Below are 144179 nucleotides of genomic sequence, written 5' to 3'. Positions count from 1 at the left end.
TGGGGCTGAGAAATAATGTAGATAGAATTTGGAGCAGTTTGGTGTAGAAGGTAGTTGGAATAGATCTTTGGATTTTCTAGTTTGCAGAAATTTGTAATAAAGGCAATTTTGTTAAAAAAAAGAATTCATACTATAGGAAAGACTTCAATACAGGATTTACGAAGATAGGTTTACACAGAGCAAATTTTAAGAAATGTAAAAAAGTAAAAAGAATTTTTAATATCAGATCACAGTGGAACAAAACTAGAAATCAATAGCAAGAGGAACTACAGTAACTATTGCGACATCATTAACGCCTAGAATACAGATAAACTATAAAATAGACTCTCAAGTCATCCAACCAACAAATTGGTGAATGAATTAACAAACAGTTCTTAACAGAAGAAATAGAAATGGCCAACAAATGTGTGGGAAAAAATGCAGGACATGCTGAGCAGTCAGGGAAATTCAAATCAAAACCACACTGGGATTTCATCTCACCTCAGTCAGAATAGCCAGCAACCAAAATCTTAATGACTGCAAATACTGGCAAGAATGCATTGAGACGGGACCTTCATATACTTCTGTTGGGAATGCAAACTCAAGTACCACCATGGAAGTTGGGATGGAGGGTCCCTCCAAACTAAAATGAGAACCAATACACGAAGTTATGTTACCTTCCTATAGGAAGTTGTATCTTTCTTACCCAAAGGAATCTAAGAGAGCACACTACAGAGGTACCTGCACATCCTGTTCACTGTGGGACTGTTCACAGAAGCCAGGATGCAGAATCAAATTTACACACACACACACACACACACACACACACACACACACACACACACACAAAAGGCAAAGGGGAACTATGTAAGGAAGGGCTCTAGGAAGAACAGGGAGTGGGTCCCAAGGGAGAATAATGCAAATACAGGCAAAGTAGACACACGTGAAAACAACAAAACACAGTGCTTTGTACTCTAACAAAAATTTAATGACAGAGAAGTGGACAGGCATAAAATCGGAGTAACTGTGAATCATAGTTTGTTCACTGGCTAGAAGGTCTTGCTCAAGGTCCTTCCCTTCTCACTTTTTTTTTCTATAAAATAGGAATAGCAGTGCATATTATTCTTGTGGAAATGAAATATAAATGCAGACAAGAGGGTGGTGCCAGGCATCGCCAGCACTAACAGCTGATGCCCACACTCTGTGTAGGCTGGCTTTATGACACTTGGACACATTTGACAAGCTGGAGTCATCTGAGAAGAGGTGACCTCAATTAAGAAAGTGCTTCCATAAGATTGGTCTGTAGGAAAGACTACAGGGCATTTTCTTAATTAATAACTGATGGGAGATGTCCAGTCCACTGTGGGTGATGCCACCTCTGGGCTGGTGGTCCTGGGTTTTATAAAAAAGCAGGCTGAGCAAGCTATGGGAATAAGCCAGTTAGCAGCACTCCCCCATGGCCTCTGCATCAGCTCCTGCCTCCAGATTCCTGCGCTGTTTGAGTTCCTGTCCTTTCTTCTTTCAATGATGGACCACAATGTAGACAAATAAGCCAAATAAACCCTTCCCTCCTCAAGTTGTTCTGGTTATGGTGTTTTATCACAGCAGTAACAACCGTAGGACACAGTGTATATAATATACAATATATATAATAAGACACATTGTATATAATACAAATATAGATACATATTATATATATGACGTATACATATTATACGTATAAAATGCACATGAAACTGCAGTATTTACACATGCATATGCATAATATACAAACGCTACATATCTATCCTTACTCTTTTGGAACTTAAGACTTCAAATGGGAAAGAAAAGCACCAAGAAACTATCAAGTAGTAATTTATCTTTCTTAAAGTTATTATGTATTAGCATTTAAAACAGGGAGTACTTAGAGACATTAACCAAAGGGGAACATTCCTAAGGAGACTGTTTCTCTCCCTTCCCCAGGAGAGGAGGGGAACAGAGCCAGTAAAGAAAAGACGTGAGATGATGGAGAAAGCTTATTTATTTTTTCTTTTAAGAATCTCTCTGTATTGTCCAGTCTGATCTTAAACTCATGGGCTTAATTAATTCTCCTGCCTCAGCCTCCTAATGGTAGGGAATACAGGTGCATAATGCTGTAACCAGATAAAAGAAAAAAAATTTTGAGACAGGGTTTCTCCACGTAGACCTGGCTGCCCTGGGACTCACAGAGATCCTCCTGCCTCTGCCTCCTGACTGCTGGGATTAAAGGTGTGTATCACCATACCCAGCCTAAAGGAGGCACCATTAAGAGGGCATTTTGGTGGTAGTGAGCTGCTCGTGTTCTGGGAGGTGACCAGGCACACAGTGATGAAAACGGGTGCAGCCATTTATTTCTTGGGACTCTAAGGAGGTTACAGAGGGGCAGCTGGGTTACCAGGGACCAGTTTGCAGAACTTTCTCTTTTGCTCTTACGTTCCCAGAGAACGTCACTGCTCTCTTCCCGAGTGGGGATTTTCTTCTTTCTAGAGGACCTGGAACTTTGCAAGTTTCATGGTGCTACAGGTGCTGCCAGGGCAGGTGCCTCCCGCAGGTGGCCTGGCACCTTATCTCCCCTACCCCCAGCTCCTTCCTGCCTTTCCTGGCTTCCCTCCCACAGCAGAAATAACCCAAGGCCAAACATTAACAGTGGAACCATAAAGCCACGTGAAGCTCAGATGGCTTCCAGCGGCCTGGACTCTCTGTGCCCTGTTATCGGGGAAACACTGCCTCGCCGCCCTGTGGGTGGAGGAGAAGGAGTGGCTGTGATGACTTAGCCACCCACCACTGCTGCCAGACTGCCACCCTAAGACTCGGCAGAGGATGCCACTATTGCCTGATAGACAGGGCTTGGAATACCCACGGAAACGTCGTTTTGTAGCGAAGGAGCCATTCTAACGGATGCGAGCACTTCACTAGGGTGCTATGAGCTCTAATGTACATGTATTTTCAGAGCTTACAGATACCTGCATTGTGTTAAAAAACATGCCTGCCTTTCAAGTACCCTGGCGTACGTACATTCATTATGTCTCTTCCGTTCTTAGAGCCTTGTACTGAAGCTACAGTGGCAGCCTGTCGCTGTTGAGCTGATGTTCAGCAACTGAATACTGAATAAGAAGTGTTTGTGTTCGCTCACAAAGACATCTTCACTCGCACACGTTTTCAGGGTGCGGGTGCCTGCAGATATACACATGCCTCAGAAGTATTGTTTCTATATTACACCTGCATGAAGTTAAAACACAATAGCAGGTATCTGTGCTCGCACCTCATGGCCGTATGCATATGAATAAGCATCTAAACATACAGATTCCTGAATGCTGGTGTTTGTGATGGGAGAGTGTGGTTCCATGTGTGAGGGATAGGTGGACAACTCCCCGGAAAGATCACCTTTCACTGTGTCCTGGGACGCTTGTATACACTTTTTAACTGATTGTGTTTTCTCCACAGTGTTCTTTTTCCTTTTAAAACAGATTTATTTGTTTTATGTATGTGAGTACACTATAGCTGTCTTCAGACACACCAGAAGAGGGCATCAGATCTTATTACAGATGGCTGTGAACCACCATGTGGTTGCTGGGAATTCAACTCAGGACCTCTGGAAGAGCAGTCAGTGCTTTTAACCACTGAGCCAGCCCTCCTCCCTCTCCCCTCCTCCTTCTTCTTTTCCTTCTTCATCCGCTTCTTCTCCTTCTTTGACTTATCATATTATATGTGTAAGAGTGTTTTGCATTCATGTATGTATGCATGCCATGTTCATGCCTGGTGCCAGAGAATGTCAGAGGGAACATCAGATTCTCTGGGACGGGAGTTATGGGTGGTTGTGAGCTGCCATGTGGTTGCTGGGGATTGAACCCAGGTCCTCTGGAAGAGCAGCCAGTGCTCTTAACTGTCATCTCTCCAGGTCTCTGCTGTTGTCCTCATAAAGCAGTAGAAAGGTGACATACACAGAGGCAGCAAAGACAACTGGCAGGCAAGCCAAGGAAAGGCTGAAGGAGAAGCCAACCTCCATCTTAGACCTGCAGCTTCTAGAAACTGTGAGAAGATACATTTTCGTTGCCTAAACCACCTCATGGCCACTCTAGAAAACCAACATTCAGTGCAGGCTTCCTTTCCGTCCTTCTTTTCTGCCTGTTAACCTCATTGTTACAGAGGAGGGAAGAGGGGCTTGAGGACTGGGAGGACCTGGCAGTGTGGGTTGCCTGGGCCCTGGAGCTACACTGCTTGGTTATTTGCTTCAAGAATAATGATACTAATAGCAGGAGGAAGAGGGGTGAAGCCCGAGGTGGGCTGGAATATGAAGATATTTCTGCAGTGTGTATGTACATGCAGGATAGGGGCAGATCCAGCCCGTCTAGTTTCTTTCCTCCTCTTCTTCCTCCTCCTTCCCACTATTTCTCTCCTCTTCCTGCCCTCCCCTCTTCCCTCTTCTCCTTTCATCCTCTTTCTTTCTCCCTTCTTCTTTCTCCCCTACTTCCTCCTCTTTTTCTTCTCTCGTCTTCCTTCCTCCCCATCCTTCTTACTTCCCTCTTTCTTCCTTTTTCTCTTCCCTCTTTCTTGCCTTCTTCCCCTTCTCTCCCCTCTTCCTCATTCTTCCTACCTCCTCTTTCTTCCCTCCTTCCACTTTTTATTTCTTTCTTCCCTTCCCCTTCCCTCCTCCTCCTCTTCTCTTCTCCTTCCTCCTGGTTTCGTGCAGCCCAGGCACTGGGTTTAAATGTGCTTCTCATCCAAAGATGACCTTGAACCACCTCTCATCTTGCTTCTGTGTCCCCAGTGTTGGGATCACAGGCATTACTACCATGTTCAGTTCCTGTGGTGCTGAGAATTGAACCCAGGGCTTTATGTGTGCCAGGAAGACAAGCATATCCACCAACCTAACTGTCTCTTAGTCTCTTAGCTACATTTTCTTACAAGGTAGTAGCTTGTAAGAAATTCTCCAATGTCACAGCTGCAGTCAAGAACTTTGGTGTCTCTGTTGGAGTTCACTGCAACCAAATGCTGTCTGGTTTTAAACTGAAGTGCTTTAGTTTCTTTCATGTGACCTGGGATTTGTTTGTCAAGTGATCAGCCCTGACAAATTATAGAAAAAAAACAAATTATAGCAAAAAAACCCAAATAAAACAAACCCCAAATGTTTAAGCATCTCAACAATGAATATGATCAGGCATGGGCTCATAGGATAGGGGATCAGATGTAGCATGGTCTATAATAAGAGGAAAGCCATAGAATATGGTCACCATGATCCTGGGTGGCCAGCCTTATGCTGAGATACAGTGGAGTGTGGCAGGGTGGCCGGAGGGGCAATGTTACACAGCCTTGAGGAGGCAGAAGAGGTTTGATGAAAGGGGTGAGCATTGGCAGAATTTAAAAGGGGAAAGAAGAGTTGCAGAGAATGGGCACTCTGATTTGGAGGGCTGGACAACAGCACCTGAACCACAGAGGCAGGACCTCACCACGGAGTTATGCCTGGTAAAGATTAAAAGAGAAAACTCGAAACTAGGTTAATTTTTGAATTTTTTTGGAACTGACCCAGCCCAATGGTTAATCTGTTTGACCCCTTTAGGAATTGCTTGGACCCTGTCCCGGGCATACCTAACACAAGTTGAGAATCTGGAGCAGCCCAGAGTAGATGGGACCTTGGAGGTCACACTGTCCAAGCCTTGAATCTTTTCCAGAGACAAAATGAGGGCAGGACAGAGCAATTGAGCGGGCTGGGGTTTCACAGGGAGTGGATGGTCAAAATAGGGCCTGGAGCTCAGGTCTCAATGCAAGTCTAGGCTTTTTCCTAGACCATCACTCAGTAGAGAAGTGAACCCAGCCTCAGAGACTTTTATCCAGCGTTGAGCAAGGTCGAAGGTCTAGGTCCAGCCTCATCTAGCTGTGTAACTGATTGATTATTTCGGGGTATAGAGTTCCTTGTCGGTAACTAACATCAGCAATCCTGAGCCTGGGGTCTTTAACAATAACTAGAAGTCTCCAGAGCTACCTGATATTTGAGAACTCACCAGAATGATATTGGGCCTGTGGCTGTATGCTGTGGCTTTTAGTTTTTAGTTTTTAGTTTTTTTCCTTCTAGATGCTTATTCTGCTCTTAAAGAAACAGGATCACCTGAAGAGAAATTCTTTTAAGATTATGTACGTACGTGTGTGTGTGTGTGTGTGTGTGTGTGTGTGTGTGTGCAGGTAGGTAGGTGCCCATGGAGGTCAGAAGAGTACACTGGATCCCTGGGTTTGGAGTTAAGGCAACTTCGAGCTGTTGTGTGGCTGCTGGGAATCTAATTTGGTTCTTCTGTGAGAGCAGTGTGTGTGGGCTGGAGAGACGGCTCAGCAGTGAAGAGGACCAGGGTTGGATTCCCAGCACCCACATGGTGGCTCACAACCGTATGTAACCCCCAGTTTCAAGGAATCTGAGGCCCTCGTCTGGCCTCTGTGCACAGCAGGAATGTATATGGTACATAGACATCCGGGTGAAATACCCATATACAAAATATAATTAAAAAATTACTAACAAAAGAGCAGTATGTGTGTTCTTAACAGCCGGGCCTCTCCAGCCCTGTCCTGTCATTTCTTTAGAAAATGTATTGTTATTCCTCTAGAAACTCTAAAAGCTTCTTCCTTGGCCATTTCTATGGACGCTACTGTTTCAGGACCCCAGCTACTATGTAGCAGAAGATACTTTGAACTCCAAATTCTCCCCACATCTTCAGAGCTTTGGATCACAGGCATCTGTCAGTGTGCTCAGTTTTACGTGATGCTGGGCACTGAATGCAGGGCTTTGTGGTTGCTGACCATGCACTTTACCAATTAAGCTACACCCCAGCTCTCCAATATTTTTTTCTTTCTCTCTCCTATTCCCTTCCTTCCTTCCTTCCTTCCTCCCTCCCTCCATCCCTCCCTCCCTCCCTCCCTCCCTCCCTCCCTCCCTCCCTCCCTCCCTTTCTTTCTAGACAAGTTATCTTTGTGTCTCCAGATCTGGAGCTCACAATGTAACAATGTAGACCAGGCAGGCAGGCCTAGAGCTCGCACAGATCCACTTGCTTCTGCCTCCTGAGTGCTGGGATTAAAGGCTTGAGCCGTTATTCTGGCTTTGTTCTGTTTTTCTTTTTTGGGGGGAAGGTGGAGTGGGAGCAGGGACTTTTTATATTTTCCAGCCTGTTCTCATACACAGTCCTTCTGCCTCTGTCTTCTGAGTCCTGGTGTTACAGGTCTATGCCATCATACTTAGCTGGATTGTCTCTTGGATATCCTTTTATACACATAAAACTAACAAGACCAGCAGCCTTATTTATAATAGCCAGAAGCTGGAAAGAACCCAGATGTTCTTCAACAGAGGAATGGATACAGAAATTGTGGTACATTTACACAATGGAGTACTACTCAGTTATCAAAAACAATGACTTCCTAGGCAAATGGATGGAACTTGAAGCTATTATCCTGAGTGAAGTAACTCAGTCACAAAAGAGCACTCATAGTATGCACTCACTTATATGTGAATACTAGCCCAAAAAGCTTGGAATACCCAAGGAACCATCTACAGAAATTATGAAGCTCAAAGAGAAGGAAAGCCAAAAAGTGGATGCCTCAGTCTTTCTTAGAAGGAAGAACAAAACGTTCATGGGAGGAAATAAAGGGACAAATAGAGGAGCAGGGATTGCAGAAAAGATCCTCCAGAGACTGCCTCACCTGGGGATACACCCCATATGCACCCAATATACCCAAGCACCATTGCTGATACCAAGTAGTACATCCTGGCAAGAACCTGATATGGATGTCTCCTCAGAGGCTCTGCCTGAGCCATACTGATACAGAGGAGGATGCTTGCAGCTAACCATCAGACTGAACATGAGGACCCCAGTGAAGGAGCTAGAGAAAGGACTGAAGGAGCTGAAAGGGTCTGCAACCTCATGGGAAGAACAAAATTATCAACTACCCAAACCCACAATAGCTCCCAGGGACTAAAACACAAACCAATGAGTTCTCATGGAAAGACCCATGGTCCCAGGTGCATAGCAGCAGAGGATAGCATTTTCTGACATCAATGGGAGGAGAGACCTTTGGTCTAGTGAAGGCTCGTTTTTCCAGTATAGAGGAATGCCAAGGATTCTTGGCATTGAGGTGGAAGAGGGTGGTTGGGAGAGGGAGCACCTTCATGGAGGCAATGGGAGAGGGAGGGGGATGGGATTGTGGGAAAGGGATAACATCTGAAATGTAAATGCAAAAAAATTTCCAATAAAAGTAAAAACAAACAAACAAACAAACAAAACCACAATTCAGTGGCTAGGAGCATGGACTTTGACTCCTAGCACCCTCATGGTGGCTCACAGTCATTTGTAACTCCAGTTTCAGGGGACTTGAACCCTCTTCTGGCCTCTGAGTGGACCAGTCACACAAGTGATGCATAGACATGCAGAGAGGCAAAACTTAAAAAAAAAAAATAAAAAGAAAAGATTGATAGAACTTCTGTGGGTTGATGCCTTATGGTATTTTGGTTCCCAGGTCCATCTAGAGTCTCCCAGCCCCCTCCCCTCAGAACAAAAGAGGGACATCAAAGAGATCTCTCCCTCCCCTATATGTAGACATATACATAAACTTGCATTTTAACATTTCACTGTAATGTTGGAAATACAATGGATCCATAGACTGGGTCTATGTGGTCCTTCTTGGTGGGTTTGTTTTAATGTCTTCTCCATTTTATCTTTATTACCAATAAAGACAGCTATTGATAGTTTTTTTTTTTTTTGTCTGTAGTAGGCCAGATAGTATATGTTATGTTTTCCAGATGCTCTTTTTCATAAAGACTTGAATTTGCTGTTTAGCAGAAAACATACATAGTATGCAAATAAATGGGACTAGACACGTTCTGGCAAGATTTTCCTTATATATACACTGTAATTAAAAATTTTATGTGATTTTCTAATTAGTTATTGCTTCTTTATTAAATTTTAAAGTAAAAATGGTTTCTTTATTTTATGTATGAGTGCTTTGTCTGCATGTACACATGCATTCCAGAAGAGGGTATCAGATCCCATGGGACTACAGCTATAGATGGTTGTGAGCCACCACGTGGGTGCTGAAAATTGAACTCAGAACCTCTGGAAGAGCAGCCTGTGTTCTTAACTGCTGAGCTATCTCTCCAGCCCCTAACTATTTACTTTTTAATTTTATTTAAATTATGTATACTTGTGTTTATGTTTACCACATGTGTACAGTGACTTTGGAAGTCAGAAGAGGGTGTTGCATGCCCTAGTTGTGAATGTCTGATGTGGATGCTAGAAACTGTACATTTTCTGTTATTACATTTAGTATGTCTGGCTTTATGTTGTGATCCTTGATCCACTTGAACTTGAGTTTTGTGCAGGGTGATAACCATGGGTCTATTTGCATTCTTCTACATGCAGACATCCAGTTAGACCAGCACCATTTGTTAAAGGATGCTTTCTTTTTTCCATCATGGTTTTGACTTCATTATCAAAAGTTAAGTGTCCAAAGGTGTATGAGTTTATTTTTGGGTCTTTGATTTTATTTCACTGATCAGCTTGTCTGTTTTGATGCTACTATCATGTGGTTTTTTATTACTATTTCTCTGAAATGCAGCTTGGAATCAGGGATGCTGATATTGCAAGAAGTTACTTTATTACAGGATTGTTTTAGCTATCCTGGATTTTTCAAGGTCTCTAAAGAATTGTGTTGGGATTTTGATGGGCATTGCAATGAATCTGTAAATTGCTTTTGGTCAGGTGGCCATTTTTATACTATGTTAATCCTACAGATTCATGAGCATGGGAGATGTTTGCACTTTCTGATACCTTCCTCAATTTCTTCAGAGACGTGAAGTTTTTGTTATACAGGTCTTCCACTTTGTTGGTTAGAGTTACACCAAGATTTTTAATATTACTTACAGCGATTGTAAAGGGTGTTGTTTTCCTAATTTCTTTCTCAGCCCGTTTATTGTTTGTATAACTTCAGTAGCCCTCTTTTATAAAAAAATATTTTTAAAGTTAATTTTGTATCCAGCCACTTTACTAAAGGCGTTTTTCAGGTGTAGTAGTTCTCTGGTAGAATTTTGGGGATCACTTATGTATACTATCATATCATCTGTGAATAGTGACATTTTGACTTCTTCCTTTAGTTTGTATCCCCTTGATCTCCTTTTGTTGTCTTATTGTTCTAGCTAAAACTTCAAGTACTATGTTGAATAGATATGGAGAGAGTGGGCAGCCTTGTCTCGACCCTGATTTTAGTGGAATTGTTTTAAGTTTCTCTCTGTTTAAATTGATGTTGACTATTGGCTTGATGTGTATTGCATTTATTACGTTTAGGTATGCACCTTGTATCCCTAATCTCTTCAAGATTTTTAACATGAGAAGGAGTGTTAGATTTTTGTCAAAGGCTTTTTTCAGCATGTAGTTTTTCAGGTGGTTTTTCTCTTTCAGTTTGTTTATATGGTGGATTACATTGATGGATTTTCACTCACAAAGTAAGCCTCAACAGAAACAAAAAATTGAAATAATATATCAGACCATCCCTGCATCCCCGGATAAAGCCTGTTTGATCTATGGTTGGTAATGTTTTTGATGTGTTCCTGGATTAGGTTTGCAGGTATTTTATTAGTAGTTTTGCATCACTTTTCATAAGGGAAGTTGATCTGAAATTCTTTCTTTGTTGAGTCTTTGTGTGGTTTAGGTATCAGGGTTATACCTAATGTAACGAGTCTGGCAATATTCCTTCTTTTACTGTTTTGTGGACTAGTTCAAGTTATAGAGGTTAGAATAGGTTTGGCTCCCATAGTCTCATCTGTTTGAATATGCTAGGCCTAGGGAGTGACACTATTAGGAGGTATGGCCTTGTTGGAGTAGGTGTGCTATAGTAGGGGTAGACTTTGTGACCCTCCTCCTAGCTTCCCAGAAGATAGTCTTCTGGTTGCCTTCAGAACAAGATGCAGAACTCTCAGCTCCTTTTCCAGCACCATGTCTGCCTGGATGCTGCCATGCTTCCTGCTATGATGATAATGAACTGAACCCCTCAGTCTGTAAGCCATCCCAAATTAAGTGTTTGCCTTTATAAGAGTTGCTTTAGTCATGGTGTCTCATCATAGCAATAGAAACCATAACTAAGACAGGGGTATTGATATTAGCCCTTCTTTGAAAGTCTGGTAGAATCCTGTACTAAAACCATCTGGCCCTGGTCTTTTTTTGGGTTGAGAGGCATTTAATGACAGATTCTATTTCCTTAGAGATTATAGGATTGTTTAAATTGTTTACCTGATCTTGATTTGACTTTAGTAAATGGTATCTACCAGGGAAATCATTCATTTCATTTAGATTTTTCAATTTCTCAGAGTACCAGCTTTTTAAGTAAGACCTAATGGTTCTTTGAATTTCTTCAGGCTCTGTTGTTATATCTCCTCCCCCCAAATTCATTATGATTTTGTTGATTTGGATACTGTCTCTCTGACTTTCAGTTAGTTTGGCTAAGGGTTTGTCTACCTATTTTCTCAAAGATTCAGCTCTTGGTTTCATTGATTCTCTGTATTGTTCTCTTTGTTTCTAGTTCATCGATTTCAGCCCTGAGTTTGATTATTTCCTTACATCTACTCCACTTGGGTGTGTTTGCTTCTTTTTGTTCTAGAGCTTTCAGGTGTGTTTTTAAGTTGATAGTATGAAAACGGAGAACTCTCTAATTTCTTTATGAAGGTACTTAGTGCTATGAATTTTCCTCTTAGCACTGCTTTCATTATGTTTCATAGTTTGGGTATGTTGTACCTTTATTTTTATTGGATTCTAGAAAGACTTTCATTTTTTTCTTTCTTCCCTGACCCAGTAGATAGTTGCTTGGTTTCCACGAGTTTGAAGGCTATCTGTTGTTGCTGAATTCCAGCTTTAATCCATGTGTTCATAAGATACAAAGGTTATTTCAATGTTGTTGTATCTGTTGAGGCTTGTTTTGTGACTGAGTATGTGGTCAGTTTTGGAGACTTCTGAGAAGAAGGTATATTCTTTTGTGTTTGGGTGAAATGTTCTATAGATGTCTGTTAGGACCATTTGATTTACAATTTCTCTTGGTTTCATTATTTCTCTGTTTAGTGATGACCTGTCCATTGGTGAGAGTGGAGTGTTGAAGTTTCCAACTATTAACACATTAGGTTACTGTGTGACTTAGGCTTTAGTAAAGTTTCTTTTATGAATGTAGGTACCCTTGCATTTGGGGCAGAGATATTCAGAATTGAGATGTTATCATGGTGGATTTTTTCTTTGATGAATATAAAATGTCTTTTTCCATGTCTTTTGATTAATTTTGGTTGAGTTGAAAGTTTATTTTATTAGATATTATAATGGGTACTGTAGCTTTCTTCTTGGGTTCATTTGATTGGAAAAACCTTATCTGGCCATTTACTTTGAGATAATGTCTATCTTTGTTACTGTGGTATGTTTCTTGTATGCAGCAGAATCAAGGGTCCTGTTTTTGCATCCATTATGTTAGCCTGTGTCTTTTTATTGGGGGATTGAGTCCATTTATATTGAGAAATATCAGTGACCAACAATTGCTAATTCCTGCTGTTCTGATGTTGGTGGTGGTAGTGTGTGTGTTTCCCTTCCTTTGGTTTTTGGTGTGGGGGTATTTATTTCCTGTGTTTTATTGAGTGTAATTAGCCACCTTGGGTAGAAGTCTTTCTTTAAGTAACTTCTGTTGGGCTGTATTTGTGGATATATATTGCTTAAATTTGTTTTTGTCATAGAATATATTATTTTCTCCAATAGTGATTGAAAGTTTTGCTGGGTATTGTAGTCTGGGCTGGCATCTGTGGTCTCTTACAGACTGCAAGACATCTGCTTAGGCTCTTCTGGCTTTTAGAGTCTCTTTTGAGAAGTTAGGTATAATTCTGATAGGTCTTTATATGTTACTTGGCCCCTTTCCCTTACATCTTTTAATAATATTATTATTATTTGTTCTGTACATTTAGTGTTTTGATTATTATGTGGTAGGAAGATTTTCCTTTTTGATCCAATCTATTTGGAATTCTGTAGCCTTCTTTTTTCCCCAGTAGTATGCTTCTTTTATTTTTGTACCTTTATCTTAAAAATATATTTAAACAAGAAACAACGATAATGTTGAATTTTCCCATAAACTTTGCTTTCTTATTTACAGTGTTACATTGTAAATAGCATTCCATTATACACAAATTAAAACTGTGTGTTACCGAACACTCTCTTTACATATTCTTTCATAAAAGAGTACACACAACGCAAAGCTATGCAATACTTAAGCTTCATATAGCTCAGGAAAGAAACATAAACTTTATCAATGAGACCATTACTTTAAAAGTTCTGACTTTAATTCTCTGCTAGAATGGTTTCACTGAAACCACTCTGTGTTCAAGGAAAGATGCCCTGCATGAGGACGATGAGTTACCACACCGTCCACTTAAACTGACACCATGTTACAGATTACTGTGATTAAATGGGCTACAATCAAAGTCAAGTCATTTTAACAAGCAGATTCACTCTTCAGTTTAGACACATTGTATCAACCATGGTTGGTACCTCTTTATGAAATAAAAGTTTTCTACAAAAAAAGCACTCATTTTGTAAAGATTTAATCATTCTCATTCATATTTAAACTTGAGGAGATCTTATCCCGTTAGGGAGAAGTAAGAACACACACACACTGCACACGGACACACACCCACACATGCTTCCGCTCACCCATCTAAGACTCGAGGGTCAACCAGCACTAAGTGTAGCAGCACTTAAGTGTCCCAAGCAGTGCCCGAGGTTGCAATAAGAATTACAAAACACAGATGGAACTCCAACTTCAATTAACCAGCTTGGAGCTCTGGCTCTGCAATGCCTCTCAGACACTTCCCACTCGGCCTGGAGTCAGTTCACAGGGCTCTCAGGCGGCAAACCCCACCTTCGATTGCAACAAACTGTCCTGCCACAGCACCAGGAGGGAGTCTTGAAATGTGAGTCTTGGCTTTTCCATCCTGGGCTGACATATATCCCACGCACATGCTCTCTGTAGTGTGGCTCCACAGAAATTCCACTGAGGTACTCACAGCTGTGGAGTAGGGGTTATGAGCTCCAGTGTTTTCAGCCCAGCAGCCACATCCAGAAAGAGCCTCCAGCCCAACTCTCCCTGGATGTTTCAAGGCCAAGCCTCCACTGGAGACAGCAGCAGCAACATTCCCTTCATGATCGACCACCACAGCACCCACTGTGTCCAAAGTGCCCGAGTCATTTTCCTTTGCGTTTGATTGTCTTCTTCTCTTTAGCTGGACGAAGTCTGTTTCCACCCTTTCTGCCAGCTCTAGTTTCCTCTTGTTCCTTTTAAATGCAGCTAAGCTGAATCTTGTGGTCATGGTGCTAGGAGGGCAAGAGGGTATCCCACGATCCACTGCCCATCTGTAGGCGCCTTCTCCAACTAAAAAGCAGGGAGGAATTCTGCCTGCAGAGAGCTTGCCCTTCTGCTCTTCACACAAGAGTCTGTGTGCGACTGAGACTGGATTCTTGATTCCCCTCAATGCTCCAACGGCTCCGAAGTTTAAGGACTTTCCATCCATTATGCTGGCATCACATTCAATCTCTCCTAAGAGATCTAGATTAGATCCTATTCCTGCATTTGTAAAAGGAGAGTCCTCAAGTTCTACCAGAGCAGCAGTCACTGCATCTGTGGCAAGAGCACCAGCCTGTAGCTTCTCAATTGCCTTCTGACAAGCTCGTTTGCATACATGTTTATACTCCTTGGCTTTGGATCCAGAATGATAGCCGGCACCTGCATGCACCAGCACAAAGCCCCCTCAGTTCTCCTTACAGGGCGGCTGTGTTTCTAACTCCTTGACTGCTACTTTAGCAGCAGATGCCTGAGATGATCTGGAAGGCAGTCCTTCTCCAGAACTCATCCCCTTCTCCATGATCATTCTCCAAGAGTATCATCTTCTCTCAGGAAAAGAGCATCCTTCCATGCAAAAGCAACTGTGCCAACAGAGTCACCCTGAGTCAGTGCAGAGCACTCATTACACAGGAAGTAGTCCTCTGTAGGCTTCTTGTATGTTTATCGGTATCTCTTTCTTTAGGTTGGGAAAGTTTTCTTCTATGATTTTGTTGAAAATTTTTTGTAGGCCTTAGATCTGGGAGTCTTCTATTTATATTATCCTTAGGTTTGGTCTTTTCATAATGTCCTAGATTTCTTAAATTATTTGTGTCATGAACTTTTTAGACTTAGCGTTTTCTTTGACCAGGGTATCGTATCGCTTTCTTCAATTCTAGCGTCGGTGCCTGAGACTCTCTCTTCTATCTCCTGTATTCTGTTGGCAATGCTTGCATCTGTATTTTTTATTCTGTTGTCTAGGTTTTCCAACTCCAGAATTATTTCAGTGGCTTTTCTTTATTGCTTCTATTTCCATTTTCAATTTTTGGATAATTTTATTTATTTCCTTCACCTGTTTGATTGTATTTTTCTGTATTTCTTTAAGGGATTTAGTAATTTCTTTTTCTTTAAAAGTTCTTATCATCTTTATAAGGCTGGATTTAAGGTCATCTCCTTGTCATTTTGCTGTGTTAGGATATTCTGGGCTTGCTGTAGCAGGATAGCTGGGCTCTGATGGTGCCATATTACATTACCCTAGGTCTTATTGATTGGTTGTCTCTGATGATATATGTTTCTGATGCCAGTAGGACCCAACTGATAGAGGGTTGGTGGGAGAGAGGGCATTCCTGGGACTCCCTGCAGGCCTCCTTGGGGAAGAGGAAAACTTTGGGGTTCTGAAAGTTTCCTCAGGATGGCAGAAGGAGCTGTGGGACAGACAATGGGGGTGCGGGGACAACAAACAATTCAAAATTTATTTTGAGACAGAATCTCATTTTGTAGTCTTAGCTAGCTTGGAATTCACTAGAATGGTTTCAAACTCAGAGATATCCACCTGTCTCTGCCTCCTTATGGCCCAGGGGAAAATTAACTTCTTAGTTAACAATAATTATACATCTTTCTGGAGTAGAGTGTGCCATTTAACGATCAACTCCTATCGTTAGACCATCCATCCTCTCAAACATTAACTTTAATGTGATTAAAATATTCAATGTTCGCTTTTCCAGCTCTATTTTTTTTTTTTTTTGAGACAGGGTTTTTCTGTGTGTCCCTGGCTGTTCTGGAACTTGTTCTGTAGACCAGATTGGCTGTGAACTCAGAGATCTGCCTGTCTCTGCCTCCTGAGTGCTGGGATTAAAGACATGCATAAGCGTTGCCTGGCTTCATCTAGCTATTTTGAGTTGTAAAGTTGAAATAGTGTAAATTATCCCAAAGATGGCATAGAATATCTATCTTCCATTGTAAGCAAGTGATAAAGTATTTTTATTCTTAAAAGCATAACTTGAATATTAATAAAGATGACAAATCATTTTTTTCCTGTTACCCTAGCATTTTTTCCCCCAAACAGAAACACAGTGTTAGATTTTAATTGGATCAGTTCTATACATTCAAAGATCAAGACATTTATTTCATGCTTTAAAATTGTCCAATCTTGCTGGAACCCTAATACTGGCAAAAAGACCATCTGAACCCAGAAGTCTGAGGCCAACCTGGGCGATAGGAAAAAAAAAAACCTTGTTTAATAAAACAAAACAAACAGATAAAAAGACAGATAAACAGACAGATAAACAAACCCTTCTGCTTTTGTGTCTCATGGCTGCTTTAATTTTTTGCAGTCATTTAATACCTAAAAGTATCTTTGTGTCCAAAAGAGAGCTATGCTTTGTTGGGGTGAACGGAGTCCTCTTTGGAGCATTGGTGTCCTATAGAGCTTTGTGCTTTGGTGGAAATGTCCTGTGTTTGTATCATCAGCACCGTAACCTATACCCACGCTGACACTGGGCACTAGAAATGTGGCTGGTTTGATCGAAGAAGTGGATTTTCAATTTTATTTCATTTTAATTAATTTAATAATTTATAATTCAATAATGAACAGCCATAGGTGCCTGTGACTCCTTATTGGATAGATTAGTTTCTCAGAGTTGCTGTAACAGACTACCAAAAACTGAACAGCTTAAAACTATAGAAATGTTTTTTTTTTTTTCCAATGAGGTACACTCTCAGTCCCCAAACAACACAATTTATTTGCTCATGGCTCAGGGATATAAGTCTAAATTGAGGATGAGCTGGCCATACTATGTCAGAGGATCTTGTGTAGATTCTTTCTTGGCATCTTTCCTAGCTTCTGGTGGCACCTGGAGATACTTAGTGCTTTTTGGTTTGTGTATAAGCATGCCAACTTTTGTCATTATCATTGCATGGTGTTCTTTCTGTTTCTGTGTCTTTGCTTCTCTGATTATAAAGACCCGAGTAGTTGCCATCTTGTTGAATAATCTTGTTTCTGATTACACCCGAAAATTCCAAATAAAGTCACACTCTGTGGTTCTGGATAGATATGAGCTTTGGGAGAAACAGTCACAGCAGCCTGGGAGAAGCTTTAACACAGAGTCATTCACTATGCATCTGAATTACCAGATAGATTGGTGGGACACAGGCTGCTGGTCTCCATCCCTAGACTTTGTACTTATGTCTTGTCTGTAGAATAAATCCCAGGTGGTGCTGCTACTGTTGGCCCCATGACTACTTGAGAAGTACTTCTCTTGTGAGCTTCCATTAATTTGCTAGGGATGCCAAGAAAAATGAATGTCCAGTGGGATGCAGATGCAATATAAGATGTTATTCCACAGTTCTGGAAACATAATGTCTGGTATTCTCCTTGCATGTGTCTAGATTTCCCATTTTGATAAGGACACCATTCATATTGGATTAGATCCTACTCTTACAACCCTTTAAGCATTTGGTCACTTCTTTGGACAACTCTATTTTCAAATGTCACATTCTGAGTAACTGAGGGTTTTTTTGTTTTTATATATGATGTTTCTGGTGGAGAGTACAATTCAACCTATAACAGACCTTGACTATGCTTTTGACTATTTTTGTTTAAAAATATTTACCTAATTTTATGTATATGTGTGTGCATCTGAGTGTATGTATTGCACCTCATGCTTGTACTACCAGCAGACATAAGGAAAGGGCATTGGATCCCATAGAACTGGAGCTACAGGAGGTTGTGAGCCACTATGTAAGTGCTAAGAACCAAACCTAGGTTTTCTGTAAGAACAATAAGTGCTGTTAACAACTGAGCCATTTCTCCAACTCCCTGGCAGTTTTCTTCTAATTGAATTAGTCTCTCCTGGAACTAAGAGAGAGGTTCACATAAAATTCAGGAAGAAACTGAACTGGACAAGGTCCAGGAAGTAAACAAAATTTACAAGGTTCAGGAAGTTCCTAAAACATCTGTGATTCACATACCTCCTCTTCAAGATGATAACAGCAGCAAAGCACTGTGGGAAGAGGAGACTCTCTTACTGGTCAACCTGTCTGTAAGTTGGGCTGGGAGCTCCAGGGACATAGTTTTTGTGAGATGTCACTCACACTGAGGTTGTCTTGTAGGTGATTTAGCTGGCTTTGAGTTATTTGTGCTCCTTTAACCTGTCAACCTGTCCTGTGAGTGACTGTAATAAACTCTCTGGTTTACTGAAAGAGATTTGAGTGGCATTGTTTCTTTGGTCTGTCTTTAGGGCCTATCTGGAGTGAATATACTTTGCTCACATTTCCCAGAAAAAGCAATACAGCAGGGTATCTTCTTGGAGTGTATGCAATGGCCTTGCTTATCTTTGAACTTTGGGTGGCTGCTGGTCTGAATGGGTTTACAGGACTAAGAGACAAGAATCTTGGCTTCCAATTCTGCTCTGTTGACTTGTAACTGGGGAAGCTTGCATAAGAATCCTTGTTTTGAGGTCTTAATGTCTCCATGGACTTTGTTTAATGCCGACATTCTGTCATTTCTATATGGTAAGATATGCTTTTGGTTAGTTCTTGACCTCCATGCTGTTTTGTAAACTCTAAATAAATGTGTGTTAATGAGACTAATTTGCTCTTTGTTGAGTTCATTGATTTTTTTTCTTATGCTGTCTTTACGAACTTTCCATTCATCTGTGTGTAGCCTCATGCTTTTCCATCCAGCTTTTGTGCTCCCAGAAATAACAACTCTGAGATTCAATTATATATAAATAAATGCTTAGGCCATAAGCTTGGGTTTGTTCTCCATCTAACTCATAACTTAATTAATCCATTTATTTTATTTTAAGTCTTTGACATGTCTAGTTACCTCTCACAAGGTTTATGTGACCATCTTTTTTCCTCCAGAGTTCAGGGCAAATCTCTTTCACCGGACAATTTCCCAGAATCCTCCCTGACCTTCCGGATCTTCTACCTTCTGTTTCTGCCTCAGCTCATTGGCAATCGGCTTTTTTTTTTTTTTTTTTTTTTTTTTTGGGCAGGTGATGCTTCCATACAGTTCACAAGAGATTCTCTCTACACCTACTTATCCATTTACTCATTCCTGCAGTCTTCCATCTATATATGTGTGTATCCATCTATCCATCCATCCTTTCATCCATTCATCCATCCATCCATCCATCCATCCATCCATCCATCCATCCATCCGTCCATCCAACCATTCACCAATCCACTCACTAAACACTGGTTGTGGAGTAGTAGCTCTCAACACGACAGAACATGGCTATTCAAAGCCTGTTTTTGCAGAGGAGACAATCATATAACCAAACAAGCAGAAACACATTTGAGGAATTTATAGAATGACTTAAATATTTAAACTTGTTGACCAAGACAACTTTAATGCCTTAGGATCCCATGTAAGCAAACAGATACTTGTCTTAGCTGGGATTTTGTTGCTGTGATAAAAACACTATGACCATTAGCAATTTAGAGAGGAAAGAGCTTATTCAACTTACAACTCAGAGGCCACACTCCATCCTTAGAGACGTTAGGGCAGGAACTCAAGGCGGGAACATAGAGGTAGGGACTGAAGCAGAGGCTATGCAACAGTGTTGCTTACTGGCACTGCTCAGCCCGCTTTCTTATACTACCTAGGGCCACCTGCCCAACGATGGCATCATCCCCCAAGAGAAAGGCTCACAAACATCAATTGCTAGTTAAGAAAATGCTCTACAGGCTTGCTTACAGGCCAATTTTTAAAAGAAAAGATTTATTTATTAATTTTTATATTTATACATGTTTTTTTCTGCATGCATGTATGTATAGCACATGCCCATGGAAGTCAGAAGAAGGTTGCTGGATCCCTGGAAACTGAAGTTACAGATGGTTGTGCGCCACCATGTAGGTTCCGATAATTGGAATCAGGTCCTTTGCAAGGGCAACCAGTGCTCTTAACCACTGAGCTATCTATCTCTCTAGCTCCTGGTCAATCTGATGGAGGCATTTTCTCTATGTAGTTCCCCCTTCTCAGATAACTCAAGCTTGAGCCAAGTTGATCACCATCAGCAGCACCACCACCAGCAACAATAACAAGCCAGACTAATCCTCAGTGTAAGGTAGAAAACACAATTAGAGGCTGGAGATGAAGCTCAGTTAATGAATGCTGCTCAGCATGCCCCACCCCCCACTGGGGAGGTGAAGGAGGATCAGAAGTTTAAAGTCATGATTGGCTACATAGTAGGTTTAAAGCCAGATTGAGATACCAGACATTGTGTCTCAAAACAAAGCAAACAGCAGTTAACTTATGAGTAGAGAGTTTGCTCCCTCCTTAGCACATCCTGCTCCAGTGCTTGTAAAACCTTATCCTGGCCATGGAGTACTTGGGTCTGATGTTTGCTGATTCCTACATCTTTGCCAACTCAAAAGAATCTTAACATTGAACACTGAGTTGCAACTCTGTGTTCTGATAATGAGGGGGCTGGGTGGGTGATGCTGCCCAGGTATCAGAGACAGCTTCAGGGAGCCGACTATTCCCTCCTTCTTGACATTACTTCTACAAGGTTTTAGACGACTTCTTAGGGGGGCTATCTCTTCTTGGTGGGGACGAGGGAATAATTGGACATGGCTGCTGTTCTGAGTCACACTTTATTAGAGAGAAGCTGAAAGTGTGGCGGCTGATCCCACAATGAAGGATGCCACATGCTGAATTGAGGCTTAATTCTAAAATTGAAAAGGAGCTAAAAAAAGCTATAAGGGTCCTAGCTTTGGAGGAGCCATTTAATTTTTTTTTCTTGAGACAAGGTGGTAAAATCTGTAGCATTCATGGTGGTACAGCTATAGGCTGGGGGTTAAGTATCCAAGGCTACCTTTCAACTTTCAATCTTCCTGCCTTGGCTTCCTGAGTTCTGGGGTTAGAGGTGTGTACCACCATTGTAGTGTTCATGGGTTGTCTGTGAGAGGATCTCTTGGGCAGATGAGGTGGTTGGAGACAGGGAGGACAGTAAGAGCACCGATTTAACAGTTTAGATGGCTGGCGGGTTTCAAATGAAGGCCTGCATCATGGCCTCCAGAGGACAAATCCAAGAAGATGCCTGGCTGATGTGGTACAGGCCTACAGTCCCAATTTCCTGGGAGACTGAGACAGAAGAATGTCAAGTTCAAGGCTAGCTTAGACAACATATTGATTTTGAGGTCAGTTGGGCATTTAGCACGATCCTGCCTCCAAACTAGGGTAGGTAGGTGTAGTTCTGTGGTAGAGTGTAGATGAGGCATTGGATTCAAACCCATGAAAATAAAAAGATGTTTAACAAGTCTTAGGTTCGGACAGCTTGGTTGTGCGGTGGAAGAAGAGGGGGCTTAATTTTTGTTTTGGATATACTACCTTCAAGGGGCCGGCATTCTATACAGGGAGGCATGTGAGGCAGTCAGTGAGGTACAGGTTTGAGTTCCAGAGACCATGTCATGACATTGGCTCTCTTGCTCTTTGCTCCAGCCACACCCTGTCCCTTCTTAGATTATGTCAGTCAATTTCATTTCCACTGTAGGGCCACTGTTGTCCCTTTTCCTGTGGTTTCTGTGTGCCTGGCTCCCCTCCCTTCTCACACCTAAACAATGTGAAAGCCTTGACTGTTCAGGACTGTCTAATCCAGGCCGAGCACAGTGCTTAGCACACAGGGAATGGTCAATGAACATCAAATGAATAACCAAGTGGCGGCTAAAACCCAGCAGCAAGTCTGGGGAAAAGGAGTCATGTTCACATTACGGTGATTAGAGGGGACGCAGAGGCAGAACAAGTCCCTCCACAGTTGGAGTGAGGCTCTAGGGTCTTTTCTTTGTGATGATTTTTGTCTGTAATAAAAGCATTCATGATAGTGTAAATGCCTGGACATAAATTTCCTTCTTATTGACTATTGGGTAAGAGTCTCTTATCTGTACAATGGGGCTAATAGTGGTGTCTGTCAGTTTATATTGTGAATGTTTAAATGAGAGGATGCCTAGATAGGCAGCCATAGATAAGTATTCAATAAATATTAGCTAGTGCTGCTATTTATTAAATATGCAAAGAAATATACAAAGAGCTTTTTTCCCTTCCCTCCTTTCTTTTTCCTTCCCTCATTCATTTTGTCCTTCTGTCAGGGTCTCATTATCTACCTCTGTCTGTCCTGGATTTCGGTATGCACACAAGGCTGTTATCAAAGTTCACTCTGCCTTCCAATTGAGATTATAGGCATGAACTACCCCACCCTGCTATGTAAAACCAGTGTAAGTTGTGTGTGTGTGTGTGTGTGTGTGTGTGTGTGTGTGTGGACTTAATATATAGCCAAGGATAACCTTGAACTTTGGACCCTCCGGCTTTTACACTTCCACCTCAAAGTGATGGGACTATAGGTGCACAGTACCACACTGGCTTTATGTAGTGCAGGGACTTAAACCCAGGGCTTTGTACCTGCTAAGCAGTCACTCTGTCAACTGGGCCACATCTCCATCCCTCAACTTTTTCTTTTGAGGCTGTCTTATTATATCTCAGGCTCTCATTCTCTCGCCCCAGTCTACAAAGCAGGGCTATTGGCAAATGTCACTACAGCTAGCTTTCATTGTAAATGCAATCTTCAAAATAACTTAGAGAGATAAGAATTTTATCTAAAAAAATAAAAACAAAACCCACAATTCATAGTTGATGGAATAGAGGCTCAGAATGAAGGTTGGGAGGCACCTGCACTGGGAGCCAAGCTTGAGTTTGTCCAACTTTAATGCCTGTGTTCTTAAGAACCCACCACACTACACCCTGGACCGTGTCTTGAATCCCAGTGTGATAAGGGGAACTAGGTACAGACACTGGTTGGAACTGTGGGATCCTGCCTCTTAGAACCCAAGCTATCCCTCTCAGAGCCTGTAGAGATTCTCATGGAATCTCTACAGTAGGAAGGGTGTTTGTAGGCAAAGGGCACTCCAAGACCAGTCTTCCCTCTTCCAATAGGAAGACTAAGCACCAGGAGACTCTTTGACAGGCATAGCCTGTTGATCCACAGCAAAGCTACACATCAGAGACTTTCTGCCAGTCATCACATTGTTTTCCAGTATCAACAACCTTTGGGTCAGATAAGAGACTTCAACGAAAGCAAAAATTTTTCCTTTGGCAATTAATTATCTAACCACATATTAACTTGTTTGATACTATGATAAGTAATAAGAAATGACCTTTGAACGGATTCATTGACAGCAAAGTGTTCTGAGGAAAATTATTTTATATACACACAGATGCACGTGTATACGGTCACTCAGCTGTGAACACGTGCCTCCGGGGACATCTGTCTACACTGACCTCTGTACTCTTGGGAACTCAACAGACTTGCAAGGTTCAGGCTGTACGTGCAAGGAATCTTATTATTCTATCTAAACACACACACACACACACACACACACACACACACACACACACACACACACACAGACACTCACACACTCACTCACAAAACTCAAACTGCCTAACAAACACACATACAGAAAAATAGAACCAAAAAGTAAAGCAACAATTTACTAGTTATCCTCAAATGATTTCAATTTGGAAGAACAAAAACTAAAACCAAAGCAAGACTTTTAGCTTTAGTTCATTAACTATGCTCACTAGACACCTGGGGTTGTATTAAACACTGTCCCTCCCACTGGAAGACCAGTACTGTGTTAAATAAACTCCTGGTGCTCAAGGGAGTAGACACACACCAGAGTATGGAAGCCTTCTGACCAAATTTGTTCAAGAGCATACATTGAATTATAGAACCAACATCCCCAAACTAAACAAAAGTAAAAATCAAAACAAACAAATAACACTAAATAAAACACCGTCCCCCAGCTCTGAAATATGGAGTCTTTTTTTGTGTTGGACAATTTCTCCTGGACCTGGAGCCAGTGATATTTTATGGGAGAAAACCGATTTTCCTTTCCTAACAGATATCAGTTGATAGCTTCTTGGTTTGGAGTGGGGCTTTGTGTCCACCTCCGTTCTCAGTGATGGGACTTTGGTTTGAACCTGGAGAGATCCTGTGTGTGTTGTCAAAGTCTCTGTGAGTTCATATGTGTATCATCCCTGTTGTGTCTGGATGACTCTCTCTGTACCTCTGGCTCTTACAATACTTCTGTCGTATCTTCTGCTTAGATTCTTGAACCTGAAAGGGAGGAGGTTGATAAAGGCCCCCACTTAGGGCCAAACACCAAAGTCTCTCAGTCTCTGCACACTGTTCAGTTGTGGATCTCGGCAATAGTTCCCATCTACTGCAAGAAGACTTTTCTCTGATGAGGCTCAAGAGGTGCACTGATCTGTGGGTGTAGCAACGTGTCACCAGGAGTCACTTTATTGCTGTTTTACTTTAACAAAATAATAGTATTAAGTTTTCTCCTATGGCCCATGGCCTGTCTATTCTCATATCTTGGGCACTTTATCAGTGCTGGGTATGTGTTCCATCTCATGGCATGAGTCTTAAGTCCATTAAAAAGAAAACAAAAAGATATATTTATTATGTAGACAGTGTTCTGTTTGTGTGTATGCCTGCATGCCAGAAGAGGGCACCAGATCTCATTACAGATGGTTATTTATGAGCCATCATGTGCTTGCTAGAAATTGAACTCAGGACCTCTGGAAGAGCAGCCAGTGCTCTTAACCTCTGAGCCATCTCTCCAGCCCATAAGTCCAGTTTATAAAAAGTGGTTGGTTACTCCAATAACACTGTGCCGCTACTGCACTGCCATACCTTGAAGGCAGTTTGCTGTTGTAGGTCACAGGATGATAAGAGCATCTTTCTCCTCCAATGGCATGCAGCATACCTTCCAACACCATGGATGCTTAGTCAATAGGGTAAAGCTTCTAGTTGGGCACCACCTTAATTCTTCATGTTTAATGACATAGGTGATATTTTCAGCAAGACAGCCTCACTACCAGGTTGTGAAGAGTAGCCAATAGCTTTGGCAATAGCCTGTGATGTCTCTGGGAGGTCGTCTGTGAGACCACTTTGGCAACATCTCAACAAGCTGTAACCCATTCCTGGCATTGAAGATTTTGACTTGGTGTCATAAGATGACAAGTTGGGACATTGTCTTCCCTATTACATGGTGACTCCATTTAAATTACTTTTATATATGCATATATTTTAGGACACTTCTATGAAGTAAATTTCCCTATGACTTTTCAAAAGACTTTTAGTGTTAGGTGTCTTTCCCCATACTTTCTCCTTTATTCTGCCCTCCCATTCTTCCTCATTTAATATCTCTATTATTCTAGTTCTTCTTTATCTGTTTATAATACTTTGTTCCTCTTTCTTTGGATGAGTCTATTCTTTCCATTGGGCCTATCTATCTATCTATCTATATCTATCTATCTATCTATCTATCTATCTATCTATCTATCTATCTATCATTTATGTATCTACCTACCTACCTACATAACTACACATCTACATATATAACTACCTACCTACTTACTTACCTACCTACCCACCTACCTACCTACCTACCTACCTATTTACATACCTACCAAACTACCTATCCCCTGTCCATTCACCATTTATTCCTGCATACACTTACTTACCCATCTATCCATCTCTGTCTAGTTTTCTTTCTCTACATGGGAGACTGTAACTCCCTTGGTAATAATGTTTGATCTCATGCTAAAGCCACCTTGGGAATCGCTTTTTTATTAAGTGGTCAGGACATAGTTGTTTATTAAGATACTTTATTTTGGGCCACAGGTATTTTGTTATAGTTTAAAATTTACACACAGCAAATCCATTTCTTTCTAGTGTTTACTTGTATAAATCCTGACAAAACCAGAGGACCCAAGTTTTGTTCTCAGAGTCAATGTCAGGTGTCTCACAACTAATTATAACTCCAGCCAGCTCCAAGGGATCTAATAGCCTCTCTGGCCTCCTTGGGCACCTTCACACATATGCACATATATACATACATATATGTATATATACATACACATACATAAATAAAATAAATCTTTAAAAGGACACAAGTTAGTCTTAAAGATTTTTTTTTTAAAAGAAAGAAACCAACTGTACACATGTAACACTAAGTGCTAGCAAGGGGGCTGAGCAATAAAGTCTTCTTATCTGGGGGGGGGTGTTGTAAGTCATTTTGAGGTGCCGGGGATTGAGTCCCGGGCCTTGCACAAGCTCTGCATTCTTAAACTACATCGTCAGCTCTTGCAAATGTCACAGCCGCTTTAGACCACAGCTTAACAGCTTCTTACAACGTGAGACGTGGTCTCTTCACAAGATCCACCTGGCAGCCACGTGACTACATATTTATTTGAATGAGTTGAGCAATTGACACTTGAGTGAAGGTCTGCAGCAGCTAAAAGCTGGGAATAGCCAACATGCCACCTTGTAATAGGTAAATGGGTAAGCTAATAAAATAACTATTACCTCAGGATAAAGGGGAATGGTCTATCAAGTCAAGAGAATTTATACCAGGAAACTCAGGGGCAAGGTACTTGCTGTGAGCACAACACCCTGAGTTCAACCCCTAGGACCCAGAGGTGGAAGAGAGCCAACTCTTAAAACAGCCTTCGATGTCTACATGTTGTGACATGTGTGTGTATTCACATATACATAACAAGTAAGTAAGTAAATAAATCATTTGAAATGTTTAAAAATGTTATGGAGGAAGGTTAAACGCATACCACTAAATGGAAAAAGTGTATTTGAAAAGTTGTGATAACCTCTACAACCCAAATAAGCCCAAGTGAAGAAAACACAACTCAAAATACAAGCCATGTGTCTAGATTGGGCAGATCCACCGCCACACTACTCTATTCCCCAGCCAGGAGATCTCTTAGAACTTGCTGTTTCTCCAGGCCACGTGCTCAGCTCCATTTTCTTTCCATCTCCTCTTTCTCCATTGTCCTTTTCCCTCTCCTCTCTCAAACTTTTCAGCTCCACCTTCCCTTTCCCTGCCCAATCACCGGCTCTAGCCTTCATTTTACCAGTAAAAATGGGGAGAAGGTTCTGATGAAGTCACCTGAGTAAGTGATTCACTCCTAGGCAGCCCTCTTTGGAGAAGCAGAGTTAGCATCAAAATACAAAAGTATTAGCATCAACCCACACTGAAAAGCTATCTGCTCTGATTCTAGTTTTTAAAAAAGGGGAGGAGGGGTAAACAACCTACTGTCACCATTGACAGTGAAGACGTCAGGGACTGCTAAGGGCTGGAGGTGACCGATGTGTTAGTATAACGCAGGAGATTTTATTTTGGGACAGTGTTCCTGTGATTAGGTGGAGCTTGCTGACCAGCAAGTCCCTGGAAACTGCTTGTCTGCCTCCACCTCCCCAGTGCTGGGGTGACAAAAATCACCAGGTTTTTATGGGGTGCCAGGGATTGAAGTCAGTTTCTTGTGCTGGTATGGCAAGGCATTTTACTGATTGAGCTGTATCTTCCCAGCTGCCCAAATGATTCTTTCTAGGTGTGATTTGCTTATTAGGCAGTCCGAGTTTGTGTTCGCTGAAACAAAGTGTGCACTCGTTGACGTGCCTCATGCTTCATTCGAGTCCATTGCTTTCCTCTGTTCTGTGCAAGGTGTTCTGAGGGTAGAGTCTGAGGCCAGGTAAGTCACCAGAGTCTGGACTAATCCCATGCAGAGGTATGACAAAGGAACCCAGCCTCAAGTTCCCAGGGAGAGGGTGTGACACTGTTGGTAAGGTGATTAGTGTTTTTTTTTTTTTTTTTTGCTTCAGAGACCTGGTGTGACCTAGAGAGGGTGAGGCCAGCCTCCTCCCGAAACAAGCACAAACACGTCTCTCTGACTGAAGAATGAAGGACAATCCAAAAGCCCAGTACTGTTTTCCTTGTCTCAGAATCCTGGAATCGGGATCAACCTCACAGCTTACGTGAGCACATAGCCTGGGTAGGGCTAGACCTGCCCCAGGTCAGGGCCGTGACTATAGCAGAGAACCCCATGGCTCGGATCTCCACCCACCCTGGCTGCCTTTCTCCCATTGAATACTTCTGAACCCTTGTTGCTTGTAGGGAATAGTGATGTTTCAATCTGCTTCTCTGGTCATGTCTGCCCCAATTCTTCCTTCTTCTAAATCACCACCACTGGTATTTTCAAACGCTGCGAATGTCACACTTTCATGGGGCATCCTCTCTTCTTCCACAGAGTCCCCATCCAGCTTCAGTGTGGATGTCTTTTCCTTCGGATGCCTTTTTCTAGGTACTTATCACTCGATGTGGACATGGAGGTCCACTGCTTCCCTTTCGTCTGTCTCCTTCTAGTCTTTAGAGGTATGGGCTAATTTTCACTTACTTATTTTATACCAAACATCCTTCACGGGTCCAGGCATGTACCATGAACTCTGATTATCAATATTACTCCAAACTTGAAGTAATTGTGCACCACAGTATCCCAAGCCCCGGCGGAGTGTTTGTAAGAGGAGAAACCCTGAATCTTAGAAGGGCTAATAAGCCCCCTGGCAGTGGGCTGAGAGACACCTTCTTGGCGATGTTCTTCTATCAGCCAGGGGCAGGGCAGATGGCAGTCCTTTCTTTATCTAGTTGATGCCTGGTGTGGCGGCCAAAACTGTCTTATGCCTACGACTCATCAAATCGAATCGATCAAGTCAAACCCAGGCAGCGCAGCACAGGGGGAAGAAGAGAGGTAGAGACCTGTGGACTGCCCTGCAACCTACAGACCTGCCCTCCGGCCCATGGCGCAGGTGAGCCATGGCTATTCGCTCACTAGAGGACGTCACCCAGGAGCCTGATAGCCTGCCTGCAGTGGGAACCGCCATTATGTGCGAGCGTGTGGTGGTCAGATGGGCAAGAGAGAGAAGCAGAACGGCTTGAACGTTGGAAGGGAGAGGGAAGTGGAGACTCAGGGTGGAGAGGAGGAGTCTATTATGGTTGCTCAGCCCTGCCACCTGGGGCCATGGTGAGGTCCCAGCCCCAGTGGTTACTGAGGGACATGTCTAGGTCCTTGGCTATGCAGGGACAGGGGTCAATGTCTGTGCCTTACATTGTCATTAGAGAGCATAGAGATTTCCCTGGTTGGGGCAGCCATCAGGAATGTCAGAGCACTGTGCAGAACAGGAAAGCTGGTCCCACTTCTGACCGGAGGCAGCAGTAAAGAAAGCAGCCCCTGTGCCTTGCCCAGGCGACATACTGGAACTGGCCCTGGTAGCAGGGATGTGGCTGAGCCAGCCTGAGGGTGTGAGTGTGAGAGTTGACCCTGTCACTTGTTTGCTGTGGGGTGGCATTGGTACAAATGAGACGCCTCCCCATCCTCCACCTTGCCACCTCTGGCTGCTCACATGGTCATGAGCACAGGAGAGTTAGCCCTACCCCCTCAACTGTCTGTAGCACTCAGGAGAGTGGACCCTGCATTTTGCTGGCCAACACAGTGGAGCTGGCTGTGGAGGCATGGGTGTGGGCGAGCCAGCCCTGAGGGCATAAGCATGGGAGAGCTGACCCTGCTTCCTGGAAGCACTGGGTGGCCTAGCTGGAGCAGTGCTGGAAGGCTCACCCTGGTGGTGCGGATAAGGGAGAGCTGATTTGCTGACCAGTTCAACTACCATCCAGGCCCTGAGTTGGCCTACTGCAAAATCTGTATCATCTGCGAATGGCTGGGGCTCATGAAAGGTCTAGTTCTGCTGAACCAAAGTTGCAGGATCTCCATGACACAGGGCAGCAACAGGATAACCAGGAGAAGTTCTGATGAGAATCCAATCTGGTGTCATAGAAGCCAGAGGTCCTGAACAAATGAATGTTTGCAAGGGAAGATGTTTGGGCAGATGGATATATTGTGGGTCATACGTCATACACTACAGCTTCCAAGATGAGACATTTCCCATGCTTGTGTGTGTGTGTGTTATTTTGGGGGGAGGTTGCAAGGATGAAGGGCAGAAATGAGGGGATGGGGAGATGAGTGGAACTGGGGTGTATGATGCGATGCAGGTGACAGAGAACTTCAGCTGAGGTCTCTGAGTTTTCTTTGGTAGATGTAGAGCAGTTTTGGATCAGAGAGTGACATGGCACATAGTTTGAGAAAATAAGAGAGGGATCATAGGTCTGTCATAATAATCTGGGAAGGATGTGGTGGCCTGATCCAGGGTGGGAGGGGGTCTGAGCTGGTGGTTCAGTGAGGAAAATCTAGAAGAGGCATTTCAAGGGAAAATACACTGGGCTCTGTGGTGGGAAGCAATGGGGAAGGAGCAAGACTCAAGATGTAGCTTAAATTCTGGTTCCAGCTGAATCACATGGCTTCACTTGGCCTTAGCTTCTATTTACAGTAGGCAGGGAGTGAGCTTTCCACTGTATAGTGGCTTCTTCAGGGCTCACATGGAAGCAACTCGAGTTTCTAGTTCAGCAGATCTGGAAAAAGAGACCAGCTGCTTTCTGTAGTTAGAAGCTGACTTGTGGGGCTTCAGCTCCGAGATTCTCTGAAGTATCCATAGAGCTGAGATTATTGTAACCCGGTGATCTGGGAGGCAGACAACAAGTATACACACCTCCTTCCTTAAACAGTGCTTCTTTGCCCTTGTGGAAGTATCCTGGAGTGACTTATGTTATCTCCTGAATTATGAGCCTTCCGAGGAGTGAGTGTTTCCTTGGCTTCTGATAGTACCAAAGTCACTATGTACTAAGGCTCATCGTATGGGCCAAGAGGCCTGAACAGAGTTTTCTAGAGTCTCCAGTTGGCCACTCTACCTACAGACCTTGGGCTCCAGTTAACACTTACACTTGGCACAGGAGGCACAGGAATAGGGAGGATGGAAGGGGCTCACTGGCTAAGAAATAAGGATGACGATGGTGGAGACGGGTCCTGAGACACACATGGTTCAAGAAGGGCAGTGACCAGGGAAGGGAGAGGACTTGTCAGGGTGACCCTGAGTCAGGGTGGAGCTGGACTGGAAGCTAGGACTTTGAATTTCCTCCCAGGGAACTTTTTTTTTTTTTTGTTTCCTTCTTTGCCCTGTAGGACATGGTCTCTGGGGACTCCAAGTGCAATGGTTCAAATTCTAGTCCTGTCTTCAGTAATTACATGACCTGGACCAATAGCTAGTCAGCTTCCTTATCTAAGAACTGGAGTATCATAGAGTGGCTCAGGCTATCAGCCTTCTGATGAATGAGCACGTGGTTTCTGGGCCTCTGATCAAAGTCATTATGTAAGAAGGCTTTACTCCCATACCACAGGGTGCTGTGGGGGCCCATAGGAGATAATGTTTATCAGGCAATTACTGGTGTGCTCAATAAATGACAGATAGCAAATGACAGATTTGTGATAGCTCTTTCACTATTTCTTTAATGCATCTCAATCATTGTCTTCGCCTAAGGGAGAGTTTTGGTGCAGGGTCCTGAAACTGATTTGCTCTCTTCCCTGCATCTGCACTGCTGTTCTGTATAATCTCTTCCTTTCCTCCATCCCTTTGGCCTTGTCCTGGTGTTACCAACCCTGCAATCCTCCATCCCACTCCCACACTGTCAAAAATCCAAAGGGCTTTGTGCCCCCTCTGGGTCATATGGGCATTTGTGGGGGGCTTCTAAAGACAATCCCTCTCATGCACCCTGTTTTATAAAGTCACAGCCTTGAGAATGGGCTCTACAGCATTTTTTTTGGGGTCACTAAACCTATCTTCTCTTCTTTCTTTTAGGACAATGGATTTTCTTATTTAATACCTTCCTTTGGGTACTTCTCTGCAGACTGCCTTCTGAACGCTCAGACTCCTTAAGGTTCACGTATGGACCTTGGTAAAGGCAAGAGTGAAAGAGCAAATTCCCCTTCAGCCCCTCTCCCCACAAGTCACCAAGACTGGGCTTCAGTCAGAGCTTCAATTGTTCATAGCTGGGAATGGGGAAGAGAAGCTTGTCACATAACGCCAGGAAACTGGAAATGAAGAAAGAGCTAAAGGCCACCGGGAAAAGGCCCATTGTCTTAGCCTTGATTCTTCCCACCATTGATGAGAACCTCACATTTTAAAGAATATCACATACTTTCACTTTGAGCCTTACCAAAGATGGATGGCTAAGATTATTGCTTCCATTTGACATAGGAAGAAACAGACTCCCAGGGAGTTGAAGTGACTTGTTCAAGGGGGAAAGACAGGCAAGTTAGCAACAGACTTGGGGCTCAGATATAAGACACTGATTTCTAGTCCAGTGCCTTGTCTTTCTGCTACATCGCTGGAAGAATTTCCAATGCTAGATTCTGTGATGTCCAAGGCCTTTAATCATACAGCCAGAACCTATCTGCTTTTGTTTCTTCTTAGCTTTGCTTTTCCACTAGGAGTCTGCATTTGCCAGTCTTTAAATATGGGAGACTCTTTACCTCCTTACTGGGAGCCATAAAAAAAAAAAAAATCTCTCTTCACCCTAGATAGGCACTGATGACAAACCCAAGAAATGATTTCACCCATATCTAGCTTATAGCTACAAGTGTATGATGTGTAAGAGAGTGTGAGATAGTTACTAAATCAGACTGCACTACTAAATAAGCACAAACATATCAACATGTCTAAATATACCATATGTTATACCATACTATGCCATAAATATATCAGTATGTCTGAAAACCCTCCATTTTTAGACACAGGTCAGCAGGAACTCTTATCATAGGCATTACAGAAGTAAGTGTCCCTGCAATACTTGCTAATTTTCTTAAGATAAACTCCTGGGATCTGACTTGCTGGTCAAAGGGTTTCTGTGTTTCTAAGATTTCAATATATATTTCCAAGCAGCCCTGTAGAAAGTCTCTCTCAAGTGCCAATCGTTTCAGAAGAACGTGAATCTTGAGTTCACCTGTGTTCATTCTGTGATGCGATGTGGTCTGTTCATTTTTACATTATAAACACAAAACACGGAAGCTGCCACGGTGACGCTCGTGGCATGAGCACACTCTCATTCCACACAGCTGCTGTCACCACCCATCTCCCCAAACAGCTTCATTTGCCACGTGCAATTCTGAACGAGTAAACACAACTCCCAGGTCTGGAGGATGGCGCAGTGGTCAGCAGCTGCGCTGCTCTCTCAGAGGACCTTAGTTCAGTTCCCAGTACCCACGTCAGGGAGCTCATGACTCACTGTCACTCCAGCTCCAAACAAAACCAAAACAACAAATCCTTATCCTTTTCTCATGTAAGTGAAACCATGAATGTCATTTATCCCTCTGTTCTTTTGAGACAGGGTCTCACTATGTAACTCAGATGGAATTCTCTATGCCGAACAGGCTGGCCTCAAGGTTGTAGCAACCTTTCTATTTCTGCATTCCAAGTACCAGTGTTTGGGGAAGGTGGTGGTGGGGACATTATTTCACTTAGAATTAATGACTTCAGATTAGATTTATACAGCGATAGTGAGCCTCAAGAAACCTATCATTATGTTAAAAATATCACACACTAAATATCCATATGTCTTAAACATTCTCAGAGCAGCTGTACCAGCTTAAGAGTCAGTAAAATCATTTAACAGCAAGCCCATTTTATACTAAAAGGATGGCTATGGTCATCTCCGGAGTGGAGCCCATGGTGCCAGGAGGCAAGGTTCCTGGACCCTCATTTTATCACTGCTGTACACAGCTAATGAAAAACACACATCTGAAGAGCTGGGCAGGGTGATGCATCTATTCTAGAGGCTGAGGCAGGAAGATATCTAAGTTCAGGGCCAGGGCAAGTTCCAGGATAGTCCTGTCTTGAAAAGACCAAACTAAACCAAACTAAACCAAACCAAACCAAACCAAAAAGAAAACAAACAAACAAACAAACAAAAAAAAACCTCAAAAAAAAAAAAAAACCCCAAAACAAACAAACAAAAAATCCCGTAAAACCCAGACTAAAACCAGAACCAAAAACCCAACTAACCAAGCAACAAGAGAAACCTCAGCTGAGGCGCTCAGGCCAACTGCCACCAGGAACAGTGGAGATCCAGGGACACAGGCTTGGTGAGACTGCACTGCGAGTAGCCAGGGAGCAGAGAGCGCTTGGAAAGTGCGCCCCCCATTGGTTCAGAGGAGCAAGAACCTTGCCTTAGGGTCTCTGTTTCCACACAGTGTGCAGAACAGGTGCTCAGGTTATCTGCCACCAGGAACAGCGAAGATCCAGGGACACAGGCCAGGTACATGGGAGAGAGGAGAACCAATCACTGACAACAAGACCACATAAAATCACAAGATGGCAAGAGGAAAGCGAAAGAACTTACCCCAGAGAAATCAAGACAACCTGGCAACACCAGAACCCAGCTCTCCCATCACAGCAAACAGAATGCTAAACACTCCAGAAGAAGAAGACTCAGACCCGAAATCATACCTCAAGATGATAGAGATCCTTAAACAAGAACGGGAGGAAAAGCATAAAGAAATAGAAGCTTTTAAAGAGGAAACAAGAAAAACACTCAAAGAAATCAAAGAAATAGAGGAAAACAGAACCAAAGAGATGAGGGAATTGAAGAAGGAATTTAAAATGGAAATAGAAACAATAAAGAAAACACTAAAAGAGACAACCCTAGAGGTAGAAAACCTAAAAGAGAAATCAGGAGTCACAGATGCAAGCATCTCCAACAGACTACAAGAGATGGAAGAGAGAATCTCAGGGGCTGAAGACACACTGAAAACATAGACAAAACAGTCAGAGAAGATGCAAAAGCCACAAAGCTCCTAACCCAAAATGTCCAGGAGACTCAGGACACAATGAGAAGACCAAACCTAAGGATAATAGGAATAGAAGAGGGCGAAGAATATCAACTAAGAGGCACAGTAAATATCTTCAACAAAATCATAGAAGAAAACTTCCCTACTTTTAAGAATGAGATGACCATGAGCATAAAAGAAGCCTACAGAACTCCAAATAGGGTGGACCAGAAAGAAATTCTTCCTGACACATAATAGTCAACACAGCAAGTGCCCAAAGCAAAGAAAGAATACTAAAAGCAGTAAGGGGAAAAGGTCATGTAACATATAAAGGCAGACCAATCAGAATCACACCTGGCTTCTCAACAGAGACTATGAAAGCTAGAAGATCCTGGACAGACATCATGCAGACCCTAAGAGAACACAAGTGTCAGCCCAAGCTGCTATACCCAGCAAAACTCTCAATCACCATAGATGGAGAGACCAAGATATTCCAAGACAAAACTAAATTTACACAATATCTGACCACAAATCCAGCACTACAACGAATTATAGGTGGAAAACCCAATACAAGGAGGGAAACTACATCCTAGTAAAAAACAAGAAAATACCTAAGCAAGAAAACCAAAAGAAGAAAGACACACAGGCACAATTCTACCTCCAAAAGCAAAAATAGGAAACAGCAACCACTATTCCTTAATATCTGTTAACATAAATGGACTCAATTCCCCAATAAAAAGATATAGGCTATCAGACTGGATACATAAACGGAATCCAGCACTTTGCTGCATATAGGAAACTCATCTCAGAGACAAAAACAGACACTATCTCAGAGTAAAAGGTTGGGAAAAAACTTTCCAAGCAAACAGCCCCAAGAAGCAAGCTGGAGTGGCCATTCTAATATTGAATGGAGTAGATTTTCAACCAAAAGTTATCAAAAAAGATAAGGAAGGACAATTTTTACTCATTACAGGGAAAATTTGTCAGATGGAACTCTCAATCCTTGACAAATATGCTCCAAACACAAGAGCACCCATATTCATAAAAGAAACCCTACTAAAGCTCAAAAAATACACTGCACCCCACACAATAATAGTGGGAAACCTCAACACCTCACTCTCACCAATGGAAAGATCATGGAAACAGAAACTGAACAAGGACACAGTAAAACTAGCAGAGGTTATGAACCAATTGGAATTAATAGATATCTACAGAATATATCATCCTAAAACAAAAGAATAAAAGTTCTTCTCAGCACCTCACAGCACCTTCTCCAAAATTGACCATATAATCGGTCACAAAACAAGCCTCAATAGATATAAGAAGATTGAAATACTCCCATGCATCCTACCAGATCACCATGGTCTAAGGCTGGTCTTTAATAACAACAAAGACAACAAAAAGCTCATATACAAATGGAAATTAAACAATGCTCTATTAAACGATAGCATGGTCAAAGAAGAAATAAAGAAAGAAATTAAAGATTTTCTAGAATTTAGTGAAAACAAAAACACAACATACCCAAACCTATGGGATGCAATGAGTACTGAGAGGAAAACTCACAGCTCTGAGTGCTTCCAAAAAGAAACTGGAGAGAGCATACGCTAGTAACTTGACAGCACAGTTGAAAGCTCTAGAACAAAAGGAAGCAGATACACCCAAAAGGAGTAGATGGCAAGAAACAATCAAACTCAGAGCAGAAATTGACCAAATAGATACAAAAAGAACCATTCAAAGAATCAACAAAACCAAGAGATGATTCTTTGAGAAAATTAACAAGATTGATAAACCCTTAGCCAGACTAACTAGAGGGCAAAGAGAGAGTATCCAAATTAACAAAATCAGAAATGAAAGTGGAGACATAATAACTGAAACTGAGGAAATTCAAGAAATCATCAGATCCTATTACAAAAGCCTATACTCAACAAAGCTGGAAAATCTGGAGGAAATGGATGAATTCCTAGACAGATACTAGATACTAAAGTTAAACCAGGACCAGGTAAACCATCTAAATAATTCCATAACACCCAAAGAAATAGAAGCAGTCATCAAAAGCTTCCCAACCAAAAAAAAAAAAGCCCAGGTTCAGATGGTTTTATGCAGAATTTTATCAGACATTTATTGACAACCTAATACCAATACTCTCCAAACTATTCCACAAAATAGAATCAGATGGAACACTACCTAACTCATTTTTTGAGGCCACAATAACCCTCGTTCCTGAACCACACAAAGAACCTACAAGGAAAGAGAACTTCAGACCAATCTCACTTATGAACATTGATGCAAAAATACTCAACAAAATCCTTGCAAACTGAATCTAAGAACACGTCAAAACGATCATTCACCATGATCAAGTAGGCTTCATCCCTGGGTTTAATATATGGAAATCCATCAATGTAATCCACCATATAAACAAACTCAAAGAAAAAAAAAAACCACACGGTAATCTCACTAGATGCTGAGAAAGCATTTCACAAAATTAAACACCCCTTCATATTAAAAGTCTTGGAAAGTACAGGAATCCAAGGCCCATACCTAAACATAATAAAAGCAATATACAGAAAACCAATAGCCAACATCAAACTTAACGGTGGGAAACTTGAAGCAATCTCACTAAAATCAGGAACTCAACATGGCTGTCCACTCTCCCCCTACCTATTCAACATAGTACTGGAAGTCTTGACTGGAGCAATTAGAAAGCAAAAGGAAATCAAAGGAATACAAATTGGAAAGGAAGAAGTAAAAATATCACTGTTTGCAAATGACATGATATTGTACTTAAGTGACCCCAAAAATTCCACCAGAGAACTTCTATAACTGATAAACAAGTTCAGCAAAGTGGCTGGATATAAAATTAACTCAAACAAATCAGTAGCCTTTCTCTACTGAAAGGACAAACATGCAGAGAAAGAATTTAGGGAAAAGATACCCTTCACAATAGTCACAAACAATGTGAAATACCTTGGTGTGACTCTAAATAAGCAAGTGAAAGACCTGTATCACAAGAACTTCAAATCTCCAAAGAAGAAAATTGAGGAAAATCTCAGAAAATGAAAAAATCTCCCATGCTCATGGATTGAAAGGATCAACATTGTAAAAATGGCCATCTTACCAAAAGCAATCTACAGATTCAATGCAATCCCCATCAAAATTCAAACCCAATTCTTCATAGAGTTGGAAAGAGCAACATGCAATTTCATCTGGAATAACAAAAAACCTAGAATAGCTAAATCCATCCTCAACAACAAGAAAACATCTGAGGGAATCACTATCCCTGACCTCAAGCTATATTACAAGGAAATTGTGCTAAAAACTGCATGGTACTGGTACAGAGATAGGCACATGGATAAATGGAATAGAATAGAAGATCCAGAAATGAGCCCTCACATATATGGTCACTTGATTTTTGACAAAGGAGCTGTAAACATTCGGTGGAAAAAGGACAGCCTCTTCAACAAATGGTGCTGGTCCAACTGGCACTCAGCATGCAGAAGAATAAAAATAGACCCTTTCTTATCTCCTTGTACAAAGCTCAAGTGCAAGTGGATCAAAGATCTCCACATTAAACCAGGTATACTGAAATTATTAGAAGAAAAAGTAGGGAAAACCTTAGAACACATAGGCACAGAAGAAATTTTCCTAAACAGTACACCAATGGCTCGTGCTCTAAGGTCAAATATCAACAAATGGGACTTAATGAGATTGCAAAGTTTCTGTAAGGCTAAGAACACTTTCAAGAAAACAAAATGGCAGCCAACAGATTGGGAAAAGATCTTTACCAACTCCACATCAGATAGAGGCCTAATATCCAAGGTATACAAATAACTCAAGAAGCTAGACACCAGAGAATCAAACAACCCTATTAAAAATGGGGTACAGAGCTAAACAAAAAGTTCTCAATTGAGGAATATTGAATGGCTGAGAAGCATCTAAGGAAGTGCTCAAGATCATTAGGCTAGACCCAAACAAGACTGGCAAAAACAACAACCAAAAAAAAAAAAAAAAAAAAAAGCCAAAGAAAAAGCAGAAGAAATGTATATATAGCTATAGACACACACATTCCCAAACATAGGAGTCCCATTCAAAACCGCGAGTCATAATCTATAACCAAAGGACCTGTAAACTTTTTTTTAATGGCTTGATTTAACATTTCATGACAGAGTCTCCAAATGAACAGAGTTCATTTTGTGTTGGCCATCTACCGCCAGACATGGAGCCTACCCTGAAGAATTCCTCGCTTGGAGGAGACTCCCTTGGAGAAAACTAGTTTTATACTTGTAAATGGGCATCAATTGGAGAGAGCATCTGGGTTAAGGACGGAGTGTTGTGCCCACTTCTCCTTTCAGCTCTAGGGCCCCATCTGTTGCACAGGTTCTGTGCTGCTACCATAGACTGTGAGTTCACGTGTGCCAGCCCTGCTGTGTCTAGAAGGCCAGATTCCTTGATGTCCCCCATCTCCTCGGGCTCCTACATTCTTTCTGCCTCTTCTTCCTCAGAGTTGAGGCCAACCTCTGATCTCAGTGCAGGCGAATGTCATCAAGAGTTGGTTCATTGCTACATTCCTTTAGCAGAACAGTGGTATTTGGTTTTCCTCGTCCCTGGTCTACCCAGTCTCAGGTTCTAGGTCACCTGAGCATTGTTGGGGACAGGTTTCATCTCACTGAGTGGGACAGTGGTTGGCTACCCTCACAAGCTGTGTGCCAACCGCTGCACTGGTGCATCTTGCAGGCAGGTTATCACTGTGGATCGAAGGGTTTGTAGCCAGGCTGGTGTTTACCTCTTTCCTTTAGTGTGCAGAGCACTCCCAGTACCGCAAACACTACTGTGAAGGCTCTAAGGCTCCAGCTTGGCTTCTCTGTGCTTAATGAGTTGTATAAGTATTGTCAGTTGGTGGAGGGTCATCAGTAACCTTGGCAATAGCCCGGGTTGTTGTTTAGGGGTTCCCATATGACCCCTTTGGCCAAGAACTAACCCATTATTGGTACTGGAAGCTTCATCTAACCCTCATGCTTGCTGTCTTAATTAGGGTTTCTATTAATATGATGACTATCCCTCCCCAGTCGGCCCTTACTCTCTACCCAACCTCTGTGGTTATATAGATTGTAGTTTGCTTGTCAATAATTTATCAGCTAATATCTACATAGAAGCAAACATATATTTGTCTTTCTGGGCTGAGTTACCTCTCCCAGGTTGATGATTTTATTTTATTTTATTTTTTTTAGTTCTATCCATTTATCTGCAATTTTCATGATTTCATTATAAAAAGGAGCTTATTAATATTCCATTGTGTAGACAGACTACATTTTCTTTATTCATTCATTCGTCGATGGACATTTGTGTTGCTCCCAGTTTCTGGTCATTATGAGCAGAGTGGTAAGGAACACAGTTGGGCAAGTGTCTCTGGTAGAATGAAGCATCCTTGTGTGCTTTCCCAACAGTGGTATAGCTGGATCTCGAGGTACCGATTCTCGTTTTTGTAATGAACTAATACATTGCTTCCAATAGTGTCTGTACATTGCACTCCAACCAGTAACGGAGAAGTGTTGCCCAGAGTTCACATTCTTGCCAGAATGAGCTGTTATTTAAAAAAAAATTTAAAGGAATAATTTATTTATATTTATATGAGTACATTGTAGCTGTCTTCAGACACACCAGAAGAGGGCATCAGATTCCATTACAGATGGTTGTGAGCCACCATGTGGTTGCTGGGAATTGAACTCAGGACCTCTGGAAGAGCAGTCAGTGCTCTTAACCATTGAGCTGTCTCTCCAGTCCAAGATATATATAGTGGGTGTAGCGGAACTTTATTGATGGTATTTAAGAGAGTAGGGAGGGCTCCCAAGGCCCTTATTATTATGGGGGTCTGGGATGGAAATCGCGAGGAAGATGCTCAGTGTTGGGGGCCAAGTTGGGATGGGACTCCTCAGCAACTGAAGGCCTCTCTCTTGCTCTCAGCGTCCTTGCTGGGGGGTGGGTGGTTCAGGGTTTCTTACTCCTTAGAGGCCATGTAGGTCATGAGGTCCACCACCCTGTTGCTGTAGCCGTATTCGTTGTCATACCAGGAAATGAGCTTCACAAAGTTGAGAGCAATGCCAGCTCCAGCATCAAAAGTGGAAGAGTAGGAGTTGCTGTTGAAGTCACAGGAGACAACCTGGTCCTCAGTGTAGCCCAGGATGCCCTTTAGTGGGCCCTCAGCTGCCTGCTTCACCACCTTCTTGATGTCATCATACTTGGTAGGTTTCTTCAGGCGACATGTCAGGTCCCCAACAGATACATTAGGGGTAGAAACATGGAAGGCCATGCCAGTGAGCTTCCCATTTACCTCTGGGATGACCTTGCCCACAGCCTTGGCAACACCAGTGGATACAGGGATGATGTTCTGGGCTGCCCCACAGCCATCAAACCACAGCTTTCCAGAGGGAGCATCCACAGTCTTCTGAGTGGCAGTGATGGCATGAACTGTGGTCATGAGCCCTTCCATGATGCCAAAGTTGTCATGGATGACCTTAGCCACAGGGGTTAAACAGTTGGTGGTGCAGGATGCATTGCTGACATATTTCTCATGGTTCACACCCATCACAAACATGGGGGCATCACACTCATCATCGCACAGGGGGTAGAGATGATGACCCTTTTGACCCCACCCTTCAGGTGGACCCCAGCCTTCTCCATGGTGCTGAAGACACCAGTAGATTCCACAACATACTCAGCACCAGCATCACCCCATTTGATGTTAGGGGATCTCACTCCTGAAGATGGTGATGGGCTTCCCATTGATGACAAGCTTCCCATTCTCAGCCTTAACTGTGCCATTGAATTTGTCATGGGTAGAGTCATACAGGAACATGTAGACCATGTAGTTGAGGTCAATGAAGGGGTCGTTGATGGCGACAATCTCCACTTTGTTAGGTCCTGAGCAGAAGGCAGCCCTAGTAACTAGGCGCCCAATACGGCCAAATCTGTTCACACCGACCTTCACCATCTTGTCTAAGGGACAAGGCTGGCACTGCACGAGAAGATGCGGCTGTCTGTAGAACAGGGAGGAGCAGAGAGCCGATATATTTTTTTAATGTATTGTGAAAGGTGTTGCTTACATGATTCCTTTCTTAGTCCTTTTGTTATCTGTATATAGCAGGCTAGTGATTTCTGTAAGTCAATTTTTTATCTTGCTACTTCACTGGAATTGTTTGTCATCAGTAGGAATTTCCTGGTGAGTTTTTTTATGGTCACTTACGCATACTATCACACCATCTACAAATAAATATACATTGACTACTTCCCTTCCTCTTGGGCTCCCCTCGAGGTCCTTGAGTTGTCTTATTGTTTTAGCTAAGACTTTAAGTACTATATTGAATGGTATGGAGAGAGTAGACAGTTTCGTTTCAGATTTTGGTGGAATTGTTTTGAGTTTATTTCAGTCTGAGTTGATGTTGGTTATAATAGGCTTGCTATGGTGTGATATGGTGAGTTTTCTCTCTCTTCTCACTTGCTGGTCATTATTATTTACCCCTGTGCTTTCTTCAGGTTTCCTTCTAATGCCTTCTGTAGAGCTACATTTATAGATTAATTGCGGATGTTTTTCTTTCTCCATCTATTGTGATTGAACATTTTTCTGGGAATAGTAGTCTGGGCTGGCCTCTGTGGTCTTTTAGAACTTGTAGAACATTTGTTCAGGCTATTCAGATTTTTAGAGTCTCTGTTGAGATGTCAGGTGTTATTTTAATGGGTTCATTTTTATAAGTAACCTAGTCTTTCTTCCTTTCACATTTTAACATTTTTTCTTTGTTCTGTATATTTAGCTTTTTGATCATTATACGCTGAGGGGAATTTCTTTTCAGGTTTAGTGTATTTGGTGTCCTGTTTCTTTCTTGTTCCTTGAGAGGCACCTCTGGATTGGAGGGCAAAACCATTACAGGCTAAGCTCATAAGCAAAACTATAATAGAGGCATCTTCCTCTTCTGGTTAGGGAAGTTTTTCTTCTCTGATTTTGTGAAAAATATTTTCTATACCTTTGACCTGGGTTTCTTTTCCTTCCCCTATTACTATTATTTATAGAAGTGTTTTTCACAGTAGCCCTGTTTCCTGGTGCCTGGCTGTTTTTCTTTGAGATTTAACAGTTTCTTTGACTGAGGCATCTATTACTTCTACTTTGGCTTCAATGCCCGAGATTCTTTCTTTGCTGTTGTATACTCTGTTAGTTTCTGTTTCCTTCCGAAAGTTTTCATTTTCAGTTTTATTTCAATTGGTTCTCTTTAGTGATTCTATTTCTTCGTTAAATTTTCTCTTCATGTCTTAAACCAGTTTTATCATTTATTCCACTGATCGCTTGTGTTTTCATTTATTTCATTAAGCAACTAATTCATTTCCTCTTTTTAAGGTCATTGAATATATACACAATAGCTACTTTGAAGTTCCTGGTTTGTGCTTCAGCCATATTGAAATTCTCAGGGCCTACTGTAGTGGATTGTGGTGGAGACATACTGTCCTGGCTTTAATGATTGTGTCTTTTCACTGGGAATCTAGGGTTGGATATGATTGTGATTTTAGGTATTGATACATGGTCTTATATCGGTTGGTTGGATGTTTCTTTCTTTGGTTTCTCTTCCCTTATCTGGATCTCAGCAAAGCATGGTGGATGTGGATGTCATGGCCAGCAGTTCTTCTGAGTCCCTGTCACGTGTGACCACTGGGCATCCTGGGTAGAACTGGTTTCTAGGTATTGGGGCCTGGCAGGAGGGAGTGGAAGTGGACTAAGGGAGGGTGGCTAAGTGGTCCACAAGAAGGAGGAAAGCTGTGTCTGCTCCAAGGCTCAGCAGAGTACCCAGGAATTGGAGGCAGGGTCTGATGACAGGTTCCTGCAAGTGATCTGCTATAGGGGTGGGCATGGAACTGGAGAATTTGCAGTGGAGAACTCTACAGAGTAATTCTGACTATTGAGAGCTATGTATAAATGCAGCAATAACATATCTGCTTACATGAGCTGCATGTATGTATGTATGTATGTATGTATGTATGTATGTATGTATTTAAAGTTATGTGTCTGTGTGTGGGTATGTGCACATGAGTGCAGGTACCTGCAGAAGCCAGAGATATTGGATCATCTGGAAATGGAAGTTACAGGCAGTTATGAGCCATTTTATATGGATGTTGGAAATTGAACTCAGGTCTTCTGAAAAAGCATCAGGTGCTTTTAACTCTCTGGCCCTTAGCGTGAACTCGTTCACTTTTCTTTTCTCTATTTGATGTGAGATTTGACTGTGTCATTTGCCATCATAGTTTGTCTCTTTTTATTGATGAGCAGCAGCTCACTGAGTGGTCACATTAGTTTTGAATCAGTTTTCTTAGTAGCCTAGGATGGCCTACAACTTGTAGTCCTGATGCCTCAGTTTCCCAAGTGTGGGATGACAGGTGTGTTCTCCCACACCCCAGCTTGAGTGCACACACTATATTTTTTTCCTCTGTTTACCTGTTAACTGACATTGAGTTCTACTTAGCTTCTGGCTGTTGAGACTAGAGTTGACATACACTATGTGTATGAGTCTTTTTATATGTACAAATATTATGTTTTCATTTACTTTAAGTAAATACTTAGGCATGGAATTGACAGGCCGAAATCTAAACATAGATTAAACCTTATGAGAAATTTTAAGAGTTTCTTGAAGCAATGATTTTGATGGTGGGAAACCTTGGAATTACTTGCTCAGAGGCCAGGCAATGATCTTAGACAAGCCAGTCTTACTCTTTGGGCCTCAGTTTTCTGAGTGGAGAACAAATGGTCAGGTTAAATGCTCCTAGTCTTTGTCAGCACAGGGAGCCTGTTATTGTTAAAAGTCATGTGGATCTAAAACCTGCCACGTGCTTTCTTTAGGCGTTGAAGGACCCAGTACACAAGGTCCCTGGCAGGGGCCTTCTGTAGTCAAGAAGGCGCAGCAGTCTTCCCGAATCAGTGCTCTGGGGCAGCAAGCACAGTGTTAATGGCCATTATAGTTTAAAGAGGCCTTTGCCCCATGGTGGCCACATTTCTCTCACATGAACAGTGACTTTGGTGTATACTTTGCACCCAAGGAAACTCTCTAGCCTCCTACTTTCTCAGGAAGGGGAAGGTGACAGAATGTGACTCAGGATGAGTCAAGACATAGGTTTAACCTGGGAGTCAGGACCTCTACTGGCTCCAGCTCAGAGAAACAGGCCCCATGAAGTCTTCCATGAACTAGGATACCCTCATTTGTGGTTGGATCCACAGTCCATATTAAATTGTTTCCTCTCCTCTTTCTGAGCACCATCTTGACGCATCTCCTTTCTTCTATCAACATTTCTGAGAAGTTCCCTGTTCCACATATCCACCCAAATTAACATGAAGCCAGATGGCTGAGTAGGAGGCCCTTCTCCAATGATAGGATCACGCCAAGTTCGAGATTTTAGCATTCCTCATTTTGGATCATTATGAGATTCACCATTCACTAGATGAAGCCAGTTTGGAAGTGGTGGCTCTTCACCTTAGACTTAGATGTTGTTTTATGCTGCTATGCCTAGGTGTATATGGGCATGTATTTATAAGGGCTTTTAAGTGTTTGCTTGTATATAGTTCATTTGTGTTGAGTTTTGTGTGCTCTTAATTTAAATATGAAGCTAATTCTCAGGCTATTGGTTGCTGTATCTGAACAATAGAAAGTTTTTAAATAGAAACAGGAGTTTTCTATGTAAAAAAATAATTAGCTACATAGTACTATTCCAATGAGGAGACACGCTGTATATGTGCATATATATGAGTGCTTTATAGATGGATATTCATGCCACATCATATAATAGTCCAATAATAAATACATTTAAATATAAAATAGTTTCCCTTATAGCAGCCTATATCTATTTATATTTTATATATATTTATAGATTATTTTTTATAGATAAATTGTTGCATCAAATGGTATGTATACATAATTATTTCATTAAAAGTAATTTTAGGCTTATAGTAAAATGAGTAAAAAGTACAGAGCGTTCTTATAAAACTCTGACCCAAACACACCCAACATCACCCACTAGATCGGAACATTCATCATGGATGATAACCTCCTTATTAACCAAAGTCCATAGTTTATATTAGGGTTCACTATCTGTGAAGTACATTCTAAGGGCTTTGCCAAGTGCATGATAATGTATCTCTATTATCATAGAACCACACAGTCTAATTTCACTCTTCTACACATTCCATGTTCCTTTCCCTCTGCTGGGAACCTCCAAGTACATCCCCTGCCATTGCCTTCAGAGTCTTGTCCTGCCCACGGGTCCCACAACTGCAGCTATATACATGTACCCCTTTCAGGTCGGCTTTTCCACTTAGTATTATACAGTAAGGTTAATTAGCTCATTAATTAAAATGCGAGGCAGCGTCTTTCTGTGTAGCCTGACTTATTTGGAGCTTGCTATATAGACAAGTCTGGCCTACAGCTCACAGAGCTCCACATGCCTCTGTCCCCAGAGTTCTGGGATTAAAGGCAAATGCCATCATGCCTAGCTTAAGTAACATTTTAGTGTGTGTGTGTGTGTGTGTGTGTGCGCGCGCACGTGTGCACATGTGCTATGGTATGCATGTGGAGGTTAGAAGACAACTTTCAGGAGCTGGTTCTCTCCTTCCACCATGTGGGTCCTGAGGATCAAGCTCAGGTCGTTAGGCTTAGCAGCAAGCCCCTCTTACCCACAGAGCTATCTTGATGGCCTGCTATATACATTTAAGATTCCTCTGTTTTCTCTAAAAGTCAAATAAAACCCTGTCATACGAATGTACCGAAGTTTGCTTATTTATTCGCCTATCGAGAAACAAGTGGGTAGCGTTGAATTTGGCAGCTATGAATAGAGCTGCTATCGACTTCTGTGTGCAGCTTTTCCCTTTTCTCTGTCAGCCCTGAGGACCAGGCTCAGGGGCTCAAGCCCCTTGGCAAGAACTACACCACTGAGCCACATCCCAGTCTTGTGCAGAAAAACATAACCCATTTATTTTTTATTTACTTTTAATTTATGTTATATATATATGTTCCATATGTGTTCAAGAGTTACAGGCAGTTGCAAACTACCATGTGGGCTGGGAAATGAACCAGGGTCCTCCTGTTAAAGCAAGAAGTGCTCTAATTGCTGAGCCATTTTTCAGCCCCAGAATTATTCATTTATTTATTTTTTTGGACTTGCTCTTCACCTTGTTTGGGTAGATACCAAGAGACCGACTGCCGGTTTTTATGGTAAGTTTGTGTTTAACTATTTAAGAAACAGTCATAGTTTTGTTTGAAGTAGCTGTACTATTTTTTAAAGAGATTTATTTATCTTAGTTTTTGAGTATGGGTGGTGTAATACAAGCAGGTATTTCTGTGTACCACATGCATAGCTGGTGCACCTAGAGCCCAGAAGAGCTGTCAGATTCCCTGGAATTGGAGGCTTGGATCCTTGTGAGCCACTGTGTGGGTGCTGGGAACTGATCCCTGGTCCTCAGCAGGATCAACACGTACTCTTAACCACTGAACCGTCTCTCTGGGCTCCCATTTTGTTTTCTACTGGCAATTAATGGACATGATTTATCCACAGCCTCACTAGCATCTAATATTTTCAGTGGTTTGATCATCTGATGGCCATCCTAACAGGTGGAGTAGCAGGATTCTGTTGTTCTAAGTTTGCAGTTTTCTGACAATGGGGATGCTGAATCTCTTTCACATGCTTATTGGCCACTGTTAGGACCTTTTGGTGAAGCAGCTCTGCAGACATTTCCACTACCTCTTTATCAGGCCGCTAACCTAATGGGTTTAAAGATATCTCTGTGTGTTTATAGCCATTTATTATTTTTAATTTCTGTTCATGTCTCTCTATGTGTATGCCATGGCTCAAAGAGACCAGAAGGTGTCAGATCCCTTGGAGCTGGAGTTATAGTTAGCACATAGCTTCCTGACATGTGTGTTAGGAACTGAAGTTAGTCTCTCTGCAACAGCAGCATGTCCTCTGAACCACGGAGCCACCTTCCCAGGCCTCAGTGCTCATGGATAAAACAAACCTTTTTTATATAAGGTTTCTGCCTGTTGTCTCTTTCTGTCCACAGATGCTCTTGACTAATGGTTAGCACCAACTTCTGCTCTGGCCACAGAGCTGAGTGTATGCTTCTCACGATGTGCTATCAGGTCAAGAAGGGTTTCCCATACACAGGATAACCTCTCAGAATGGTTTTGATTTAGATTCATCTTATTAGAGTTTGGAGGCTTTAGTATGTTTGATTTCCATGCCATTTGTGTTTCATTTTATGTGAATGAAATTTTTAACTTTTATTCCTTTTATTATTGGCATTGGGCCCTACATACAGTTGACTTGAATGGGAGGATTGTGGATGGACAAATACAGTATTATCTTTCTCTGTGTTCCTGTCTCTGTCTGTCTGTCTGTCTGTCTCTGTATGTTTGTGTGTGTCTGTGTATATATATATGTGCTTGTGTATGTGTGTGTCTGCCTGCCTGTCTGTCAGTCTGTCTCTCTCTCTCTTTCTCAGTGCTAGGAATCAAACCCAGAGCCTTGTACATGCTTGGTAGGTTCATAATCTGTCTCTCTACACACTTCAATTTGAACCCATTTATGGCCAGCTTCCTCTGTGACTTAAGTTCTTGCATTTTAATTAATCCCACTTGGTTGGTATTCTGGTTCTTCTGCATTGACAACGAACACAGTTTCACTCAACGTGAAGCATTTTCTCATTTACTGTTTTGGGAAACTCCTGCTCTCTCTTCTTAGTCATCAGCATCTTGAATTCATAGCCTAATGGGACTATGAGCTAACACAGACTTCCTCATCTCTGTAATTAGGAACTCCCTGTGTTTCAGCTGTATGGCCATTGCTACAGTAGGGTAACTCTCTCCTCCCAGTATCTGATGTCTCAAGTGCCCTGCATGTGGAAGCAGTTAAAATGGGGCGTATCCAGCTCCACTACCTACTCACTTTTATAACCTTCTATCCATCATCTATCTTCCATTACTATAGCAGTCAGTCAGTCAGTCAGTCAGTCTGTCTGTCTGTCTGTCTATCTGTCTATCTATCTACCCACCTACCTACCTACCTATCTACCCCTTCCATCTATTATTTGTCTGTCTACCTTTCCTTTATATGTTCACTCACACATGTATTCATTCTCTGACTTCTATTTTTTCTTAATTTCTGTTGAGGACCGAAGTCAGTACCTCACACATATTAAGCCTGTCCTTTACCACAGTCATAGGGACTGCTTTATTAAAAAAATATCAGAATACTTCCATAGTCATGCTTATAGCTGGGTCAATTACAATAAATCAAAAAATGTGCACTGTGTTGATAAAAAAGAAAGGGATAAACAAAGTGTGATATGTGTGCATGTGTGTGTGTGTGTGTACAATATACAATAAATGTCATTCATCCTTAAAAAGAATGTCCTGACAAATATTATAATGTGACTGAACCTAGGGGACTTTGTATTAAATAAAACAAACCAAACACAAATGACGAGTACTATAGAGATTATCTATGTGAGGTCTCTGGAATACTCAAATTCATCCAATCAGAAAGGAGAATCCTGGTGCCAGGGGCAACAGAGACAGAGGAGGCAGGGAGGGTGGGGCCGTGTATCACTTTAATGTTACTGTAACTGCAGCTGCACTGAGCTAAAGGAAGTTTCACAATATTTATTGAGATGAGTAATTCTGTGTTAGTTCACTGTCACAATTGGCAGGAGTCAATAGAAGAACTGTGCACTAGAACTGTGGGGTGTTGTTAGTCAGGAAGAAGAGAATTTCCCCAATAATAACACTGGTAAAGAAGGAAGTATCCCAAGTTGAATGAAACCACATACAGAATTGAACATGAGGGAATCAGAACAGTAGCCAGGAAAGTAAAAATTAGGTCAACAAAAATTCAGGAACTTGAGCCACAGGGGATTCTGGTCTATATGAGAGAGGGTTGTTTGAAGAGTAAAGACAAAGGAAGTGTGGGGCTGTGGAGCTTTGCCCAGATAGACCCTGGGGGTTGAGGTGAAAAGACTGAGCTATGGGAAGAGAGGAGTTCTGCAGACGCACGGTGGTGAGGTAGCATAGCACAAGCCTGTTGGATGAGACTGAAGCCTATGTCTAAAAATTGTTAAGATGTCAAATATTATGCAACTTCTGTTTCCAGTGATGGGAAAACTATGGTAAGATTTATGTAGTTAATAGGTAGTTGTTGAATTTTAAGAGTTGTCAAGGCCTTGTGCATTACACACAGGAGGCAGAGCATAGAGCAGAAGAAGTAAAGACTGCTCTGGTGGAGATGTCCTTTGAACAGGGGGAGGCAGTAATCGAAGAAACGAGAAACTCATGTTTGTCATGAGTACCATGAATGCCACGGATCAAAGTGGGGTGGGATTGTTTTACAAAGGGAGTTGTGTTCACAAAAGGTGATGGTTCCTTTTTATCTTTTAAGTAGATGATGGTGTATCATGTTGACATCATCATCGGTAGCCGATGGGCATTTATTTTGCTTTATAAAGATTTATTTAAATTTTTTTCTGTGTATGGGTGTTATGTCTGTCTGTATGTCTGTGTCCCATGTGGGTGCCTGGGACCTTCAGAAGTCAGAAGAGGTCCCCTAGAACTGGAGTTACAGATGGTTGTGAGCAGCCCTGTGGATTGCTGGGAATCAAACTTGAATCCTCTGGAAGCGCAGTCAGTGCTATTGCTCCAGTTTCAATGGTGGCTCTGTGCTTACTTTGCCAGTCTGAGGATCTCCTGAAAGCCATGGGTCCTCTCCTCTTGGAAACACAGACCTGACCACAGTGTGTGTATAATTTTAGGGTGTGTGAGTGTTTGAAGTCCACCTCCGAGGAGACTAAGGGGTAAGGTCAGGAATCTGGCTTTATTGCTTCCCTTCAGCTATAGAATGGACCCCAGCTTGCTTCACTTTCTGCACACAGTCTCGGTAAGCCTCTGCCTGCCTGTGTCTCTGTCCCATTTCCTGATCTCATGTCCAGACATGCAGACCATAGGGACTTCAGGTTCCCAAACAGGCATCCTGTGCTCCACGCCATCCCTCCAGCCATGTTCCTTTAGGAACTCCTGCTGATTCTTGCTTGTCTCTTTCCCTCTCATCACCACCTGCTATAAGGGAACTGGGTCAGCCTTTATAGCCAGAGCATCTTTCCCTTTGTCACTGTTTATGTCATTTGTACCATTTGTTCACTTGGGTGACATCTACTGAGAACTACTGTGTGACAGAACCAGGCCTGGGCACCAGTGAGGGGCAAGAGACGTTGGCATTGTCTTCATGAAGCTTATAGGTTAGAGGAGATTATAGGTATTAAATATATAGTTATATAAATTAAAATTTTATACATATGTAGGAAGGATGGAGATAAGGCTAGGGGAGGAGGCAAATCAGTAAAGCTCTTGGAAGAAACTTGAACTGAGCTGAGAAGTGGTTGGGAGTAGCAGGTGAAGAGGAAAGGCTCTGCACAGTGACCAGCACGCAGGTACCACACACAGGTACCACACACAAACTCTTTTTGGTTGACCTGAAGCAGAGCCAACCTGATATTTAAGTTTCTCTGACACAGAGCAGACATTATGAATGAGTAAGAGATTGAATGAGAGAGGGATTCCATGTTTGATTTCTGAGATTAGATACATATGGGGTAGAGAGGGTGTTCACCAGGGATGGTGAAATGAATTCTCTGTTTTATGCAGCTCAGGTGTGGTGTTGAACAATGACAGAAATGTGAGAAACTGCAAAGAAGCTGGAGAGAAATGATCTAGGTAGGAAGTTTTGTTTTGGTTTGTTTGTTTACCTTCAGGCTATACGCCTTGTGCATTATTTTCCAATTTATTTGGATAAAGTAGAATGCACACACTGTAAACTACCCATTGTGAAATGAACAATTTGGAGGTAGCTAGCACACCCACACGCTGTGTAGCCCGTCCCCCTAGTTCCAAAACATTCTATCATTCCCAAGGGATGCCCCCAAGTACCCACTGAGCGCTGCATGGGTTTTAGTTTCTGTGAAAGCGGAGGCTGTTAGCCTGTTGTCTGTGTACACCGGCTGCTTAGAACAGTGTTTACCTGGCATTTGTTGAATACGTGCTTAGAAGACTTTTCAGTTGCCTAGACATTTTCCTCATAATTATGTGAAGATATTTAGCTGTCACTAAAATTTATGTTCTTAATGTGCTGTAAGACAGACAAGATAAAACACACTGTCTTGGCCATTTAAATGTACAGCTCAGAAAATTAATGATATTCCTAGTGCTGCGCTACCTTACAGTTCACAGTTTTGCCCACCACTGCGTTCCACAGCTAGTGCCCATTAAACAGTAACTCTTGGGTTAAAGATGTAGGTCAGTCATAGAGTGTTCACCTACCATGTACCAGACCCCGGGCTTGATCCCCTGAAGCATAAAAAACCTTAACAATACCTCCCTACTCCCTGCAACTCCTGTGTTATGGTAGTAAAATTGCCCAGGGAGTTTATTAATTTTAACTATTATTAATTATTGTCAGTTGTGTGTGTGTGTGTGTGTATGTGTTTGTATGCATGGATGAAATATGTGTAGGTGCATAAGCCAAGGCACAGCACTGAGTCATTGACTCCGAGGCTGATTTGTGGACTCCGTTCTCTTTTTCCACTTTTATGTGGGTTCTGGACCTAGAATGCAGGTTGTAATAATTTAAAAAATTTCTCATACGAATATAATGTGTTTAGATAATATCTACTCCCTGTTTCCACCCTGAACACCTCCTAGAACCCCCATCCCCCTCCCAGGCATGAGCTCCTGCAGAATAGACCTTCATTCAATTAGAACGTGTTGGTCACTCCCGTATCACTCCTGCCGTCCTTGCACCTGTGCGTCCTAACTGTAGCTCACAGGGCTCACATCTGGGTAAGATGCTCAATGGCTTCTCTCCCCCACAGCTATAGCACCTCCTGGCACTATGAAATCAATCCACCAGGGAGGATGACATCAGGTCAGTACCAGCTTGATTTCTCCATGTCCTGTGATCAAAGTGTGCGGTGTCTTGGGCCACCAAGAGCAATGACAATAGCCTGCATTGTTTTGGGGGTCTTTAGGGCCCCCTAACGATAGCTTGACAGGGGATATCCAGTACTTGTCACTGTGCCTTCTTTTGATGACCTATCAATTCAGGGAGGGAGGAGCATTATACCCCAGTGTAGGGGAATTCCAACTAAGCATTCTTTTAAAAAGATATATCTTTTAGACAGCCTATAAAAATAGGTTCTATATGTTTCCCCCAAATGTCCTTTATGTTGGCTATCCCTTCCTCTCCTGCTCCTCTTGCCAAATCTCTTCTTTACTGGAACTTTCCTTCCGTGTTCCCAGTTCCCAGCCTCACAGCCTTATGGAACTAGCAGAGTGGGCCAGGCTTTAGCGATTTCCTGAGCCAGAACTTGCAGGCTTCTGAGCATTTGCTTCTCTTTTTCATCTCAAAGAGGGAGGAGAGACCTGGTGAGTACCAGTCACCTTGATGTGCGGCCTTCAGAGCTGGTCTCTCCAGGATCACATGACAACTAACTTTCTTTATCTTTCTCTCACTCCAAGCTTCAAGTTCTCAGCAAACCAAGGAGCATTCTAATTTTGACTTGTGTTTCTTATTAATGGTTCACTTCCATGCCCCAACCCTATAGAGAACTGGGGTCAACTGCCAAATGGGAATAAAGTTGGAGAGGGATAGAAAACTGCTGACTCAGAGGTGGCCTGAGAATCAGGACTCATTGATTCCCCCCTCCTGTTCCCTTTCTCGCCAGCAATGGTTGAAATACACACAGGGACATTGACTAAATACCAGTTTGGCCATTTTCCATCTGAAGGAGCTTGGAGCAATTTATTTAATCTTTTGAGTTCCAGTGCCAATGAGATGGGAAAACAAAGATGGCCATTGTGAAAACAGAAACTGTACCAGCTGTGCCTAGGTCATGTCCATCTCTGGCTCTGTGTGGGCATATCTGAGAACCCCTCATCTTTGAGCCCAGATGAGATGACCATGATGAAGATAGAAGTTAACGCTGCTCTTGAGCAAACTGAAATGCTTTCGGTGCATGGAATCATCTTCCTTAGATGCCAACTTGCTCCCTTGCAAGTGAGGAAAGCAATCTCTGACAGTTAGCATGTTCAGAGGCTACGTCTCTTGTTAGAGGAGAAGCCATAATTCTGACTTGATATGCCTGATTGCTAGACACTGCTGTGCTCATGGGAGGTGAGGGTTAGAGGGAGGGGTCGGGAGCATAGAGGGAGGGGGTGCGGGTGAGGTGTTTGGGTAGTGGCATCCAGGGAGGACCCTGATCCTTTACAACAATGGTTGCGGCTCTATTTCCTGGTTTTAGAAATAACTGCCCAGCCGTACAGAATCTCATCCTAGGAGGTAGAGCAGGGGATAAAATGGAGGCTAAAAGTGAGATTGGTAAGCTTTTGATATGCAAGTGTCTGGGATTTGTCTCCAGTGAAGAGAGAAGAGGCTGAGAGCTAGACACTTAGGAGTCCAGCTAGAGTCAAAATTGATACTAGGGTCTTTAAAAAGGAGAACAGCTATGGACCATCTGCCAATTTGACTGATGAGGAAATGGGTTGAGACAGAGGAGTGACTGGCCTGAGGCTGTGTGGCTCCCTCTGCAGAGCTGAGACTCCTGACAGAGGAGACCCAGGCTCCTGACTTCCAGCTGTGAATTCTTGCATTTTTTCTGCTTATTCCCCCACACTCCCCACCCCCACAACCCCACATCCCCGCCTTTGAGGTGGGAGGCAGTGTTCTGAGGAAAGCTCAGGGGAGAAGTAAGCTAGGGATGTTGCAGAGCTCCAAGCTTCTTCCTAGAGCTGTTGTTGGCTCACCGTGTGACAGTGGGCAAGCCATGTTTTCTCTGTTAGTCATTCTTTTGTTCAGACACCTGTCAGAATGCCCAGGGTTTGATGAGCTGCTTGGCATCTCTGATCTGCATGCTTTACTTCGCTCTCTCCATTCAGGGTCTTACCGGCTATATATATATATATATATATATATGTATATATATATATATATATATATAGCCCAGCCTCCGGTCAGGCTCCCCCCTGTCTCCCGAGCAGTGGGATCACAGGGATTTGCTACTACTGCAATCAGACATCCCTCACACTTTAAATGGGTTTCCAAGCATGTTACAAGTTGTCCCTTGCTATCTGAGGGGGCTGGGTTCCAGGATCCTATTAATATTGAAATTCAAGTCTTTTATATACAAGGACATAATTATATTATATACACACTAGAACCCACACGTCTTTTCGTGTGCTTTAAGTCATCTCTAGATTACTTGTAACAGAACCGTGAGCAAGCTGTGAACCACAACTGCTTATATAATCCCAAGGGAAATTGTACAAGTTCAGTACAAGACTATTTCCATCCATCGTGGGTTGAATCGTTTAGGTGAAGACACCAGACAAAGAGAGGGCCGTAGTGGGACCCCTTCTCCCAGGCTGGTTGTTCTCCTTACAGTAGGAATTGTGCTGTTTGGGGATCGCATGCTGCGATCAGTAATGGGTGCTTGTGATGCCGGTGGCTGAGAGATTTGTATTGAGTTTCTCCAGCACCATCCAGCAATCTCATCCTCCTGAGAATTTCTCCAGGAGACCAAGAACTTGGCTGAACTCTCCGAAAAGTCCTGCACTCTTTTTTTTTTTTTTAACACAGAGAAGTCTGCTCACAGAGATGCCAGGTCTGCTTTAAAAGCACCTGTCACAAGCCACAGCCTCGGCTCCTCTGTGTAGCTACTCCTTTTCTGTCTCACGTGGGACTCCGTGGCAGGCCAGGCGTGGCAACTGTGCGAGGTGCCCACTGCGGGAGCACAGAGGACTTTTGTGCCAGGTCGTCACCACCCCTTAGCAGGCCCCTCCCTGCTCACCGAACAGACTTTACCTGCCGGCCAGGCGCCCTCAGTTTCTCTTGCAGCTTTGCTGGCTCTTAGAGCACCGCACTCCTAGGAACTACTCCTCGACGGGTGCAGACCAGAGCAGCAGCACAGGGGGCCCAGCGTTCCTGCCGCGCAGCCCCTCGGTCGCGGGTCCCCTCCCTCGGGGCTGATCATTAACTCAAAGGCGGTATAAGGAGTGAGTGGCCCCGGTTAGCCGGTGAGCCAAGGGACTCGACGCACCGCCATGGACAGCAGCACCTTGAGCCCCGCAGTTACTGCCACCAACGCACCCATACCGTCCTATGAACGCATTCGCAATGCGGCTGACATTTCGGTCATCGTCATCTACTTCGTGGTGGTGATGGCCGTCGGGCTGTGGGTATGTGCGGGTCCTGGGGCACGGACTGGAGAGGCCAGGGACACTGTGTGGCATGAGCGGGCACACAAAGATGCCACAGTTTCCCCGAGCCACAAAGGGGCAGGATGGGTTTACAGGTATCTAAAGGGGAGAGGGGTTGTCCTGGGAATGCTGGGGACCAGTTCAGGGCACGGGAGGCCTGTGCATAGGAAGGTGGAGGATGCCCAAGGGAGCCTGCCAGGGAGGCCAGGGAAGATCCTAAGCTGAAGGGGAAGGCAGTGGATCACAGAGGGGCAGGAAAGGGTCAACTTGGAGCAGCATTGTCTGACTTCTTAATTATCCACTTTCCAATGAAAAAGAAACAATTTAGAGCCAGGAAACGATCGCCTCTGCAGAGTGCAGGTGCTTTGGGCAGCCTGTGGCTGACCAATGCCCCCTTCTGGGGAAGGCTAATCCAGAGGCCTTGCACAGTGAGATTGTAGAGGACATCTGGGGTTAGAGATGAGGAAGGAAGAGGGAAGTACATGCATCTCCTCTCGGGACTCTAGGGACACACCAAACCAGAGAAACTTGTTCTTCAAAGTCTGGAACTTGGAAAGTTCATTTATGACGCTGGCACACCTAGCAGCTGGACAAAGTGTGCGAGCATTTCAGCTACCTCTGAAGGCTGAAGTGTGGAAGAAGCTAGGGTTAGCCAAGGATGGTGGGCATGGACCCTTTCACGCACAGAGCTGCATCATGGGGTAAAAGAAAGCAGGGATTAAAAAAAAAAAGAATTGTATAAACCACATGTCACAGGAAGGCTCCCCAAGTGTCACTCACATGGGGTCTGTGGGGCTGATGCTTCATCAGTTTGCCTGGCTTCCTTAACAGTAGCATTTATCACAGGCCACCTCTGCTACTTGCTCTCCTGTGGCTGAACTAAGTGATGCAGGATGGACTTCCCACAGCCTCTGCTCATCCACGTCTGAACTAGGCGTGCTTGTAGCCATGTGTGTGATCTCCTCCCCCAAACACTGGGAGCTGAGTCTGAAAGGTCTTTATGAGTCTGGGAATGTCTCCTTATGCTTCTGCCAGGCACCTTGCAGAGTGTGTGATCCTTGCCCTGGATAACTTTTGTATTTCCAAGTAAAAACGGGCAGCAGCAGTAAGCTGGACAATGCACCTTCACACAGAAAGCCACAGGGCCGGGAAGACAGAGATGACAATCACAGTTTTCCCGAAGAGAAACTTGAAAGTCACAGGTGGCGGTGAATTGCCTAAGATTTCGCAAGCCCCGGGACTGTTCCAGGAACTTAGGTGTCCTGATCCTCTCCTCGACACCAGGCCCTCAAGCATAGGTTTGCTCTCTGCCTTCCCCTCCAGTTCATGTTGACAGATACTGAAGCCAAGATGCAAACCCACTATTTGCTAGCCATACCAGACGGCCCCTTCCCAGAATGCACTGATCATCCCGGGCTCTTTTCCAGGCTCTTTGTAGCCTTCCCAGTAGTCCTGAAAGTGTTTACATTTTTTTTATGGTGTTTGCACTTTTGAAATATCTGTGATTCAATGTCACTTGTCCTGTTAAAATGCTGCTGAATGAGCCTGTTAGTACTTGTCTATGTTTAATCTTCGCCCCTTACCCAGTGCCTCTGGACCTTGTTCATTTGCCACTCCTCTTTTTCCTGCTGAAGTGTCAAGGTGGCTAGACTTAGGGATGGCTAGGACGGCTTCTGAATGATTTCTGGGCTGCAGAAACTAACCCAAGCCCACTGTGTTCCCTTAGAGAATCGCCCACAGTGAACGCTCCTTCATCTCCCTTCATCTCCAGCCCCATCCCTTCCAACAACGCTCAGCTTGGTTCTATCTGCTTTCAGCTTTGCTTCTTCACTGATTGTCTTTGAGCTTTGGCCTGTTACTTGTTTGATATATATTTTTCTTCCTTCGGTATTTCAAATTGCTTCCTCAGGGGGTTTTTATAGCTGCCTAAGTCGAATCACTGACCTTATTCTTGCTGAGAGATGCTACCAACCCAAACTAGAGTTGTTGAAAATATGGCTCAATGGCCAAATCTTCGGCCATAGCCCATCTTTGTATGGCTCATAAGCCGAGAATAACTTTTACACTTTTAGCGGGTTATAAACGTAAAGTGATAAGGCCAAATAAAATCATGTGATAGAGAACCTACAAAATCCAAAGCGCCTACTATTAAACCTGTTTTCTTCTCTTTTAAACATTTCTTTTTACTATTAGTTTATTGCATATACAGGTGTGCTGCCTGCATTTCTGTACCACATGTGTACAGTGTCCCAAGGTTATAGAAGAGGCCATGTGATTACGTAAAATTAGAATTATAGACAGTTGTGAGCTGCCGTATAGGTGTTGGGAATTGAACCTGGGTTCTCTGGAAGGACAGGCAGTGCTCTTAGCCTCTGAGCCATTTTCCCAGATGATTGCTTGTCATTCAGATCCTTGATATTTAAACCAGCAAGGGGTCTTGGAGTTAATAGCATGAGTTGGGAATGGCCTCTGGGGGAGTCCAACTGTTCCGTTTTATTAATGAGGGAAAGAATGTCGTCTAGGTGAATCAGTAGCAGAGCAGGGATGATTAGAACTCAGAGTGTGAGATGCGAAGCCAGTGCTATCCTTCCTTTCTCCACTTCAAGACATGGCCTTTAGGAAAACTGTCTCCACTGTTGCTTCCCCACCCTGAAGGGACAGCGTTGCTCACATGTCCTCTGTTTTTTTTTTCTTCACGAATTGTCATGAATGTAGGCCTCGATCCTCTTCATCCTCTACTTGGATATCTCTTCATTAAATTATTTGACAAAAGAATTTTCGAGAGTTGCCAACAGCTTTGCCTTGAATATTCCAGAAGAAAGTCTCCCCTGGGGTCCAGTTTCCATCTCTGGACAGCTCTGGAGGAGAAAAAAATCTTCCTGGTAGCACCTCAAATCCTACATCCTTAGTTTCTCAGTTCCCTACATGTTACCTGATTGTTACCTATGTATGTTGCACTGAACACGACTGGTACAGCTGAATCTTCCACGCTGAGGGCCAGCACCCTGGTTTGTTTCCTTCCTTCCTTTTCTCTCAGAGATCTTCCTCTTTCCCCCGTTGTCCTGCACAGTAGACTGTACTGCTTAATGGCTCAGCTAATACCCAGCTCATGAAGGGGAGGTCAGGCTGCATGGTGATTTGGTGGACCACTGTCAAACATTCCGTTTCCCTGAAGACCCAATAGCAAGCCAAGAGCTGTCTCTCAAAGGGCGAATAATTGTCTGCAGATTACCATAACTTAAGATCTCAAGGATCCTCTCCATGAGTCACTCATACGGGTGTTCCAAAGATAACAACATCACCACAAGGTCAGCTGGAGGAGCTGGACCTTCTCCTTGTTCCAGGCCCCTTTCAATGGTAGCAGTTTCAAAGTGAGAGTCATTTGGTATATGGCCTGGAGTAACACACCCAAGTGAGGAATGTGCTGTCTTCAGAATCCAAATAGGTCCCCTAGACATCGTAGCCCTGTCTTAGTAATGGGTGGGGCCAGGTGCAATAATGTAATCTTTAACCTTAGGGAAGGATCACCCTATATGCCCCATCCCATTGGACTCCTGGAAGTTTCACTGATGTAGTGGCCTCTTGAAGTTTGGTTGGATATTCTGCATCCTCTGATGTGCATATGCCTCACCAGCAAGTCTGAAATGGGTACCACTTCCTGATCATTCAGTCCATTCATCATAATGCCGTCAATATGATGGGCCAGTGTGATATTTTGTGAGTCAGATGGATAATACAGATCCCTCTGGACTATGCTATGACACCATAGTGCTGAGAGCTAAGCAGAGGGTGGGAATCCATCTCAAGAGGTTTCAGAGAGGAACAACAGTAGCAACTGGGATGGAGATGAGTCTTGTGAGATTTTGATAACAGATGTAGCGGGTTTCTGCCCTGGTCCTAAAAATCTGCCTGAGGCTAAATGGAAAAATAATAGCTTAATTTTGCTGTCAGAGGAGACTTTAAAACAGCCTAATAATGGACCTGTTCTTTGATGATTTCATCTAAATAACTTTCATATATGTATGTATTTTAGGACATTTCTACTGTATATGACCCTCTAATGGCCCTTAGTTTTAGCAGTCTCTCCCTTGTCCCCTTCTTCCCTTTAGTTTCCTGTTAGACCCTCCCAGTGTAGTCCCCACTCCAGTTCTCGATATCTATTCTATTCCCTCCCTTCCCCCAGTCCTTCCTCTCTATCCAACTTCTGTAGGTAACAAATTGTAGCATGCTTGCCAAGGCCTTAACAACTAGTATCCACATAGAAACAAATATGTACTATATTTGCATTTCTGGGTCTCCATTATCCCACCCCAGATTTTTTTTTCTAGTTTTATCCATCTACCTGTAAATCTGTGATTTCATTTTTTAGAATGGTTAAGTAATATTCCATTGGGATGATGTACCAAATTTTCTTTATCCATTTATCTTTTGATTGACATCTGAGTTGTTTCCAGTTTCTGGCTATTACGAATAGAGTAGCATTGTACATAGTTGAGCAAGTGTCTCTGTAATAGGATTGGAACAACCTTTGTGTCTATGCCCAAAAGTGGTATAGCTGGTTTTGAAATAGGATGATTCCTATCTTTGTCATGAACCACCACCACACTGATTTCTATAATGACTTACAAATTTGCATTTCGACCAGTAATAGAGGAGGGTTTCGTGTATTCCAAATCCTCAGCATCATGAGCTGTTGCTTCTGTTATTCAGAGCAGTTTTGATTTGCATTTCCCCGATAACCAAGCTTGCTACATATCTGTTTAACTGCTTCTCAGTCATTTGTGTTCCCTTGTCTGAGCATTCTATTTTGGCGTGTATCCTCTTTTAAAGTTTTTTTTTTTTTTTTAAACTTCCCGATGTCCGGTGTTTTGAGTTCTTTTTTAAATTAAAACTTTTTTTTTAAATGTGCATTGGTATTCTGCCTGCATGTGAGGGTACCAGATACCCTGGAACCAGAGTTACAGTCAGCTGTGAGCTGCCCTGTGGTTGCTGGGATTTGAACCCGGATCCTCTGGAAGAGCAGCCAGTGCTCTTAACTACTGAACCATGTCTCCAGCCCTTGCGTTTTTATCTATTTTGGATGGTAGCTTTCTATCAGATGTGTACTTGGTAAAAAACATTTCCCCATCTGTAGGCTGCTGCTTTGTCTGAATGATGGTGTCCTTTGCTGCATAGAAGCTCCTCAGTTTCATGAGGTCCCATTTATTAGCTAGAGTCCTTAGTGCGTGTGCTATCAGTGCGAGGTTTAGAAAGTCTTTTCTTGTGCCAGTGAATTCAAGACTATTCCCCACTTTCTCATCTATTAGATTCAGTGTATCTGGCTTTATGTTGAAGTCTTTTATCCGTTTAGAGAGTTGAGTTTTGTGAAGGGTGATAAATATGGAAGCCTACCTGATCATAGTGAATGATCTTTTTGATGTGTTCTTGGATTCAGTCTACAAGTGTTTTATTGAAAATTTCTGCATCTATGTTCATAAAAGAAATTGGTCTGTAATTCTCTTTTTAAAAATTTTTGGATGGGTCTTTGTGTGGTTTGGGTATCAGGGAGACTGTGATCTCATAAAATGAATTGAGCAATGTTTTTCTGTTTCTATTTCACGAAGTAATTTGAAGAGTGTTGGAATTAACTCTTCTTTGAAAGTTTGGTAAAAAACCATCTGTCAGGCTTTTGTTTTGTTTTGTTTGGGTTGGGTTGGGAGACATTTAATGACTGCTTTCATTTACTAGGGGTTATAGGTCTGTTTAAATTCTTTAAGTCAACTTGATTTAATTTTGGTAGGTGATATGTATCAAAAAATTGTCCATTTCTTTTAGATTTTCCAATTTGGTGACGAATAGGTTTTTAAAGTATGTCCTTGTGATTCTCTGGATTCTGACTGCATCTGTTGTTATAGTACCCTTTCTGCCTCCAGTTTGTTAATTTAGATGTTCTCTCTCAGCCTTTAATTATTTTGAGTAAAGGTTTGTCAATCTAATTGATTTTATTAAAGAACCAACTCTTCGTTCCATTGATATTTTGTACTTATTTTTTTTCTTTCTTTCCATTTTATTGATTTCAGCCCTGTGTTTGATTATATCTCGCCGTCTATTTCTTTTGGATGTTATTTTTTCTTTTTGTTCTAGAGCGTTCTGCTGTTAAGTTACAAATATGAACTCTCTCCTTTTTTTGCTGTTGCCTCTTAGAGCCATCTTCATCTGGTCTCATAGGTTTGGGTACCCTGTGATTCCATTCTTATTTATTTCTAGAAAGTCTTGAATTTCTTTCTTTGCTCATTTTTCATGCCGTAGTGAAGTGTTTGTTCCCACGAGTATGTAAACTTCTTGTTGTTTCAGTTGTGGTTGATGTCCAGCTTTAATTTGTGGTGGTCAATAGGATTCAGGGAGTTATGTCTATTTTCTTGTATCTGTTGAGTCTTTCATCACGTCTAAGCATGAGGTCAGGTGTGGAGCAGTTTTTTGAGCTGCTGAGAAGAACGCATGTCCTCTTGTGCTTGGGTGAAGTATTGTGTAAATCTGTTAGATCCGTCTGGTTAGTGATGCCAGTTAGCTCTCTATTTAGTTTTTGCCTGGATCATCTGTCTGTTGGTGAGAGTGTATTGAAATCACCTACTATCACTGTGGGAGTATTAATAAGTGATTTAAACTACAACAGCATTTCTTTGATAAACTTGGGTGTCCTTGTTTTTAGTGCATAGACGTTAAGAATTGCGACATCCTCTTGGTGGACTTTTTCTTTGATGAGTACGTAGTGACCTATTCTGATTAGTTTTGCTTTAAAGCCTAGTTTGTCTGATATTAAAATGAGCAGACACACTTGCTTCTTAGCTCCATTTGCTTTTGAAGTGTCTTTTTCCAACCTTTTACCCTGAGGTGATGTCTCTTCTTGATGTTAAGGCGTATTTCTTTGACATAGCAAATGTTGGTCTGTGTCTTTTTATTGGAGAATTGAGACCATGTCGCTGAGAGCTATCAGTGAGCAGTGTTTGTTAGTTTTCATTATTTTGTTGTTGTGGTGTGGGCTATTTTTGTTTGTTTTCTCGGGTGTGGCTGGCCTCTTCAGGTTGAAGTTTTCTTTCTAGCTCTTTCTGTAGAGCTGGATTTGTAGATATATATTTTGTGGTGTCTTAGAGCTTCTTTAACATCTGTCTAGACCATTATGGCTTATAGAGTATCCATTGAGAAGTCAGACATTAATCTAATGGGTTTGCCTTTATGTTTTATGGCCTTTTAAAAATATTTATTTAATGTATATGACTACACTGTAGCTGTCTTGAGACACACCAGAAGAGGGCATCAGATCCCATTACAAATGCTTGTGAGCCACCATGTGGTTGCTGAGAATTAAACTCAGGACCTCTGGAAGAGCAGTCAGTGCTCTTAACCACTGGGCCATCTCTCCAACACATTTTATGGTCTTTTAAACTTTTAATATTCTTTCTTTGTTCTGTATGTTTAGTTTCTTTCAAATTACTAAGTGCCAAGGGAAATATTTTATCTAGTCTAGCATATTTAGTGTTCTCTACTCTTCTTGTACCTTGATAGGCACCCCCTTCCTTAGGTTAGGGAAATTTTCTTCTATAATTTTGTTAAAATATTTTCTGTGTCTTTGACCTGGGTTTTCTTTCTCCTTCCTCTATTTTTATTATTCATAGTTTGGTCTTTTCATAGTGTCCCAGATTTTCTGGATATCATTTGCCTGCATACTCTCCCCTCCCCACTTTGGTTTTGTTTTAGATTTAACATTTTCTTTGACCAATGTATCCATTTCTTTTATTCTGCCTTCAATGCCTGAGATTCTTTCCTCTATCTTTTGCATTCTGTTGGTGAGACTTGCCTCAGAGTTCCTAAATTTCCCATTTCCAGTTTTTTTTCTCTGTTTGGACTTTTTATTGATTCTATTTCCACTTGCAAGTCTTGAACTATTTTCTTCACTTCACTGTTTGTGTTTCATAGATTTATTTAATGGGTTTGTTCTTCTTCTTTTCCTGTAAGGACCTCTAACACATTCATACTGGCCATTTTGAAGTCCTTGGCTTTTGGGTGTCTCGGGCCTGTGGCCCGGCTGCTTGGCTGCAGTGGAGACACCTTGTCCTGACTGTTACTGATGGTGTTTGCACACTGGTGTGTTGGAATTTGGGCTTGAGATGACTGTAGTTCTAGGTGCTGGTCTCTGGTCTTGTTATTTGTTGGCTGGGTGTTTTGTCCCTCGGTTTCTAACTTTAGAATTATCTTAGGAGGGACCTTTCCCTGGTCAGTTTCTAGAGTCTGAATCTTTTAGTATTTATTCCTGTTCCAGGGTCAGCTGCCCTCTCTGCTCCTTAAGTCTGTATGCCATGTTGCAGTTCCCAGGAAGACTATCAAGCCTTTAGAGTATGTCTTGTGGGAGGAAGGACACACTGCCAGGAATCAAGAAAGACTTGATTGCTCTCCTTGGTACTCCACAACACTCAGAGAGGCTCAGTAAATCCTTGTTAATGGACTGGATTTATAAAAGCCTTACTTCCCAAAGGATTCCAAACTACTGACGAAATCTGAGCACCTACCTGTAAGGGTGCACCTTCTGCAGACATGTTTGCTGCAGAAATGACATCAGAGGTTAATTCCTTTGGACCCCTGATAAAGGAAAAGCCATTATGAGTCACTAACAAGAGTGTGGACAAAGGGGCCAGGGACAGAGAAAGAGAGAGGGAGGAGGAAGAGACCTTGAAGCCAGGCCAGTGGCACTGAGCCAGAGGCTGAGTCAGGAATGACTGTAGGTTCAGAGATGGCGATTCCAGAGGAGCTAAGAGAAGAGGCTGTGTTCATCCGGTATTGGAGTATATGGACCATTTGTCTCCTTTCAGGCCTTCCGTGGCTCTATGTCTGTGAATAAAGCCTGTTCCTTTCCACCTGGGATTTGCGAGCCTCAGTTCTGTCTCATTTTTTACCCTCTCCGTATTCAGTCACCTGGGCCAAGCTCAAGGTGCTGCACTGACTCAGTCCCTAAGTCCGAAGTCTCCTCCTCCTGCTTCCTGGAAGAGGAAGGGAAAACCCCACTTTTCCTTCAAGGCGTGGGGAAACACTGTCTCTCTGTGAAGTGTGCCTTGCTGTCAGAAGGACTTTCCTCATTCATTCTGAACTTAGTCTCAGTATGTTGCAAATTAATGACTCAAGCAAGTTCCCATGTAAACTCTGAGAGGGAAAATATGAGTTGAGCTTCAGTATCTTGTCTTTTCAGGGGGCCTAAATGTTCACACTGTGCCCTCATTCCTGTGACATTTTAATTATTTTCTTAATCATTTTATTGAGATATAAGTGACATGCCCTTTAGTACCTTTTAGAGGTATATTTCATTACACCTTGGTATGCACATAAAAAAGACACAAAAACACGTTTTGTTTCCCCCTGTTTAACAGGCAAACAAAACAAAATGAACAGATCCAGGAGGGGTGACTTGCCCAAAACCACATGGCAGGTTAACAGCAGAGCTGGCTCTAGGGCCTCAGTTTCCCTGTCTGTGTAATACAAGTGAGCATTCATGAGCTCCTTTGTGTGAGCATGAGGAGGTTGGGGGAGGGGACACGTGTGTGCGGGGTGGATAGGAACAGAAAGCGCTTCAGAAAGTGGAATGGCTATGAGACAGAGCTCATTGTGGGACGGGTCTGTTCTTTTATTGGCAAAGTAACTTTTCATATTTCCACTTAAATTCTTGACCTTCTTTCCCTCAGGCCATGTTTTCCACTAATCGGGGGACGGTCGGAGGCTTCTTCCTGGCAGGCCGAAGTATGGTGTGGTGGCCGGTAAGTTTTCTCTGGAAAAAAAAATCTTTTTTTTTATTATTTATTTTTTGAGATTATAACTGTTCCTCTTTTTTACCTCTAAACACTCCTTCCTTGCTCTCTTTCAAATTTCTGGTCTATATTTTCATTAATTGTTGTTATAAGCATATATGTATATGTATATATGTGTATATATATATATACACACATATACATTCCTAACTATAACCTGCTGGGTCATGTGTGTTTTCAGGGATATTTGGTATCAGATACCCAGTTGGTGCACTCTATCCCGAAGAAAACTCTCCGCTCTCAGCATCCCTTGCTTGTTTGCAGCTATAAGTGTAGTGTGGGGGGGCCTCATGATTTTTCCACAGCCACATTGGCCTGTCTATTGCTGCTGCCTTAGCTCAGCTATGTGTAGGCAGCCGTGCTGGAGAGACACAACTGCAAAGCAAAGTCCCTGATCCTCAGCCCTTCTCACCCCCTCTTCTACAATGCTCCCCAAGTCTTAGGTACAGGGATTGCTTTGTAGATGTATTTTCTCGAGGCTGGGGCTCCGCAACTCTGCGTTTTCATTGGTTGTGGTTTCCAGTAACGGAAAGAGGGATTTTCTTGGTGAGTGGTGAAGCCTGTATTTACCCAAATCTCTGGTATGAGGACAAATATTTAGAGTTAGGCATTATTCAGATTTATAAAGTTGTAGGTCCTCCTCCAATATCCATGCCTTCACTAAGAAGATAACTTCTCTTCACTGAAAGATAGTTAGGTTTCCAGTACCAGACATGCTTTCCCTCCCTTGAGCAGTCCTTAAGCCCAACCAGAGAGCTCTTGCTTACCACTGAGGTATATGTGCCATGGCTGCACCCTTAGGGTTATCCTGCCATGCTGGGCATTGTTACGGCTCATAGGGGTGGTGTTTTGTTTGTTAGGGATGGCTTGGGTGGATTCTGAATTTTTGAATTGTTTTTTTTTTCTTTGGGAGATTGTTCGGTGTCTTCTGATACTGAAAGGGCGTACTCCCGGGTCGGGGATCCTCCGACCTCAAAGTGGGGGTTCTCCGCACTTTCCAGGAAAGGCAACACCCCAAATCACTCACAAAAAATGGTCTTGTTGAAAACTGCAAGAGGATTTTTATTCCGAGCGCGCTTGGGGCCCACAACCTGTATGCCATGTTGGAGCAGAGGGCTGCAGACCTCGAGGGCAGAATCAGGACAGATTTTATACGGCTCACAACAAAGCCCGCCAATCATGGTAAAGCCCTCGAATCACAAACCAATCATTTCATAGAAAAAGCCTGTGAGTTACAACCAATCATTGCAAAACCTGTGAATCACAAACCAATCATTTCCCTATAGTCTCAGAGGTCTGTATTTGCGTGGTCTCCTGGGTGGGGGTGGCAATGGCGGTCAGAAGTCACTAGGGCAGGGGTTAAGGCTCCTTTAGCTTGGGGTCCTTGGAGGGGTTAGGCTATATTTTTTATTCTTTCAATACCACAAAAGCTAGTCTTCAGGGAGGAAGTTTTCTGCTAGGGTCCAGCTCAGGGACCTCTGGGCACTGTGTCTGAAGTACATGGTGTCTTTAGCAACAGGAAATTACCTTCCACCTCTGGGGGCAACTGAGGGCAGTAGGAATAGTCTGTACGTTTTGGGAGCCTTTTAGACAACCTCAGCCCAACAACTCAAAAGGAGGGTTTCTCACGCCTGGCATTGGAGCATTTGCCAATTAATTCTCTGTCAGATGTATAAATGAGAAAGACTCCCATGCTATGGGCTTTCTCTTGACCTGGTTGACTTTTCTGTAGCTGGGTAGAAGCTTTAAAATTTTTTTTGAAGTACTACTTTTTAATAGAAGGTCTGTCTTCTCCCAACACATCTAGGAGATAAAGATCATTAATTATAGTTTATAAGAAAAAAAGGGAAGCTATAATATGTCTAAATTACCTTGATTTGTGTGGTGTTTTGTTTGTTTAGGATGTCATGACTGAGTTTTGAATTTTTGATTTTTTTTTACCATGATGAAATCATATCTCTTTATATAAAACTCTTAGGGCTGATTTACTTGGGGTTAGATCTCAGTCTGCCCCACCCCTACACTATTTCTTTTCTTTTTCTGAGAAGGGGAGGGGTTTTTCTGTGTAGCCCTGGCTGTTTTGGAACTCACAACGTAGACCAGGCTGGCCTCAAATTTAGAGATCCACCTGCCTCTGCCTCTGGAGTGCTGATATTAAAGGTGTACATCACTACCACCAGAGAGCTCTCAGTTTCTGAGGGTGGAGGCCAGAGGAAGCCTTTTGGAAGGTTTGTGTGTTAGAGTAGGTCTGTGAACAGTCTGGCTTTGGGCTGAGCATTGGGTTTGGTTCCCAGCACTCACAAGGTAGCTCACAACTGGGACTTTAGTTTCAGGATATCTGATGCTCAGGCATGCATGTGATACACTTACAAGCATGAATATTTGTTTTAAAATGACCTCTAAAGTTGTCTATGTATCAGAATCACCCGCAACAACACAGATGTAGCACTCAACTCTGTGCCTGGCTGGCAGTTAATAAATGGGTCTGTTCCTGCCATTTCCTGCAACCAGGAAAGACTTCCAGCAGAGATTGACCCAGTCATGGAACCTTTGACTTACAATTTGTCCTGCCTACAAGATACACTGCAGTAAATTGTGGTAGTGGCCAACCAATGACAGGATTCAGCTTGAGATTCACACCATGACAGGGAACCAACCCCTGACACTGCTTGGAGAGCTAGGAACTGGATGGCCAGAGACCTGGGACAGAGTCAACACAAATGGGGAAAAAAAGTTAATGAAACTATTCGTAATGCTATTCTGCCATGCTCATCCATGAGTGTCTAGCCCAGTTGTCATCAGAGAGCCTTCACCTATCAAGTGATGGAAAAGATGCAGAGGGTCAAGGACACCATAAAACCACAGAGACTGAACCTCCTACCAAGGAGTCTGCATGGGACTGACCTATGCCTTCCACACATAAATAGTTATGTTGCTTAACCTTCTGGTGGGACTCCTAACAGTGGGAGCTGGGGCTGTCCCTGACTCTGTTGCCTGCCTTTGGGCCATTTTCCTCCGGCTTGGTTACCTCATCCAGCCTTACCAGGAGAGGAGGTGCCTAGTCTTACTGCAATGTGATATGCTATCCACAGTAGACTTGCCCTTTTCTTAAGAGAAACAGAGGAGGGGTGGATGGAAATGAGGAAAGGGAAGGCCAGGAGAAGAATGGGAAGGAGGGGGGAAACTGGGGTGGGGATGTAAAAAATAAACATAATTTAAAAATAAATAGAAGGAAGGCCAAGGACGCTCAGGCAAAACTCTCAATTTCCGCTATACTTGATAGTTGCGTGAATATTGGAAACTGTTGCTGATGGCTCCCTTACGTTAACATTCATGCAGACCATGAGACTAAGACATACTTTAAACCTGTAATTCTTTGTACTGTTACAAATAATCAATTCCAATGGTATAGGAACCATATTCTAAAATGGATTAATGGTGAATTATGGTAGTAAAGACAAATAAATACTCATAGAAATCATGTTCAATGTATTCACCGTGGAGGGATCTTGTAATAATCCGTGGAATGCTATAGGTTAGGTGAGGGTGTTTGCTTTTCTTCCTGCTACTCAGTGTGCCTTTTAAAATTCTTTTTAAAAAAGATATATTTATATATTTTATGTATGTGAGTACACTGTAGCTGTCTTCAGACACACCAGAAGAGGGCATCAGATCCCATTACAGATGGTTGTGAGCCACCATGTGGTTGCTGGGATTTGAACTCAGGTCCTCTGGAAGAGCAGTCAGTGCTCTTAACCACTGAACCAACTCTCCAGCCCATCTTTTTGAATTTTTGTTTTTAATTACATTGCATATGTGTAAGTCTTTGTGTGTGTGTGTGTGTGTGTGTGTGTGTGTGTGTGTACTTGTGTTTGGGTGTCCAAGGAGGCAGAGGCACCAGATATGAATAGTTGCCTGATGTGGATTCTGGGAGCTGAACTCAAGTTGTCTAGAAAAGCAGTATTTGTTTTAACTTCTGAGTCAGCTAATTTCTAGCCCCTATGGCATGCCTTGATAATATAGTTGGTGTCTTAGATGTGGCTAAATGTAGTTTTTCTGTAATTTTTTATCCATGTTCACTATCAGACTTAGGCTCTGTAGAAATGTGTTATTCTTCTCATCTCTACTTTCCGAAAATTCAACTTATTTTTTTTTAAAGGGGCATCTGTTAGCATCTTGTTTATTGGAAGGTTTTCTTGAACTAATGGAGTTTAAAACTGCTAGTTTAGCAGAAGGATAACCCTGGTAGTTTCTTTTCTAAAACTTATAAAAACACTATCACATCAAACAGCTATAAGAAGGAATCAAAAGAAACTGTGATATGTAAGAAAGTACACATTAAGGGGGCTGGAGAGATGGCTCAGTGCCTAAGAGCCCTGCTGTTTCTCTGTAGGATCTGGGTTCAATTCCAAGCACCAACCCACAGATAGATGTGTAGGCAAAACACCAACTGCACATTAAAAAAAAAACAAAAAAACAATTATCTATTAAGGGCTCTCTTCAAAACTAAAAAGTGTTTTGAACAGCACTCAAATCATATTCTTCATTTCCTCTTGAGGTGAATCAAAAAGTCAGTTTAAGCCTTTCACTGATTCCGGGATCCATAATGAGGCAACTTCTTTTACCTGCCTTTCGCACAGTTGCTCTGTGCGGGCAGGAATCCTGGGCAGAGACTTCAGGAGGAGCATCTATCTGTGCTGTCTCCAAGGCAGGCATGAGTGTTACCCATGAGAAAATGGGAAGAAATGGAGGGCTCACAAAGCCAAAGGAGGCCGGACAATGACAAGGCTAGTTCTGGACCTTCCTGGGTGTGAAGCTTGGTTGTGACCCAGGTAGGTAGAAAGAGCCCTCTGGTAAAAGGTCTCACAGTCGGGTGAGTCCCAGAGAGGGAAATGTTTGGTACCTTGGCATGAGGGTAGAAGTGACGGACAGAGAGGGGCAGGGCAAGGGTTCTACAAGGGAAATTGGAGGAGTTTATGTAAGAGATCCGCAAGATGGCTCCCAGAAGGTGGAGTTACATCTGAGGTAAACCAAAGCCACCTCATTTCAGTAACATGAAACCACAAATAGTACTTTCTGCATTGCACTGGTCACTGGGCCTGCCTTCCTGCTGGACTGTGGTCTGGCACCTCTACCGAACAGTCTTTGGAGTGCTACGTGGGAAAGATTATTTGGAGAATGCGGGGAATGAGTTCCAGGAAGCTTAAGAGCTGAGCTTTGAAGGGGGAAATCCCCACTTCTCAGCTAGAAGTAAAAAAAATTCTGAGAAGCAGGGCCTTAATTAATAGTTTGCAGGAGGACCTTTGTTGTACACGGAAGTATGGGCATGCCAGCATAATTGTATTTTTAGGTCTTCCTCCATTAGCATTGTCTTCATTCATTCATCTATTTACTCATCCATTCATTTATTCATTACTCTTTCATTTATTCTACAACTTCATGGTACTACCTACCATGAGCCAGATTCTATGATGGGTGTTCATAGATCACTCATCCACACCAGTCACAGTTTCAGAGAATATTTGTAAAATTGGAAGTAACAGTGGGGTCTCAGAAGGAAATGTATACAGAACAAGAGTAGATGGGCTGAAGAAAGGTGACCCTTAATTCTTAAGGGTATGCTAGGAGACCTTACAGAGGGCCGAGGTTTTAGGCCAGGACCAGAAAGATCATAACAGGTCAGAAATAAAAAATGTCAATGGTCTGGAGTATCAGTCGCCCTGAGCTGATCCTTGAGATGTTACATTGTGTCTCATGAGTATTTATGACTATTATATTACTAATGAAAAAGGATAGAAGATAGAAAAAAAGATTTTCCATTTGAAAATCAGAGGTTAGCAATTCAAGCAAACAACCTCCAAGTGAAAACCTTCAAAACCTTCCATTCCACAACCAACTAACCCACCTTCTGAGTGGTCAAAGGCCCTGAGCCTGGAAGAGCATGAGATGGCTGAAGATCTGAGAGGGGACCAGTGTGGGAGAGACACAGTGAGGGTGGCTCTCACCCTGAGTGTGGGACCCTGAGCTACTAAGGATTCTAAAGATAGAACTCACCTACATTGGCAGCTGGGTTGTTGGTGTGCCCTCCTTGACCTCTAATGACACTGAACAGCTTCACTTGCCCTTTGTGTCCAAAACCGCTGGGAAAACACCAAGGTTGGCAATGGTTTCTTGATTTTCTACCTCTTCAGGTGTTTGAATAGGGAGACATGTGTAACAAGGTAATGGTTGGAAGACAGCCACTGTCCCTGGGGACAATGTAAACAGAGATGATAATGACTCTGGAGCAAAGCTTGTGTCTAAATGTTTGCCTTAGTTTTGAAAGTAAAATATTCTGAATGTGTGAGCCTTAGCATATTGTTCATCCAAAACCAGGAAGAGCAATGCCTGAGATCTAGCAAAAGTCAAAAGCAAAGCTTACCAAACTTTCCGTGTTGAAAAGAGATGCAGACCAGGATTAACCAGGATTCCTGAGAAGGAGAAGGAGGGATATGAAAATAAACACAATACAGGCTAGCTATACTGTGCCAGAGTTCAGAGATGGACAGGAGGTGTCTCTCCACAGCGTCTCTGTGGGGACAACCAGGGGAGTGTACCCGGGAAGGAGGGAGGATGTCAAGTTGGTGTGGGTCTGCGTTTTCTCTGTGTCTACAGACTTCAGGCCCTTCAGTTACAGAACTTTGGACAAGTTATACTGTAACTCTAATCCTCAGGTCCCTTCTCCATGAAGTGAGGATGAGAACAGAATAATTTCAACCTCACAGAGATGTTGTGGGCATTGAATAAGATAAAGGTCCAAGCCTGAAAGACATCACAGAAGTTATTGTTTTACTTTCTCTGTCTGAGTCTGCCAGAACGGGGCTCTCAAAGCATGTAACCAGGGTAGTAACACCAGCAAGACCTGGACTCTTGTTAAAAAAAATTTTTTTGTAGTCCTAACCTAGACTCACTGAATCAGAGACTCGGGGATGTGTCCCAGCATTAAGCTTATTATGCGCTTCGGATGGTTCTGATGAGAGCTGCCGGATTTAGGAAATGAAGACAGAGGATGGTCAGTTAAATCTCAATTTCAAACAATCAATACACTCGCACTATGAGTGCATCCCAAACATTGGGTGGGCCCGACTTACACAACAGAGCCCATGGTTACCTGAAATACAGAGGTCAGTGTACATCTCCTGTCCTGGGGTAGCTCAGGTTTGAGCATCAGTGGATGGGTACACCCAGCAAATGGATAAAGAGAAAGCCCCAGGAACCCTGATGTCTCTTATGGACCAAGTGATGGTGGCATACACGTCTTAGTCCCAGCACTCAGGAGGCAGGCAGATCTCTAAGTCTGAGACCAGCCTGGTTTACAGAGTGAGTTCCAGGACTGTCAGGGCTATACAGAGAAACCCTGTCTTGAAAAACCCAATGAATCAATTAATGGAAGAGAGAGGACAGAGGCAGGGAACAGAGAGCCAGTTCCTGATTCTGGATATTTTGACGATAACTTGAGTTTTAACGAAGAAAGCAATTACGTGGAATTAGCTGAAAATATTTTCCTTTTGGGCTACGATAATCTTGTTCCTGAAAAGAAAACTCTCAGTGTCTTTCGGAAATTGAAGAGCAGCCTGTAAAAACACAGACTGGTGACAGTGACGTCGACTTCTTCACAGCAGCATGTCTTTCTAGGGAAAACATTCTCAGAGATCTCTCACATCTGGCACCTCACATCTGGCAGCACCTTATGAAGTAGCCTGAGAGCCTCTTTTTCTCCCCCGCCTTTTCTTTTTGGAGACAGGATCTCATGCAACCCAGGTTGACTACAGACACGATTGGAACCAGGTTCTTACCTGTGCTCCCCTGTGCTCGGAAGGAGGGGAGGAAGCACTTGCAACTAACAGTGCTGTGAGGCATCTGTGGGTGCAGGCCCTGGGTGTGCACAGGCTGCTTCTTCCCTTAGGTCCTGGAGATGAAGGTACAGTAAGTGTGTGGTTTGAGCCACCTTTTCCTGGGTGACACTGTGTTGCTTTCATTTAAAAGACAACAAGGCTGAGAGTGCTCTTTTCCAGACTAATGGCTGCCGAGCTGGAGTCTAACCTCCCTTTCTTACTCATCATGGAAAATGTGATCAGAGCAGTCAGCGGCCTTTACCACAATAAATGTATTTATTTGTTCACTCATTTAGTGTGTGCCTCTGTATGTATCTGCTTGAGAGCATATGGCATGGCATGTGTGTGGAAGTCAGTGGGCAACTTGTGGGAACTGGTGTTTTTCCTCCCTCGATTGGGTTCTGAGTGTTGTCAGGTTGTCAGATGTGGCATTTACCTTACCTGATGAACTGTCTCACCAGCCCTTGGTGACATTTTTAGACGACGCCAGTTCTGTACTTTTCTGCAAGCTTTGTTCCCAGCCTTCGGACTATGCCAGTGAGAGTTTGTGTTCTGATTATTAAATTTTGTAAAACCATTGTAAAAAAAATCAGAAAAGTCTAAAAAGTCAAAATAAGTTTGTACTCTGAATCTGTATATATGTTCATATCTTCATTTTTATCTTTATCTTTGTCTAGTCTATATCAATTTATATCATCTATATATGTGTGTATCTCTACAATTTATGCACACATGTACACTTAGATATTCTGAGGATCATGTGGTATGTAGGCTTATTTGAAGCCATTTTTTGTGTTATTTCGAAGCAAGATCTCTTGGATCCCTTGCTGATTTTAAACAACGTCTAGCTGACTCCTGACCCTCCTGTCTTCACTCCGAAGGGCTGGGAATGAACGGTGCTCCACCATACCCTTCTCCCGTTTGATTTACTAAGACAAGCGTTCTGATATAGCTTACCTGACCTGCCACTCACCAGGCGGAACTTGTGGCAATCCTTCTGTCCTGGTCTCCTGAGCTCTGGTGTTGTAAGCCTTGTTTCCATACCTGTCTGTATGTTACCTTATTTTACATTTTATATCATGACTATCACCCATGTTATACAAAAAAAAAAAATTCCAAAGCTAAAATTTAATGGCTACGAAATATTCCTTCATAAATTTAAATCTTGATTTATCAGACTGTTTTTGTAGGGCACTGTAGTTGGAAACATGTTTTCCAGTTTGTTTCTGTAATAAGTAACACAATAGTAAATGTCCTAAAGAAACCTCATTGTCTGTGCCTCTCATAGTGTTTTTTTTTAAGCTTTATTTATTTATTATATATGAGTACATTGTCACTGTCCTCAGACACACCAGAAGAGGGCATCAGATCCCATTACAGATGGTTGTGAGCCACCATGTGGTTGCTGGGAATTGAACTCAGGACCTCTGGAAGAGCAGTCAGTGCTCTTAACCACTGAGCCGCCTCTCCAGCCCTCTCATAGTGTTTTTAAGGCAGAGGTAAAAACAACAACAACAAACCCCTATAGCATCCATATTCATGGCCATCTGGATGGTATAGTAAAAGGAGTTCCATTTTTGTTCCTAAACTAGAAATACCACAAATATAAGAAAGAGTCTTTGTATTTTTCAACAGCAAATATCACTGAAGTGGTTTTGTCTGCTTGATAGCACATAACCTGTAGCGCTAGGTAGATGGCTCGATGGGTAAAATGCTTGCTGTGTAAGTGAGTGTGCTGGCTAATTTACAGGACAGGACAGGAGTTTAGAGGGAGCCTTTTCCCCACATCAACTGTGTCCATTTGATTTAAGTACTCTGTGTAGCTAGAGATTGCCTGTCTGCTCTCCAACTGGTCTTAAGACAAGGTTGAGAAGTGACGGCTTTGAACATGCCCAAGGCAGGCTCCACACTTCTCACTGTGGGTGAAAATCAGCCAGAGGCATTTATTGCTTTAATTCAGTAAGTCTGGGTGGTTAACTAAGACACAGCAGTTCTTAGAAGTCCCAGCTAGCTGATAAAGCTGCAAAAAAAAAAAAAAAAAAAAAAAAAAAAAAGTGAGGAGTTCTGGTTCCAAGAGCCCATTTCCAGGGCTGAGTTGGGTATCGAGGGCACAGTCATTAAACAGTGTCTAGTTTTTGATCCTGGAGGCAGGTGCAATCCCATTACTTTCCAGCTCTAATATTACCAGCAGGGAGAAGTGAGGTAGCCAAATGTTCTCCTTTGGGTATAACCAGATTTCCCTTAAGAAGGGGGGGGGCTCAAGGGAAACCATTCGGTTTGTGCCAAACCCTGGAGGGACTGAAGTGCAGGTTTTAATGGTAGAGTCACTGTAGGATGGAAAACTGAATCGGTCTTATCAAGGATCTACATTGCAGTGAGAGGCAAGCTGTGCTCGGTAAACGGTCCAAACAATTGATGGGAATTAGAGGGACCGGGACTCCTGCCAAGGAGCTAGGACTGAGTGGTGGGTGCTGCCACAGTTGGTTTTGGGTAAGGTCTCTTTTCCTGGCTTGCAGAGAGCTGTCTTCTGAGTCTTTGTATGGCCTCATTTTGTATAGGTATGAGGTTGGGGGCAGCGTAGGGGAGAGTAAAAGATCTCTGGTGTCTTCTCTTCCTTTTATAAGGACATCAGTCTTATCACCAGGTTCCACCTGTGTACCCCATTTAACCTGATAAGCTTCTCGATGATCCTGTCTCCTGATAAAGTCATACTGGACTTTAGGCTTTGAAATGTAAATGGTCTTTAAGAGTGGCGGAGTAGTTGTTCTCTGAGGGTGAGAGAGGGGAAGATAGGTGCTAATGAGGGAAAGCTCCACGACAGTCATTGGTAAGCCATCATCTTGGCTCCTGAATAGCTCTGTAGTTGAAGTGGGGAGGCTCTTGAGAGTTGTGAGCACCTAGAAGGTAAGAGAACAAGAATTCCAACCTCAAATGTGAAGCTCAGGCAAATTCGTGCTAGAGAAAATTTGTCTTGAGATCGAACTGAGCTCATACTGATTTACTGCTAGGCATGGAGCTTACCGGAAGACTGCTTAGTAGGCCCATGGGAGCTGGAGGTAGAGAGGACCCAGGAAACAGTCTATGACCTCAGTAGAGCTGTGCTTTTCACAGGTTACTGAACATGTGGGTGGGTAGGGGTGACTTATGGGAGGGAGAGATTTGAACTGATATAAAAAAAGTATTATAAAGGCTGATGGGATGGGTCAGTGGGTAAAGCACCTGCTGCCAAGCCGGAAGACCTGAGTTTAATCCCTGGGATCCACATAGTAGAAGAAGAAAACGAATTCCTACAAGGTGTGCTTTGGCCTTCTTGTGCACATCATGGCACACCCTCCCCCAAGACGTGTACACATGCTCATACATTCTCCCTCTCTCCTAACCTTCCTCTCTCTCTCTCTCTCTCTCTCTCACACACACACACACACACACACACACCACATGTTGCATAGTCCTGTTGGGAGACAATGGCAGGCAGCCAAGTAGAAAGTGCTAAAATGGAGCCCATGCTGCCTGGCCTTGTCACTGAGCTGACAGATGGACCTCATGTCTTCATCTCTAGGGTTACCGCCACTGTAGCTGGGCTTGAGTTCCTTTGAGTGGGCAGGAGAACCCCCACTTAAAACTTGAGGCTTCTGGGTTCAGCAGTGGAAACAGGATCACAGTTTAGACTCTGTCTGTATTTATAATAGTGACTTTGGGACACCAAGCAAGAATCTGGATGAAGTGGCTCCAAGAGTTCTCACTGTGACAGCCCACCTCGCTCCCAGATGCCACAAGACCTCAGCAGAGCTGAAACAGACATCCATACTATTGGAGATAAAAGGAATACTCCAGATGATATTTTCTAGTTCCATCCATTTTCCTAAGAATTTCATCAAGTCCTTGTTTTTAATAGCTCCATTGTATAAATATACCACAATTTATGTATCCATTCCTCTGTTGAAAGACAACTGGGTTCTTTCCAGCTTCTGGCTACTATAAATAAGGCTGTTATGAGCATAGTGGAGCGTGTGTCCTTGTTATATATTGGAACATCTTTTGGGTCTATACCCAGGAGTAGTATAGCTGGGTCCTTAGGTAGTACTATGTCCAATTTTTTTGAGGAACCATCAGACTGATTTCCAGAGTGGTTGTATCAGTTTACAGTCCCACCAATAGTGGAGGAGTGTTTCTCTTTCTCTACATCCTCACCAGCATCTGCTGTTACCTGAATTTTTGATCTTAGCCATTCTGACTGGTGTGAGGTGGAATCTCAGGGTTGTCTTGATTTGTGTTTCCCTGATGACTAAGGATGTTGAGCATTTCTTTAGGTGCTTCTTGGTGATTCAATATTCTTCAGTTGAGAATTCTTTGTTTAGATCTGTTCCCCATTTTAAAAAATAGGGTTATTTGATTCTCTGGAACTTCTTGAGTTCATTGTATATATTGGATATGTAGCCCTCTTCCCAATCTGTTGGCTGCCATTTTATCCTGTTGACAAATGGGTTAGGGAGATTCTGGAGGGGAAACCAGGAAAGGATAGAAAATATAGATTTTTTTTTTTTTTTAAAAAAAAGGAAAGGAGGGGGATGGGAGGGGGAAGGGAATAACATCTGAAATGTAAACACAGAGAATATCCAATAAAGTAATTTAAAAAAATAAAAAATAAAAAAAGGAAAGAATCAGATTTTTAAAGAAACAGTGTACCATTGGCAGTGTACATCTAAAAGAAAAAAAGGAACACTCCACTCCACTCCGAGGAAGACTATATTGAGAGAAGAAGAGAAGTTGAGGGTATCTTGAAGAAAAACTCAGATTGGATATAGGGTTGGTCAAGTTAGCCAGAAAATATCCCCCACCGGTGTTTACTTTTTAAAATTCCGGAAGCGCACAGCTATTCTCAGCGGGAGGAACAAGAGCTATGGAGAAAGGATGGGCATCGTCCTGCAGACTCTCTGAAGGTTTCCTTCCGACTCTGTTGCCCTCTAATCCTCAGGCCTTCGGATTGGGGATCCACGCTGGAGGCGTCTTGCAGCATTTTTGGTGAAAAAATTGGATCTCACTTTTGTCCACACTTAGGACTCGTGTCTGACAGCTAACTGAAGAGCCAGCATGACGCTTGGGTGTGTGCACTACGTGTGTCCATTTGCTTTGTAATTGTCGTGTTCCTGACTTACTGAGACAGAATAGACTCTCAAATCATGACCTATAATTATACCCATGGGGTGGATTAATAAGCATGTCAGACTGATGATGTCTATTGTAGCATTTATTGGTAATTTTTCTTTGAATGTTAGATATAAATAGTGTAAGTAATTTTAGTAAAGTAGCAATGATGTATTTAAAAATGATCTGTAATCAGAACCCAGTTAAGACACTTAACACTTAGAATTAGAAAGTGATGTTAACATCATTAAAGGGCTTGACCAAAAGAAATACTGTGGCCTTGTAATCCTATTACATAATAGAAAACGCCACATGGTTAATTAAACAGGTGTAGGTAACGATCTCTGGCTATGTGAATTAAGTAGCAGGTAGAGGCTAAGGTTACCCACAAACCCCACTGTGTGGTCCCCTGCTGCGCTATTCTTCTTGCTTTGTGGATGAGGATTACAGTCAGTTTATCCTTCTGCAAGATTTAACCCCATTGTTTGTACTTTAAAAATATACTTCAGTTATGTTGTAAACAAATCTGTCCTAAAAGAAAAAAAAGGACTAGCTGTCTAGCTGTCAGTAAAGAAGGTCGGGGCTTTGTAGGGGATGGAGCAAAGCCATGGGGTGAGGGGGAAATCAAGTCTAGAACAAAGCCAGACTGTTGTTGCTTATAACGGACCTAGCCTGTTCCCAGCAAAACTCTCCTGACTTTATTTCATGTTTCTCAGATCATGGTGAGGAGAAGGCATCTTGGCAGCCTAAGATGTCCTGAAGTCTTTCGGTAGTGGGAGGATATGGAAGAAGTCTCTTGAGTAAGAGTGGGGTATTTCAGTCAATAACTTCGAATAATTAACTTTCCAGTTGTACAGCATCAGGCTTAATAATTAATCAGGGAGAGGTTATGAGTGAGCACATGACAGTTCTGGATTGGCGTTAAAAATAATTTGAGCATTTTTCTTGGCATAATCTTTTTTTAAAAAAATATGATTTGGACTATTTTAAAGGGTATTAAAAGGAGGGAATTCTGGTTAAAATTGGACTATTATCTTCATCAACCTTTGATCAGAAAGGGGTAGTTAGTTAAAAAAAAATAACCCCTTAGATTAATTTTTAAAATGATTTCTTCTGTGTTTTGAGGTTATACTTTAATTACATTATTTCCTGCTTCCTTCCAAACACTCCCACGTTCTTTGTCAAATCCATGATCTTTTTTCATTAATTGTTGTTGTATACATGTAGATACATGTATGTTCCCTGCCTAGTCTGGAAAATGTTTCTTATAAGTTTCTTATTCTTAAGGAGTGAGCTTCACACTGTCAGCCTTGGTTACACTTTCCCTCATCAACCCCCCACACAAAGGCTGCCAGCTTTGTCTCAAAACCACCACTGCCCCCATCCCTACCCCAGCAGACCACAAGCTGGTCTGTGCTCATCCCCATGCCGAGATGACCTCCTGCTTGCTGCCTCTTTTTAATCACCCCAATATTATACTCCCTGCACAGTTCAGAACCGTTCTTAAAAGCAAATTAAATGTTGTCTCCCCCCCATAAAATCCTGTCATTCTCGGAACAGAATCTACTCCTGTCTTGGCCACGGCCCAGCCCCTCCTGACTTTCTAGCCCCTCACACCACCCTCCGCTCACACCACCCTCCTCTGTTCATCGTCCTCTGGCCACTGTGGTCTTTCGGCTTTACCCTGCACTCATTCCCACCTGGAATGCTGTCCTCTGGTGCTCTGGGTCTGACCACTATATGGGGACTGGCACCATGCAGTGCTGTTTCCCACAGATGGGTTTTCTCTGGCTCCTCCCTATGGCTGCTCTGTGTTACCACTCTCAGGCTTTTTTTCTTTGGTTTGGCCTATCCCTGTTGTTTTTGGGTTCAAGTTTATTGTGGCAGAAGTTTTGTCTGTTATTAGTAGCTTAATCCCCTTGTCAAGAACAAGACTCTACACATTTAGTAGGAGCTACATTGACATTGGCTGGGACAGCAAATGAGTGAACTTTCACCCCTGTCCCCTGCTTACCCTTGTGGCACCACATTTATCTGGGTTTTCAAGAACCTCCTTCTCCTTTGGCTAATATTTGTTACCAAGCACTGGCTACTCCATGTTGGAGACGTGGACTGGTAGTTGGAGACATTGGGGTTAGTTTCTTGGAGTATCTTCCTGTTTTGCTACTGTATATTTTGTTCCAGATTTAAAGGCATCAGGAAAATGTCTCATTTCGTCTAATTAGTAAAAATGGAATCAAATACAGATGCCCCCCGTCCCCCAAGTTAGCATGATTCATTTTCTGGAGCTTAGGCTTCTGTGAAATATGCACACATTATGTTTGACATTAGTCAGTAAATTGTGGGAGAGTTTCAACAAAAGGCTAGAAGTCTCTGCCCAGCTGTAGGGTCACATACTTTTAGGCAGGCCAGTGTCTTAGCTTCTGTTCTGCTTCCATGATGAACACCACATCCAAAGAAACTTTCAGAAGTAAGGTTTTATTTGGGTTTATGATTCCAGAGGATCATACTCTGTGATGATTGAAGGAGCAGGAAGCAGGAACTAGATGCCAAGAGTAGGGTCTGAGGGCTCACGTCTTACACCACAGTCACAAAGCATGTGCACACTGGGGATAGAGAATGCACCCTCAAAGTGATGCTTTCTCCAGCAAAACCACCCTGCTAAACACTCCTAGTTAGCGCCAAAGTATCTAGGCTTCTGGAGGCTGTTCCCATTCAAACCCCCACAGCTAAGACAAGTTTGTTTGGTGAGTTAAGTGTATTGAATGTGTCTAACTGATGGGTTTATTGGGACGTGGCTTCATTATAACTTAAGGAGTGCAAGATCCCTTTCCTGTTTTGGTTAACTTTTTTCTTTTTTTTCTCTTTTAAGATTTATTTATTTGTTTAATGTATGAGTGCTCTATCTGCATTACACCTGCACACCAGAAGAGGGCATCGAATCCCATACAAATGGTTGTGAGCCACCATGTGGTTGCCAGGAATTGAACTTAGGACCTCTGTGCTCTTAATTGCCGAGCCATTTCTTAAGACCCTTCCTTTCTTCCTTTCTTTTTTTCTTTCTCTGTCTTTTTAAAAAAATTAATTGACAGTCTTTTACAATTATTTAAAATGTTTAATTCTGTGTGTATCGGCACGTCTCGTTGGGTGTCTATAGAATAATGAAGACATGGAATTCTCTGGAACTGGAGCTTCAGGTGCTCGGAAGTTGCCAGTGTAGTGCTGGGAACTGAACTCTGGTCCTCTGCCAGAGGGAACTGGTCCGTCATACTTCAACAGTCAGGTTCTCAGTTGGCCTCTGATTGCTCATGCCTCTTTATTCAGCTAACAACATGTTTCTTCTCTTGTTGGCCCAGCCTCCTGAGAACCCTCCTTATTTAACTGTATTATTTGTTTGTTGATTGGTTTACTTATTTATTTATTTCTTTATCGTTTCCAGATTGGAGCCTCTCTCTTTGCCAGTAACATCGGAAGTGGTCACTTTGTGGGGCTGGCGGGCACAGGAGCAGCCGCAGGCATTGCCATGGGCGGCTTTGAGTGGAATGTGAGTAGCATTTGAGCCACTGTGTCCTAGGGGTGGAAGGAACTGGGGTCAGTCCCTTTTTCATTACGGTAATGAAATGTTGGAGGCAGGTTAACTTTATAAAGGAAAGATTTGTGTTTAGTCAGTGGGGTTGAAGGTTGAACTGAAACAACACCAGTGAGGCTCCCCCTGAGCTATGAAACCTCAGTGTGGAGGGCGATGATGGAGGAAACCTTTATGAAAGGAGATCACGATAGCACCCAAAGCAAGAAGATGGTGTAGATAGAACCAAGACTGGTTTTGGTGGAAATCCCCCTCAGGAGTCCCATTAGAACTCCACCAGTAACTGGGAGCTGTGCTCACAGAGACCCAAGGCTTCCCTGGGATGCTCTGCTACCTCATAAACAGTCTACCACCTTTCTCATTAAGGACCAAGCAGTCTGAAAAAAGAACAGCTAGTTCAGAGGATCTTGAGGCATCATGGAAGCCTCAGCAGCACACTGAGCAAAGATGGTGGGGAATTCTGACAAGAGTTTGCCCCAGAGCGGTATGAGCAGCCCCAGTCACAGGATCTTTCCTCTTTTTCCATTGGTCCTAAAAGAGGAGGCCTCTAGCTGGAGGTTGGGAAATACTATTGTCCCGCCTTCCCCTTTCCTTCCTCCTCCCCTTCCTCTCTCCATTCTTTCTCCTTCCCTCATCTCCCTTCCCTCTGTTCTTCCCTCTCTCCCTCCTTCCTCCCTCTTTCTCTTGTCTTTCTTCCCTCTCTACCTTCCTCTCTTTCTTCCTTCCTCCCTCCATCCCTTCCTTTTGCCTTCCCCCCTTTTCTTTCCTTCTTCTCTGAATGGTATTTTATTCCTTAGTTACCAGGAATGAGATAAAAGGGGGCTCTGACCTCTGGCTGGGGTCTGGGCTGTGTCAATGGGCAGCATTCTGGATTTTCTTCCACTGTGTTGCTCACACGCTTTTGCTGTGTGCCAAGCAAGCACTCTAGGAAATCATCCCTAGGAAGGAAGGAAGAAAAGAAGGAAGGAAGGGAGGGAGGAAGGGAGGAAAGAAGGGAGAAAGGAAGGGAAGAGGTAGGGGAATTTTCTATAGCAGTTAAAGGTCTCTTGAGAGAGGCAGAGATGAGTTAAAGTTTCTTTTCATCTGAATTTACTTCATTTTGGTTGTAGGCCTTGGTTTTGGTGGTTGTGCTGGGCTGGATATTTGTCCCTATTTACATCAAGGCTGGGGTAAGTGACCATTCCGTTACCTTTTCTCATCAGCAAATACACATGTGTGAACTTGATGCTCTTGGAGGCCACAGGGGACTTAATGGCATAAATGACAGAATAGTTCAGGTCTGCTTTCATTCCCAGATTTGAAACAGCTCCTGACTGGCTACAGAGGCATTCAACAGGGCCGCTGGCTCCATTCATCCAGATGCATTACAGCTCCACGTAGGCAGGTCCCTCAGTGACCCTACTTAATTCAGATTCCCCGGAAGGACCCCGTGCCTTGTCTCTGGGGGTGTTCTTGTACTGAGCTGTTATGTTCACAACACACAGCTTCCTACTTCCTCCCAAGAAGGAAAACGGTTGAGCAAAGCAACTATGTCCCCTTCATTTATGTGCAACATCACCTCCTGTGTCTGAGCGTGTCTCTGATCAAACATAGCTTTGACTTCACCTCTTTAATGACATATATTAGCACCTCTGACATGTACGTGTACACATTGGGAGCTAACGGTGACATGGGGCAAATTCTGCAGGTTATACCTCCCGAAGGCTTACTGGTTGCTGGTGACACACTGGTCCCAAAAGGCAACAGGCAGAGGGTATAGGGAGCAAAAGAGAAAATTTGGTTGGACTTTGCAGAAGGGAACTAGCAGAATATTTGAGAAAGCCTGCAGCTACAAGCCTTGATAGAGCAAGGTGACAGTCATTCTACCTGGACAACTTTGGTGCATTGGCTAGAGGCTACCATTGTCTTATCTGCAGAAGGTGTAATATATATATATATATATATATATATATATATATATATATATATATATATATACATATATATGTGTGTGTATGTATATGTATATGTATATAACCACACACATGCAAGCATAGACGCACAAACAGAGTCAGACATACAAACACAATTGTGTGTATGCATGCACGCACCTTCTCCAGGGCAAGCATGTCCCTCCGTGGTTATGCCCAGTCATCTGTCTATTAGAAAACTTGTGCTTATTTGCCACTTTTGTTGTGTTGCAACCGAGTGTTAGGGCCTCCCCTCTTCAACTCCACAGGGTTTGTCAAACTGAGGTAAGCAAATGGCATCTGGTTACAGTGTGGACTCCCTGGGCTAATAGGGGTGCACGCACGCGCATGTGTTGGTGGTGTGAATTCCTGACCACACTTCCAAGGAGGCTCTGACATCAGGATGGATTCACTCTGGCAGGTGGTGACGATGCCGGAGTATCTGCGGAAGCGGTTTGGAGGCAAGCGGATCCAGATCTACCTTTCTGTTCTGTCCCTGCTCCTCTACATCTTTACCAAGATCTCCGTAAGTGCATCCCTGGCTGGCGACGGAGGAGGGACAGGGTTGGGGGAGGGGAGGCTAGCCATTGGCTCATCTTCTCACTATCCCGATTGTGCGGTTCCACCAAGAAGCAATAAGTTTCTCTGGACTTTGTGCTTTAAGTCTTCTAGCTTCTTAGGGGAAAGTTCTATTTTATGCACCAAGGGGCCAGTGGTGCTCAGTGGGTCTCCTTGTCCTCCACTGTGGTGCAAGTAGAAAATATAACAGTCTTAGGAGAGTGGGCAGAAGCTGCTCTGAAGAGAGGATGAAAGAAGGGTCGAGATGCCATATCTAAGCTGCCATTCCCTCCACTGGGCATATATCCAAAGGAAAGGAAAGCAGCGTGTACAAGAGATACCAACTGCCCATTGAAGCCTACTTTACAGTAGTCAAGCTATAGAGTCAACAAAGGTGCTCATCAACAAGTTCATAAGTAGAAGCCTGTGAGACACACACACACACACACACACACACACACACACACACACTGTTCAGACTTAGAAAGAACTCTCAGGATTTGACAATATGGGTGAACATAGTGGTCATTACGTTAAACAAGCAGGGAAAAACAGATGTGCACTCACTTATATGTGGATTTTAAAAGTTAAACCTATAAAAACAGACTTTTAAAATATGTTTTTTATTTAAAATTTCCGGGTATGGGTGTTTTGCCTTCTTGACTCTCTTCTGCAGTGCGTGTGCATGTGCATGTGTGTGCGTGTGTGTGTGTGTACTTGCATGCATGCTGCCCCATCATTTGATCCCTAGAATTGGAATTACAAAAAGTTGAGAGGTGCCATGCAGCTGTTGGAAATTGTTGAAGATGAGCAAGCAGCCAGTGCATACCACAATTATTTTTTTCTCAATTACATTTCCTCTGTTCTGACCTACATGCAAAGACTTTAGATTTTAGATGCAAAGAAATTAGATCATCTTCTTGTTCAATGATAATTTTTAAATGATATTGTAGACCCTTATCAGGTGTATAGCTTGCGAGTATTTTCTCCCATGTGTAGACTGTCTTTTCCCCTTCCGGATGTTATTATTTGATGTACAGAGGTTTAACGTTTTGGCAGAATCATCTATTTTGCATTTGCTGCTCATGTTTTTGGCAACATTTTTTAGAATTTTCTGTAAAATTCAAGAGAATGAAGATTTATTTCCATTTTTTTCTATTAAAAGTTAAATAAAATTGTGTGCATATGTTTGTTTGTGAATGTGTATGTGTGTGTGTGTGTGTGTATACACTCCAACATGCAATATGGAGGCCAGAAATCATTGTTAAATGTCTTATTTTTGGTTTTGAGGTAGAGTTTTTCTATGTAACAGTTCTGGCTGTCCTGGTAGTAGCTCTGCAGACCAGACTGGCCTTGAATTTACAAAGATTTCACCTGCCTCTGCCTGGCTGAGATTAAAAGTGCATGCCAGTACTGACCAGCAAATGTCTTTTTATATTGCTCTTTTGAGACAAGGTCTCTCACTAAACAGAGAGCTCACCACTCAGCTAGACTGACTACCCATGAGTCCCTGGAACCTGCTTGTCTGTAACCCCGATACCGGGGCTATAAACACAAGCCATGTCTGCCTTTTACCTGGGGCTGAGGGGTTTAAATCAAGGTCTATGAATGGCAAACCTGCTCCCACTTTTCTCTTAAGAGTGTTGCCTTTCATTTTCCAGGTTTTGATCTGTCTTGAGTTGAACTTTGTGTGGTATAAAGCAGGGTCCATGCATTGTTTTGTATGTGGACACTCAGTTCTCCCAGCGCTGGTTCCCCATGAGTGGTTTTGAACCTTTCACCGAGGAAGCTCGTAAGACTGTGTTCCACAGCTGGTAGCGTTTTGATTTTTGCCTCCTCGTTCCTTTTCTCTCTCCCAGGGTTAGTTTTTAGCTACAAGATAAAAACCCGAACTTGCCAGTCTTTATTTCACTGGAGACCAGCGGGCAGAGCCATGACTGCCTGTGCTAGAGGTGCTTAAGAAACCAGGGGAGTGTCATAAGGGAGGGAAGGCACCAACTAAGAAGAGAATAAAAGGGACATAAACAGTGGGGTCTGGAGACACCCTACAAGTCATCACATGCTCAAAGGGAACCATGGCTTAGTGTAGCTGCAAGCTTGCGTGAGCGTGGGAAAGGGTGCAGACATTCCCAGGTTCATGGTTCAAGCTGGTGAAAGGCTATTGGCTGCAGTTACCATGGAGAGGCTTCTCTTTGCCCTTAGACTGGTGTAGGGTTGGTCACATAAATAAACTATGCCCACCTTACCACCTCACCTACTTTCTGGTTACTGTTTAAACCTCCTAAGACTCGAGAGCCCCCAGGTAGTCAGGGAGCAGCCCCTTGCAGCTCAGCAGGGATGAAGGGGTTCGCTCTCCAGGTGCCACATTTCCTTCAGTTTGCAATCGAATTGTACACAGTTGCAGACTGACCCCCGTGTATGATCTGAGGTTCCTTGCTGAAGGCTCTGGCCAGCATCATACTTATTTTACCCAGTGAGTGAACGTCGACCCCAAAGTTGTCCTGATAGGAGATATCACATAGGAGGATGCCTTGTGCTGTTCCAAGTTCCCCCAGGGGCTTTGCCCAATGTCTCTGGGTCTCATCAGAGTACGACAGGGTTGGGGACCTGGCTCAGTGTGTGAAAGCACAAGCCCGGAGCCCTGCACACAGAGAGAAATGAGAGGGATCCTGCCTCAGCAAGTCAGAAGGTGAGAACCGACTTGGAAAGTTTTCTTGATTTCCATGTGTGAGTGCATTACATGGACATACATACACAGGCATGCACACACGTTCACACACATGCAATCACACAGCTGGCACACACACACACACACACACACACACACACACACACACACAGCCATCAATCGCTGTGATTAAAAGCTGTCTAGGTTTAAAGCTTGTCTCACAATTCTGCCCCCTGTTTAGCTAAGCTGAAGCCACCACATGAGAGAAAGGGATAGAGTGTCTAATCCTGTGTCCTATGCTCAGAGTTACAGATGGACAAACTGTACACAGAGGGGATAGGCTTTGTGAGGCTCCACAAGAACAGAACTGGAATGAAAGTGGGTTTCCTGACACCCAGATTTTTGACCTGATGTCCTTCCTCTGTATGAATCTTACATTTCTCTAGACATTAGGTCAAGACTGAAACTGCAGAAAAAATGGAGAGGGTTCATAATACACAGTGTAACAGATGTGTGGAGGAAGTATCTGCTTCGGAACGGGTGCATGATGGTGGAGAAGGAAGAGCGGGTGCACAGAAAAGCAAGAGCCTGTCCTTATAAATTTAGTTGGCTCTATGTTCACTTTGGGTCATATGATGACATTTTTTGAAAAATTACAGTGATGTCAACCATCCCTATTGGGAGCCTGATGCTCAGGAACACAGGGCTCATAGACACAGAGTTAGTTCCCCATGCACAGTGGTAAGGATCTATATTAACCTGTGTGTGTGTGTGTGTGTGTGTGTGTGTGTGTGTGTGTGTGTGTGTTTCGTGTGCAGCACGCTAGCACATGTGCACACACAGATAACTTGTGATGGATGAAGACAGAGGTGGATGGCCTTGTGAGACTCATATCTGGACAGGGGATAACTAGGGACACACCAGGAGGGATTTGGGAGGATGTAGTGACTTAGTAGGTGTGTGGTTGATAAAAGAAGGCAAAGGGAGTAGCAGGCACAGGTTGGCAGTCACAGAGCGCCTCATTTGTGGCTGCCATCTTGTAATCATGGCTCTTTGTCACTCCATGAATTTTATTGGCTCACTTGAACACCTGCCGCATCAATCTGTGAGAGGCATTTTGTTCTGTGAGATTTCCTGACATGGTCTATCTCATTCAAATATGTATAATCAGTTGAGATAAAGCTTCAGATTTTATGAATCACGTGACAACTGAATGTCCCGGTTTCTATTTCCCAGGGCTGTTATCAGAGATCATGACTGCAATAAACTTTTTACAGCAACCCCACTGTACATTTTGGATCCTTGGGTAAAGATAAAAGCTTTTGCTTTTGCTTAATGTTTGATGCTTATGACCTGGGCTGTTCACTTTGACAAATGGAAAGAGAAATTTGAGCAATGAGCCTTCTCCATCTGAAACCTCATTGCCAGGCATGACTTAGCAGGTACTCAGATATATCTTGGTTAGGATCAGACTGGACAGAAATACACACACACACACACACACACACACACACACACACACACACACACACTCCTAGGATTGGTTCAAGCATAGTAGTACATGCCTTTAATTTTAGCAATCAGAGGCAGAGACAGGAGAACCTCCATGAGTTGAAGGCCATCCTGATCTACATAGTGTATTGCAGGACAGCCAGGGCTATGTAGAGGGACCTTGTTGCCCCAACTCCCAGTCCAAATCCCAGGGTTTTAAACTGAGCTGAGGCCGTATGACCTGCCTAAGGCTCTGTTACCCTCAGTGGTTTTCCAATGGGATCCATGTTTTATTGCTCCACAAGAGTTCCATGGATACAGTTCAGCCCACCCCTCAGAGGGATGAGAAATGTGCTTGGGTTAAATCCAATCTTATATAAATAAGTATTTTATTGGCAACCTCACAAAGCACATAAGCCCATGTGCTTCTGCTGCATTTGGTGTGCTCTGCTGTTGGCAGCCATCTTTGACACAGATGTTAAGGTGGAATGGGTTTCAGTGCCTGAGACCTTCCCCTCCCCATCTTTGTGCATGTGTGCCTGCCACCAGGATTGGATCAGGGCCTTGTATAAGCTAGGCCACCACCCTGACACTGAGCTGTGGAAAAAAAATTTTTTTTGAGACAAAGTCTCACTTAGCCCAGACTAACCTTGGAGTCTCTGTAGATCTTGAGGTGATGATCTTCATACCTCAGTGTCCCTAGCAGCTGGGGTGACAGGCCAACACTGTCATATCTGGCTTCCTATCTCATTCTTTACAGAAAAAGACTTGGCTTGGAAGGATATGTACTTTAACATTTTTACCTAAAGTTGGTTTTGCTTAGCAGTATTGAGAAAGTTTTCCTCCTTCCTCCCCCTTCCCCTTCTTCCTTCTCTCCCACCTCTTCCCCTTCCCTTCTCTTCTCCTGCTTTGTTCCTCCCATCCTCATGTCCTGGATTGTCTCTCTTTCTTTCCTTGTAAAGCTAATGGTATCCTAGCAAAGGGGTGATCTTGGATGACCCAAGAGCCGCAGTGTTGATGTGGAAGGCTACTGTACGTTCTAACTCATCCGCCATTTTTATAAGTGAAAAAGAAAACCTGCCCAAAGCATTTTATACACGCAAATGTACAAAGAACGATAGAAGTACTTTTATATTTATAACCAAGACTTTATATATCTAAGCAATTTATTTAAAAAGAAATAAATCAGAACTTGTTAATATGTATCCTAGATTCCAGTTCCTTTCTTAAAAAGTTGACACTCTCTTGATATACTTACGTATATATAAAATTAAAAACCAATTGTTTTAAATTTTCTGCATCATCTTTGAAAGTGTAAAGAAACAATGGCATTTAAGAAGAATTTTAGGCAGGGAAAATATCCAATATTATAACTTACATACAAACATATTCATATTTTGGTTTTGCCCATATTATATCTATTAAGTTATGATAAGGACATGCACAGCACCCCAAGTATAGGTCAGGGGCAGTACACTTCCCTGTCATGTACCAAGTCCTGAATTCAGCCTCTAGTACCATACTAGCAGCAAGCATGTATGCCTGCGTGCACAGAGGCACACAGACTCACACAGATACCCAGGCACACAAGTACACACACACACACACACACACACACACACACACACACACATGTACCCACACATAGACACAGACACTCATGTACACAGACACACACAAAATTATACACACAGTGCATGGTCTTCCCCCTTCTTTAGACACCAAGTTATAAATACTTGTACAGTTTTTTCCCAAGCTTAACTGTAACCAGTTTTATTAAAGATACTCTTATAAACAATCATTGTATTTCAGACAGGACACAAGCAGACAATTAACAATGTAAAGAACTTCCAAATTCACTTCTTGTATAGACTACCAAAATCAGAAAGCCACTGTAAAACCCAGTGAAATCTTCAATCAATGCTTTTTAAGGTGAAAGTAGCTGAGAATGTTAAGGACGTTGTTTAACTTTTTACAAGCTGACCCTGACTTTCAGGAAATGAACATGGCAGAATTATCAATCTGAAGACCCACAATCTTTTATAAAAGGAACTATTGCTCTTCTGAGAACACTCGATGAAGTCACTGCAAAGTCCATATTGCCCAATAGATTACAAAATCAATTCTGAGGGTCAGGTTCCAACAGGTCTCTGGTTTTAAGGGAATTAAGTCTATGTTGATGGTATAGGGGGAAGAGGATATAAAAATGAACTTAGTGTTTTCCCAGACCACAAGGCATTTTGTTCCTAAGTAGCCACCTATGCAGGACCAGGAGCCTTTCAAAATTATCCAAGAAAGAGGTTTTCTGTCCTCAGTCCAGCTTGGGTGATATTTTGCTCATGACACATGATCCCTTCCCCACAGCAATGAGGTGTTCTGTGTGCTAACAATATAGTTTTTTTTTAAAGGTAAAACAAAATTCTGCACTTTTATAAAATTTGATAAAAAATAGCATTTCCAACTGTACTGTCAACAGAAGTACACAGTTTTAAAAAATGCACACATGTCACTTGGCATCTCAAGCACCTTCAGCTTTCTGTGCCTGGTCTGTTTTGGCATCTCCATTTTCTGCAGGATTGTTCACATTTTTACCAGCATTGGCTTTCCCCTCCTTCCCCTTGGGTACCTTCTCTCCCTTCTTTGCTGGGGCCTTTTTAGGTTTGAGCTCAGGCTTTGGAGGAGAAGGCTTAGCAGACAACCTTGCAGACCTTCTCTGTGGCTTGTCCTTCACCTCGGCTTTGTCTCCTTTAGCATCCCCTTCAGCCTTTCTTTTGGGCATGGTGGTGGCAGGGGATGTCGGCGCTGAACAGGAGTGTACAGCGCTATCGGATTTGGTCCGTCCAGGAGTCATCTTCTCACTGGTCTATTTTTTTTTTTCAGTTTTTAACCTCACCACAATCACCTGCCAGAGTGTAGAGAACATTATTATTATTAAAGAATCACAAAGGCAGACAAAAAGTCCCTCAGCAGTGGCCAGCTCTGGCAGTGATGTCTTCAGAATGTGTTTTTCAATTTTTCTTTGTAACATTAAAATATCTAAATTAGATGCTATTATATCATTATTATATTATATATTATAAGTAAAATAAAAAGGCATTGAAGCTCCTAGGTTTAATTCAAACAGACATCCCATTTATGACTGAGTGTTTCAAGGCCTTTTCACTCACGGCATTGTCTAGTCGTGGGTCTCTGTGTTTGTTCCCATCTGCAGATGGGGATGGCTGAGCAGTCACTAATCTATGAGTACAGAACACTGCCACTAAGAGTCATTTTGTGACTCTGTTCCTCAGTAAAACAGAGATATTTGGTTTTATCTTAGGGATCTGAGTTATCTAGTCTCATGTTCTTGGTCATCCAAGACAGGTTCCATCTTGTGGAGTGGGGCCTTAACTCAAACTAGACATTGGTTGGTCCCTTCCACAGACTTTGTGACAGTATTGCACTAGCATATCTTGCAGGCAGGACTCCATTGCAGATGAAAGGTTTGTAGCAGAATTGGTGTTACGTTTCTCCTTCAGGAGCATGCCAAGTTCCTTCTGGAACCAAGAACACTAACCCACAGGGCAAAAGACTCTGTGTAGGTATCACCTCACTATATCCCATTTCAGTGAGTTGTGTCGTCTTCAGCAATAGGGCCGTGCTGGCGGTTTTGGGAGAGCAACTTTTAACCTTGGCAACAGCCTGAACTGTTTTGGGGTTTCCTTGGGAATCCCCTTAGCCAACAACTCAATTAGATGTGACCTGTTCCTAGTATTGGATGACTCATTTGACAGCCAACTTGCAAAAAGATGTCACGTTTGGTCTCTATATCCCCCATTATTTGGCAATTTTATTTAGAGCACTTTCATATATGTATATATTTTAGGAAGATTTATTGTAATAGGTTTCTAAACTAACCCTCAAAATGCCTCTTAATTTTAGGTGTTTCTTCCTGTGTTCTCTCTCTCAACCTCTTCTCTTCTCCCCTTTCCCACTTGGACTTCCTGTTCTAGACCCTCCCATCCATCCATCCATTCATCTATCCATCCATCCATCCATCCATCCATCCATCCACCCATCCACCCACCCATCCACCCATCCGTTTATCCATTCATGCATAATTATCTATTCTCTTTCCCTTTCTTAGGGAGATCTATCTGTTCCTTTTAGTCCTTTACTCTGTGCCTACCCTCTGTGGTTCTGTAGATTTTTGGTTATCATTGACTCACCAGCTAATAGCCACATATAAGTGAGTATATACTGTATTTGTTTTTCTGGGTCTGGGATACTTCACAAAGGATATTTTTTCTAGTTTTATCCATTTGTGTGTAAATTTTATGATGTCATTTCTTTTTAATAACTGAGTAAAATGTATTACATTTTCTCTATTGACTTATCTGTTGATGGGCATCTCGGCTGTTTCCAACTTCCAGCTATTATGAACATAGCATCTATGAACATGGCTGAGCAAGTGTCTCTGTGGTAGGATGAAGTATTTTTATGGTATATGCCTGAGAGCAGTATAGCTGGATCTTGAGATGAATTGATTCTTATCTTTGTAATGAACCAGCACACTGATTTCCATAGTGGCTGTACAAGTCTGCATGGCTGCTAACAATAGATGCATGTTTCCCTTGCTCCACATTCTCTCCAGGATGAGCTGACATGTATTTTATTGACCTTACACATCTGATGGGTGTTAAGATGAAACTGCCAAGTAGTATTAATTTGCATTTCCCTGATGACTATGGATGCTGAACATTGAGTTCTTTTGAGCCATCTGAGTTTCCTCTTTTGAGAATTCTCTGTTTAAATCTATACCCCATTTTAATTGGGGTTGCTTTTTTTTTTGGTGTCCAGTTTTTTGAGTTCTTTATGTATTTTGGATTATCCCATTCTGCAGACTGTGCGTTTATCTGGATGACAGAGTCCTTTGCTGTGTAGAAGCTCTCAGTTTCCTGAGGTCCCATTTATTAATTGTTGATCTTAGTGCCCTTGCTAATGACGTTCTGCTCAGAAGGTTTGTGCCAGTGAGTTCAAGCCTCTTCCCTGCATTCCTCTATCGGGCTCAATGTGTCTGGTTTTGTGTTGAGGTCACTGATCCATTGGAGCTGCTTTGTTCAGGATGATATATGAGTCTATTCTCTACCTGCATCTGTCCACTTCGAACAGCACTGTTTGTTGAACATGTCTTTTCCCCCAGTGTGTATTTCTGGTTTCTTTATTTAAAAGAAATCCGGTGTCCATAGGTATGTAGATTTATGTCTGGGTCTTCAATTCAATTTTGTTGATCCATGTGTCTGTACCACATGTTTTTTTATTAGTAAGCTCTGTAGTACAGTTTAACTCAGGGATGGTGAGACCCCCCCCCAGCAGTTTTTATTATTCAGGATGGTTTTAACTACCTTGGATTTATTCAGGTTTTCATATAAAGCCGAGAATTGTCTTTTCAAGGTATGCGAAGAATTGTGTTGAAATTTTGATGGGAGTTGCATTGAGTCTGGAGATTGTTTTTGGTAGTGTGGTCATTTCTTCTATATTAATCCTACTGATCCAGAGCATGGGATCTTTCTATCTTCTGATATCTTTTTCAATATTTTTATTCGTTGTCCTTAAAGTTCTTATCATACAAGTCTTCCATTTGCTTGATTCGAGTTGCCTTAAGGTGTTTTATATTCTTGAGGCTATTGTGTTGTTTCCTTGAATTCTGTCTTAGACCGTTTATATATAGAAAGGCTACTGACTTCTGTATCCCCAGACTTTGATGGAAGTGTTTATCCGCTGTAGAAATTTCTGGCTGGGTATGAACGTTTATGTATTATCAGATCATCTGCAACTACAGATGCTTTAACTTCTTCCCATCCTGTTTGGATCACCTTGGTCTCCTTCAGTGGTCTTATTGCTCTGGCTAAGACTTCACGTCCTGTATTGAATAGGTATTGGACAATCCCACTTTGTTCCTGAACTTAGTGCAACTGTTTTAAGTTGTATTCCTAATCTCTCTATGACTTTTTTCACGAAGGGTTTGGGATTTTTTTCAAAGGCTCTTTATGCATCTACTAAGACCATCATGTAGTTTCTGTCTTTCAATTGTGAACATGGTGGGTTGTATTTATCATCATCTTATGCATCCCAGCATCTCTGGGATGAGGCCTACTTGGTCATGGCGGATGATCTTTTCCGTGTGTTCTTGGATTCAGTTTCTAAGTATTTATTGAGAATTTTTGCTTAAGGGAAATTGCTCTATAATTCGCTTTCTTTGTTGAGTCTTTATGTTGTTTAGCTATCAGAGCAACTATGGCCCTGAAAAAAGAATTAGGTTACGATCCTTCTCTTTCTATTCTGTGGAAGAATTTAAGGAATATTGGGATCAACACTTTGTTGAAGTCTACACTAAAACCTTGTATACCTGGACTTTTTTTGGGGGGGGGCAGCAGACTTCTAATTACTGCTTTTTATTTCAGTAGATGCCACAGGTCTGTTTAAATTGCTTATATAATCTTTATTTAACTTTGGTAGGTGGTACATATTGAGAAAATTATCCATTTCTTTTGGATTTTCCAATCTGGTGGAGTTCATGATTCTCTAGATTTCCCAAGTCTGTTGTTACCCTTTATATCTCTAATGTTGTTAATTTGGATCTTCTCTTTCAGCTCTTTAGCTAAGTGGAATAAGGATTTGTCAATCTAATTGATTTTATGAAAGAACCAACTCCTTTTTCTACTGATCCTCTCTACTGATTTTTTCCTTCCATTTTATTGATTTTAACTGAGTTTGATTATATATTGTCTCTACTCCTTTTAAGTGTAATTTTTCTTTCTTTACTTTTCTCTCCCTTCCTTCCTTCTTTCTCTCTTTCCTTCTTTTTTGTTTGTTCTAAAGCTTTCAGGTGTGCTGTTTAGCTACAAACGTGAGATCTTCCAAATTTTTAATGTAGACACTCAGGGCTATGAACTTGCCTCTTAAAAGTGCCTTTATTGGGTAAAATTTTAAATCCCCAAGACCTCTCTGGGAATTGACATTTTACTTGGCATAAAGAGTCATGTACATGGCTGACATCTGGGTTGTCAAATTAAGACATAAATATAAAACAAGGTTTCTCCCACCACAGTTGAATATCCTAAACAGTAGGAACAGGATAAATGTACTACAAAGACATGTGCCTAAGGAAGTTCCTTATCCCTAAATCCTGATTGGTGAAATAACTTGGCACAGATGATTGTGAATTTCAGGCTTAAAAGCTCTGTAGGATTCTGGCTTGGGGTTGAAGACAGCTCAGAGTCTGGTCTGCAGCCCTGATTGATTAGTCCTGGGGTTAATGCTCAATAAACTCCTGACTGAAAACAAAAAACAAACAAAAAACCTGCCTTTATTATTCTCCATGAGTTTGGGTAGCTTGTGTCTTCATTTCTGTCTTGACCCATTTTTCATTTGGTGCTTAAACTGTTTATGTCTTCCTTGAAGTCCCTGAATTTTTCAATGAAGTTAAGATTATTTTTTTGAAATTCTGTGTCCTGGGGTTCAAATAGGTAACTCTCATTTGTAAAGCCTTCCATAGGACTGGTAAGCTTTGGAGAGAAGATATTGTCTCGATCATACATATTATTTTTATTTTATTATTTTTATTTTTGAAGCTTTGTATATTCTTCAAATAGAACATTTTCTCTATTTAGCGCAGGTTTTCTATTTCTAATTCTTTCTTTGCCTTCTAGGCTTCCAGTTTCTCCTGTAGTCTCTTCAATTTGTTAACATGAGGAGAATTTCTCTTTTCTGAGCAGTTTCAAATCGCTGTCATTTATCTTAGCTTGATTATCTCTTCCTCCTCTCTCCGTGATATGCTCTCCGAGTTTATGCTGCTCTTTCAACTACTGTATTTGCTTTTCCTCCAGTGTCCCCAGAAGAGCAAACTCATCTTCTCAGCTTCCAGCTACGCTTTTCTAACTTGGCCTCTTAAATGTCTGCATTTTTGTTTTACTCTCTCATCATCGTTTATCTGTTTGAATTCAGCGGGTCTGGGTCTTTCTCTGCCACCGAGGTCACATGGATCTGCAACTGGCTGGTTGGCTGAGGTCACGTGGCTCAGCAAATGGGGGTTGGCTGAGGTCACTTAGATCTCAAGTAGCTAGTTGGCTGTCTCAGTTCAGAATTTTTCTTTTTCTTCCATTGCATTTCCAGTAGGCACTGTTTCTTGCTGAAGTTTTGACTTTTCATCTTGCAACACCAAAAGACTTTGAACCTTCCTTGGCAGCTTGCACTTTGCTTATTATCACGATCTCCCTCCAGTGAGACAACTTTGTGATGTTCAACATCTGTCTTGAGACTCTCATGGTCTGACTGCAATCCCCAAAGTATAGGCAGAAAGGAGCTAACGCCAATACCTTTCTGAGTATCAAAATAATGCATGTTCGTGTTAGTCTTGGTAAACTGTAAAATTCCCTGGAAAGGAAGAGAAAAAAATTCCCCAGGGAAACACTGAGGCAGGTAGGAAAAACTAAAACCCAATTCCAGAGCCTTCAAAATAAAATGGCTTACTCAGCCGTGGCCAGCTATATTCACTTAGCTATGGTACACTTATCAGGAAGTTTGGGGTCCCCAGGATAGAATTTATGAGAGGAAGAATTTGTACTAGCTTCTCTCCCTCTCACCCTTCCTCCTCCTTCCCTTCCCTCTCTTCCTCTCTTTTTTTCTGAAAAGATTTTCCAAGAGTAATAGGAAGCCGCCTCTTCCTGGTAGCACAGTATTTTGCGCCCTCTGCTGTTTTAAATTAGAAACTGCACACCATCGGCCAGGTAGCTTTACTGGACGAATTGTATGAGGGGGCAAGTCCTCTGAAAACCACGCCAGACAGTGTAGACAGAATCACTAGAAGCTTGTGAGAGACCCTTGGTGTTCTGGATGAATTCCTTTTGGGTCAGGCAGGTAAAATTAAAGTCTTGCTGAAGAAGTTGATGAGTCGGGGGTTGGGTTTCCCACTCGAAGATCTGAAGCGTTGAGACTTGCTTCTGTGGATAGAGCTGATAACTCTGTGCACACTGATGTATAAAAGCTAGGAGTGATGGCTAAGAACAGCAGCTGAAGGGTGGGATGCTGATAGACTCTTTCATAGCTAAGAGTTTGTGAAGCATCTTGTCCCATGATTCTTAGCAGAGGATTCACAGTGCATGATACTAAAACTGAAAGGAAGTCGTGTGACACATGGCCACTTTCAATTTGCTTAATCTAGCATCTCATAGATTTGTTTAATTTTTGACCGCAGAGTCCTCTATTATGAATAAAGCTTGGAAACCCAGGATCCCCTGTGTCCCGATAACTTCTCTGACTTCTGCCTCCGCCTCTCTTCTCTCCCTCCAGGCAGACATCTTCTCCGGGGCTATATTCATCAATTTAGCCTTGGGCCTGGATATATACTTGGCCATTTTCATCCTGCTGGCAATCACCGCTCTTTACACCATCACAGGTGAGTCTGCTCAGAGAATCGGAAGCGAGCCTGCCCAGCGTCAGGCTCTTGCGAAGGATTAAAGAGGTGGGGCTTGAGAGGGGCTGTTCTGTGAGAGCCCGGTGCTGGCTGGACCAGTTGGAGCCACATTTCCCTGAAAGTTGTGGGACAATGTGGCTAAGTGGAGAACGGTGGCAGAATCGGAGTTAGATAGCACAGACATTGCTGTCCTTTGTAGGAATGGAGGGGCAGGCTCAACAGTGGGACTCGGGGCACACACACACACACACACACACACACACACACACACACAGGCCGGGTGTCCTGGGTTCCATCTCTAGCATTACAAAGTAAAAAAGAGCAAGCACTCGTTGGAGCCATGTCCTAGTTGAAAAGCTCACAGAAACTCCTTCTCCCGGGCTCGAGGGTATTTTCAGAGAAGCAAAAACATTAGCAGAATGTTGTAACAGGATCAGGGAGGGAGGGGAAGGAGCGACAGGGGTGTGGGTGGGGTGCTTCTTGGAAGGTGCACTGTGGGAGGAAGAGGGTAGTGGGTAGATAAAGGGAGTAAGTGGTCTTCCTCCATGTGATCTATTGTCTTTTTACCTGCTTAGGGGGACTGGCAGCGGTAATTTACACGGACACCTTACAGACTGCCATCATGCTGGTGGGGTCTTTTATCCTGACTGGATTTGGTAAGTGGGGCTAGGGCTGGCTGGGGAGGTGGGAACAGAGGGCTCTGGAAAGAGAAGAGCAAGTCTGGCCTGCCTGCCTTCATGCTATGCCTAGTTCAGGGCAGTGACCCAGCCACAAGTGGCCACCTAGTGGGATATAGGTTGTCTGTGTAGGACCCACTTTGGAGCAGACCCAAGGAACACTTGAATTCCCTGTTTGCTCTCTGTAGCTTGGGTCAGTTGTCCCCATGCAGAGAACCTAGGTACAAATGAATAAGGCCGTCACCCATCAAGTGACACAGATTTGCATATTGTATGTTCAGTCTAAAACTGTAGCTTGTATACTCTACCTTGTATGCTTGTATGTTAAAAGTCCAGTGTGTATGCATTGATGGTGACAGGTAATCTTTTTCATTTTATGCTTTATTTGACAAAATTTAAAAATTGTTCATTCACTGTTGGTGTCTCCTAACGTCTCTTGAAATTGACTATAAAAGACAGCACTGGAAAGCTTAGTTGTTCCAAAATGATATTCGACACATTTTGTTTTGTAGACGTATAGGACCCTCTGTGTTACCTTCAAGGACTCTTGTCTACACTTTAGAGTTTAATTTTCATTGGGTTTCCTCCAGCATGCTCTGGGAGGTTAGCAAATCACAGGCTAGAAGGACTTGATCCTGAGCTGAGAGGTGGCAGGGCCTGATTCCTCACCCATGCCTGGTGTGTCCCTAGGACCAGCTATTTGGCCTGGGTCCAGACTCCAGAATGTGTCTGTAAGTTTGTGTTCTGAGTTGCTGTGCCCGTGCTGACAGCTGGGATTTAAAGGAAAACCAGTCTGCATGTGGTCCAAAGCCCAGGTCTTCCTTTGATAAGATTCCCTCCCCCTTCATACTGTTTGTAGCCTGTCTCAGCATCTCCCAAGAAGGCTGGGCAGAGTTAACACTCCCATTTTTATAAAGAAGAAACTTAAGACTTGGAGGGAAGATAATTTTCCGCAAACCATACATCAAGGGTGTTCTCTTATGCTGGTATACTCATGGTGTTTAAGATACGTGTAGAATAAATCATTATAAGAAGTTAAATTGTTCACATTATTCTCTCTCTCTCTCTCTCTGTTTCCAATATTTTCAGCTTTCCACGAAGTAGGAGGGTATGAGGCCTTCATGGATAAGTACATGAAAGCTATTCCAACTTTGGTTTCTGATGGAAACATAACTGTCAAGGAAGAATGCTACACACCCAGGGCTGACTCTTTCCATATATTCCGAGACCCCATTAAGGGAGACATGCCATGGCCTGGCCTCATCTTTGGCCTGGCCATCCTTGCCCTGTGGTACTGGTGCACAGATCAGGTACGCAGTATGGGTGTGAAGGTGGGCTGGGTGCATGACCCGAAACAGGGAAGCTGGGATATCAGAAGGGGGCTCGGCCTGCACAGCTCCTTACTGGATTGTTCCCGGCAGGTCATTGTGCAGCGATGCCTCTCAGCTAAGAACATGTCTCACGTGAAGGCTGGCTGTACCCTGTGTGGCTATCTGAAGCTACTGCCCATGTTTCTCATGGTGATGCCAGGAATGATCAGCCGGATTCTATACACAGGTAATTCCACTCTTTGCTGGATCTAAGGCACTACGGAAGCCCTCTGACTCCCTCCTCCTTTGTTTCCCTCTCTATGACTACCAAAAATCAGGGTTTGCCCGGTTCAGGCAGTGTGCACAACCAGGGGCATGGAAATCTCAGGGTTGCCTTCCCTGATGTCTTTTTAAATAAATGTATTACTTATTTGTGTTTTAGATTTTTAAAGTTGTTGAATAGCAGGCTTGTTTGAGAACCTGTCTTTGATCTCTGAAACCCACCTTGGGGAAGGAAAATCGAACTCCCTAATTTCTTACACTGACCTCTGCCTCCCCTCCCCCCTCTCCCCGCCCCCTTACTACAGTTCTGTACCAACACTCAGGCTTGTAGCAGTGTCTAATAATTTGTCTTACAATTTTAATGGGCCCAGACAGCTGCTGATGGCCTGGTGCTCTGAGCCCTGTTTGGTGACATTTTTCCCTTGCCAGTGCCCCACACTTTCCCATCTTGAGTGACAGATTTGTCTCTGGTCTTTCTGTGGCCTCTCAGCGTTGTCATTGACACATAGCTGTCATTAATGAAAGCTTTCTTTTGTTAGCTGTTACTAATCAAAACTGTTTTGAGATGCAAAAAGAACAAGGATAGATAAGTAAAGCAGGTGACAGTTGGCAAGCATCCTCCAAAGTGAAGTCAGGGTAGTTGGCAAGCATTTGCTGTGTTGTCCTTGGCTGCAGGCCTCTCTAGGGACTCACGTTTGTGTGCTGGCTTATCCACCATGAGAAAAGCACAGTTGGCCTCTGCATTCCTAACTCACACATGTGTGGCTCTCCAACCACTCACTCCTATATTGAAAAATATTAAAATATTCACACAATATATTATATATATAATATGTAAGTTTTCCCTCATCACTTTCCCAAACAATATAGTATAGCATCTACCTCCATGGCATTTACAACTTGTGATATGCTGTAAGTAAACTAGAGGCACCTTAAGGGGAAGGTATGCATGCGTCACAGCAGCTGCTATGACATTTTATCTAAGGGGCTGAGCACCAGCAGACTTCGGGTCCACTGGGTAAGGAGGATCCAGGAACCAGTCACACGTAGATACCGCGAGCCAGTTGTTTAGCAAACAGAATGAATGACTCATAGTGATGGCGACTGAACATATTTATTTACCGAATGTTGCTATGGTGCATTGGTGCTGTGTGGGGCAGTGTTACATGAGTACTTAGCACGTGTTGTCTGAGCTGAATTCCGTACAAGTCTCTAGATTTCCTCCCAGATTCTAGATCACGTTTCCTTCTCCTCCCTGTCTATTTCTTTCTTATCCCCACCCCAGATTTCTCACATCTGGGGAATCACCCTCATTTTCTAGGGATTGTCTAAAAGAAATTTAAAATAAATCTCACAACCAGGAACTACAAACTACTGTTACTTTTAGGAGAGGGGGAAAAAAAGACAATTAAGCTATTTTGGCAGGCAGGCATCTCCTTCCTTCCCCCAGATCATTTTTGTGTTGTTTCGTTTTCTACCTAAGAAACATTTTCTCGTGGTGAACGTTTCAGGATGCATCAGTGCTGACAGGGCCGAGTTACGACACCGAGGGCTTAGCTGAGAGGCCATCTTTTCCTGGCACTGTTCCAGGCATTGAGCGGGAATGTCTTATTGGAAGTGTTGCTCTAAGAAGGTAAACATGAAACCATCTCCCCAACAAATGTTTGCTGATGTGAGTCTTCATCTCTTTCTAGAAAAGATCGCCTGTGTCCTCCCCTCGGAATGTAAGAAACACTGCGGCACCCCAGTGGGTTGTACCAACATCGCCTATCCCACACTGGTGGTGGAGCTCATGCCTAATGGTGAGACTTTCTTGGGAGGCTGATTTGGTTTAGACTCCAACCAGTCTCCCGGGTGCGTTTTGGGACAAAGCCATTTCCCAGCAAGGGGTGTGTCCAAGGGTGGAAGCACCATTTCCGAGTTTTTGAGTTTAACTGATGTCTTCATGACATATGGTTTGATTGGGGTATAGAAATCCTGGGTCTTATCCATTTGTCAGGCTGAGAAAGGAAATGGTCTGAAAACTTGTGGGGGACAAAAAAAGCATTTGTGTTCAAATCATATAAGAGCGGGAGTAATGTTTAACTCCTCCACCGAACCTGACTGCTTATTAACAAAGAGTCCAGTGAGCAAAAGTCACCCTGGTATTTGCAGGAAAGGATGTATCCCTTCTCCAAATTGACCCTCTGCACCTCTGCTCTCCTGAGACCCTAGCACATGGTGAACAACAAAAAAGACGAGTGCAAAATGACAAAACGTTTGTTTGCACACGTGTTGTTTCTAGCCTCTTTGGCTGTCACCAAGTTCCTGTAAATACTGAGTCCCCAGTTCCTCTCTTGGAATAGACCATACAACCATCACTCACTAGCATTTAATGTCATTAATCAGCTGGTCTTCTTTGATCTTTCGCTTTGGCTTCATAATATTATCTTCTCCTATTTATCTCTTTGCCCATCTTTTTAGGCTGCCTCTCCTGCTCCTAACTGTAGATTCAGCTTCTCAGCCAGAGTGTCCCCCCACTAACCCACCAGTTCTCTCCATTTGTCTCCTAATTATCTTGTACTTACCTTCTGGTTTACTTTTCTTACCTTTCTTAGTCAGATGATGTACCGTAATTGGGGACAGGCGGTGCTAGGCTGCTATACAATTAGATTTATCAAACATTTATTGAGAATATAAGTGAATGAAGGTTTAATAAGAATTAGAAAAATTCGATTAAATTAAACTGTTTGTCCCTATACTGCTCAAACCACTAATGACAAAGCTGATGAGTTTAAGCAGGTCCTGCTGGAGGCCACGAGTCTGTGTCGCAGACCTGCTTTACCAGGTGATTTATTAGGGTGGTCCAGCTGGTCCAACCGTTACCGTCTTCCAACAGAAAGCCCAGAATATTAGTTGTTTGGTCCATGAGGATGTCTCAGCTGGTCTTTAGTAGATGCTGGAATCCCTAAGAAATAGGATCTAAGGGCAGTGAAGGAATGAACTTGCCAGCTAGAGTGAGGTTCAAGCAGGCAAAGAGCAAGAATGTTCTTCCACACCCTCTATGTGACTGCCACCAGGAGGTGTGGCCCAGAAGGTGGATCTTTCCACCTCAAAAGATCCAGATCAAAGGTGGGTCTTCCTACTTCCAGTGATTTATAATTAAGGAAAACCCCTCAGGGATGTACCCAGTCCCTTGGTATATATTCCTGATACACTCAAGCTAACCACCAAGAATAGCCATCACGCCCTGCAGGCCACACCCTTGCCAGATGGGATTTGCGCCAGGCTCCCACTTCCAGATGCCCTCTCAGCTTCTTTTCAATCTAATTTAGACATCCTTCTGCTCCATGATGAATCCTTTGGTGAGCGTCCTTCTGAAAGTCCTGTTGGTTGGAACCACCTGCCCCTGCCACCACCCCACACTCAGCACCACCATCATCATCGTTTAATTGAAACATACCTAATGTATATCTTGTCTCTCAATCACTGCCTGCCGAGGTCTTAGCATTTAAAGCCACAGCCTGCTTCTTAAAACATCTGTTCTTTCTTGAGTGATAAATTCCAGGGCACAACATGGTTTCTAAGAGCGAACAAATGTTGGGTACCGGTACACAAGCGGCAGGGGTTGTGTTGATGGGTATGCCACTCAAAACCCGTTGTCTTGCAGGACTTCGAGGCCTGATGCTGTCCGTCATGATGGCTTCCCTCATGAGCTCCCTGACCTCCATCTTCAACAGCGCCAGTACCCTCTTCACCATGGACATCTACACCAAGATCCGGAAGGGAGCATCCGAGAAGGAGCTCATGATTGCAGGAAGGTAAATGCAGCCCCATGCATCCCAACCTGTAGCACAGAAACTTAAACTATCATGAAAGTTCCACCCACCGTAGTTTTCATGTTAGGCAAGAGGAACAGATACACGCACAGTGAGCACAATTGGAGTTATCTTTGTGGCCAGTTATATTTACCCGTCACTGGCTTTTTAATTTCTGTGGTACTAGAGGATTGAACTCAGAGAGTTGTACATTCTGGGCAAGCGCTATACCCCAGGCTAGATCCCCAGCACTTCAATTCACATAGAAAACAACTGAACAATGTTCCCTCCACTGGAGTTAGAAGCGACATAAGAAATCAACTTCTTAATCTCGGACAGCCAGTGAGCATTAACAGAATGCAGTTGTCTTAGCTTGCACTGGACTGAACAGAGCCAGGCCTGCCGCCTGCTGCTGATTTTAAGTCCCCACCCAGGGCTCTTCAATGCTTGAGGCTCCTCACATCCTCACCTCTCTCAACTGCTCTTTTTGTGTGGCTCCAGTGTCCCTGATGTCTCAACCCTTTGAAGCACCATTTTTGTTTCAAAGATGAAGAGACGATGGACTGAAATTTTATTTGTGAACATCCCCCGTAAATTATAAAAGCACTAGCTATGTGCACATGTATTTTAACAAATGATGCTGGGATTACACGTGGCACTTTGCACATACTAGGCACTGGCCAGCGCAGAATCTACTGCTTTGCACCCTCCTAAGCAGCACTGAGGCCTTGGTTGGCCGTTTCCTTACAAGGCTTCTACTGAGACGGGAACCAGTATGTTGACCTTTACAGTTCGAGTAAGCATCCCATAACTACTGGCTTTGGGTTTGCTCAGCACTGAACAACCTCACGGTGACCTGAAACAATTGTATGGTTTGTAAGAGCAATCAAGGACTCAGAGAAGGAAGAAGCAGGCATGGTGTAGTGTAGTAGGGGAAGGCTTGGCAGAGTGAGATCTTAGAGTCCGAAATAGAAGGTAGGGTTTGGGTAAATAGTGTGTGGTATGGGAGGGTCATCCCAGAGGGAGATCTATGTGAAAACAGTACTCATTTGCTTTATATACACATGGGGTACAGGAATTCTAGTCTTCTTTACAAAAGGATATGGTGTTAAAAAAAAAAACTTATCATCTCTAATTTTCGAGAAGTTTTTCACTTGGTAATCTTTATTCCAATCTCAGTTTTCAGCTGGAGAACTGGAGACTTGGAGAGAGATTAAGTAACATGTTTTTATATCATGTAGAGACAATAAGAACCTGAACCCACTATTGCTTTGCTCCAGAGTCTATGACCTTGTACCTATACTTTGATTCCTCCCCAAGTGGGAGTCTTGTATGTTAGGTCACTGGGCCCAGGGGACTGTTGAAAGTCAAAATGTTTCCATTGTTCATAGACACAGGTAACTTTCACGTAAACAGATGAAGGAAGAAAGAAGTCTCAGCACTCAATCTGCTTACTTTGCTTCACTGTGTTGACATGAGATATGCATATAACACACATATAATACATATGTGCATGAATGTTTATGCTTGTGACATCTGCATATAGGTGTGTGCATATATATTATGGACATGCATACACTTATTCATGTAGCGCCCTGATATTGTTGTGGTGCTCTGATTTCAGGTTGTTCATCCTTGTGCTGATTGGCATCAGCATTGCCTGGGTCCCCATTGTGCAGTCTGCTCAGAGCGGGCAGCTCTTTGATTACATCCAGTCTATCACCAGTTACCTGGGGCCACCCATTGCTGCTGTCTTCCTGCTTGCCATTTTCTGCAAGAGAGTCAATGAACAAGTAGGTATCGTTCCAGCACCTCCAGAAAACCCAGTTGGCTGCAGAAGTTGTTTATGGGGATTTGCATAGTCTCTGTGGAAAGGACTCTGTCTCAGAGATTTCAGACAGAAGTGGATAGGCAGTTATAGGTTTGGACGGGTATGCCTCAAGGCATCATAAAGCTCCCTGAGAGTTGGCATGAACCCTCAGGAGTTAGTATCAGATTCGCTCTCTTTCTCTGACTCCCCTGTCATTGCTATAAGGCACCAATTAATAGTGTATGTTTCCCATCCAATCGTTTTTTTTTTTTTTTTTCTTATTTAGGTACTTGGTTTTATTTTCTTTGGTCTCTGAAATGCTTGTGTTTGCATTGCCTTCCAGAAGACTAACTTTAAACAGGAAGAGCCTTTTTTAACAAAGGAGAAATAGAACAGAGGTGTCTCCTACTTGGGGTGAAGTATATAATCTATGACAAGAGAGCTTCTCCTTCCTTGATCTTTGACAAGATAGGTTGTGTAGTGCATGAGGTATGAGTTAGAAACCAGTGTCACATGTCACTCTGCACATACATATAGCTTCTGCCCAGGATGGGTTCACTGGTGCACAGTGAAGTTGGCCATATGTTAAACATAAAAGGTTTTTCCCCCATTATAAATTCTCTGATGAATGAGTAGGTGTGAGCTACAAGTGGAGGTTTCTGTGGTCATTATATGAGTAAGGAAGGCCTCACTTTCTCTGCTGCATAAATTTTTCTGTGCACAATAAGGCTTTCCGAGTTCCTCTCACACACCTGCCTTCTCGCTGCCATGGCTCCACTGTTTCTAACTATCCAATCTCTGTGACTCTGACCTGACTCTGTGGCTCCCACTAGGAAGTTTTATTTGTAGTTCCTGGGTAAGCAACTCCACAGGGTGTTCTAGTGGAAGCCATCTACAGTGTGAACTTGCCTTTCTAGTCGGAATTCCTCAGGGCCCCAGAAAGGACAAAGTCCTGACGCTCAGGCAGTTCATCGGTAAAGCTGTGTAAGACAAGTGACAAATGAGCCATAAGATGTGGGACAAAGAGTAAGTAGGCAGGGATGCAAAAGGGGCCATGTCAGCAGACACTGGAACCATCAGGGAAGGTTCCTCACAGGAGAAAAGGGGTTAAAGTTAGAGGAGAAAGATGGAGGAAGCAGCCTTGGCCAGTGTGGAAATGGAAGGGGAACGTGAGGGATTTGTATGGGTTTCACATGTCTACAGAGGGTGTTTGTATGTGTGAAGAACCAAAGACACAGCTGGAAAAACAGGGCCAGAGTGGTTAGAAATAGCACCTTTGAAACCCAGGTTAGTGAATCCGAATCCACAGGGTGAGATCAAGTTTAAAGTACAATAGAAGTGATGCCTATGAATGGATGTGCTGTGCAAACACCCACCTACATGGGAAGGGTTGGGCAAGGGTGTCTGCTGCCCATGTGACATGCTGATTGTCTGACACAATACACAGGATGGCATGGCTTTGATTTTCTTCCAGAAACAGATGAATACTCTACCAAGGAAATATAGAGTTTCGAGGTACCCAAATCAATACATGTGTATCTCTTCCTTCTTCATTCATGATGAAGATAGTCCAGACTTTCTGATGACACACAACTGGATGCATAGATTTATTCATAGACCCAGAGAGATCAGAACTACAACTCAAGTTGATTTTTTTTTTTTTTTTTTTTACAGATTAGTAGATTCTAAGTAAATATACTGGGATAAGTTTAGAAAAGAGTGTCAGAAAGCTGGTTCATGGGAGAATTCTAAAATACAAATTCAAACAGTGTGTTCTAAAGCTTTACTTATTCTTGCGGTAAAGCACAAGGTCACTCACTCAGTACTTCCAAATACTAACGGTGAGAACTGGCGCAGAGTTCCACGGTTCTCAAATATAAGAGATTTTGCTTTTCCTGATTCCAGCAGGGTAATGTCTAGAATCAGAACCACAGATCTGGTGGTAGCAGGAAGGCATAATCTGGACATCTTCAAACACACAAGTCAGCACTTCCAGAGAACCATCCAGTCCAGATACAACAATGATCTCTTCGAGTTTTGTTAAGACCATGTGGTATCTATTTATGTTAGTTTGACATGCCATGGTTGAAGATCCGAGAATAGCAAGGACAGGTCCTAAGGGATGGCCAGGAACTGTGTTTAGTAAGGAACAGCTCAGGGTCTTGAAAACAAGGCTTCAAGACTTGTCAAGATCTTCTTAAGCATAAAGGGGAGACAAGAGATGAATTGAAAAGAGGGAGGAGAAAAGAGGGGAGGAAGTAGATGAGGAGGAAAAGGTTAAGGGAGCACCTCATCAATGCTATTTCTCAGTGAGATGCTAGCTAAGTGGTGTCAGTGCTCCCATGCCTAGTGATCTGGGTTCCATCCAGAACCCATGTAAAGGTGGGAGGAGAGACCCAACCCCACAAAACTGCCCTCTGATCTTCATGCTGTGGTGTGCACACACCCTCCTCTCATATCAGGTGTGCAACCCTACCCTCTGCCCCACACATAGTAAAAAAAAAATAAAAATTAAAAAGCAAAGACTATTCTTTTTTTTTTGTGGGACTAAAAAGAGAGCTCAGCAGCTAAGAGCATGCTCTGCCTTTACAGAGGACTGGAGTTAGGTTCTTAGCACCTACATCCAGCACTCACAAGTATTTGTGATCTAATTCTTAAGGGTCTGAATAGATTAAATAGCTCATTCTATTTAACCTAGAGCAAGAAACAAACAAACAAACAACAACAACAACAAAAAACCCTCTATACTCCCCTGAACAGAGAAAACAAATTAGACAAAGACCCTAGGAAATTAGCATAGATGACATTGTTAAATAGCCAGTAATGTAGTATGTGGTGGTTTTAATGAGGATAGCCTACTTTTTGATGCTTGAGCCTCATTGGTAGAACTGTTTGGGAAGGATTAGGAGGTGTGGCCTTGTTGGAGTTGGCCTTGTTGGACTTTGAGGTTTTACAAGCCCATTTCATTTCCTATTAGCTCTATCTCTCTCTGCCCTGTGTTTATGAATCAGAGCAGCTCTATCTCAGTGACTGCCCCAGTTCCATGCTTGCCTGCTGCCGTGTCTTCTGCTATGATGGTTATAGATTCTAACTCTCTGGAACTGTGGGCCCCAAATTACAATGCTTTCTTTGATAAGTTACCTTGTTCATGGGGTTTTGCCACAGCAAAACTAAGTAACTAAGTAACTAAGACAATGTGCTTGGAGTATGAAGTATATGGGTTCAGATGACTAGCAACAAGATTGCTCAATGTTTGACAAGATCCTGTAGTTTCTCTTTGACCATCTCACTGCTAACATTATAAATTGTCATTGAGCTTTCTGACTGTGGTCTTTGGCAGTGGGTATGGTTCTCTAGGCAAGGACTGGCCAGAAGGAAAGAAGTCAAATAAAAGAAAGAAGATAGGAAGGAAAGAAGGAAGGAGGCAAAAAGAAAGGGTGAGAACAGATCTCTAAAAATACAACCTCTAGTCCTTTAAAGCCTTTGCATTTCATATACAAACCCCATTCAAATTTAATGTCAACCACACAGTAAAATTCCACTCTCAAACTAAAATTAGTGACATTGCATGTATAAAGGGAGGTAAGCCAGGTAGTGGTGGAGCACACCTGTAATCCCAGCACTCGAGAGGCAGAAGCAGATTTATTTCTATAAGTTCAAGAACAGCCTGGTCTACAAAGTGAGTCCAGAAGTTGGACTGGGTCTAGCAGAATGACGTCTGGTGGACAGAGAGGTCTGCACTGGTCTAGCATGTGTTCTTAGTGTAAGATTGGAGTGTATGGGTAGATCTAGCTACATGGAGAGGTTGGATATGGTGTTAGAGGGGTCTGGGGGTTAGAAGTAGGCATGTAGAGTCCTGACAGAAGCCTAGAAATGAGTTTCAGTGAAGATATGGTGGCCAGACTAGGTTGAGGCAGTGGATATGGGACCAAGGAGTAGACCTGGAAGTTTGGGGAGAGTGTAAATGGGGAGAGTCAAGGAGACTCATTGAGCCAGACCCTGAAGAAGGATGTTGGCTATTTGTCTGGGTACAGAGGTTGGCTGCCTGTGGTCAGATAGGGTGGGTCCTGCTGAGAGCCTAGAGGTAGGTTTGGATGTAGGTAGAAATAGCAAGTTAGTCAAGGGAACTGGATGTGGAGGCCTGGGCTAGATGAGGTAGGCTGAGGAGAAGGCAGGAATGAGTCAGAGACTTGCTAGGCTAGACCTTGGAGAAGGATGTGGGGGATCTAGTTGGGTACAGAAATGGGACATGGCACAGAAGTGACCAGAGAGTGTTGGACAGACAGTGCAAGTTGTTATGAAGTTGGGGTAGGTTGTGGTTCGGACAGGTGTGGCCAGACTAGGTAGGGGTGCTGGAAGTGAGATTTGAACTAGGTTTGTTGGTGGGAGATTCACTGAGCCGGAAGGATGCAGGAGAGCTGGTGGGCTGGATAGGTTGGATGTGAAGCCAGAAGGACCCGTGGGTTTCTGGAAATGTTCTATATATTCTTATGGAAAAGTTCCTTTCTTCTTCATCCCTTAAAAATTCCTTAATTTGTTTTATGATGTCTTCAGAAAAGATAAATTGCCCTTAATCACTTTGTCTCAGATTGTACCCAAATCTGGAGTCTTGTGAGGATGTTAGCCAAAGGCATGCAGACTCAAATGATTACGGCTATTATTTTTGTGGTCCTGAGGGTTGAGTCTGTGACAACACACACCCTAGGCCATCACTCCACTACTGAGCTACACCCCTCACCTTTGAACCAGTTTTTATGTTAGAAGGAAGTTTCTGAATTAAGACACACCATTAATAGTCTATATCAACTAGAAGACAATTGATCCCATTATATTTTGAATTCTTGTGTCATGATCCAGGATACCATGTTGCTGAAACAATGAAGACAGTCTCATAGAAAGTGATCCTTAACAGTTCTGGTCTGAATAAAAATGTCAGTGTTCTGATCTCTGATGGCCTGAAGGGGCCTCTTCTCCTCTGTTTCTTCATTTCTGTCTTCTACTACTTAGGATATGAAAATGTCAGTTTCTGGTTTCAGCACAGTTAAACCAGGCTTCTTTCCTCCCAGGGAGCCTTCTGGGGACTGATTATTGGCTTCTTGATTGGAATCTCCCGTATGATTACTGAGTTTGCCTATGGAACTGGGAGCTGTATGGAGCCCAGCAACTGTCCCAAGATCATCTGTGGGGTCCACTATCTGTACTTTGCTATCATCCTCTTCGTTATCAGCGTCATCACCATCTTGGTCATCTCCCTCCTCACCAAGCCCATTCCAGACGTGCACGTGAGTATCCGCTTGAAAACTTTCCCTCCCTCGTTGCACAGACCCCTTGCTGCAGCACCCACATGAGCTTCCCATACTTTACAGGGCTGCAATAATCCAGCTTATCCTTGGTTTCATGCAGAAGGATGCGCAGTGAAAAACATGGAATGCTTTGCTGTAGCACTGTCTGGTGCAAGTCCTTACAGTCCAGACTTCAGACTAGGGACTGTTTTGTAGATTCTGTTCCCCATGTGACAGCTACAAACAAAGCATGGTCACTTAACAAGCAACTTAATACTAGATTAGACATCTAGTCATGCCCAAAGACAGAAGTCACATTTCTTGTGAAAGTTCCTCGGCCAAACCATCCACAGCCCAGCAAGGAGCACGCGTGTTACAGAGATCATCCCAGGGAAACCTGCACTGAGGTTTACTTCTTGGAATTTTCTAATTGAGGCATTTCTTAACAGTATGCTTTATTCTGTTTTCTGTTGCTATAATTGGATGCAACCAACTAAGTAGATTATAAGCAATAAATTTGTTTCTCTAACAGTTATAGATGCTGGAAAATCACAGACTGGGAGGCTTTGTGTAGTGAGGGGCTTCTTACAGCCTCATAACATGGCGGTTAGTATCATGGCAGAATCTGCATGTGAGAGAGAAGGAGGAAGGGTTGAAGTCATCCTCACCATCTCTGTTAGTTTTTTATCAAACATATTCTTCCATGGTAGCAGTATTAAGAAGTAATTGGATTCTCTACCTCCAAAGATAATCAAAAGAAAGATCCCAGCTCTTAATATGGTCACACTGGCCATTACATTCTGATATTTGTTTTGGAGGAGACATTCAGGTCACATCGCTCTATCAGTGCTCACCCACTTCAAGCTTTTAGAAATCATGATACACTTCTTTAGCTGAGATGCTGTGGCTGGGTTAAAGTTCTTTCATAGATTTACCAATTCAGAGAAAGATAACCAAAAACAGGCCCGCCTCGTTATAAACAAAACAGCCTGACGACCCAACATAAAACAGCTTTCTAGAATTCTCAGGTTTGGAAAGGAACAGAGCTAGAAAATTAACCCAATTGTCTTAGGGTTTCAATTGCTGTGAAGACGCAGCGTGGCCCAGGTAACTCTTATAAAACATTTAACTGGGGCTGGCTTAAAGTTTCAGAGGTTTATCCCATTATCATCATGGCAAAAAGCATGGCAGCATACAGGCAGACGCAGTGTTGAAGAAGTTGAGAGTTTTATATTTTGATGGGAAGGCAGCCAGGAGGACTGATTCCACACTGGGCAGAGCTTGAGCACTAGGAGCCCTAAAAGCCCGCCCCCACAGTGATGCACTTCCTCCTACAAGGACACACCCCTAATGGTGCCACTCCCCATGGGCCAGGCATTCAAACATGAGTCTATGGGGGCCACACCTATTCAAAACACACACCAGTCATCTGTAGAAAGAGAAAAAGGGTTGTGTGAACACTTCAGTCCAGCACACAAATATACAAACACTGGTAGAATCCTTAAGAGACCTTTAACCTTACTATCAGATTATCAAGATCTGAGACAAAACCTTAATGTAAAACAGAATCTGCATTTGTAGCTGCAGCTTCACCAGCTTGTCTTTCCCCAGCTCTGTGCTAGGGATTTTTATGTTGTATCAATTATTTTCCTATATCTCAGTCTTCAGAAGTATTGAAGCCACAAACATACTTAACTCTAAGCTTCCTTGTGAAATGGAGAAACCCAAAAGGCATGATAGGGTTGGTCATGATACATCGATTCTCTCACGATGGTGGGTCATGTCTAGGACACACTCTCCTAGCGCTCCTCCCCAGTGTTCTCTTTCATTCCTTTTGTCTTCTCTTCTGTGACATCCTCTGAGCCTTGGAGCTGATGATACAGATGCCTTGTTTGGAGATGAGTTGAGCTGCCCCCTCAGTCTCTCTCTAAGTATGATGATGTACAGTGTATATAGACTGCATGTGTGTTTGTATTCGTGTTTCAACCACAGTGAGAAACGATGTGTGAACAGGACAGATATACATCTTTTCTTGGTGTGGAGAGGCGGTATTCTTTTCCTCTCTTGATGCATACCCTTGTTTCCCTAGAGCCCTAAGACAATACTTACATCTTCCCGGAAATGCTCTGCTTTCTCCACAGCTGTACCGTCTGTGTTGGAGTCTACGCAACAGCAAAGAAGAGCGTATCGACCTGGATGCAGGGGAGGAGGAGCCCATCCAGGAGGACTCTAAGGATACTATTGAAATAGGTGAGTTCCTAAGCCAGGGATTGGGAATTAAGGCTGTGCTGACATAACCTATGAACTAAGACAGAGATGTACACAGTGCTGGTTCACTTCTGGTGACACTTCTGGGGATATGGGACAGAGGTTCTGGGGATCTTACATCTATCTACTTCAGATTTCTCTGGATTGGAAATTGGGAAAAATCCAATTTCTCTGGATGCTTATTATGATGCTTATAGACTTATTCTTTATGATTTTTTTCAGTTCTGGGGATCAAGCCTTATGTAGGTTTAGCATACTGTAAGGGAAGCACTCTATCTCAGAGGGACCTTACTCTAGCCCAAGGCTTGCCCTTTAAATTAAGTCTGCCTTCAACTTTTATTCTATGTGGAGCACGTGCACACACACACACACCGAATACACGTGTCTGGTGTGCAGAAGAGATACAGGAACCCACGTCCGTGTGCTTTACCTGGAACTGAAATGGAAGATCTGTTCTGCAGGACAGTTCTAGATGTAGCAGAACAAGTTATGAGTCTGGCATCAGAAACATACATTTCTAGCTGTGGACCCACTAGGTGTCTAAACTCACTGTGTGCCTAAAGACTACTTAGCCCCATCACCTCACTTTAGAGTTCTGATCACTAAAGCTCTTTTTTTCAAAAGTGCGTAACCTAGGAGTGGTGGCACACTCGCACATTCCCAGCAAGCTGGGAGGCCAGACCTGCCACATATTTAGACTCCAAAACATAATACTGTCACTTATACAAACCAGGAAGTGCCAAAAAGCAGTCTCTGAACATTGTGTTAAAACATGCAGTGGCCCTGGTCTCACAGCTGGTGACTGGCAGAGCTGGCATTTGAAACTACATCTGTCTGTCTCCAGTGCCACAACTGACCTCTGAGGAGGGACTCTGTTCCCTTGACAGGCACCCACTTTGGGTGTCATGCCCAACTGGACGGTTTGATTTAGCAGTGTTAGCGAGCACCAGCATGCAATTAAAACCAACAAGTACTGATCACTGTTGCTCTGTTCAGAGTAAACTTTACCCCCAACCCCCACCCCAGATGGGTCTCTTGTGAAACCTTAGAAAGGACAAGGACAGCCAGTTCTGAGTCCGGCCAGACTCACTGCCGTCCAGTGGTATAGCAAACAGGCACAGGTTCTGTATGTCAGAGATGGATTTACCATTTCTTCCCAAGTCCGTTGCCCATCTCTCTCAGTGTTAGCACATCTCTCATCGACTGTTATCTTGTCTACTTTTCTACATCAAAACACATTTTATTGGTCCTAGAAGAGATGGCCATGAGAAGTCCAGTTCAGCACTGCCTCATACTTAGGCCCATGTGAGCACTGTATTCAGTCCCATCCTGAGAGCTGGGTGTGGCTACCGAATGGGAAATGCTTTGTGGTTCTTCACCTTCCCTGGAAACTCTTTCTGGTGCCTTTACATCTAGCAATCCCTTATGTCTTTCTGCAGACACAGAAGCCCCCCAGAAGGAGAAGGGATGCTTCAGGAAGGCATATGACCTGTTTTGTGGGCTGGACCAGGATAAAGGACCAAAGATGACTAAGGAAGAGGAGGAAGCAATGAAGATGAAGATGACAGATACTTCTGAGAAGCCTTTGTGGAGAACAGTGGTGAACATTAACGGAATCATCCTGTTGGCGGTGGCTGTCTTCTGCCATGCCTATTTTGCCTAAATCCTGCCTTCAGGTGTAGACTTGGCAACTCTGGAATGTTAATTCCTTTTAGAACCACTCTGTACTGGTGAGGGGAAACTGACCAGTTGTAAATTTTATGCATTTGGATAAAAGATGTATAAGTGTGATTATAGGCTTGCCGGAGGAAAATTATTACATTGCTGTGAATTTATGCATTTGAAGCCAGTATGCCACACACATCTGTCTTACCAGAGCTTTAGAAGTGAGGTTGACTCAGATATAGAAAAAGTCATACCAAGACACGGAAGCCCTGTGTTGTCTGATGTCTGTCTGTCTCAGGTACATCCAGCTTGTAATTAATGTTTATAATTCTTAAATAACTATTTTTTAAAATTGTAGTCTGGTTCCTGTAATTTTTATACCTGACCCCTAACCCTCTTCCTCCTCCTCCTATTTTTTTTCTTAAAGAAGTTCCCCCTCATTGCATCCCTCTAGATTTTTTTTTTAGTTAAAAATATCAATTTGACAAATAAAAGAATGCCCAGAAGTTGAGGACAGGAACCTGTCCTGTGAATTTGTTCTTTAAAGTGGTGGTCTCAATGAGACAGTATTTACTTGAACAAGGCAGGGGACTCACACCAGTTGTGGATACAGGCAATTTTGAGTACTGAGGGTTTTCTGGTCTTTAAAAAAAATGCCCAATGTGTGTCTCCTGGTTTGTTACTACTCATCTCTATGGCCGCTGCACCTGAAGTGTTTTAGCCACTCAGGAATGTTTGTTGACTCCATAAATCTAATGGCATTTATTGATGGGTGCAGCCGGGCCCTCACTTAATTTTTATCTTATTTATATTTTGCTTCGTTTTATTTTGTTTTGGTGGCTGCACAAAGCGTACCAGTTTTGGTACGTTATGGACTGGAATGCATTTTCGAGTGACTTTCTGCCTCATGGTGCTGATGTTGACATGCAATGAAGTCTCAGAAGTTGACATTACTTGATAACCAAAGTAAAAACACCCCCAGGGACATCTGCTTTCCCGATGCAGCACACTCTCCCAGGAATCATCGGAATAATTAGCCTGAGGTCCTCTTTCCCATGTGTTCACGTGGCCACAGTGATTGCCTTGTACACGTCTTCATTGGTGATTACCCACTGACCAGACTAAGGCAGCCGGCCTCAGTTCTAGATGGTGGTTTTAGGTGGAAGAAGATTATTTCTGTTGAGCTAGTTTACCATGGAAAAATAACTTTCATTTAACTTAAAATTACTTAATTAATTAAAATTATATTTGCAAAATCTCAATTATATTGTAATATTATCCCACTGAAGTTAGGAAATCAGCATGTTAATGTATAGTGATTTCAAGTTAGCTTAGAAAAGAGCCCAGTAAGGTGTTGGGCATAGATGTGTCCTGGAGTGTAGATGGTTGGCTTGTTGTTATAGGAGAAAGAAAACCTGGACAGAGTTATTTAAGGTGTTTTCTTGTTCCCCTTAAGCTGTGCTGCGAAGAGGGGAATGGGGGAACCACTCATGGCCAACATACTCAGGGGACACACTTAGGGTGCTCAGGCTTGGGTGGTCTTTGTTAGGTAAGCTGTGAGCCTTGGGAGGAAAAGAAGGGACTGAAAGGCAATGTAAACTACCTAGATTGTTTTGGTGTCATGGCACAGCCATTGATTTACTGTATATATTGTAATAAATTATTTTGTCTGACCTGTGTGCTTTTCCGTGTGGAAGATGAAAAGTCTTAGTGCTTGTAGAAGATACTTGGCAAAGGGGATGAAAGACACATAAACAACAAGGTATGGGCAGATGCTCTATTAAGTTGTATTATAGTCTCATTTTTTAAAGGATATGTTGATTAAAAAATAAAACGTGGACATTCTAACAGTCTTGAAATTGCAGGTAAATAGTTAACCTAATTGTTAGCATTCAGATACACACACACACACACACACACACACACACACACACACACAAACTTGAGCGATTAAAAATTATAACAAAACTAGGTACAGAGGTGTGATCCTGTACCCTCAAGTGTCGCTACCGTCCCCGACCAGCAGAAAAGGAGCAATGACACAGTGTTCTTCTCAAAGCGGTTTATTCAGGAACCTTACAGCATGCAAGTGAAAGTCTCTCTCTCTCTCTCTCTCTCTCTCTCTCTCTCTCTCTCTCTCTCTCTCTCTCTCTCCTCCGCCCCCAAGCGCAGTCCCCTTTATCCTCTCTCAACTCCACCTCCTCAGTCCATGTTGCGTGGCTGCAGTTCATAGGTCCACGTCATCTGGCCTGATCTTGTGTCATGGGTGCGCCTGCGCAACTTAAAGGAATAATGTGGCTGTATTCGGGAATAAGAGAAAGGCAGGGGCCAGTCACAAGACTTGGCCCGAGTCCCAAACGCCATCTTGGATTATCGCCACACCTGCTCTTCACACTCAAGTACTGGAAAAGCCCAAATAGAAGGAATGCTTGAGCACAAGAGTTTGAGATCAGCCTGGGCAACATAACCATATCCTAACTCAAGAAGTATGTAGCTATTCAGCTATTCAGAAATACAGGTTGCCCTGAGTTCAGACAGCTTTGCAAGCCTTTGGATATTATTCCAGATTGCCCTTGAAGGACAGAGTGTGTACCAAGTCTTAGCTCCTCACCCATGGTTACCTCTGAGGTCAGGGAAATATGCCAAACTTCAGTCTTTACCGATGGTTACCCTCCAAGGTCAGGGAGAACACTGAGGCTTTGAACTCCAACCTTGGTCCAAGTCTGAGGTCAAAGGATTCACTGGGATTTGATACCCCAGCCAGAGCACCCTCAGAGGCCAGCAAGTACAGGAAGAGTTCAGCCCCACACTGGCAGTTGTCCTCAGAGGTCAGGGAATGAGTGGAGATTCTGGCTCCCACTCATTCCCTACAAGAATTGGTTCTTAAGGAGTGACTGCATTGTGGTCAGCTGCTGCTCTGTTTCCGTAGTGAGTTTATTGCTGGATTGTGACGGTTGCCACAGGCAGTAATCAACTCTCAGAAAATATCATCTCCACACAATTACAACCTGGTCTCTTCTGAACACCACAAACACTGACAGAAACAAGGTAAACTGAGTCTGTAACAACAACACTTACCCAATGGTTGAATTCTTTGCAAATAGATCCCAGTACTAAAATAATAATAATAATCCTATTATATCCCTCAATGACAACAACTTAAATGAAACTTGAAAACAAAACCAAGAGAATGACTCAAAGGAGACACAAGCAAACTCCTGAATGACCTCCTAGGGAACACACAGAGCAGAGTGAGATAAAGTCCACTCAGGATGTGGAAGCCATGGAGCTCCATTATGTTGATAGGAGTAGCTCTGGGCTGTCCACAGCTTTGGTAAAGAAAGTTCTTTTTCTTACGGACAACAGACTGTACAGAGACTCACAACTGGTCAAAATGCTGTGAATCAAAGACTGTGTGCTCAACACTAAGTTGGCCACCTTTGTCACCCAGCCCACTTCCTAAGGCTCCGAGAACACCACAGAAGAGGAAATGGAGACGATGTGAGATCCAGAGCAGGGAGGGGTGCCGTGAAATGCAGGATCTAGGATGTAACGTGACTACCTCAGCAGCTGTGGGTACCTGCCGGAGACCTGGACAACATCGAGTCAGCCGAAATTTCACAGAGATGGGACAAACAGTCTCGGGGCCTCCTCAGAAAGGAATAATTCTCTCTCTCTCTCTCTCTCTCTCTCTCTCTCTCTCTCTCTCTCTCTCCCCCCCCTTTGGTGTAGCACTGGTAGGTTCCCCCATGCCCCATACCCATATGCATATGGCAGCACTAATCGGAATTACAGGGTTATTTAAAACAGACATGAAGTTGGAAGGGCACATGCTAGTGGGGTCACATGGAAGGAGTTGGAGAGAAAATGGGATGCCATATAATCATATTTCCTTGTATATGTGTGTGAAATGCTCAAGTAACAAAAATATGTTGAAAGGTGCAACCTGTGTCCTATCCTGGCTCACATTTGCCCCATTTCTCCCTTCCATCTTGATAGACATTAACATTAACTTTTGTGTGTTTTCACCGTGACCACAGCAACTCTTAAGAAAGAAAGAAAACATTTAACTGGGGCTGGCTTACAGTTTTATAGGTTTAGGAGAGACTGGTAACAGGAATGGTGCTGAAGTAGCCGAGAGCTACATCCAAGGAAGCATGAAGATAAAAACATGGGGTTTATCTTTGGCTTTTGAAACCTCAAAGCCAACCCACAGTGACACACTTCCTCCAACAAGACCACACCCCCTAATCCTTCTTGAGTAGTCCCACTTCTTGATGACTAAGCATTCAGATATGTGAGCCTATTAAGTGCATTCCCATTCAAACAACCACACTCTAGATAGGGAGAAATAATTAAGATCAGGGCAAAATTTTTTTCCTGAAATTTATTCTGTCCCATGTTGTAGGAAGCTGTTGGCGCCAATAGATGGCGCCAGCTTCCCACCCATTGTTCAGCCTACAAAAACCTTTCCCCTCGTGTTGCTTGGCAACCACATAAGTCACAGCCCAATCTCGGGGCACGTAATTGAGCTACAGGAGGATGCACCAATCAGGTAGCAACACAAGTCTCTTAGGCATATATAAGCAGTGCATTTCTCCCCCACGTGAGGAGATTGCGGGAGATCCCACCAGGAAAGCACCTAGAGAGATCCCCTGCTCAGAGAGAAGTTTCCTGCTCTGGAAGTCCCCTGCTCAGAGTACTGTACAATAAAGGTTGTCCGCAGAAGAATCTGTTTGTTGTTGCACGCCTGTTCCTACCGGCGGGAAGCGTGGGCGTGCGACACCATGTTCTCATGATTGAGAAGATTGTTGCCTTCTGTGTATGTTTCTCCACCAAGTATTTCCATAGTTTGCTTTCTGTTGCTTCAATAAACATCGTGACCAAAAGCAACTTCCAAAAGCAATGAGAACAGAAAGGGGTTTATTTGACTTACATGTCCCGATCATTGTCCATTTTCTGAAGGAATTCAGAGTGGGGGCTTAAGCAGGAGCAGAGGCAGCGACCATAAAGGAAGCTCACTGGCTTGTTCCTCATGGTTTGTTCAGTTTGCTTCTTGTACAACACAGGGCCACCTACCCTTAGTGACATTAATACCAGTGAGCTAGGCCCTCTGATATCAGTCACTAATCAGGAAAAAGCTTTACAGACTTGCTCATAGACTACCTGCTGGGACTTCTTCAGTCATGTTTCCCTCTTCAGGTGACTGTAGTTGGTGCCAAGCTGACAAAAATGTAACAGCGCAGGTATGTCCTGGTGTGTTGACTTAGTGGCCCTGCCCTGGTCTGTGCTAGTCTTGAAATGTCTATATTTCCTCATAAAGTTTGAACATCAAATTTTCTGGATATAGCACTCTCCTGTTAAAATACATTATTCTCTCTCTTTCCTTCTCCCTTCCTCTCTCTCTTTCTCTCTCTCTCTCTCTCTCTCTCTCTCTCTCTCTCTCTCTCTTTCTCTCTCTCCCCTCCTCCTCCCCCTCCCCCCCTGTGTTTGTCTGTACATTCACCATATGTATATGGAGGCCAGAAGAGGTCACTGAATTTCCTAGAGCTATAGTTACAGGCGGTTGTGAGCTGGCCTATATGAATTCTTGTGGGTCATAAAACCAGGCCAGGAACCTTGGTAAGGTAGCAGGTTGAGACCCCGAGACTCAGCAGGCACACACCTGAGGCTTGGGTGACTCCCCTGCTCCCTGCAAGATTCCTAGCCAGGAACACATGCCACACTCCCCCACATAAGGAAACGTCACATAGGCCCAAAACAGAGTTCTTCATGCTATCAAGGTACCTAGAGGCCCTGAGGGTTTAGCCAATAATCTCTCTTCCCCGACATTTCTCCCTGTTAAAGGTGTTTAATCTCAGGTCCACCCTGAGAAGTGGGTTTGGTACAGTATGTATTTATTTTCCACAACAAATAGTCAATAAACATGGACTCTCTCTAATCCTCCACCACCATGTGCAAAATGTGCAAAAGGTCTTTGCCTACAGACCACAGACAAATGTCCTGGAGAAGGCCGCTCTGCTTCCAGCCTTCCTTCCCCAAGCTAAGGACAATCACAGCTAGGACAAGCCAGAGCTGCCCCTTCCCCTGGCCCTGGACTAAATGCTGTCCCCAGCCTCCTTGGCTCCAGCATCACAGGACCAGGGACTTCTAAACCAGCTCCAGCTTTCCCACATCTCAGACTGCACTTCCCCACCCCCAGAGCAGTGTCTGGCACTTCCCTGAAGCTGAGAATTGAACCCGAGTCCTCTGTAAGAGCACCAAGTGGCTCTCAGCCACTGAGCCATCTCTCTGGCTCCTATAGATACAGACTCTTACCTTAATAGTTACCTAAATGACTTTTAATTTTTATGGTCTTTTTTTCCCCACAGCAACAAAAAGCAAAGTAGAGCATACTGTGGTTAAGAAAACCCTTAAAAATTGTTAGAGGAAGCACCAGGCATCCGTTTAAGAATCTAGTCACATTGTATCTACAGCCAAGCAGCAGTGAGCAACAAATGCTTGTGCACAGCTCATTTTATCCTTTTTCTAAAGTCTAGGGTCCTAGTCCAAGCGAGCAGTACCACCAACAATGGCCAACTCGGCTCTCCTCAGTTAACCTGGTAAAGATAACCTCTCTGAGATGCCTAAAGGTGTCCCAGGTGATTTTACATTTCATCAACTTGAAACTGAGATTAGCCCTCGCCTCCAACTTCATTGCCATTTTATTTTATTTGTCAGAGACAGGGTCCTTCTGTGTAGTCCTGGCTGCTCGGGAACTCATGATGTAGATCTCAAAAGCCACACCTCAAGGGCCACTTCAATTTTGAATCAAGTATATGTAAATTCAAATATCACTTAACAACTAGGTCACATTCTGATAACTGTGGTTAGACAATTTTACCACTGTGCAAACATCACAAGACTTACTACACACCTCGGCCGTATGAATACACTGTCAAATATGCTGCCAGTGACTGCCTTCATTATGCAATGAGTGACTGAATTTAATTAGTCTTTCCCCAAATGTAAACCTAAGTGTCCTGGGATCAAGGCATCTGTCTGTCTTCACTACTGTGTACCTTGCTTTGAATCTCCCTATCAAAGGTTCTATCCAAACACCGCTGACCAGACATGGTAGCATACACCTGTAATCTTAGTGCTCAAGAGGCTGATGTAGGAGGTGTTGGGTAAACAGCCTCAGGCCGTCAGGCTGTATAGGATGAGAGTCCCAAGCCATAAGGAATTGCTTAGCCCCAACCTTATTATTTAGCTTCAGCTGCAGAAACAATATGTCCAGTTAAGGAAGACCTCTCATCCTGCTCTCAGTGAAACCACAAAAATACCTGTAACTTCTAGATATCTACACACACACACATAGGCATACATAAACACACATAGACACACACATACACATAGACACACACACAAGCACACACAGTTATACACATAGGCACACATATATACACACATTCATACACATATACACACAGACATGCATATAGGGACAGGGACAGATACAAACACACACACACACACACACACACACACACACACACTTCCCAATCTTAATACACTCACCTTCATTCCACAGAAAGGCTGGGGCACTCACTGCTCCAGTAAGGCGGTCTCAGTCTGGTGAAATGGATTCTGTGTGCCTCTTTGTGTCACTTTTGCACAGGAGAAAAGGAAGTTCGAGGCCAGACTGTGCCATCTAGAAATTTCCAGGCTAGCCCGGGCTCCACAGTGAAACCTTTCTCAAGGATAAAAAGAAAAATACTATTTTTTTAAAAAAGAAAAGATTTATTTATTTATTTATTATATATAAGTATACCGTTGCTGTCTTCAGACACACCAGAAGAGGGCATCAGATCTCATTACAGATGGTTGTGAGCCACCATGTGGTTGCTGGGATTTGAACTCAGGACTTTTGGAAAAACAGTCAGTGCTCTTAACCACTGGGCCATTTCTCCAGCCCTGTTTTTAAACAATGAATTAACCAGCAACAACCAGACAAGCAACGTAATTTATGAAATGCTTACATTTGCTCAGACCTAAAGGAGATACATAATGTGTTTAAAATGAAACGGGGTGAGGGGGACAAAGAAATCGGTCGTCTAAAACCTCAGCGTTCCAAGTCAGGGACAAGTAAATCTAGGTTTCAGAGGAAATAAAATGGCTCAAATGCAATACACTCAGTGGAAAAGAACTGTCAGGTATTTAGAAATACACCTCTCTGTCTTAGGGTTTTATTGCTGTGAGACATCATGACCAAGGCAACTCTTATAAAGGACAACATTTAACTGGGGCTGGCTCACAGTTCAGAGATTTGCTCCATCGTCATCATAGTGGGAATCATGGCAGCGCACAGACAGACATGGTGCTGGAAAAGGAGTTGAGGGTTCTACATCTTAATCTGCAGGCAGCAGAAGCAGACTGCGTGCCACACTGGGAGTAGCTTGAGCATAGAAGACTTCAAAGCCTGCACCCACAATAACACACTTCCTCCAACAAGGACACGCCTATTCGATGAAGGCCACACCTCCTAATAGTGCCAATCCCTATGGGTCAAGGATTCAAATACATGAGTCTAAGGGGGCCGGCCATAGCTGTTCAAACCACTACAATACTTTAAAAGGCAATATTTAGGGGTATATGGCCACTGAAAAACCTCCCTCACTGCTCAGCTGACTGAAGGACTACCAAAAGTAAATTCAACTTCATGTCTGTACACATAAAGAGACATGAAATTAGAAGTCACTTCTCTAAATGACATCAGCAGAAAAGCAGAGCTGAAGGAAACATTAAAGGGGAAATGTTAGCAAAGAGACCCTCCCCCTCCCTTCCCCTCCCCTCCCCCTCCCTTCTCCTCCCCTTCCCCTCTCTTCCCCTCCCCTCTCCTCCCCTTCCACTCTCCTCCCCTCCTCCTTCCTCTCTCCTCCCCTCCCCTCTCCTCCCCTCCTCCTTCCTCTCTCCTCTCCTCCCCTCTCCTCCCCTCCTCCTTCCTCTCTCCTCCCCTCCCCTCTCCTCCCCTTCTACTCTCCTCCCCTCCTCCTTCCTCTCTCCTCCCCTCCCCTTCCCCTCCCCTCTCCCCTCCCCTCTCCTCCTCTCCCCCTCCCCTCCCCTCCCCTTCCCCTCTCCTCCCCTCCCCTCCACGTCCCCTTTTCTCTCTTCTCCCCTCCCCCTTTCTCTCTCCTCCCCTCCCCCTTTCTCTCTCCTCCCCTCACCCTTCCTCTCTCCTCCCCTCCCCCTCCCCTCACCCTTCCTCTCTCCTCCCCTCCCCTCCCCTTCCCTCCCCCTCCCCCTTTCTCTCTCCTCCCCTCACCCTTCCTCTCTCCTCCCCTCCCCTCCCCTCCCCTCCTCTCCCTCTCCCCCTCCCCTCCCCCTCCACTCTGTCAGCTGCTTAAACAAGCAAAGGAGTAGCATTGGACCAGTTGTGTTCACTGCCTAACACAAGCTCCTCAACTGGGAAGAGCTTGTCCAACCCAACCCAACAGAACAAGGGTGTCCTGTGGGAGAGCCAACAAGTTCCCTAAGGAAACAGGGTTGGGAGGACACTCCATATCATCCAAAGGGACAGATCAGAGAGGACTTTTTTTAAAGCTGGGGATAGAGGAGAGAAGTGGCTTTTAGCTGAGAGTGCTGCCCCTCCAGACAACCTGAGCTCGGTTCCTCACACCCATGCCAGGTATCGTACAGCTACCACCCCAGTTCCTGGAGATCTGAGGTCCTCTAACCTCCTCATGCATATGCATACATGTGACATACACTCACTCAGAGACATACATGTGCACAAATGAAAATTTAAAAATAAAGTAATTCTTACAAATGTAACACATAAATAACAGTTGACCAGGCAGTGAAACCTCCGGAAGGATGTGATTGGGGTGGAGCCTGGCTCTCCGTGCTCTCCGTGCTCTCCGTGCGTGCTCTCCATGCTTTCCGTGCTCTCCGTGCTCTCTGTGCTCTCCATGCTTTCCGTGCTCTCCGTGCGTGCTCTCCATGCTCTCCGTGCATGCTCTCTGTGCTCTCCGTGCTCTCTGTGCTCTCCGTGCTCTCCGTGCTCTCTGTGCTCTCCGTGCTCTCCATGCTCTCCGTGCTCTCCGTGCGTGCACTCCGTGCTCTCCATGCTCTGTGCTCTCCGTGCTCTCTGTGCTCTCCGTGCTCTCCATGCTCTCCGTGTTCTCCGTGCTCTCTGTGCTCTCCATGCTCTCCGTGCTCTCCGTGCTCTCCATGCTCTCCGTGCTCTCCGTGCTCTCCGTGCTCTCCGTGCTCTCCGTGCATGCTCTCTGTGGTCTCTGTGCTCTCCGTGCGTGCTCTCCATGCTCTCCATGCTCTCCATGCGTGCTCTCCGTGCTCTCCGTGCTCTCCTTGCTCATGATGTTGGTTCCAGTGGGGGGAAGGGAGGGGAGAAGGAAAACAAAACAATTTTATGAAATAAACCAGAAGGAAAGGTTATTATGCCTGTGTTCTGATTTGTGAATTTCCAATACTTCTGGCTTAAACTGTGTTAATCGTTTGGAAAAAAAAATCTCGATTTAGAAATAAGCTGCCAGCTCAGGGTTCTAACTTATTGGAGAGGATCTATATAGTTGAGAATGTTTTTTGTATCAGAGATTTGTCTCTATGCCCTGTTTGAATTCAGCTTTGTCAACAGGACCAAAACTTAGACATAACTGGGAAGAGGGACTCTCAGCTGAGGAACTGCTTCCCTTAGAGTGGCCCTAGACAGGTCTTTGGGGAATTTTTGATTGGTTGATGGAAGAGAGCCTAGTCCACCGTGGGTAGTGTTGTTCCTGGAGAAATGGTCCAGGGCTGTTATGAACAAGGAAGCTGAGTGAGCCATGGGAAGCAATCTAGTAAGCAGCACTAACCATGCCTCCTGCTTCTGTTCCTGCCTGCAGGTTCCTGTCCTGGCTTCCTGCCCTGACTTCTGTCAATGATGGGGTGTGACCTGAGAGTTGTATGCTGAAACAAACACCTCCAACCTAGTTAGTCTTGATTATGGTGTTTATCACATCATTAGAAACCTAACAATCCTACTCCTTAAATGTGGGCTGTGCCTGGTGATGTCCTCTGAGAGAGTGTGATAAATAGAAAGGTGAAAATGCTAGTGGACAGTGGAGAGACCCAGAGATGTAGCCTCTGCCAGTGGTCGTCAGTGGCAACAGTTGTGGGTCATGGTGACAGCCTGCACTCTGTGTGCTGTGGTAAAGGGCTCTTCACCTCCATGGTCTTCAGGGAGGAAGACACATAATCTCCACCTATTCATGAGGCAATGCTAAGAAAAGTGACTCGAGAGACAATTTGACCAGTGCATTTCAAACTGTCCAGGTTATCCAAACCGGGAATAACGAGAACCTGTCACAGTCAAGAGGACCCCAGGGCGAGATGGGTGTTCAGTGTAACATGGGGTCCTGGGTGGGATCTCAGAACAGAAAAATAATGTTAGACAAAGGCAGGGGAACCTGACAAAGGGTATAGACTTTGCTACTATTAATGCCCTGGTACTGGCTTGTTAGTAGGCACTGGGGTCTTTGCTAGGGTAAGTAGCAAGTGCTGAATAGAGACAGTAAAATGTAAGAAATATGGGGAATAAAAACCCTCCTACAGTTTGTGAGAGCTCCCTGAACTACTTATAGGATATTTCTGTAAGCTGAACAGCTATTTAAGAGATTGTTAGAAAAATTATAGCTAAAGTCTGGGGTTTTGTCGTTTTGTTATTATTATTTTAAGCAAGGTCTTTCCATATTGTCTTGGCAAGCCTAGAACTTGCCGTGTAGAAAAGGTTGGCAGAGAAGTCACAAATCCTCACCGACCTCTGCCTCCCGAGTGCTGGAATTAAAGGCTTGTACCACCATGTCCATCCATATGGCTAAGGTTTGATCATGCACATATACACTTTGTGTGTGTGGGTGGGTGGGTGTGGGTGTGTGCATGTGTGTGTGTGCTCACCTGTGCAGCTCTTCTAGAGGTTGAGAGTGGGTGCCTCCCACAATCATGTTGCCTCATTTCTTAAGACAGGATCTCTTACAGATCCTGTAGCATGCTAGACTGGCTGCCCAGGGAGCCCCGTGCATCCACTTGTCTGCAGCTCTGGGATTCCAGGTATCTGTCTCAATGTCTGGCATTTTAGGTGGATGCTCAGGGTCTCCAGTCAGGGTCTCATACAGCGAGTGCCTTACCCACTGAGTCATCCTGCCAGTTCCTCTCAAATTGACTCTGAGGCAGGATCTCAGCACGTAGCCCCGGCTGGCTTCAAATTCATGATTCACCCTAGGAGTCTCAACTTCTTTGTGACATTCAGGTGTAGCCAATTTTATTTGAGTGTCACTCCTGTGACATACTTGCCTGGTACTTTATTGGTGCAAATCTCTTACCTGTTAATACTATGATTTACAGAGCATTTGTGAAACCAAGGAAAGGGGAAGCATGGGTTTCTAGGGATCAAAATAAAGTCATCTGGGGCAGGAGAGATGACCCGTGGGTAGGTAAGAACATCTGATGCTCTTGCAGAGGACCCAAGGCTTGGCTCCCAGCTCAGAACCATCTCTAACTCCATGGGAACTGATGCCCTCTTCTGAGCTTTGTGGACACAGCACACATGTGGCACATACACATCCATGCAACAAACACACATATGCTTAAAATAAAAAAATAGCTTAAAGATAGACACTCAAGCTGCCGGGTGTTCTCTCCCAGTGTAGTCACGGCACCCGCCTTTCCACCTGCTCACCTTCATTATTCCGTTATTTAAACAGACGTTTCTGCCAGCAGCTCTCCTGCCTTCTCTGTGAGTGTGCTCTTTACTAACTACTTTGCAAGGACTGCTCAATAATAGCACAACATATACCTACTTTTAGTGATAACTAGAAAAAAGTGAGTTATAGAGGGTTGGAGCCCGGCTCAGTGGTTAAGGCACTTGCTGCAGATACTGACAACTTGAGTTTAATCCCCGAGGCCCACTTGCTAGGAGAAAATTATTTCTCTTAGGTTACCCTCTGCTCTCCACACATGCACATGCTACAAATCACACACACACACACACACACACACACACACACACACACACACACCACATACTCACACACTAAAATGGGGAACTAAGGTGATGGTCATTTTCCCAGTCTGGCACTCATATATTTGTTTGTTGTACAGGGTCCTGCTGTGCAACCCAGGCAAGTCTTGAACTCACAACCTCCCAAGAGCTAAGATTACAGACTTGTGCCACCACACTAGGTTGGTTTTTCTTTTTCACAGAGACAGTGTCTCACTTTGTAGCCAAGGCTGGCCTCAGACTTGAACTCTCATGAGTAGACTGTTTCTCAGGAACTGGGATCACAGGTGTGTACCACCAGGCCCAGCTAAAAGCACAAGAGTGCGTGATTTCTTGTTTGTTTGGATTCTAGTAGATGACTGGATCCTCTGAAGGGGTTCTGGGCTAAAACTAGAGGATAAATTTGTGGATGAGTGACAGCCAAAGATTTATTCCATTTCCTGTCCCTATTTTTGGTAACTTGCATGCTGATTTATTCCAGCATGAATAGGCTCACACTGTTTGGGATTCCTGTTGATTTCAATGTTGCATATCCAGCTTCAATTAATATCCCACACTCCAATGAACCACATTTAAATTACATTTTTATGTCTGGATTGTGTAAAAATGTGACCAAGAGTAATTTCAGTAATGTACTCAGTGTATACACATACATTTAAATTATATTAAACATATGTTCTCTGAAACAAATTATACCATGTTAATTCAATATGAACTGAAGCACCCTAAATGGAAGTCATTTGTAATTAGAGTATACTTACAAATTTAAGAATGTAATCATTATAATATATGGAATGGAGTTTATTAGCCAAGCATTGTGGCACAGGCTTGTTGTAATCCCGGCATTTGGGAGGCAGAAGTCAAAAAACCACCTTTGGCTATATAGACGCACATAGCAGCTATGTTCTCTCTGCAGCTGCACTATCCAATATGGCCGTTACTAGTCACATGTGGCTACTGAGTACTTGAAGCACAACTAATGTGATTAAGTTTTTTTTCAAGACAGGGTCTCATTATGTAGCCCAGACTGGCCTGGAACTCACTAAGTAGATCAGGTTAGCCTCAAATCCACAGAAATCTGTCTGCCTCTGCTTCCAAGGGATCTGATGTCTTTCTTTGACCTCTGTGTGCAGCTGACATTCATATGGTGCACATAAACACATGCAGGCAAACCACTCATACACATAAAAATAAATATGTAAAAATGGCACACAACAGCAGTCCTCCTGCAAAGCTGGGATGGTTATTATAATTTTCCAATATTGTTTTTCCTTACTGGCAATATTCTGACATTTTTTGAGTCTACAATATTTGTTCAAACATTGGAAAGGGGTCCAGTGAGTCCTCAATTATATGAAAGTATTCATATACTTTATCAAATAAAGGGTGTCACCCTACATTGTGAGTTCATAACTTAAAGACCAACTCATTGTTGGACATTTTTGAGACATAGCTCAGATGGACCTGAAGATCTCAGTCCTCGTGCCTTAGCTTCCCAATGCGGAGGCTCCTGGCATTGCCACCACACCCAACTGTCTACTCACACCCAACTCTCTGCTCACACCCAACTCTCTGCTCACACCCAAGTCTCTGCTCACACCCAACTCTCTGCTCACACCCAACTCTCTGCTCACACCCAACTCTCTGCTCACACCTAACTTTACTCACACCCAACTCTACTCACACCCAATTCTCTACTCACACCCAACTCTACTCATATCCAACTCTCTACTCACACCTAACTCTACTCACACCCAACTCTACTCAGACCCAACTTTCTGTTCACACCCAACTCTACTCACACCCAACTCTCTACTCACACCCAACTCTGCTCACACCAACTCTCTACTCACACCCAACTCTGCCCACACCCAACTCTCTACTTATACCTAACTCTCTGCTCACACCCAACTCTCTACTCACACCCAACTCTACTCATATCCAACTCTCTGCTCACACACAACTCTCTACTAAAAGTTCTGAGACACGAGGCTTTGTCATGCTAATAATACTTCATTAGAATTTGGTGACAGTTCGCAAGTATTTATGTCTACAATACACAACAAGAGATTCAAGCTATTCTTATTATGCTTCTAATGTATGATTCCAGAGGTCTGAAGAGGATATTTATATATAAAAATATATAAACATTTTCATACACATAAACATACACATATACACTTATGTACTTATACATACATATACACATGTACATACATATAAATACACACAAGTACAAACATAATTATAGACATATATAGACACAAAATGAACACATATACAAACATAAATACATATACACACAAAGGTATATACATGTACATACAAATATGAAAATGTACAAACATATACACATGTATACAAACATAAATATACAGACATGCACACACATGAACATAAATATACACCTTTAAACACAGATAAATATATACATGTGGCCATAAGTATATACACAATATGTACATCTACACACATAAACATACACATGAACACACATAAATGCATACATGTACACATATAAATATGCACATGTAGACACATAAATGTTCACATGTACAGACATAACTATATGCATGTACACAGATGTGAGTATCTACATATACACCAATACTCAAGTGAATACATAAATACACACGTGAACAAAATGGACGTAAACATGTGCACACATAGTATTCATATGTACACACAAATAAATATACAAACATACTCACACACAACTATTATACGCAAGTGTAACTTTAATTTGTTCAATGCCTACCTTTCATGATGGTTCTTAAAACCTCCTTTCTAGCCCACCACCCAACAGAGGTAGTGGAGAAGAAAGAATACGGGGAGTGGACCTGTTTAGAAAGGTTCTGTGGAGCAACTCCCGTCTGTGTTGTCTGGAAGGCAGTTCAGTTCACAGGTGAGCAGCGGCAGCTCCATCCGCTCACAAACACCTCAGACACACCAGCCGTCCAGTTCCATAGTCAGGAGAGCAAACATGATTCAGCAGCAGCACTACATAGCAAAGACAGCCAGGCCTCAGCCTTGGCTCGAGTGAGCGAGAGGGAGCAGGGCCAACAGAAATACCAGGAAAGGTTCTCGCTGTGCCTCTCAGCAAAGCAAAGGTCAGCGAAGACGTGAGACCAAGAAGAGTTTAGTTATGCCTGCAGACAAGCTCAGCCTCCATCACTGTTGGCTGAGTCCTTTTTATACTCTCTTCAAACATCACGTGTCCTCCATGGATCTCGCCTCAGCACGTGAGTCTGTCTCAGCTGACATCACTCTGCCAATCAGCCTGAGACTGTGGAAGCAGCAAAAAATTGCAACATATCACCAGAAGCTTTTTGGCATGTTTCTCTCTATGGAGTCCCGACAAATGGAACAGACCAGTACATGTATGTCATTAGCAAAGAATCCTTCATTGCATGTCCTTCACATGTTTGCTTTAGCAGAGCATCCATCCTCCTGTATCTGCTTCAACAAAATGTCCCTTCAAGAGTCTGCCTTAAGTCCTTCACCTGTGTCTACTTCAGGAAAACACTCCTTCACGTGTTTGCCCCAGCACAACACCATCCGACACAACTGACTTTCCCAAGAACACTTAAGCTTCCACTTCACACAAGTACATACACATAAATATATGCATGTATACACATAGACATAAATATGTACACATGTACACGCACACATAAATGTACATGTCTATACAATAATAATTGATGCATGTACACATATAAATATACACACTTACCCAAACATATATATACACACATTTATACACATGACTACACACATAAATATACACATGCATATGCACATAAATATATACATATATGCAGACATAAAATACCAATATACAAAAATAAATATGACTATAAACAGATATGCCCATACACATACACGCATATACATGTACACACATGAATATATGCATATATACACTTATACATATGCACACAAATAGTTATATGCACACACATGCATAGTTGAAATGGAATTCTTTGGAAAGTCAATTGTGTTGGAAGATGATTTGCTGGGGTCCTGACAATGCAGATGGGATCTGCTCCAAACAAGTCCACTTCCCCCCACATCCTTTCTTTTCCACTACTTCCGGTGGGTGGCGGGCTGGAAGGGAGGTTAAAGCATTTAACAACCATCATTAAATAAAGGAGTGTTGGCTCATGGTTATGGACTGTTTGAAGCTCTTTCAGAAAAGCCAGGTTTGGTTCCCAGATCCCTGCTGGGCAGGTTACCTCTGCCTGTGACTCCAGCTCTGGGAAGTCAGCCTATCTACAGCCTCTGGGCACAGTACTCAAGTGCACACGTCATACATAAACACACAATTTTTCAAAAAGCAAATGTATTCTTCACTATTTAATCAAATATGGGTTTTAAAAGAGTATTATCAAGTTACAGAAAAACAATATAGTTATATACCATTCGTGATTTTTAAAACACCTTTAGCACACCAGTATATACATACTTAGTGAAAGTTAAGAAAGGAAAGGGTACGTAGTCAGCATTCCTGGACAACAACACACAGGAGTTCTTGCTGGTCACTACACACCACTGCATGTGAAAATAGTCTCAAGTACAAAGACCACCAGCAAAGCCACTGATGTAACACAACATTTTCCATACTAGCAATGAGTGCTAAGAAAAAGATGTTTTGAAGCTGCGGTGCCTGCTCTCTACAGCCACCAGCACCTAAGGACAGGGCTACTTGAGTCGCAGGCCACTGAGGAGACACACTGGCAGTTTCCTGAGAGTTGACAGCGCACTTGAGTAAAGAATAGCCCACATTCATGAGCAAAAGGAGCCAATCCTGGGAAGATGTCAACTGTCCCTTAATCCTTTTATTTCTAAGTGCAAATTAAAAAAAATAACAAAGAGGCGGTGGAGGGGGCAGGGATGGAAGGAGAAGTATTTTCAAAATCAGATTATCTAAAGTAGGAAGACCCAAAATATGGGCCACATCATCAGTGGCAGCCCACAGAAAAGGACACAGAAGAAGGAAACTTTGCCTTTTGCCTGTTTGTCTTCACTCTCACTGGCAAGTTCATCTACCCTGTTGCTGAGGTACTTCCTTCGCTGGTGTTAGGAACAACTTCTTCAGGATCCCAACATAGACCGAAGATCAGCCGCTTGTCAAGAATCCTTCAGGACCACAGCACCAGATTGTGACTGCTGAGACTTCCGGCCTACAGACTGGACAACTACCAGGTCCTTAGACTTACACATCAGACAGCTATTGCTGGAGTACTCTGGACCACAATGTGCACAGCACATCACTGCTCCAATGGGACACCCCAACTGCACTGTGATTGCCCAGATTCCGGGGTAACATAAGGTCCTATCTTTCAGGTCCTGATGTGATTTACAACATATGAGCTAGGAGCATCTTTAGGCCCTCATTATGCATGGCCCAGAATCCTACAGGACCTATAGAACACAGGGAAGAAATGCTCAGAAGCCAGAAATGGATGGACACAGGCCCCAGGAGCTCCTGTTTGGGAAGAGCTTTACTAGATCTTCGTCTGCCAAGTGTTTCGCCCTCTCTGTCTCCAGCCCTGGTTTTGTCGGCTGGGAGATTCTGCAAGGTCAAGGAGCACAGGGAGTTTGCCCCACCCAGGCTGGGCTTCACTGTTACAGACATGATGATGTTACCCAGAGTCTAAAAGGCAGAGATTTTCCAGTTTCACATGGCTTCTATCACCTTAAAGCTAACCATTCCTTTCTACCTTTGCTGGAAGGAAGCCACACCTCATTTGCACTCATTCTTCCTTGTGGTCCCTCAGGGAGGCAAACACCCCCCTGCTCTGCTCTGAGGTCACTGAAGGATTTCCCCCCAGACACCTAGTCATCCCATCATTGCTGTCCCTGCACTGGTATTGTATGTCATGTGTAAACTAGCAATGGACCATTTTTATGTCAAACAAACCAACATATAAATACGTCTGCTGTAAGAGCATCCACAGGATGTTAGAGACGTAGCTGATCTGAGCAAACCTGCTTACACAACAGATTTGAAGAAACAGATCAAACTAGAAACCATCAGAAGGGCGCTACACAAGGAGTGTGGATGCTTCCCTGAAACATATTTCCTGGATGTAAGCACAGGATGATACCCGCTGATACTTCCTACTGCAGGTCATGCATTTGTTGAGCATAGGTACACATGAGCAACCAGAAGCAGAACTGCTGGTTCCTGTGTGTGCTCAAAAAGGAATTCTTGAGGTTACGTGGTAAATACTCTGCAGTGAGAGAAACTCAGGAGAAGGTGTGCACTGGGGCATGTTTTACAAATCAGTAAAAAGGGCAGACACTGAGGCCTAAACTGAATGATGTGGGGAAAGAGCCTTGGCCATCTGAGAGAATGCTACAGGCAGAAAAAGCAGAAAGATAGATATTCTGATACCAGTTCCCCTTCACAAGACTGCAAAGAGAGGTAGAGGATGTGTGAGCCATTCCTGGGCATTTGCTTGTATGGGAGAAGTTTACTGTCTTTCAAAGAATTAGACAAAGCAACAACTCAGGTGACTGTTTTAGTGGAGTGATTTGGGAAAAGGACTTATTTGATGTGTTAAGCACTGAGGCTGTTTTACCAAAACCCTTAAAAAATGGATGGTCCAAATTATGCTGTGAGCATAACATAGAACTTCGGTTTGCACACCTGGGTTCTATATATAACATATAACATAAGCACATAACACATATATGTAACATATAACATGATATGTGATATATGATATGATATATGATATGATATAATAAATACATATTATAATATATAATCTGTAACATGTAACATGTAATGTATGATGTGTAATTAATATGTAATATAGAATGTGTAATATGTATTACAAAATAGAATAAAATAATATAGATTATAAACTATAGAATATAGAAGAATGTAGAATATAGGAAAATATAAACTATAGAGTATAGAATATAGAGTATAGAATATAGAATATAGAGTATAGAATATAGAGTATAGAATATAGAATATAGAGTATAGAATATAGAGTATAGAGATTAGAATATAGAGTATAGAGTATAGAGTATAGAATATAGAATATAGAATACAGAGTATTGAATATAGAATATAGAGTATAGAATATAGAGTATAGAGATTAGAATATAGAGTATAGAGTATAGAGTATAGAATATAGAATATAGAATACAGAGTATAGAATATAGAATATAGAGTACAGAATATAGAGTATAGAATATAAAGTGTAGAGTATAGACTATAAAATATAGAGTATAGAGAATAGAGTATAGAGTATAGAGTATAGAGTATAGAGTATAGAGTATAGAGTATAGAGTATAGAGTATAGAGTATAGAGTATAGAGTATAGAATATAGAGTATAGAGTATGGAATATAGAATATAGAATATAGAGTATAGAATATAGAATATAGAGTATAGAATATAGAATATAGAATATAGAGTATAGAATGTAGAATATAGATATAGAATATAGAATATAGAGTATAGAATGTAGAATATAGATACAGAATATAGACTATAGAATATAGAATGAAGTGTATATAATATAGAATATAGAGTATAGAATATAGAGTATAGAGTATAGAATTTAGAGTATAGAGTATAGAATATAAAACATAGAGTATAGAATATAGAATATAGAGTATAAAATATAGAATAGAGAGTATAGAATATAGAGTACAGAATATAGGATATAGAGTATAGTATAAAGAATATAGAATATACAGTATAGAATAGAGAGTATAGAATACAGAGCATAAAGTATAGAATATAGAATATAGAGTATAGAGAATAGAATATAGAATGTAGAGTAAACAATATAAAGTATAGAGTATAGAATATAGAATATGGAATATAGAGTATATAATATAGAGTATAGAGTATAGAGTATAGAATATAGAATAAAGAATATACAGTATAGAATATAGAATATAGAATATAGAGCATACCATATAGAGTATAGAGTATAGAGTATAGAATATAGAAAAGAGAATATAGAGTATAGAATATAGAGTATAGAATATAGAGTATGGAATATAGAGTAGAGAGTACAGAATATGGAATAAAGAATATAGAGTATAAAGTATAGAGTATAGAATACAGAGTATAGAATATAGAATATAGAGTATAGAATATAGAGTATAGAATATAGAATATAGAGTATAGAATATAGAATATAGAGTATAGAATATAGAATATAGAGTATGGAATATAGAGTATAGAGTATAGAATATAGAACATAGAGTATAAAATATAGAGTATAAAATATAAAATATAGAATATAGAATATAGAGTATAGAGTACAGAGTTTAGAATATAGAATATAGAATATAGAGTATAGAACATGAAGTATAGAATATAGAGTATAGAGTATAGAATATAGAGCATAGAATATAGAGTATAGAATATAGAATATAGTGTATAGAGTAGAGTATAGAGTATAGAATATGGAGTATAGAGAAGGGTATAGAATATAGAGTGTAAAGTATAAAGTATAGAATACAGAGTATAGAATATAGAGTATTGAATATAGAGTACAGAATATAGAATATAGAGAATAGACTATAGAATATAGAATATTGAATAGAGAGTATAGAATAGAGAGTATAGAATATAGAGCATAAAGTATAGAATATAGAGTATAGAGTATAGGGTATAGAATATATAATATGGCTCAACAGCATGAAGATTCCTTTGCTCTGCTGGCCATCTGGGCACACAGGGAATTAGAGCCCACCCATTTGCCACGCGGACCGCCAGCTCCTAAAGGTTGAAAAACTGGTGAGTAGGAGATCTAGGCAGCCAGGGAGCAGAGAGATCTCTGCGGAGTGCCACACAAAGCGCACCCTCCGACCTGCCTCATCCAGGGACCAGGAACAGAACTTTGGAACTTCTGTTTCAACCCGGCGGCGACTTCAGGGCGGAGAACAGAGCCCGGACCATCTGCCACGCGAACCACCAGCTCCTAAAGGTTGAAAAACTGGTGAGTAGGAGATCTAGGCAGCCAGGGAGAAGAGAGATCTCTGTGGAGTGCGCACGCAAAGCGCACCCTCCGACCTGCCTGATCCAGGGACCAGGAACAGAACTTTGGAACTTCTGTTCCCACCCAGCGACTCTAAGGCATAGAACAGAGCTTGGCCCATCTGCCACCTGGACCAGTGGAGATCCAGGGACACAGACCAGATACAAGGGAAAGGCGAGAACATATCACTGACAACAAAATGGCAATAGTAAAGCGAAAGAGTATATCCCAAGGAAACCAAGACAACCTGGCAACACCAGAACCCAGCTCTCCCATAACAGCAAACATCGGAATGCCAAACACTCCAGAAAAAGAAGACGCACACCCGAAATCATATCTCAAGATGCTGATAGAGATACTTAAACAAGAACGGGAGGAAAAGCAAAAAGATTCAGAAGCTTTTAAAGAGGAAACAAGAAAAACACTCAAAGAACTCAAAGAACTAGAGGAAAACAGATCCAAAGACACAAAGGAATGGAAGAGGGAATTTAAAACGGAAATTGACACAATAAAGAAAACACTAAAAGAGATAACCCTAGAGGTAGAACACCTAAAAAAAAAAAAAAAAAAAAAAATCAGGAGTCACAGAAGCAAACATTTCCAATAGATTACAAGAATGAAAGAGAGAATCTCGGGGGCAGAAGACAACATTGTAAACATAGACAAAACAGCCAGAGAAGATGCAAAAAACAAAAAGCTCCTAACCCAAAATGTCCAGGAAATCCAGGACACAATGAGAAGACCGAACCTAAGGATAATAGGAATAGAAGAAGGAGAAGAGTATCAACTAAGAGGCACAGTAAATATCTTCAACAAAATCGTAGAAAAAAACTTCCCTACCCTCAAGAATGAGATGACCACGAGCATAAAAGAAGCCTTCAGAACTCCAAATAGGTTGGACCAGAAAAGAAATACCTCCCGACACATAATAGTAAAAACACATAGTGCCCAAAGCAAAGAAAGAATACTAAAAGCAGTAAGGGAAAAAGGTCAGGTAACATATAAAGGCAGGCCAATCAGAATCACACCCAATTTCTCAACAGAGACTATGAAAGCTAGAAGAGCCTGGACAGACATCATGCACACCCTAAGAGAGCACAAGTGCCAGCCCAAGCTGCTATACCCAGCAAAACTATCAATCACCATAGATGGAGAGATGAAGATATTTCAAGAAAAATCAAAATTTACACAATATCTGACCACAAACCCAGCACTACAACGAATTATAGGTGGAAAACCCAATACAATGAGGGAAAATACAGCCTAGTAAAAACAAGAAAACTCCTAAACAAAAAAACTAAAAGAAGAAAAAGACACAGACACAACTCAACCCACAAAAGCAATAATGGCAGGAAACAGAAACAACTATTCCTTGATATCTATTAAAATAAATGGACTCAACTCCCCAATAAAGAGACATAGGCTATCAGACTGTATACATAAACAAAATCCAGCCTTTTGCTGCATACAGGAAACTCATCTCAGAGACAAAGACAGACACTATCTCAGAGTAAAAGGGTGGGAAAAAAACTTCCAAGCAAACAGCCCCAAGAAGCAAGCTGGAGTGGCTATTCTAATATCGAATAAAGTAAATTTCCAACCAATAGTTATCAAAAAAAGATAAGGAAGGACACTTTTTACTCATTACCGGGGAAATCTGTCAGGAGGAACTCTCAATCCTTAACATATATGCTCCAAATAAAAAAGCACCCACATTCATAAAAGAAACCCTACTAAAGCTCAAAAAATACATTTCACCCCACACAATAATAGTGGGAGACTTTAATACCCCACTCTCACCAATGGACAGATCATAAAAACAGAAACTGAACAAGGACACTGCAAAACTAGCAGAGACTTTGAACCAATTAGAATTAATAGATATATACAGAACATATCATCCTAAAGTAAAAGAATACACCTTCTTCTCAGCATCCCATGGCACCTTCTCGAAAATTGACCACATAATTGGACACAGAACGAGCCTCAATTGATATAAGAAGATTGAAATACTCCCATGCATCCTCTCAGATCACCATGGTCTACGGCTGGTCTTTAACAACAACAAAGACAACAAAAAGCCCACATACACATGGAAACTAAACAACACTCTGTTAAATGATAGCAGGGTCAAAGAAGAAATAAAGAAAGAAATTAAGGATTTTCTAGAATTCAATGAAAACGAAAACACAACATACCCAAACCTATGGGATGCAATGAAAGCAGTACTAAGAGGAAAACTCATAGCCCTAAGTGCTTTCAAAAAGACACTGGAGAGAGCTTACATCAGCAACCTGACAGCACAGCTAAAAGCCCTAGAACAAAAAGAAGCAGTTATACCCAAGAAGAGTAGACAGCAAGAAATAATCAAAATTAGGGCAGAAATAGACCAAATAGAAACAAAAAGAACCATTGAAAAAATCAACAAAACCAAGAGTTGGTTCTTTGAGAAAATCAACAAGATTGATAAACCCCTAGTCAGACTAACTAGAGGGCAAAGAGAGAGTATACAAATTAACAAAATCAGAAAGGAAAGTGGAGACATAACAACTGAAACTGAGGAAATTCAAGAAATCATCAGATCCTACTACAAAAACTTGTACTCCACAAAATTGGAAAATCTGGAGGAAATGGATGAATTCCTAGACAGATACAAGATCCTAAAGTTAAACCAGGACCAAGTAAACCATCTAAGTAACCCTATAACACCTAAAGAAATAGAAGAAGTCATCAAAAGCCTCCCAACCAAAAAAAGCCCAAGTCCAGACGGGTTCAGTGCAGAATTTTATCAGACATTTATTGCGGATATAACACCAATACTCTCCAAACTATTCCAAAAGATGGAATCAGATGGAATACTACCTAACTCATTTTTTGAGACTACAATAACCCTCGTACCTAAACCACACAAAGACCCTACAAGGAAAGAGAACTTCAGACCAATCTCAATTATGAACATTGATGCAAAAATACTCAACAAAATCCTTGCAAACCAAATCCAAGAACACATCAAAACGATCATTCATCATGACCAAGTAGGCTTCATCCCTGGGATGCAGAGATGGTTTAATATAAGGAAATACATCAATGTAATCCACCATATAAACAAACTCAAAGAACAAAATCACATGGTCATCTCACTAGATGCTGAGAAAGCATTTGACAAAATTCAACACCCCTTCATGTTAAAAGAACAGGAATCCAAGGTCCATACTTAAACATAATAAAAGCAATATACAGCAAACCAACAGCCAACATCAAACTTAACCATGGGAAACTTGAAGCAATCCCACTAAAATCAGGGACTCGACAAGGCTGCCCACTCTCCCCCTACCTATTCAACATAGTACTGGAAGTCCTGGCTGGAGCAATTAGACAGCAAAAGGAGATCAAGGGGATACAAATCGGAAAGGAAGAGATAAAAACATCACTCTTTGCCGATGACATGATAGTGTACTTAAGTGACCCCAAAAATTCCACCAGAGAACTCCTACAGCTGACAAACAAGTTCAGCAAAGTGGCTGGATACAAAATTAACTCAAACAAATCAGTAGCCTTCCTATACTGGAAGGACAAACATGTGGAGAAAGAAATTAGGGAAAAGGTACCCTTCACAATCATCACAAAAACTATGAAATACCTTGGTGTGACTCTAACTAAGCAAGTGAAGGACCTGTACGACAAGAACTTCAAACCTCTAAAGAAGGAAATTGAGGAGGATCTTAGAAAATGGAAAGATCTCCCATGCTCATGGATTGGAAAGATCAACATTTTAAAAATGGCCATCCTACCAAAAGCAATCTACAGATTCAATGCAATCCCCATCAAAATTCCAACCCAGTTCTTCATGGAATTGGAAAGATCAATGTGCAATTTCATATGGAACAACAAAAGACCTATAATAGCGAAATCCATCCTCAACAACAAGAAAACATCTGTGGGAATCACTATCCCTGACCTCAAGCTATATTACAAGGCAATTGTGCTGAAAACTGCATGGTACTGGTACAGAAATAGGCATGTGGATCAATGGAATAGAATAGAAGATCCAGAAATGAGCCCTCATGTATATGGTCACCTGATTTTTGACAAAGGAGCAGTAAACATTCAATGGAAAAAGGACAGCCTATTCAACAAATAGTGCTGGTCCAACTGGTACTCAGCATGCAAAAGAATGAAAATAGACCCTTTCTTATCTCCTTGTACAAAGCTCAAGTGTAAGTGGATCAAAGATCTCCAATTAAACCAGATACACTGAAACTATTAGATGAGAAAGTAGGGAAAAAAATTAGAACACATAGGCACCGGAGAAAATTTTCTGAACAAAACACCAGTGGCTCAAGCTCTAAGGTCAAAGATTAACAAATGGGACTTAATGAGATTGCAAAGTTTCTGTAAGGCTAAGGACATTGTCAAGAAAACAAAACGGCACCCAATAGAATGGGAAAAGATCTTTACCAACTCCACATCAGTTAGAGGCCTAATATCTAAGGTATACAAAGAACTCAAAAAGCTAGACACCAGAGAATCAAATAACCCTATTAAAAAATGGGGTACAGAGCTAAACAAAACGTTCTCAGTTGAGGAATATCGAATGGCTGAGAAATATCTGAGGAAGTGCTCGACATCCTTAGCCATCAGAGAAATGCAAATCAAAACAACCCTGAGATTCCACCTCACACCAGTCAGATTGGCCAAGATCCAAAACTCAGATGACAAAAGATGCTGGCGAGGTTGCGGAGAAAGAGGAACACTTCTCCACTGTTGGTGGGGTTGCAAACTAATACAACCACTCTGGAAATCAGTCTGGCGATACCTCAGAAAATTGGACATAATACTACCTGAAGACCCAGCTATTCCACTTCTGGGCATATACCCCAGAGACACCTTAGTACACAACAAATATATATGCACCACAATGTTCATAGCAGCTCTATTTATAATAGCCAGAAGCTGGAAAGAACCCAGATGTCCTTCAGAAGATGAATGGTTACAAAAATTGTGGTACATATACACAATGGAATACTACTCAGCCACCAGAAACAATGACTTGACCAAATTCTTAAGAAAATGGCTGCATCTAGAGAATATCATCCTGAGTGAGATAACCCAGTCACAAAAGAACAGACATAATATGCAGTCACTGATAGTGGGATGCTAACCCAGGAACTTGCACTGCCCCAGAAACAACTCACAGACTGTATGAAGTCCAAGAAATAAAGAAAACAAAACAAAACAAAACAAAAAAATCTTTACACAACAAGAAAACTTTGACTATTTCCATGTTACATTTTGTTTTACATGTACTTTATGCTCATTGTAACTATTAAGTTTTCAATGCATGCTATCAAACCTTTAAAAAAATCAAGTACTGACTAAAAAATATATTCATATAGTTTTATGTAAAAATTATTTTAAAATCTAAAAAAAGTACTGACAAAAATGTATTGTATAATTTTATGCAAAAAATGCTTAAAATCTGTACAATTATTTTTGTTTTGTAAAATAAAGTTGTTTGAAAAAAAGAATATATAATATGGAGTATAGAATATAGAATATAGAGTATAGAATATAGAATTTAGAATATAGAATATGGAGTATAGATATAGAATATAGAGAATAGAATATAGAGTATAGAATATAAAGTATAGAGTATAGAATATAGAATATAGAGTATAGAATATATAATGCAGAGTATAGAATATAGAATATAGAGTATAGAATATAGAATATAGAGTATAGAATATAAATTATAGAGTATAGAATATAGAATATAGAGTATAGAATATAGAATATACAATATAGAATATAGAGTATGGAATATAGAGTATAGAGTATAGAGTATAGAGTATAGAGTATAGAATATAGAGTATAGAATAAAGAATATAGAATACAGAGTATAGAGTTTAGAATATAGAATGTAGGATATAGAGTATAGAATATAGAATATAGAGTATAGAATATAGAATATAGAATATAGAGTATAGAATATAGAATATAGAGTATAGAATATAGAATATAGAATATAGAATATAGAATATAGAATATAGAGTATAGAATATAGAATATAGAATATAGAGTATAAAATATAGAATATAGAATATACAGTATAAAACATAAAGTATAGAATATAGAGTATAGAGTACAGAATAGAGAATATAGAGTATAGAGTATAGATTATAGAATATAGAATATAGAATATAGAGTATAGAATATAAAATAAAGAATATAGAGTAT

General features: G+C 42.6%; 2 protein-coding genes and 1 pseudogene across 4 annotated transcripts; 1 reads left to right on the top strand and 2 right to left on the bottom strand.

Annotated features, from left to right (window-relative positions):
* Positions 1-13868: 13868 nt before the first annotated feature.
* On the bottom strand, positions 13869-14908 carry LOC308434499 (threonine aspartase 1-like; annotated as a pseudogene). The gene has a single exon. The product of its transcript is annotated as a threonine aspartase 1-like (transcript).
* A 41177-nt stretch (positions 14909-56085) lies between these two features.
* Positions 56086-115885, top strand: SLC5A1 (solute carrier family 5 member 1; the record flags this gene model as incomplete). Of its 2 annotated transcripts, none has more annotated exons than XM_080940861.1 (15): positions 56086-56220; positions 65949-66020; positions 82530-82634; positions 83786-83845; positions 85047-85151; positions 98673-98778; positions 99372-99452; positions 100563-100783; positions 100895-101030; positions 102760-102867; positions 104715-104865; positions 106487-106655; positions 111739-111954; positions 114096-114204; positions 115668-115885. In XM_080940861.1, the coding sequence occupies 15 exons, from the start codon at positions 56086-56088 to the stop codon at positions 115883-115885; spliced, it is 1992 nt and encodes a 663-aa protein (XP_080796987.1). The 2 variants fall into 2 exon arrangements, with proteins under 2 accessions (XP_080796987.1, XP_080796986.1); XM_080940860.1 differs by having other exon boundaries at positions 115662-115885.
* On the bottom strand, positions 91861-92121 carry LOC308439213 (non-histone chromosomal protein HMG-17-like; the record flags this gene model as incomplete). Its single annotated transcript, XM_080940924.1, has 1 exon — positions 91861-92121. One exon carries the CDS (start codon positions 92119-92121, stop codon positions 91861-91863), a length of 261 nt encoding a protein of 86 aa, XP_080797050.1.
* Positions 115886-144179: the final 28294 nt, after the last annotated feature.

Source organism: Micromys minutus (genome assembly GCF_963924665.1).
Source record: "Micromys minutus genome assembly, chromosome: 1".
NCBI classification, from domain to species: domain Eukaryota; kingdom Metazoa; phylum Chordata; class Mammalia; order Rodentia; family Muridae; genus Micromys; species Micromys minutus.
Note: the sequence above shows the minus strand (reverse complement) of the source record. Positions and strands in the feature narration are given on the sequence as shown.